The 124,987-nt window shown below is 37.9% G+C and overlaps 4 protein-coding genes and 1 long non-coding RNA gene across 8 annotated transcripts; 4 read left to right on the top strand and 1 right to left on the bottom strand.

Annotated features, from left to right (window-relative positions):
* Positions 1–4,049: 4,049 nt before the first annotated feature.
* On the top strand, positions 4,050–12,462 carry LOC115927133. The gene is made up of 4 exons (XR_004065438.1): positions 4,050–4,168; positions 10,327–10,429; positions 10,922–11,036; positions 12,250–12,462. It is a non-coding gene; the product is annotated as an uncharacterized LOC115927133 (long non-coding RNA).
* A 12,226-nt stretch (positions 12,463–24,688) lies between these two features.
* LOC575604 (secreted frizzled-related protein 5) lies at positions 24,689–59,936 on the top strand. 2 transcript variants are annotated; one of them, XM_775994.5, is made up of 3 exons: positions 24,689–25,475; positions 54,134–54,226; positions 56,800–59,936. In XM_775994.5, the coding sequence occupies exons 1-3, from the start codon at positions 24,926–24,928 to the stop codon at positions 57,408–57,410; spliced, it is 1,254 nt and encodes a 417-aa protein (XP_781087.2). In that variant the 5' UTR covers positions 24,689–24,925; the 3' UTR covers positions 57,411–59,936. The 2 variants fall into 2 exon arrangements, with proteins under 2 accessions (XP_781087.2, XP_011665435.1); XM_011667133.2 differs by having other exon boundaries at positions 24,689–25,490.
* A 6,094-nt stretch (positions 59,937–66,030) lies between these two features.
* Positions 66,031–71,662, bottom strand: LOC100893353 (zinc finger protein Xfin). 2 transcript variants are annotated; one of them, XM_003729877.3, is made up of 3 exons: positions 71,525–71,662; positions 70,691–70,879; positions 66,031–69,408 (listed from the first exon to the last, which is right to left on the bottom strand). In XM_003729877.3, exons 1-3 carry the CDS (start codon positions 71,538–71,540, stop codon positions 66,833–66,835), a joined length of 2,781 nt encoding a protein of 926 aa, XP_003729925.2. In that variant the 5' UTR covers positions 71,541–71,662; the 3' UTR covers positions 66,031–66,832. The 2 variants fall into 2 exon arrangements, with proteins under 2 accessions (XP_003729925.2, XP_030849354.1); XM_030993494.1 differs by lacking the exon at positions 70,691–70,879.
* Positions 71,663–74,332: 2,670 nt separating this feature from the next.
* On the top strand, positions 74,333–103,091 carry LOC115918893 (zinc finger protein 585A-like). 2 transcript variants are annotated; one of them, XR_004065670.1, is made up of 5 exons: positions 74,333–74,529; positions 77,540–77,728; positions 78,810–79,900; positions 92,484–94,807; positions 103,012–103,091. XR_004065670.1 is itself a non-coding variant. In XM_030993491.1 (4 exons), exons 1-4 carry the CDS (start codon positions 74,514–74,516, stop codon positions 93,840–93,842), a joined length of 2,655 nt encoding a protein of 884 aa, XP_030849351.1. In that variant the 5' UTR covers positions 74,333–74,513; the 3' UTR covers positions 93,843–94,858. The 2 variants fall into 2 exon arrangements, 1 of the variants encoding a protein (XP_030849351.1); XM_030993491.1 differs by lacking the exon at positions 103,012–103,091 and having other exon boundaries at positions 92,484–94,858.
* Positions 79,969–81,392, top strand: LOC115927494 (gastrula zinc finger protein XlCGF52.1-like). The gene has a single exon (XM_030993492.1). It carries the CDS (start codon positions 80,066–80,068, stop codon positions 81,278–81,280), a length of 1,215 nt encoding a protein of 404 aa, XP_030849352.1. The 5' UTR covers positions 79,969–80,065; the 3' UTR covers positions 81,281–81,392.
* Positions 103,092–124,987: the final 21,896 nt, after the last annotated feature.

Raw genomic sequence — 124,987 nt, 5'->3', positions numbered from 1 at the left:
AGTATTGGAAACGCCCCAATTTCAAAAAATGAAATGGAAGCTCTCATTACCAATCATGTGAAAGAATATGTTTTGACTAATACATGATGATAACAAATTTGCCGGGAAACCGCCTACTAATTCATATATTTGGTAAATTTGTTTCTCTCATGGTCTGTGAGAGATATAGGGTAGTCCCATATACATCTTTCTGTGTATAGTGCTTGTAACTTTATGAAGAATGGGCCGAATTTCTTATCATTTTGATGATTCCAGAACCTTGCAAGTGCTAGATGCTAGATGATCAACCTTTTCTGATCGATTCCACAACGTTTCTTTCACCATGCAATCGCATGGCCATAACTGGTCTTTACCTTTAAGTGGTATATTTCCCTTTGCAACCGACCAAAAATCTTTAAATCCACGGTCTGCTTTAACCCAAAAAATACAAAATATCGGTTTTTTAGAAGAAAAAAAAATGTATTAAAGCATTCAAAACTGAGAAATATTAGCCCAAAGAGGGAGTTCACAACAACAACAAAGTTGGGGGAAAAAAAAAAAGATTTCCGACCGACCGACCCATGTTTTGGCACACATAAAGGGCAATACAACATTTGTTTAAAGGCCTTATTCAACGATACTCTCGCGTAAGATAATTAAAACTTTTAACTCATCGTAAAAAAGAGGTATGGAGGGGGAGGGGGAGGCGGGAGAACACTCGGTACCCCAAAGCTTCGCGACTCGGAAGGTATAATTTTATCATGTCATTCTGTAAAGGAAATAGGGTTCTATTTCATTTTCACCTTACCTTTTATGAAACTTTTCATTTTCGAAATTAAGAAACTTGAGAAATACAAACATCTTTAACAGAGAGAAAAGGAGAGTGAGTGTTTTTGTGAGTGGGTGTGAGTATGTGTATGTATGAGAAAGGAACATAGAGAGAGAGAGAGAGAGAGAGAGAGGGAGAAAGAGAGAAAGAGAGGTGAAAGGAATGAAAGGATATTAATATTAACTGGGTAGACAGACATGGCAATCACTTTAATCTCACCCTTCTCGATATCTCACACGTCTAATTTTGTCATTTTTCTCTTTATGTTTTGCATCATCGACTTCCCCATACTTCTAATTTTGATAAACGAATTCAGATTCTCAAAATATCCCTACTTGATGATATGTGTTACTTCGGTCACCGGGTTGACCCCATAGACTCCAGATATTTCCATCAAGATGGTCGACTTGAGAATCAGGAAAAGTGTATTTTGTATTATGTTTTGTTATTTATCAGTGACCGTGAAAATAACTGCGTCTTATCGGAGGGCAAGCATGTGCAGAAACACATTTTCCCTATTAATAGCAGACGGAGGTGTGAGACAGAGCTGTCGTAAGATGTGCGTCATTTGGGACTGTCGATGGACAAACCTTAAAGGGAGTGTGTCATAACGAGACTGTATGTGTCTTACCCGTGGGCCAACTCGGGGCTAATCGACTAAGGACGACGCGACCGCAGCATTCACGTGCATGCAACATACGCGAAACCGAAGCGCGATCTGTTTCGCGAACGCTAGCTCGCTGACCCAGTTAATGAAGTCCATTCGTTAACGTGTAGTTGTCCAAAAGAAAACGTAGATGGCGTTAACCAGTATTTCCCATGATACACTCCCTTTAAAGGGGGGGGGGGGGGCTCCAGGGGTGTGACCAATATTCCGAACAGGTATAGCAGAGAATGTTCAAATTCGCCCACAAAGGAAAAAATACTTGTTGTAGATTTTCAAATCATTAGACGGATAATCACAAATCACATCCCCGCCCAAACTAAATCTTATCTTTAGGTGAGGCAGGGATCACATCTCCACATACACCTTTAGGGGTGTCGTGGCCGAGTGGTTTAAGGCGCTTGACTAGAGATGCGAAGGTCGAGGGTTCGAATCCCGACACGGCACTATAATATCATGTAGCAAGATATTAACCTGCACTTGCTACTCTCCACCCAGGCGTTATTTAGTGACGACTCTGGGACAATTTATTCGCTATAGTACGTGCTGGTATTAGCAATATAGATTGACGAAATTCATCAAAACTGAGTTGGCTATAACACCTGTGGTGCTTAACAATTGTTTTGAGATGAAAGCACATTTTTTGTTAATTAGAGCAGTCAATTTAATACAGTTTATCCAAATGTAATTTCATTCTTTATGAGCATTGTTGGTGCCGTTTGATAGGAAAGTAACAAAGATAGTCCGCTCAGGGGACGATCCAACCGGCGGCAAGGGTGGGTTCTGAATTCGTAAGAAACTGTTTAGCGTTGATAAGCGGGGAAGGGGGGCCGAGTTATGAGGACTATTTTGTTTCTTTTTCTTTTTTGCTCAACGGGGTGGGGGGGGGGGGGGACGATCACTATTCTGTTTACTCAAAAGGTAAAATTGTGGTTACCATCTTCCTCTTCTTTTTTGCCAGGGGTACATAGCCCATGCCACTTAATGGTAGATCTTCACGCGCTTTTAAAGGCTTAAAGTCTGGGGGCATTTTACGCTGGCTTTATATAGATAGGCCTATCGGAAATAATTACCCCAGCTTGAGTCTAGTGTTGTGAGAGTGAAGGGTGTCCTCACTTCTCTTACGCCACACACTCTCTCTCTCTCTCTCTCTCTCTCTCTCTCTCTTCTCTCCCTCTCTCTCTCAAATGATTGTCTTTAATGGGCAGAGGATGCATGGGATGAAATCGTTTCTTTCGGCTATTTTGCTTCATTTCCGAAGTTTAATGTCACGGCCATCTCACCGCCATTACTCAGTGCTGGTAGCAGCATTCCGACCACGCACCATGTATAATGGGCGTGAGTAGTCACCAGCGCGGCAGAAAGATTGATGATTGCGTTGATTATTTTGTCAGAAAAGCAATTTAGTGCAAATCAGGAGATGAAAAAAGAAAGTGTGTTGATATGATAATGTCCTGATGTTATGGGAATTTGATGACAATGTATTGAAATTATCATTTTACGCGCGCGCGCGCTCTCTCTCTCTCTCTCTCTCTCTCTTTCTCTTTTCCTCTTTCTCCTTCTATCAACTATGACATGCTCTGAAATAAATCTGACAAAACAAAAATCACAGATGTGCCCGGGGTGGGTGGGGGAGGGGGAATACTCCATTGAAGTTCGTACGTGAACGAAGGTATCACCAAATATTAATTACTTCGGTCCAAAGCCTTGGATCACCACTATCTATCATTCACATGATTATAATTCGTTTCTTCTGGTAATCTCAGTGGTGGTTCTAGAGGAAGACTTAGGTGCTCACCCCCCCCCCTCCCGCCTACGCACGAGACAAAATTGCTTCCACCCCACTCACCAAATTGTCTTGATGATAAATGAAAATAAACGAGGCACAAGTAGAAAAATGAATGTAAGTACCCCAATCCCCACCCAGCCCCCTCCCCAAATAATTTTCTAGATCCGCATCTGAGTTTAGGCGAGGCACATGGAGAATATCAAAACAAGAACACCGACCCCCCCCCCCCCCGACCCCCCCCCCCCCCCCCCCCCCCCCCCCATCCCCACCCCGCTTCCCCCGCCACTGAATGATTTGCCTTAAAGCTTATCAGTACTAGTTTACAAGAGAGATTAGATCGCCCCGCGAGGTCACTGGACAGGTGGTTATCTCATCAACTCAGCTCTCAGTTGACATTTTAATAAAAGGGGATCATGGGGGACCAATGGTCACCGATTAGGCATTGTTTAATAACGTGAGGGCGCAAGTAGCGACAAGTAGTGCAGTGGGCCTTTAAACTGCGTCGTCTGATTATTCTTCACAATCATAGAACCGCCCGCCCCTCACTCTTATCGATAGCTTGATGATATCGGTCATTTTAGACGCTCAGCTAACAAACCCCAGAACTAGTTCGAAGACAGAGCGCGGTAGAAATTGAAGGAGATCGGTTAATTTCAGACACTTGGCTAATAAACCCGTAATTCTTTTGAAGACTATTGCACGACTTCGACCTTTTTCTTTTGTCGATTCGAGTTGTGTGAAAGAGCAGTGGTTCAGTTCAATTAACAGGATAGGTCTTCCTCCTCGGATTCAGTTTTTAGAGTAGAGCGGAACAGTTTTTTCGGAGAAGACGACGCGATCATTCGTCCGTCCTTCGCTAAGTTTACTTCAGCGGTAGACGGGGGTTCATCACAATTCCTTTCAAGTGGTAAGCCATCTTTCAATTCTTTATGTTTGTTTTATGTATGCAATAGCCAATGTGGGGAGCCTCTGGACAGAATTTTTAAATTCGTTTTGGTGATCCCCAGGCATTGGCCGGTTCTAAATATCATTATAATGCGTTATGATGTTTTCTATGTATTGTTATCATCTTGCCTGGAAATATTTTAAAAAAAGAGAAAAAAAGAAGAAGATTCAGCTTGTGTAACTTTGACAAATAGCTTTTGAACAGTTTCTTGATAATGGAAATGTAGAGTATATGAATATTCCTAATATTTATTATTACAATGTTTCGTAACGCATATAAAGCTAACCCTTATTCCCCCTTCAAAATCCCGTTATGCCAAAACACAGGAAATTCATATTTAACGGAATTTCACTTTCAAAAGAAGATACTTTCAGCTTGCCTAACTTTAACAAATAGCTTTTGAATGGTTTCTGGTAATGGAATAGTAGAGTATATAAATATTCCTAATATTTATTATTGTAACGTTTCGAAACGCATAAGCTAACCCTTATTCCCCCTTCAAAATCCCATTATGCCAAAACAAAGGAAATTAATATTCAACGGATTTTCACTTTCATTTTCTCACAATCCCGGATTTGGAGAAAAAAAGCAAACCCCAAAAATATCATAACCTCACGATGCCCTATAACGAGGAAAATAATATTCTTGCTTAAGTTTACATTTTATTTTTTTAAATAAAGAACAAACTATGTCTCAAAAGAACCTACGAAATTGGTGTGATTATTTTGTTTTTAATGGAATGCTAATTAAGCAATGGTGAATTCGGCGGTTACAGTGTATAACACGCCATTCCCTTGAGATAGCGGGCAAATATCACCGGCGGCATTTTCATTTCACGCTGCATTTATATTATCACAATGATAATCACACATTGCTGGGTCGATTACGTAATCATGCATGGCCACATAGTGTAATTATAACAATAATAATAGTGGACGTTTATGAATTTATGAAGCCGTGATCTACCAATTAATATTATCTCATTTTATCGGATTTGCAATGGGAGAGAAAGAGAGAGAGAGACAGAGATAGAGATCGAGAGACAGAGAGAGAGAGAGAAAGAGAGACAGAGAGAGAGAGAGACAGAGACAGAGACAGAGATAGAGATGGAGAGACACAGAGAGAGACAAAGAGAGAGAGAAAAAGAGAGAGAGAGACAGAGATAGAGATCGAGAGACAGAGAGAAAGAGAGAGAGAGAGAGAAAGAGAGAGAGAGAAAGAGAGACGAAGAGAGACAGGGAGAGACAGAAAGGGGGGTATAGATGGGTATAGTAGAGGGGGTATAGTAGAGAAAGAGAGACGAAGAGAGACAGGGAGAGACATAAAGGGGGGGTATAGATGGGTATAGTAGAGGGGGGAGGCATAGTAGAGAAAGACAGGCCATTAGAGAAATTAGAGTAACGTTTTTGGTATCGTTTTTTGTTTTTAATAAAAGAATCCATTTTCGCAGAAACAAAGAGACACTGATGGCAACAAAATGACTAATTACCTCTATCTCTGTAATCATCATCATTGTTTGTAATATACTCTGACGTATTAATTGGTTCTGAAGGGCAGGATGTAATTAAAGACCTCTGTTCGTTCATCCGTGACGTCATAATTACGTCCCAATAGGACAAAAAACACAAAACACTCCACTGCACAAATAGGACACCCTGCCAATTTCGTTAATTTGGCAACAATTCAATAACAAATTAGACACAGAGCACTCACAGAGTATAATTTGATATTTCAAAATGCTATTGATGTTGTTAGTTGTAATAGATTTTATTAAAAATTCCATATTGGTGAAGATTTTGGTAAAGATGTGAAGATCTTTTATCTCCTCATTATGAGAATGTAAAAACGCGAAATGAGTATTGTAATGTAGACGTTGATGACTATGTTAATCTTAACAACAACAACAATAATAATAGAAATAATAAGAATAATAGTAAAAATAATGACAATTCTATTATCAGAACTATCTAATTACTTAAATAGAATACATTTCTTGGACATTTGCAGTCGACATCGTTTCAAAAGGCATTAACTTCATAATCCAGTTCTGTTCAAGTTCAATTTATTACTTTTTCCAAGCATAATAATATTAAAATATTGAAGATGAGGTATGGCTAGACAATAATTATAAAACATACAAATTTCTTTTTGTAATTCGTAGAAATAAATTAAGATAGATTATGTGAACAAAATGTGTCTACACCATTTTTGAGGTCGAGGTTATTTCGGTATTTATTAATTACTGACCGTCAACACCGGAATAAAGTTTTAAAAAAATAAGTATTAAAGGAAATCCAAGCTAAATTGAAATTCCATCTGTGTGATTTCATATGGTGTTACTATATCGGGTTTGATTTTGAGCAGTGGTGTGTGTAGCGTGAGCGTGAGTCCACCCATGGGGGGGGGGGGGTGGGAGGGGTATAATCTTCCCTCTTTCTCTCTATTGCAAGTCACTCTCGCTCTTCATTATGTTTCATAGGCTGTTAGTTTAGTTTAGATTAGTTTAGTTTAGTTTAATTAATGATAGTTTAATCGAGGGCTGCAAGCATTTCAAGCTTCATGCTAATACGCTGTGTCCCTCGAATATAATGTTAATTGTAAAAGTGAGTAATGTTCTCCTAGGTATTGTCTATGTTCTATACAGTACGAGTATCATGTATTGTACTTTGAAACGTACATTATATCACACTGGTCGACATTATGTATGTTTAAACTATGTATATTTGAAATATGATATAGAAATCAATAAATCAAATCAAATCAAATCAAACCTGTCATACTCGGGGAAATACAAATTTTAAAAAGGGTATCATTGGCACTGATAAGCTAGGCGGTGTGTAGGGAGAAACCCATGCGTCTTCTTTCTCGTCGTTATTGTCCTATTTTCTCTCTTTTCTTTGCTTTTCCTTCCTTTTTGTTTTGCCTATTCACGACTCGATTAGTAAGAGAGTGCCCGTGTATAGATACGCCATTGATCGCGCGCACGTATGAAAGCAGGTGGGGAAATCGGCGGTAATTTCAGTCAAGCGAAAAGAGTGAATGGTTACGCATGCATGAAGTAATGATAAATTGACACTCACAGTCCTATTGAGAGGGTAGATCTTGAGTTCCGGGGGAAGGGGGGGGGGGGGGGGGTGGAGGGGGTGGTCTATAATTTCACTTGTCAAATTTCTTCGACCTCACTATCTGACAGATCTCTATATTAATCCGAGGATCTAATGGAAGGAGTTAGCTAAGGGAATTAAAGAAAATAAGGGGGCGGATCTGAAGGAAAGAGAAAAAACAGATTAACACACAAATGAAAAGAAGGAGAGAAAGAAATTAAAGAGATAATTAAAGAAAATGAGGGGGCGGGTGTAAAAGGAACAAGAAAAGAGCAGATTTTAAAAAAAATGAAAAGAATGAGAGAAAGAAATTAAAGAGATAATTAAAGAAAAAGGAGGGGGCGGGTGTAAAGGAACGAGAAAAGAGCAGATTTAAACAAAATGAAAAGAATGAGAGAAAGAAATTAATGAGAGAATTAAAGATTAAGAGATGGGGAGAGCGATGCAGTGTTCTAAAGAGCGAGTGAATGAGTGTGTGTGAGAGAGAGAGAGAGAGAGAGATAAAGAGATAACTATATAGATATAGAGGGAGAGAATGATACAGAGAGAGAGAGAGAGAGAGAGAGAGAGAATGGAGAATTGACTGAAAGTTAAAGGGACAAAGATAACGGGCAGGATAAGTTAGAGAACGAGGGAAACCGAATAAAATGAGGAGAGAGAGAGAAAGAGAGAGAGAGAGAAAGAAAGAGAGATAGAGAGAGAGGGGGAGAGAGAGAGAGAGAAAGAAGGAGAGAGAGAAAGAAGGAGAGAGAGAAAGAAAGAGAGAGATAAAAAGAGAGAGAGAGAGGGAGAGAGAGAGAGAGAGAGAGAGAAAAAAAAAGGAGGGGGTATAGATAATCATTAAGAAAGAAAAGAGAGATAGAAACCGAAAGAAGGGTTCGGATTCCCCACCTCTGGATGATATATGGCCAAGAAATAATCGAAATTTGAGTCCCGGCCAATTTTTGAATAATTAATTTCAAAGAGACCAACTCAATATCACCCTCCTATCAAGGGAGTGTATTTCTCTGATCTTGAAATGAAGAAGGTGATGTTTATGCAATCATTTTCGTTCTACTTTAAAGCCTTATGATGGAAATAAAAATTACCGTAGGCAGGGGCTGAAATATTAATAGCTAAAGTGATAAATGCGTCCATTGAGACGTTGCCTGTGTACAGGGCGTACAAAGAAAAAAAAGATAAAACAATTTGTGGGAAATGAGGATGAAGGCATCATAATGATTGAATAGTAACTAACATGTTGTATTTACTTTTCTTGTATCATTTACTGATTAATTCAAAGTTCTATGGTGATTATTGAATATTCAGAATGAAAAATTGAGATTGTTGTATGAAATACTGAAACTCATTTTGCAATTAATATAGGAAATAATTATTATCATGGCCTTTAAAAAAAAAAAAAAAAAAATCTGTTTTGGGCAAATCTTAGTTTGATACATCAGTCTCCACGGTATAAACAACTTATATATAATCAATGACAAATTATTTGTGCGTATTGAATTCCTCCTAACAAAATTGGGAGCCATTGGTATTTTGAAGAGGGTTTTGTTTTCCGATGATAGTTATCCTAGAGTGCAGTTTTCATAAATGATAACTATCCGGATATATAGTTGCCAGGGTATACTATTCTTAATATAGAGATACTTTCATGCAGACACACATCGCAATTATATCAAGGGGTGATCTTTTTGTTGACATACCCTGTAGTGCTAGCCACAGAGGCGGGGTATTCTATGATTAAGTAACCGCAGAAAGAATCATGGAGATTGGCGTGGTGTTGTCTCTCACTCATGATATTCTCTAGCGGTAATAAATTTGTCTTAATCTCTCTGCTATGAGCATAAATAGAAATTATGTTTTTGAAAGTATATTGTCATGAAAAGAAGGGTGATGTTCTGGGTGTGAGATGATGCTAATTACATCGTTATTAATTTTGGTTAGATTTGATGATTGATATAATGTAAACACGTCAATAATGATCCTAAACACCAGAAGCGTCATCAAGACGAGAGTATAAAGCCCCCCCCCCCCCCTCATCTTTTCTTAAAGGCAAATACTGTGTACTGTCAAGGCTGGAAATATGTTCATTCCGTCGACGCCTTGCCGCCTTGCTCGTTTTAATTTTCATCAGTGTTCTTGTCAACCACCCCTCCCCCATCTCCCTCTCTCTCTCTCTCTCTCTCTCCGTCCCCCCTCTCTCTCTATCTGTCTCCCTCTTTCCCCCCAAAAAATGTCACATGTCTCTATCCCACATTAAAATTATGTATCGATCTATTTGTCATTTGACGATCTAGTATTCTAGTTGTTTCATACGAGTGTGGCCAGTGAGACCCCCCCCCCCCTTCACCAATCAACCTCTAACATGTCTTTATTTTGATATGGGAGAGAAAGAATGTCGTCCAATCGATCACCATCCTCAAAATAACTTGTTGTTGTATTTTTCCGAAAAATAATTTAATTAGAATTGAGTAACTTACATACAGTAATAATTCTTACCCATCAATGGATTTAAAAGAAATCTATAAGGAAAACAGCTGAATACACAGCTTTTTGAGAATAGAAGAGTTTGTGTTGGATTCTTTATTTTTGTAATAGCGCCATCTAGTGTTCCAATCGTCAAAGCGACCAATATTGACAATATTTTTTTCTCTTCCGCATGATAATAATAATAATAATAATAAAAACGTTACTTATAAAGCGCTTACCACCGAAGATGATTATTGCTAAAGAGCTCTTTAGCTCTTGTTTATCATAGTTTCATGGTTTATATATAGTCAAACCTGTATATAGCGACCGCCCTGTGCATGGAAACACAACAAGTGGTCTTTCTAGACAAAATACAGCGCCACTTTAATAGACATGTAGCCTTCATATAGAGGTGGACACTAGGACAAGTTTGATGTGTATGTTGTGATGACTTTTGAAAACATATTTTTGATGAAACAGTATTAATCATCAATTCTGCTATATAATATAACAATGTGTAATGATTTTAATTATTTGTATTTATTTTAGATCATGGACAGGTTACATATATTGATGCTTGTCGTCATGGTAACACTACTCGGTTTCTTTACATCGTCTGATGCTGGGCGTGGAGATGGATGCAGATACTACAGTGAGTATATCAGTCGGTGTGCGTAACAGTGTCTGCACGGTGAGACTTAGGCTGACGTCATACTGCATAGGTTCTGCCCCCCCCCCCCATTCTCTCTCTCTCTCTCTCTCTCTCTCTGTTTCTATCTGTCTCTGTCTCTTTTTTTTCTCTCTCTCTCTCTGTATGTCTGTCTATTTCGGAACATGCCCCCCCCCCCCCCCCCCAAGTACCAAGGGATGCGCACCATGCATATTCATTATTCAGATCTTTCATTTCTTGTCGATTAATTCATACTATTGAAAAAACGTAACGTGAAGAAAAACTATTTGCCGGTAAAATGGGATTAACGGGAAAAATGAAAAAGAACCAAGAAGTAATTAACTAGATTTAAATAAAAATAAAATGGCAGGTTAAACGTTGAGGAAATCAAGAGAATGATACAAAATGAAAAATCAAACGCCATCTCGGTGATTTTTCTTTGCTGCATGCTTTTTGTGTCATTTTCTCCGGCAGGTAAGATGTGTAAGTACCAAGGCACACGCTATGAACGCTGGGATACATGGTCAACCAAAAATTGCTACGACTGTACGTGTCTCGGGAAAGGATACGGGTACAAATGCTGTCAAGAGTAAGTAAAAAAATATTATACAGTTATTGACTGGCAGGGGGTGTAATATAACATTATTTGGACTGCTGAAGGGAGTTATATTTCCCAAGTGGTTATATTTCCCTTCAAGTCCAATGAATGTTATATACCCCTGCCATTCAATAACTGTTATATAAGATAGCCTTTATTTTATTTATTTTTTTCGGGGGGGGGGGGTTGGTGGAGAGGGGGTTCATATTTTTTTTTTTGCCCGAAATTTTTTTCATTTTTTTTTTTTTTCGGGGACAATCAAAAAAGGAAAAAGAAGAGCAAACAAAACAAAAACTTTTAAAAAAAATATTTAAAAAATTGGGGGGAAAAAAAATCGGGAAAACAAAAATGACCCTCGGTAATGGTGTAATGTGTGTCATTGGTGACATACAGTCCTCAAGAGGGCGACATGCATTGATTAAAATATATTCATTTCACCAGCTGGTAAAATATAATCGGACAGGAAAATATAACAAGTGATATCACTTGACGAGCTCTGGACCAATCACATCTCGGTATCTGTCTAATCTATCTAATATAAACTATAGTTTATCTGACGAAAAACAAAATAGATTATACAAATATATCGTCTGAATCATGGGGAAGGGTGAATGACTATATTAGAAATTTTTCGGCAAAACTTTTTATTTTCCTTAAAGGGACTTGGTAACATTGTTCAGATGAGAGAAAATGGTGCTAAGGTAGTGACTTCAATGATAGATGTACAATTAAAGATAATCTGAAAGTTTGAGTGAAAAAAAGATTATTATTAATGATACAAATTCGGGAAAACTGATCTGATCGATTCCTAAATTCTCCCATCTATATAATTATAATTCAATTATATTTTAAGTGAATGTAAGTCATTGCATTGAATTATCGAAAGATTATTCAAAGCGTGTTTTATTTCTTATCTTCATGGCAAACGGTTGGGAAAAACAAAAAGTTGGTTGGGAGAATTAGCTGTTCGAGCCAGGGTGTTGCACAATTCAGGATTTGTTGCATGTTAGAGGGTTCCTACAGTAAAAAGGAATATAATAAGTAACATTTCATTTAAAAAAAAAAAGGTTTCTATTTATAAAAAACAAAACATAATTAAAAAAAAAAATCATCACCTCCCCCTCCCCCCTCTCTCTCTCTCTCTCTCTCTTTCCCTCTCTCTCTCTCTCTCTCTCTCTCTCTCTCTCTCTCTCTCTCTCATTAGTTACTGGCTACCGATGATCTTTGATGAAGACCAATGCGAGGCCGTGTGGGATAAGAAGACGTGCTCGTACTCAGTCCAACCCAGGAACCCAACAGACACAAAGCCCTGTGAAATATTCGCCGGGATCCTGAAATAGATATAGCGCCATCTATAGACAACTACTTTATTGTATTTCTTATTTCTTACAAAGCAGTATTCAATATTATTATCTATTTAAGGCTTCCAGGTGGTACAATAAATCAGTGTATCTGATATCTTTAGCGCAGTACCCGGATGACTGATCAATATTGTTTTCGTATTGCTCAGTCATCCGGGAACTTCAACTATTGATATGGATATTACACGTAAACAAAGCCATATTAGGTAAGTCAAATCGTGTTATTTCGCTAATAGTCAGCCTGATGTAGATAAAAATAATAATATTATATGGCTTTTTTTTCGTGTGAAACAAGAATAAATTTTCATAGCTCGAGCATAATGATTTTTGCCAAGATGGATTCGTCAGCGGTTAAAACACTGTTAACATATGTCATAATGTAAGATATACAATCAGAGCACAATAATTTATATAGATACATAATGTTATAGCAGGGAGTTGGAAAAGCAATGTATCCGAGCACTAATTTATTTATCATGCTGATTTACAAGTTATTTAAAGAGTGTTATTTAAACCACTGTTATGATTGACGCGAAAAGAGGTTATATACTTGTAAACTTGACAACTGCAGTATTTATTATTTTACTTATTTCTGTTACTTTTGTTTTGTTGGGGGGGGGGGGGGTGGGCGGCTCGTAACAGATTGTATTCTTTTTCTATTATTCATTTTACTAAGATGGGAGGATACGAGATTATGAGAAGTTTATTTATATATTATAAATGATAATATCTATAAACATATCATAACATGTTGAAAACACTGCTTAGTACTAACTTTGTTTTTTAATATTTTCTAGAGCAGTGTATTTATCATTCAATGATAAACCGATAGTCAAATTTTCAATGATTGGATGATTTAAAATGTTCTGTATTAAACATATCTCTATCTTATAGCGCCCTCACCATAAGAAGTGTTTTGAAAATAGAATTTGGCCAACATAGTCGATATCTACATTGTTTTTCAATTCGTATGTCGTTGCTAAGCGTCTTTCTAATACAACCAATGATATACAACAGTATTGGCGGGAGCTGCTCGCTTTAGAAGGAACAAGTTATTATTTATCTAAATATGTTGAAACTACAGAATTCATTCATTTCTTTTTCTTTTAATAACAAAATAATAGTGAGTTCTTGGATAGCGCTCATATCTGTCAGACTTGACGCCCCTGGCGCTCCCGATCATTACCCCGGCTCTAGAATGGCTTGCCATTACGGCGCTCTACCATTTCAAGGAACTCATTTCTGTCATGTACCCATTTACATCACCTGGGTTGAGTGGGGCAAATGTAGGTTAATATCTTGCCAAAGGACACGGTTACTAACTGCTGGCAAAATTCCCTACAGTATTCCGAATTGCTGACAACAGTATATGGATTGCGCTTCATTATGCTATTGTTACCCTTATATATGTTATTAATATTATCATTTGTAAGATGACGACGTGGATCCTAATAAAATGATTGGTTGAAATTGTACACGTGACCAGGCATTTATTTTGCCTAACGCGTAATCGCGCGTAACTTGGCTAATGACATGTCATTATCCGATGGTAATGACGGGTCATTATCAAAATCATGTTAGAAAAATAATAAATTCATAAAACAAATAAAACATAATCTTATAAAACAAATATTACACATCATCATGTTCGGGCATTAGTAAAATTACCCACACTTGGAACCTTCAAAACAGTCCAAACGCCCTCGGCTATCGCCTCGGGTGTGCTAGACTGTTCCAAAGGTACCTCGTGTGGGCAATTCTTACTGATGCCCTGACTGATGTGTATTATTTGTATATTATGTTCACAGGAAAACAAATTAGCCCACATTTATAAAATATATGGTACTACTCCGAAATCTTTAACAAAACTACGTTGATTGCGCTCAGTTATTATGCTATTGATGTTATATCTTAAAATATTATTCTACCTTACTACACAGTTAAATTTTTTGTGAACAAGTTGTTTAAAAGTTTAAACAACTCTTGATTAACGGGTGACCTGATCTAAGAGTTGTTTAAAATGTTAAGCAACTCGAGTTGTTTAAAGTTTAAACACTTAGTTGATCAACATTTTGATCAACTTGTTTAAAATCACAATTTAAACAACCGGTGTTGTTTAAAGACGGTTGTTTAAAACGGAGCTGTTGTTCAGTGGGGGTTGTTTACACCAACTGGGTTGTTTAAAGAAAGTTGTTTAAAAAGGAGCTGTTGTTCAGTGGAGGTTGTTTACACCAACTGGGTTGTTTAAAGAAAGTTGTTTAAAAAGGAGCTGTTGTTCAGTGGGGATTGTTTACACCAACTGGGTTGTTTAAAGAAAGTTGTTTAAAAAGGAGCTGTTGTTCAGTGGGGGTTGTTTACACCAACTGGGTTGTTTAAAGAAAGTTGTTTAAAAAGGAGCTCTTGTTCAGAGGGGGTTGTTTACAACAAAAGGATTCTATAATGGGGTATAATTTGGGTTTGATACTCTGAATAAGTGCACCGCTACTTCTGGGTCTCTATATAGGTATATGAAGACTAACAATACGGTAGGGTAATTCTGCAATTCATGAATTAGCGCCAAAACAGTGCCCATTTTGCATGAGCGCGCATGCACGCACGTATAAACTGCATATATAGGGATGCATGCAATCTCTTTGGCAAGGAATTTAGCACACGTTATAACCGAGTGCGCGATCAGTGCCGCACTGCATGACGCGACGATTTTAAGTCTACCTATATTCTGACATTTGCGTACAGATACTGAAAAATTGTTACTGTGAACTTACGCTATAAGTTAAAAACTTTAAATTGGTTAATAGAAAAGTGATTTCAATTAAGCCATTGAATCCCCAGTCACTTAGAAGCGCGTCGGTAGCTTGGTCGGCCATGATGTGTGTTGTGTTGTGGGTTGGAAAGTAAAAACTATTAAGATAAATAAATGTAAGTATAGAGACAAACAAAATGGAGCCAGCAGAAACACGTGTGGTTGCTTTGGTAGTTTAATCCAGACTCAGTGTCCATGTGCTTTTACATATGTATCAATCTGTGTAGTCAACAGAAGACCCTTGCATATACTTGCATTGTGTGTATGCATCTAATATGAATAACAATGAGCTGTGCCTGAACAGCTGCACTGCATTTCTAAGTGGCATGTTAATTTCAATTGCATGTTAGTTTCAAGGAACCTGTTTCTAAACATAACAATGTGAAATAAAGCTTTTAGCCAGCGCGCACTTTACTGGCACGAGACACTTGACGTCATATGTAAACAACACTGTCTAAAAGCTCTCGTATAGTAAATATAGCAGTCATTAAATTTTAAACAACGAATGTTTAACAAAATTACTTTCGTTTCGAGCAACATTGTTTACAATTTGTTCAACTGTTGTTTAAGATAGTGTACAACTGTAAGTGAACATCACTTTTTTAAACAGCGTTTTTACTGTGTATGTATAGCGCGTTTATAGAAACCTAGTTTGGTATCATGCTCTATAATCATAAGAATATACTTATCGTTATTATTATTATTATTGATATGTTTCAAGTTATTATTATCATCGTTTATATTCACAGGGGAAAAGTTGCACACATTTATGAAGTATACAGTACTGTTAAAAATAAATGACCTATTGGTATTGAATTATAAGACCTGTTTGTGCTACATAATCGCATTCAGTTATTGAACATAAAATTTGAGTTTACATGGATCGTGGAGAAATTCCTGACTAAACGATACTTATGGTGAAGAGATAGATAGAGAGAGAGAGAGAGAACGAGAGAGAGAGAGAGAGAGAGAGAGGGAGAGAGAGAGAAACAAAGAAAGAGCAGAGGAAAGGAATGCATTAAGGTCTATATCCAAAGAATAATTTGCATCAAAATCGACAGTTTGGTGGAGATAAAGTGATGAAAAGAAGAGAACAGACAAACAAAAAGAAGAGAAGTGAACTATTTTAGAGAAGGGAAGAAAAAGAAAGAGAGAGAGAGAGAGAGAGAGAGGGGGGAGATGATAAACAGAGGGAGAGAGGAGAGAGATAACAAATGCAAATACGCAGAACATGAACAGGAGATATGAAAGGGATTACATGTTCATAGCATTAAATATAGAGAGTGAAATATAATGAAGCGATCAAGAAAGAACAAAAATAGAAGAAGAAGAATAAGATAATCTACTTAAAGAGAAAGCAAAGATAACTGTAAATGTAAGTCTTCTTTTTATAGACCATGGAAATCTCTCTCTCTCTCTCTTTCTTGCTCTCTCTCTCTCTCTTCTTCTTCTTCTTCTTCTTCTTCTTTTCTCCCCCCTCTCTCTCTCTCTCTCTTAGTCCATGCTCAAAGCCGAGCGCGCACCCCAACAACAACAATAAGAAACAACAATAATAAAAATACATCCTCCTTTGACATCCTAATCCCATCTTTATCCGTCATCCTCATTAGTGCACCCCCTTAATTGAACCCAAACCAATTAAGGTGCACCCCTATGAGCCCTCCCCGCGGGGATATAGGGTGCCCATGTTGCACCCATGTTGTTTGGTAGTACCTGGTAGAACAAAAGGGGTGAGAGACTGATGGGTCTGAGTGGCAGGCCGGTGATGTGTGAGAGAGGGGGCAGGATGAGAGAGGAGGGGCAGGTTAATCTAAAGGGGTTGGTGATGCTAACCCAATTTTGTTTTGTGTCAGTGTGTGAGAGAGGGGGACAGGAGGAGAGAGGAGGGGAAGGGAGAAAGGAAAGGAAGGGGAAGAGAGAGGGAGAGAGAGAGAGAGAGAGAGAAGGAAGCGAGAGAGAGAGATTGGGGAGACAGTATATGGAAAGAAACACTCAGATAGATAGCTTAGGATAGATGATAATAATAATAATAGTGAACATTTATAATGCGCCATGTCTGTCAAAAATGACACTCCAGGCGCAGTTGTGTGAAAATTGTATAATTGGGGGCATACGACCATCAAGTGATTCCAAAAAAAGATTAAAATACACATACGTTAAAATTTAACATACTTCAAGACATAATTTTGGAATAATAAAATTCGATTCAAAGAAAACTATATATTTTAAAACCTAAAAGCAAGGTTACATATGCATAATACACAGGTATAAATTGAAACATAACCCTATATGATATCCAATACAAAGCATATTACAGTAACACAAGTTATATAAGGGTAGATAGATAGTTTAGCTGGTACATTGTTGACATAGATATAGATAGATAGACAAATGCATTGTAGATAGATAAATAGGCCTTTTAGAGATAGATGTCGCGGCCTTTTGACAATAATTGGAGGGTTCACGACAACCGACATTTTGTTTCTTTTTTCGGTCTCGTGGGTAAGTCTGTCCCGTCGAACCTTTTGAACTGTTGTTTGTGCCTACAAACCAAGTGGCGACCTGCACGTACCGGTATTGATACACCGTGACATAATTTCACAGACATAAATTTATAGACTGTGACATTTCCTCAAACATAGGTTATGACATTGTATCATTTTTTTTTAAATCTTGCTCCTATACTAGTCCTAGCCTATGAAAACAGGCTCTTGGAAATGTGGCAATTATTTATAAAATGAAGTCGAGTACAGGAACCCGTTTCACAAAGCCCCTTTTCAACGAAAAATGACACAAATCAGTGACAATTCTGCTGATAACCAATCAGAGGCAGGGATTTCACTAGCTTATAACAAAAACTGTGCTTTGTCACTGATGACATGTTTTGTGAAATGGGGGCCCAGATTTAAGTGCTGATGGACGGGAAACCGGAGCGAGAGAAGGGGGAAATATTATTTAGTGAAATTAACCTAAATTATACGAATTATTTGAAGTTGGGCGGATGGAACGGAAAGAGAGAGAGATAGGCTGAGAGAGAGGGGATAGATAGACAGAGAGAGAGGGAGAGAGGGAGAGAGAGAGGGGGGAGGCGGAGGAGGGGGCAGTGAGAGAGAATGGGAGTGATATATAAAAGATTGAAGTACTGGTGGATGGAAACAAAGAATCAGAATTGGCGCAAATATTATTCAGTGAAATTAAACAAACATACACAAAGTATTCGCAGTGGGGCAAGTAGGTGAGGTAGGGAAGGGGGGGGGGGGCGGTAGAAAAACCGCCATAGCATGGACCTACATCCAGACCGAAACCACCCTTCTATAAGTTTAGATTTTATCGCCCTTCCCTTCCACTCTCCTCTCTCGCCATCCTTTTCCTTGCGACACAGACTTGACAGACACCGTATTCTGTTTCTTTCAAAATGTCATAAAGTTGTATGCCCTTCTCCCTCTAGCTGTTACACAGACTCAGACAAGCAATAAAACATATTTTTTTCTCGGTGTCCTATGAAAACTCATATTTTTACTGACAATCCCGATTCACGCTTGCGAAGGGATCACGACTTTCTGCCCTTTTGCGAACGCGTGTAGTCTCAAAATAAAGACCCAAAGCAAGCATCCATTACAGAAGTGACAGAAAGTCACCAAGCAAATACTGACGTAAAAATGAAGGAAAATTAGGAACGAGAGAGAGAGAGAGAGGGAGGGAGAGAGAGAGAGAGAGAGAGAGAGAGAGAGAGAGAGAGAGGGGGGAAGGGGAGGAGGGAAAGAATTAAGGGGGATGGACTGAAAAAATAAGAACCGGATCCCAATCGCAATCTACAGCATTCAATGAGAAAATTTAAAAATTGTATGACAGAAAGCGGTGTGTCTGCGCGTGAGAGTGAATGTTTGGAGGATGTGTGCTTTGGGGCGTGTAGGCCTATGTGGGGTTGTCTTCGCGTCATTACAAATGAAAGCATACATGAGACTCAGCATGCAGAGATAATCAAACTCAATAATAATATGAAATAATACCCCCTTCCCCCCTCTAAAAAAAAAAGGGGGGGGGGGAAAGGGTTGAGTATATTATACTATGCCGACCTCGGTCGACCGAGAAATCATTTGTTGCATTCCACCACGTCTGTGTACATGTCATCACCCCTCTCTCTTCACGGCTAGGAAGAAATGGAATAGTCCACTTTCAAAGTATAAATAGTCTTACACATCAGACCTGTTCGTCAAACAGAACGCCGCGAATCATAGAATGATAATAGCACTTATTAATTGAATTGAACTGAACTCATTTATTCACCACCAATTGAAAGCACTGAAACAAAAAATATATAAATGTACAATGACAATGTCAATATAACATAAATACATGACATGAATCGTAAAAATACATGTTCTACAGCGATATACATGTACATTATAAAAATATTAAAAAATAGTTATAAGTAAATTTAGTGTCAAGAGTAAAACAGTACATGACTATTTACAATGAGTTTGTGATCGATGGTAAAATAGAGAAAAAAAAAAGCACATGTGCCAGTAGAGTCTGACTCTCGTTATCTAAAGCCTATATAAAGTTATAGAAAAACACACGATGGGTTTCCAAATCCTATAAATGTGTATAATATTACAATTAAAAAAGAGACTGGTTGCTATATAGGCCTACAACTATATAATTACAAGGTTATAATTCGTGGTTATTCATAAAGTAATTAATGTAAATATGTATTGAAATATGTAAATAAAAATCTCGCTCGAGGGTGAGAGAAAAAAAAATAATATTGGTAGTGGAATACTCAATTTTGTATAAGAATTATTTACGATTAAAATAGGGAATTAAACAAAATATGAAAAGTGGTCAAACTTTGAGAAAAAAAATTGTACGTATACCCGTCTTAGTGGATTGTAATATGGTGTAAAATAAACTTTCTTCGCCTAGTGGAACCGTTTTAATGATTTGTATTACAAAAATAAATTTAATCTCGATGCTTAAAATCTATTTTTCAATATTCTATGACTATGGCAACTTCACCAGTTGTTTATTAACCTCGTTTACTGATGTTAATAAATAATTTTGTGACACTATCAGTATGATGGCAAAGACGATTATTATGATATAAAACAAATCAACTTTCATTATTAGGGCGTGGGAGCTTGAAATTAGGCCTCACAAAAGATGTTGTATTGCCCTTGCGACCAACCCAAAAATCTTGAAATGTATTATGTACGGTCGTCTTTTTAAAAAAGTTTTTTTAATTTTTTTATTAACGTATAAAAAAAGAAGTTTAATGCATAAAAAAATATGTATTAAAGCATTAAAAACTGAGACATATCAGTGCAAAGAGGGACCAAGAAAAAAAGATTTCTGACCGACCGATCGACCGACCGATGTTTTGGCACCTAAAAGTCAATACAACATATTTTTTTTAGGCCTAAGTTAAGAATGGGCCCCGCCCACCCTCCCTTTAAAGACCGCGCCTGGTAACATTACTTTTCACCCCTTCCCATTATATTATATGCACTCCACCAAACCCCTCATCCAACCTGACCCCCCTATGCAGTGCGTCAGAAGTGGAACAGTCCAGTCTCCAGTCTGTCAGGCCCTGTCAACTACTCGCCGGAGGGTAGGCATTCCCCGACATTTCTGAGGGATTCTCAAGAGACAAATTAGCGGACTTTGGAACACAATTTCTCCATTACACCGCGATGACGTTTCGCCCCGGCCCCCGCGGCGAATACAAAAAATAGAAAGAAACAAGAAAGAAAGGAGAAACTTTCGCGAGAATTTTTTTTTTTTTACATTTTTCAGCTCTATTTACAGCCACATTATTTTTAGATTGTTGTTTTTTAGATGAATTTGTTTCCCACACTTAAAGAAGATAAACGATTTTGACGAGTTTGTCCTGGGTTGGAGCCCAGATAATTTTGCGATCATACCTTGGGTACTATAATCATTAATCGTCTTAATTTCGTAGATACAGTCTGCGCCTGGAACTTTTAAAGAATTTGTACCAAAATATTATTGTTAAACCCATCGAGAAAAATATTAGATACGTGTTTATGAATGGTATGTACTCATTATTCATTACTGCACCGATGGTACATGATTCTACGGAACATCGGTTGAAGTAGTCTTCACAGTTAAGAGGGTAAACAAAGGTATTCATGTAGCACCTCAATAGCACTTTAGCAGTGATTATTCTAAAATGCACAAAGTGGGACGTCTCCATGTGTAAAAGATCCGTGGATGTTTGTGGGTCATTATGTAAAAAAGCTAACTAGCTTAAAGGTAAAGACCAGTTATGGTCATGCGATTGCATTGTGAAAGAAGCGTTGTGGAATCGATCAGAAAAGGTTGATCATCTAGCATCTAGCATCTGCAAGGTTCTGGAATCATCAAAATGATAAGAAATTTGGTCCATTCTTCGTAAAGTTACAAGCACTATACACAGAAAGATGTATATGGGACTACCCTATATCTCTCACAGACCATGAGAGAAACAAATTTACCAAATATATGAATTAGTAGGCGGTTTCCCGGCAAATTTTTTGTCATCATGTATTAGTCAAAACATATTCTTTTACATGATTGGTAATGAGAGCTTCCATTTCATTTTTTTGAAATTGGGGCGTTTCCAATACTGGTCTTTACCTTAAACATAAACATGAACGTAACATAAACGCGGCGGCTATTTTGCAGCGATTTACCATTATCATTCCCTATATCTGAGCTAGGTCCATGATCTGAGCATGGAGTATTAGGTCCATGATCTGAGCATGAACCTAAATGATCTGAGCAAGCTGTTTGAAATGCTGTCAGAATTATGGTTCAGCAGACAAGAGCGGTCTGAAAAGCAAAGACTAGTCAAAGTGCGCGCGTGCACCCTGGAGAAATTTCACCTGTTGCCAAGTCGTAACTGGCGCGTTGCATTGACTCAAACCGGTTTGTTTGCCGTTGTTTCCAATCATATCCAATAAATTTCTCGTTTGTTGGCATTCGTTGTATTCCTTTGACAGAAATTGAAGACAAGATTGTTTGAGAAATGGCGATGTCAGAGTTTGTATAAGAATTAGAAAGAGGAGAGTTTGTCTTGGCCCGTGTTTACTTTATACGGGGAGACTGATTGTGTTTGACAGGCTTGGGATGAGAGATGAAAAATGAAAGATGTAAGATGAAAGATGAAAGAGAGAGAGAGAGAGAGCGAGAGAGAGAGAGAGAGAGAGAGAGAGAGAGAGAGAGAGAGAGAGAGAGAGGGTGAGAGGGGATGATGAACATGATGAAGAGAGGGAATATGGGAGATTATAATTCAAGGAAAAGAGAGACAGAGAGACAGAGACAGACAGACAGACAGAAAAGGGAGAGGGAAGAAAGAATGGAAGGTTAGAGTATGGAACAAGTAATAGGACAGGAACACAAAATGTAGAAGGATAAAAGGAATACAAAAAAAAAATTAGAATTGAGGGGCCTTGTAACAGGTGCTTTCAATGATATTATGACACAAGACATATCAGTAGTACGATTGATGGAAAGATTAATGTAAACATTAAGAACCATAATAAAAGGAATTGAATTGAGCAACTTGGTAAAAGATCGAAGGAAATAAGAATCAAATCCGAGGGATTAATGCCTCAGGGCACTAGCGCATCGACTTGGTTTCGAACCCGGCGGCCACCGGTCACGAGACCACTGCTCTATCACTGAGCCATCAAACCCCATTCACTGTGATTGTGTAATAAAAGCTTAGGCCTGCGTTTTATGGATATATCAATATCCATGTTTTCTTTTTCTAAACTTTAATTATTAGTGATGGTTATATTACCTGATTGCTTAGAAATCATAAATGCTTGTCAGTAAGCAACCAACTTTTTCCTTACCCTTCTACGCAAATAGGCCATTTTCGTAATGTAACCAAATGTAATGCAAACGTCTTTGTGAAGGGCCTCAATACAAATGACTTCATTAACCCGTTACAAATAGTTGTCTCTCAATAGTCAGAATGCGAATTGCACACAGTATTTGTTGCTAGGTACATCAAGAAAATGGCCTATTTTTCCTCAGGGACATTAATGATAGGAAAGACGAGGTTGGGGCTATTGTCCCCGTCATATCAGTTTCATTGATTTTTTTCCTTCATATTTCACATTCACATTCATTATAATATCATAAGCATTAAAATGAAGAATTAAAACAATTGTTCTTTCAATAGGTGTAAAATGATATCAGGCCATGAAGTAATAATACAGTCGCAATAACACACGGAGATATTATTACAATTATTGCGTGGGATTTAAACTTTTATTAGACAGATATTATATACGTGAAATATAGGGAAATCTAGTAAAAAGCTTAGCTTGTAAATTGTAGATTCACTCGTACAAATAAGAACAGTCTATTGATGGAGCTATAGAGCATGTAGATTATGTTCAATACAAATTAAATGAAAAGATTTAGAAGATACATATCGCTTTCAAAGAGAAGCTTTCTCATTCGTGTTCTAATTTACTCATTTAATTTCTGGATGTGAACGAAAACAACGGTAGCATTATCATTGTCATATTAAAACATTCGCCTTTAAAATGCTTTAATCATTATAGTCTAATATTTGTAAATTGACAGGCAAACTATGAAATGAGGTCGCCATCAGGTTTAAGCTTCAGCTCAAGATGGCGGGTCTCCAGCAAGTGATTTTCTGAAAGGTATGATTATTTAATTGATTTATATTATGATATGATATGATATACATATTTTAGACGTTTGTTCATAATATATAAGCCAATGTTCTAAGTTTGAATCTTACTTCTTAATATGTTGAAAATTGAGAAATCGAGTTAAATAAAGAAACAAATAGTAAAGATTTAGATCAGATTTACGATGCCCCATAGCCCCACGCCTACCAGTGTACAGTGCTTTTCATTGTTTAATTTCATATTAAACATTAAAAAAAGGTGTATAACGTCTGGAATTTATTTCTTGTTTCATGAAAGAAATATATTTTGATTGACCAGTGTAGCCTAAAACATTTTCCTGGAAACAAACAAACTCAGATCGTATACCACAATTAATATCTTCCTCTTTTCCTCACTGCTTTTCACATGTTGAGAAATTCTGCAAAAGTACGACAGCATCCTTCTCTTTTCCTGCAAAGGATGAAATAGACTGACATCTTGTCTCGTCTTTGGTTTTCAGTTGAAGACCTACTTGTAATTGTCAACTTGGCTGATTGACAACCGTAATAGTGCCTTTCTTTTGTGGATTTTGTTTAAAGGGAAAACTATCTTTCCTTTGCATGAATAGGGGACTAAACTGTCAATCAATCTCACGTAGTAGGGGGAACTATGTACACAATTTACGAGTATTGTTACAGGAATAATAGGCAGGGCGATTCCTGACTGCGACCGTACAATGCGAATGTCAATTGAGGCGGAGGTTCTATTGTGCGCGCGTATTGAATGCTGTGTCTCTCCGTGCAGACGACAGCCTTGTCGCGATCACCTTGCTCGATCACTCATTTTGTGCGCCACTGTGATTTGACTGCGGAACAGGTGAACACCATCACGGATTCGTCACCGCTGGAAAGTTGCAGACTTTGAACGTTTCCGTGTTTTGAAACACAGTGCTCCAAGAGTTGAGTTTCGTGGTGGAACTGCAGTTTCCATGCCTGAAATTTGGTGAGGAATCAATTACTGTGCTTTAATTTGATTTAGTTTGAGACACATCTCGTCGTCATCATGATTGAGCGAGTGTTGGTGGTGTTGCTAGCTTTCGCTGCATCGTCGCCGGGAGTTTGGGGGCAGGAGACGGAGACAGACATGGCAATGCTCGGGGTGAACTCCCGTACGTACCCGCTAGACCTCAGCGGCCGTCCCAAGGAGACAGACTGCGTAGACATCCCCGAGGACCTCAGCCTGTGTCAGAACATCGGATACACTCGTATGCGAATGCCGAATCTTCTGGAGCACGATTCCCTAGATGAGGTTAGAAACCAAGCTAAAAGTTGGGTCCCTCTTCTTCTTCAACGATGCCACGAAGGCACACAGCTCTTCCTGTGCACGCTTTTCGCTCCGGTCTGCTTGGAGGTGGACCGCCCCATTTACCCGTGCCGGTCGCTTTGCGAGGAGGTGCAAGCCGGGTGTGGGCCACTGATGGAGTCGAACTGTTTCCCCTGGCCAGCTATGCTTCAGTGTGATAAGTTCCCAGAGGACAACGATCTCTGCATCAGGCTCAACATGAGGAATCAGAACGGGACAGTGGAGGCGCAGCCTTTCGAAATGTCAGCAGGTACGGCACACACTGGTAAAATTCAAAACCCATTTTATAATTAATTAACCTCAATTTGTTTGCACCCTAGGGGCGTAGCCCGCCACTAGGCCCCTAGATCGCACCTGAGTCGGAAGATGCCCACACATCTCCCGATTGCACAGTAATACTAATAATTTTGTTCCATTGTATTAGTAGTGATGTTCCAGAAAACACTCCCTTCTCTCCTCATGTTCTATCGTTCTCTCCATTTCACACTTTGTCTATCCTTTTCTCCAAGTTTCCACTACCATTCTCTCCTGTATCCCCCGTCTTTTCTCCCTTTGCTTACTTATACCAGGGACTTGATAGTCCCTGCTTATACAAGAGAAGGCCAACAAGACTATAATAGCAGTATAGATCTACTCTTGATGGTGATGATTCAGGCAAAAGTTTAGAGCAGTAACTTTTACCAAATTTAGACAAGTATTATGTTCTTGCATAGCATCATATCAATATGATATGAAGGGTCTATTTGTTTTCAAATCATGCAAAAGGCTTTTAAAAAAATACCACCAACTATTTCAGCTGTTCAGTCAGCTTTTTCAAACGCACACTGCATTTTGAGGAATAAAACTTTCCAGGTACTTTCTTTCTACACCTCAGTGGAGAGCAGCAAATGTAAAATAATGTCTCAACAAGGATTCCGCTTGAGGTAATAAGATATGCTTCCTGTGGATGGCATTTAAAACTCGGTCAAGTTTTATTATCTCCTGGTATTATGGTATTTTATATAAATTATACTAGAAAGTATATTGTATAGACAGGAAAGAGAAACAGGTGGTACGCTGAGCGAGTAGCGATGTGTTGTCTATAAATGTCGAATAGCAGATTAATTTCAGATCTCAAAAGAGGATATGAAGGAGAAAGATAGGTATAGAAAGAGAGAGAGAGAGGAGGGGAGAGGAGAGGAGGAGGGTGAGATCGAATTAAAAAGAGAGTAAATGTTTATGGGAGATGGAAAAGCAGAGAGAAGACCAAGGATGGAGGGAGTTAAGGAAACAGATAATTATATAGAGATAGAGAGCGGGAGGGGGGGGGGGGGTAAAAAGACAGAGAGGAAGATCATGCTGTATTCATTTCAAACGTGATGTTTTCAATCTCTTCTCCTTTATGTTATTCGCTTTTGACCTCCACGCACAATATCCTTCCCGCCTCTTTTGTTACCCCCAAAAGATCATCTCCATTCAAGATGACGACAGGTGAAAAATGAGTATCGGTCCGTGAATGAGGATCAGACGTGATTACCTGTACGAGTAATCGGTGGCGTAGTTTAGGGGTGGGGTAGGGGCACATGCCCCATCGAATGACGATTACTGGAACAGAGGAGTCAAGAGAGAGAGAGAGAGAGAGAGAGAGAGAGAATGTACTAAAATGTGGATGTATAATTGAATATAGCACCTAAACCAGGTATTACTACTCCTTCTGCTATCATCTTTGTACCGATTGCATATAGTTCACTTCATTCATATTGTTTTTATCCTTGGGGCCCTTTTAATTTCAATATTGTACAAATACATTACATATATAAATGGAGAGAGAGAGAGAGAGAGAGAGGGGGAAAAGGGGAGGGGGGGGGGGGGTGCGAGGGGGCTGTTGAAGATGATGTTTCGAACCCGCCGCTTACTCGATGCCCATTTCTCTTGTATTAAACACCTTCTACAAAACCGGCGCCACCCCCATTACACCAATGCCCCTTCATGGCTTCATCTAGGCTACGCCACTGGTATATTTAGTCAATCATCACATATTCTTCTTCTCTGCATAGTGCCAAGAAAAATTGGAAAACCAGACACTAAAGTATTCAGAACAATCTGTACGAACACTGGGCGATGATTTGCTGCCCGCCCGAAACCATATATGAAAACTTGATTTGTATGGCTACATGTAGTTTATCCCCCCACCTTGATTTATGTTAAAGCGCTTGCATTGAGAGAGACCCTTTCTCAAAGGTATAATGAATTATTCGAGATTGATGTATTCTCATTATGATTGTACCGGGTCCTTGGGGCGAGATGTTTTTCTAACTAAAAAGGCTTCTCTGTCAAAAACGACAAGTAAATACATTATTGATTAAAAGCTGTACACAAAATAGGTCGAGTTTTGATATACGACGTCTTTAAATTAGTGACAAGGTGAACGCATAGATCTAGGTTTTCTTGTGTCTGTTGTAAGCAATTTATTTTCTTTTTAAGTAGGTCTCTTATAATTTCTGTCACGCTTTGTAAGGTAATGTGATAAATTCAGAAAAGTAGGACAAATCGTGATTGGGGACTCAGGGATATTCAAAATTGTTATATTTGATGCCTTGCACCGTCTGCCTTTTGATTGAATAATGATCTTTCTCCTCGTTTATTTCATGATTCGGAGAGCTTTTAATGATGATTAAAGAGTAATTCATTCCAAAAAGTTTCTATTAGGGCTACGCACGGGCAGCCTCGAGAAAGATTAAGTTTATTTCTCGGCCCTGTTTCATAATTTTTCTAAACAATAACAAGTTTTAACAAAAAATGAAATTGTGGCATATGATTGGCTGAGAGCAAATTTGTCATGCAAATTTAGCAATGATTATGAAACAGGGCGCTGGTCATGCAATAAGATTGTGAAAGACTCGGACTGCCTTGAGCAGTTGGGAAAGGTTAATTGATAGTAGCTCACGATTGATGTATACTGTGGTATTTTGGAATGATAGAAATTAAAAGTAATTGACTCAATGTTGATCAAGATCGCATGCAATGCACACACCATACATGGGTCATTGGAAAAAGGACATCACAGACACACAAAACATTCATTCCAAATGTTAAGGCCTTGTCATAAATATTGAGAACAGTAGGGCAGCGTACGTCCCTCTGAGACTCGAGACACATTAGGATTCTGTGATATTCTTCAAAACTGAAGGAAACAAAATATACAAAGAATGAGTAAGCTCACTAATTATTAAATTTTCACCTTAACTAGAACTCAATGCCTGCTTTGGCATACATTAATTCACCTTTGGGTCCTTGGGACCTGAACTTCGTGCGATCATAGTGATGGATGCGAGTTGCGTGGTGTTGATACATCATTTCATAATTATATTCAAGGTTTATTTGTGTTCGCGTCATCAGGTGGTGTGTTCACACTAGATCAGGTGATGCGTCACACTAGATCACGTGACCGGCGTACCTTTTATTTTAGTCTCCACGGCCTCTTTGTGAGGGGATATAAGGGATTGATTCAATATTTATACCGTACACCTGCTATGTACCCAACATAGCTTCTTAGGCTACGACTTAATTGAGTTGACGGATGCATTGTTTGACCTTGAGAATATTATAAGATAGTGCTTTGATTTGTTTGGTCTATATTAGGAAATCAAGTGATTTGTGCGTTACGTGTAGGAAGAATACACACTTGTTACCTCATTAGATCGACGCACTTAATTTAACTAAACACTATATATTGTTCATGGATTTTTAAGCGCAATAACAATTGTTTCAGTCTAATCCCTCCTGACCAAACTAGTGCAGATAGGCTTTAAATTATGATATTTAGAAATGGATCTAAACATCATTTATACTACATGATGTACAATGTTTTTACACACTTGAACGTTTCTCCTGTGTTTGGTTTGATCATGGATATGTCATCTTTCGATTGTGAATTAAACAGTACACATGGGGCGTTATTTCCATGTGCTTCACGCGAAGTATGAGTAAGCGAAACCTGTTTTCTACAGAATAATGATTGAAAGATGTCATTACTTCTTTTTTTTCTTTTTTTTACAATTTTACTACATCACAGCCGTGTTGCGTTGACTCCCGAGCGGTTTCGAATATTCGACACCCTTTCGTTCAAAACTAAATGAAATTAGTGCCCACATTTGGGGACAAGAGAATAGCCAGAGCAGTAGAAGGTCCATGGTCACTTGACTCTTCATCCAAGGGTTGAGGGTTCGAATCCCAGCTCGGCACTAACGTCCATTGGCAAGACAATAATCCACATTATTTTGCCACCTCCCTTTCACCCCTCGTGTAAAAAAGGTCCTCGGGAGAACAGCACTGATGCTGATGCTGCATCCTTTGGTAGACAAAATAATAATAAAAGTTAGGTTGGGAGTGGTCTCCTAAATCGAAGATAAATTACATGAATTAGATCAGTGCATAGATGTATGTTTATTTTATTTCGTCAGGAGAGAACATATTTTGCAAAATTTGATCTTTTTAGATGCTGCTTAACAGTATCGGCTTGCATGGTGATGTACAATTATACAGGACTACACACACACACACACACACACACCCTCAAGAAAGAAAGATTACCGCCAGTCCTTTTCAGGACTCCCCAATCCCCACTCTCTCACATGGTGCAACCGTAAGCCTACTGTATATAATATATGTTGTTGGTGGTGGTGTGGGTGTGTGTTGTGTGTGTGCGGAGGGGTTGTCCCCTAGTAGGCCCTGTCATAATTTTTTGGCGACGTCCTCGGTCTGATGGTCTGAGACTAGGAGAGTGTGACAGTATTTATGCTTCGCCTCTTGTTGGAGTGGAAGCAGGAAGACATGTCTCTCTTTGAAATCATTCAATTATTTTTCCCGCAGAACTTCTCTGTCATATAATGTCTAGCCTTATTTTCAGATCTTTGTATTGTTCCGATGTTACTAATTGAGGGTCTAGCGCGCGAGCCGTCATGATTACGGTTCTCTCGCCGGCTCAGGGGAAACGTGTCGAAACAGATGCACATGAATGTATCATTGGCAACATGCATTTTGTTCATCCTGACGAATCAGACCAATGAAATCCTTGAGAGTTAAAATCATGTTCAGACAATTCCCAACATAAAGTCATCCTGTCAGAAGCGACCAGACAACTCGGTGAGCCTCTGATGTCATCCGCCGCGCCGAGAGTTCGGGGGGAAGAGTCTGTTGGCAAATAGTCAAACCACTCAGGGCTCTTTTGGACGCAATGAACAAGAGTTGACCAGTTGAGTGGCGGACTAGATGGACAGCTGAGTAGTCTACGATCGCAAACCCTTGTGCCCTCGATTTCCAAAGTCTGTTTGTGAACGAAGTGTGCCAATTTAATGCGGGACTAATGCAGTACAGCCAAAAATGCCGAAGCGGTACCCGTTGACGCCCCATGGTGATATAACCACCTGCCAGTGGCCATGCAGGGAGGTCTAATCCCTCCTGGCCAAACGAGTGTAGATAGGCTTTAAAGAGAAGGTTGAGTTCTGGGGAGAGGTGAACATGATTTGTGAGCGTTTTCATTGTTATTATACAAGTGTGGAAGAACATCAGAGAAAAAATGTTCCCTGAAAAGCATGGCTCTTCAAATGCCTTCATATATTCTAAATATGACATGTAACAGCTTAAAATGTGGGCCTCATTTGTATGCCACATGTTTGTGTACATTGCTTGTTGCTTTACCAAGACTGGACTTAATTTCTTATCATTTTGATAATTTCAGATCTTTGCTGTACACACCAGTACTTATATGCTACATGCTCAACATTTTATGATCGATTCTACACCCTTTACTTTCACAATGCAATCACATGACCAGAATTCAACTTTATCTTTAAGTTTATAGTGGCGGAAGTAATAACAATTTGAAACATGTTGAGTATATTATTAGCTATTTCAGATAAAAATCGTAGTCCCCATTTATGACGTCGTCACCATAGCTAGTGGGGGGGGGGGGGGGGGGGGGGGAGGGGTGCAGTTAAAATCAACACGGCACTGTCTGCATTTGACTTGAAATATCATGAACAAGAATGAAGAACTGGATAATTTTTTGATGGGTTTTTCTTTCTTAAGAGAATTAATCGTTTTCCAATTTCGACGATATTCGGAATAGTGTTGAAACTGTTCTATTTACTTTAAACAACAACAACAACGAAACAGATTCGCATGATCGTGAGTCTGACAAACAACTTTCACATGCAACATTTATGGATGCAGTAAGGTGCGAAATGTTTCTATAAGTGTGATAAACAGTCGTAAACCACGCCATATAACAGCCATTAAGATTTACACCTCATAAATAAATTCAGCCTACATTTCCATAACTCTTTTTTAATGTGGAGGTTGTAAATTTGCATCTATTGCAACTTGTTAATGTTTATAACATTTCTGCTGAAAAAAAAACAGAAATATGGTCAATTTATTTTCATGTTCATGACAACGTAATACTAGCTTTGTGTGATTATTGTGAATATGGCGATGTAGATGAACGAGGTATTTTTTATTCCCATAATTCAATATCATAAAAACTGCCATACTTCCTCGCATCCTAACTGCAATCTCTCATAGCTACTTCAGTAAACAGACAAGGTAAACATTTCTACAGGCTTAAGCTTCCATTTTCTAAATTAATCTTAAAAATGCAGTTAAAGAAATGACATTTGTGTGATCCCATTCAATCAAAAGTCTCTGTTAACTTCCATTTTGAATTACTCCTGCTCAGACAGACATTGAACAAGTCGAAAGCTTAATTTGTATAGTTCAATTCGATCAAAATCTGCTATAAATCTCATATTCTGAATCGGTAATGTCACAATACATATTTCTGTAGTCCCACTCGACCGCAATTGCGCTGTAAATCAACAGTGACTTTGATTGTAATCTTCGATTTCATTGCTAATTTCCGGGCCTATTTCTCCGAGGACCAAGATTGGAGACTCGGCGGATATTTTGGGGAATATCCGTATTTTTGGATGGAAATGCGTAAACGCGATATCGCATTTCTTTGGTACTTAGACAAAATTGGATTGCATATTATGATGTATTTTGTAAATTATAATGTGCAAGCTAGTGCCATTAGTGGTGTAGCTACATGGGAGCATGGTGGATTACGAGGTGGATTGTTGTCCCTGTGTGGATCCTCCATGGTTAGTGTCTTGTATGTTCTGACATTTTTGGTTTCTAAATTGATCTTTAGATCATAAAGATATATCGCAAAAGGGGGGATATGCTATCTGCCCTAATAGAAAAAAGCCATTAATTTGCCCAATATTGTTCTCCGTTTTCCCCTTTTTTTCTGGTTGATGTCTTGCCGTCTGCGTAAAGGCCCGGTCACACAGAGGGGACGCATGCGGGACGCACGGCCGGCGCATGGAAAATTTCCAATTTTGGCCAGTGCGTTGTCGTTCGCTAGGCGTGCGTCATCACTCGTTACTCGTTCGTCGAGCGCGCTGGACCAACGCTGGACCAGCGCTATGCATTCGTCGTCATTCGCTGTGTGCGTCGGGATTTTTTGAGCATGCTCAAAAGTGTGCGCGGAGCTCGACGCATGAATGTACACGCCAAAGGCACGCCAGACGTGCGTTGAGCGCGCTAGACCAGCGCCAGACATACGCGGGGCACACGCCCTGTATACGCACAGCGCGCTAGCTACACGCTGTGCATTTTGTGTCAGCTCGCTAGCTTTTCCAAAATCATGACAAAAGTTAGGTACACGGCCTTTTCCGATTTCCAACGCGCTGGCCGTGCGTCGTAGAACGCGGTGCATGCGTGGACCATTCGTCCAGCGCGCTAGCAACACGCTATGCATTCGTGGAAGTTATTATCATGTGCGCTCTGGGTACGGTCTGTATGCGTACTGTATGCGCCCTGTATGCGCTCAGCGCGCTAGCAACACGCTATGCATTTGGTGTCAAAAGTTGGGCGCACGACAACGCACTGGACAAAATTGCAAATTTCCCATGCGCTGGCCGTGCGTTCCCCATGCGTCCTCCCTGTGTGACCGGGCCTTTACACATGAAGACATTCACAGCAACATGTTACTCGTTATACTAGTACTGAAAGACTGGACTGATTTTCTTGCAAGGTTTGGCGGTGTGAGACCATGTAAGTCCAAGGCCAAAGCAATTAGCGGGTGATTGACAACCAGTCTTGAGTAGTTCGTAGCCTGGTTTCCACGTTACTGCATTGAAAACAATCTTGAAGAGAAGATTTATTTCTGGTAAACAGTACATTTGAAAATGATTTGAGAGAATTCTCATTCACGGTATTCACGTGTACAGAAATGTGGTATTGTCCTCTCAAAAGCACCCGAATCGTGTCGAATTCTCATTAAGAACAGATAGTTGTGTCTTCAAGCTAGAGAGATAGCAACCAGATCAAAATGCTATGCAAAGGCATTTGATTCACTTGAATAATTTCACACTGAATGTTTACTCCTGGGGAGTCGTGGTTTTTTAATCAGAACTGCAATTCAGTTTTTGGAAACCATAATGAAGAGCTGCATATTTAAGGTGTGATTTATGACTGTTATTCTGTCATGATTATTAGCCAAGCCCACAGGGCTCCGAATCTTTACACATGGCATGTATACGGACGGATAATTCGTTATTCGCTCAAAATGTAGATCACGAAAATTAACAGGCTATGGCCTATGATAAATATTGACAGTAAGAAGAAAAAAGTACATGTCATTGTATAGAAGAGATACATATTATTATAGAGGCAGTGCATTATGAAAGAGTGGGAGAATTTTACAGAATAGAGAAAGAGAAAGAGATAAATAGATTAATATAATAATACGTGTAGATAGGAAAGAGAGAAAGAGAGGGGTGCGGGAATGTGATTTGTCGGCAGAGAGGTGGGGGGGGGGGGGGTTGTAGAGGTGGATATGAAAATAATGAAATATCAAGAAAACAGCGGTTCCGTTAGGAAGAAATTGAGAGAGAAAGAAAGAGAAGGGAGGGTGGGGGAAGGGGGAGGGGATACGATACTGACTCGAGTTCCAAACGACTGGAAGACAACCTATCTATTTTGATAGACAAACGAGCTTGCGGTGCATGAGGCATATGTCTACATCGTGAATAAACATGTCAACAAGTTAATTGTCAAACAACTCGAATGTTTGGTGAATCCAAGACCAGGTCGCGGGGTGAGGGCAAGCAAGAGACGAGTTTGACAGGGCTGTCGTGTAACGCAGCAGCTATCGGCTCATTCACACAACAGGTGAAATAAATATTACAATGGATATACTATTACCTATACTAATGACTACCGACGTATCAATGGCTTTACCAAGGAGTTTCTAGGTCTTATTGAAAGATAGCAAATATACAACGGAAGATGCTTATTCAAACAAACAAATGACTATCTTATGAGGTGTTAAATTGTTTCTGAATGATTTTCAGCCTCAGACCAGTTAGAGCATTTTTAAATGACTAGTCACTAGATGGCGGTATTCAATTTGATGACATCATCTGTGGACAACTGTCCATGCCTTTTGTATTTTATTCAAACAAACAAATGACTATCTTATGAGGTGTTAAATTGTTTCCGAATGATTTCCAGCCTCAGACCAACAAACAGCGAAGAGGTAGCAAATAGACAAAAGCAATGTACACCGCCAGGAGATTTAACACATGCAATCATTTATTATTACGGAGCTTTTAAAAGTGCCGACGAGATGACAACTTAAAGGGAACCAAAACCTTCATACTAAGTTACTTTTATTGTAAAGTTTAAGATATTTGAAAAATATCATTGAAAATTTAAACAAAATCGGGCAAGGAATAAGGAAGTTAGAGCTTTTTGAAATGACTAGTCACTAGAGGGCGGTATTCAATTTGATGACATCATCTGTGGACAACTGTCCATGCCTTTTGTTCATCAAATTTCATGTTTTTCCTTCTTTCTTGTGATTGAGATAATCTACTCCCCTGAAAGCAAGATATAGAATGCAAAATGATATTCTACTTCACATGTTATGAAGTCGGATCAAGAACACAAATAAATACGAAGAAAACAAAAAAATTGTGAAATTTGTTGTACAAAAGGCATGGAGAGTTGTCCACAGATGATGTCATCAAAATGAATACCGCCCTCTAGTGACTAGTCATTTAAAAAAGCTCTAACTTCCTTATTCCTTGCCCGATTTTGTTCAAATTTTCACTGATTTTATTCAAATCTTTTAAACTTTACAATAACAGTAACTTAGTATGAAGGTTTTGGTTCCCTTTAATTTAGGACAAGAAGAAGAAGAGAAGACGAGTTGCTGGAACTCGGAAAATCAACCTGTTCAGGACGAGTTGACGACATGGTGGAACTCGACAGGTCGAATCGGTTTGGACGAGAAGATGTCTTTTAACTTGTCTTTTCATCTTCTTGTCCAAAATAATTTCCCATCTTCATTTGACTTTGAGAACATATTATTCCCACTTATTGGAATGGACAAATCTTGTGGTCTTCAATTTGCGTGTAAATAAAAAAAAATGTAGCCATCGGCGCTTTGTTAAATTGAGATCTAATATATCTGCTTTCGGAATGTTGTTAGTTTGGGTTGGGTTGGTGTTGATAAATGGGTTTCGACAATGCACTTGTACACATTCCCTAACATTGCTCTGAATTATGAGGTCACAGGTCAAGGGTCATTTCACGTTCACGATTCCCACATATGCTTGGGTATGATTATTAAAGGTAATAACGTGGGGGTACTACCAAGGGATGTGCATTGCTTGATGGAATGCTATTCATACATCATTTAATGATTGATGGATGGCCCTCGAGTAGGAAGTTGTTCGATTAAATAAAGTAGGTGAAGTTTGAAGAAATGATATGAAGCAAATTGCATTAGGCCTTCATTGTGCGTAAGATGTTTTGAACGTCTTTCACCTCGGGCGAAAATTGTCGAATGAAAACATAATCTCATGGACTGTAATCATTGGCAAATATCAAAATCGTTGACAGGGTTATCTTTCATTCTATCATTTATGATTGAGCTGATTATTTATAATTCAGAAGTTATCCCACTCATGTTCAGTTATCCCCCCCCCCCCGCTCCAAATTTAGGCGAATGGAGAAAGTGTAACGGGATAATATTTTCCTTTGATGTTGTACACAAAGTCACGATGTCGCCATGTCGGGCAAAAGCTTTTCTTTTAAGCACTTGCATGATGAGTCCGTGTCGGCTTGGTCTTTATCCCACCGCTGCCACTGTTTAATGTGTTGGTCGGGTGAGGACATTGTCTGTACCAACGCAATTTAAGTAAACTTCAATTTCTTTGTACTTACTACAGGATCAATCACCCCTCGCAATGGTGTCCAGGGTAGCGTTTCACGAAACTGTCATTAGTACAAGTTCATCGATATCCCATCGACATCCCATTAACGCGTGTTAATTCCAGCACACGCGATTAATTGGATGTCGGTGAACTTGTACTTGCAACGGTTTCGTGAAACGCCGCCCCGCAAAATAAAGTAGCACGCATGTATTTTGAAATATCTATACTTCGCAAACTTCAAGAGAAAGGGAAACGTAACCTAAACTTTGAAGGAATATGCCTCGATCTATGGTGCCATGGACTTGTCTTTTTCAGACAAGCTCATTCGGAATGGATACAGCTCCCTGGAACATTTGGAAGATGTATTGTAAAAACAACCAAACGAATAAAGTCTCACATCATTCAGTCGAAGTCAAATCACGTCTTGAAATTGTTTGTATATGTGATTGCGTCCTTCCAAGAAAAAAATAATTGTGAGTGGGATTCTAGCCAAGAAATTCTTTGCGATCGCAACTCTGGTTCTTCGCTCGCTTCACCCTTCATGACCCTCTCAACAATAATGTATTGAAACCTCGCGGTCACAGCACGGTGGTTTTGGAATCAGAGCGGAACTTCGCGGGTTCCCCCACGGGGAGATGTCGGCGGCTCCGGTAGCTGCCGACCGGTGAATAGCAAACAATTTAAACATGTGCTGCAGACTGATTTACAAGCTGGTCGATATAATAGTTATTTATATCGAACTAAATAAGTTTGGCTGTCATCATGACTGCATGTAGGTATATACTATTCAAATGCATTACAGCACCTACTTACGAATGTATAAAGCAATAAAGGGTAGTGCATTTAAAGACCTTGCGGTATGTGAATGATTCTTAATGATGGTTTGACGATGTGATAATTTATCGTACCAACGTGCTGGTAAGAAAGCAAGTTGGCCTATATCCTTATAAAATGACACCGGTGAACCAAACGTTTAAGTCCTTTTCGAGGGATTTGATGATTGAAGGTAAATACATTACCTGATGGTACTAGCGCATCGACCTGGTTCCGATCTCAGGACCTTACGAGACCACTGCTCTTGATATTCCTCATTACAACTGGGCCATAACCACCCACGGATGGATTGAGTTTATTTTATTTATATTTTATACACGGTAAAAGCCCGAAGCCATGAAAGATGGGTTTTAAGGTAATTCAAAGTTTTGGGAAATTTTGGAAATTGGGTGGAAAGTGAATCTTTACAATTTGATATATTTGGATGCCCCTGTGGATGTATTATAAGCACTAAAAAAAAATTAGCCCCCAAAACACTTCTGTTTTCGAGAAAAATTGAATATAAAAATTTACCGGTGCTCCCGGTAAATTTTGATAAATTTCAGATAGCGCCTATGGCCGTACAATGGTAGCTGAGACCATGCAAATCTCAGAATATGTAGTTGTGATATACAATTTCCAAACGAGAATAGCTAATAGGTCGATTTAAGTCAAGGAACATCGTTTCATAGCTAAATTAATATCTTGACCTTGAGAGGGAGCTATACAACATAAAGAGTTTATTATCTATAATTTCAGAACTTTAGACTCGATTTCAACCGCGACAACGATCAATGGATATTGTAGGAACGCATATGCTTCCAATATGTTTATTTAAACCAAATTCATGACCCCATACCAAAACTTTGTAATACCTTTAAATCAATTATATTCAAAAAATATATAACACTTACAAATTTACAACCATAACGTATTGTATAAAGCATAACAAACTGATGTGATATAAACTTGAAGTTTGTCTTGATCAAGTGGATACCGTCACCGGACTGACACAAATTGGTTGGCATTCCGAGCACTAACCGCGGCACCCTTTGAATATACACCAATCAATACATTTGGCACTCTCACCCCAGTTGTTCTAGATTGGTACCTGGCAGGAAGAAATTTATTTTGTAAATTCCGGTGCATCTTGGCAGATATGGCTAAATCTAGTGTAATAGTGTTAAAGCTTATCTGCCATAGTTTACAGGAGGGATTAGTGCGCCCTGCAAGGTCACTGGACAGGTGGTTATCTCATCAACTCAGCTCTCAGTTAACATAAGAAAAAGAGGATCATGGGGGACCAATGGTCACCGATTAGGCATTGTTTGTTGTAAGAGGGCGCAAGTAGCTACAAGTAGTGCAGTGGGCCTTTAATACTTTGTAGTATTCTCTGGGATGCAGCTATACTGGGATCGCTGACCCAACTTCACACAATGACTTCATATTCTAATCAATTTACATCGATAATAATTGTATTATCACTTTGGGAAGATGGGTGAATGTACAGACAGGCAGACATACAAACAACACAGACAGACGGGAAGACGAAGGAATTGGCAGGAGCTCCGAACTCCTTGGTCTTTTGCAGACCACAGAAGTACAAACAAAATGGCTGGTAGACGAGTTTGCGGTTACTGCCTTCCATTATCATTGATCATCAAGACCTTCCAGGGACCCGTTTCACAAAGCCTTTTTTCAGTGACAAATGACAAATATCAGTGACAAATCTGTTGATAACCAATCAGAAGCAAGGATTTCAGTAGCTTATAACAACAACATTCATTTGTCACTGATGACAAGTTTTGTGAAACACCCCCCCCCCCCCCCCGGAGTTTGATTGGTCCGGTGGTTTGTGGTCGAGTCCACCTCGCCGTTTTAACTGGAAACTCATTGTACATTTAGAGAAAGTAGGTTTATTAAGATTCGGAAGTAAATACTTATTCAACCCTCTTGAGATGGTTTACGCAAAGGTAAACACACTCACAATGTTTGAAAAAAGCGAATGTGTTTTTTTGTTTGCTCAGTTTCATCTTCTGTTTTCACACTTTGCATGCTGCATAAACATGTCGATGTTATTTCTTCAGTCAATACATGTAGCACAATGACTTTCTGAGCTTGTGCTTTTTAAAGTGTTTTAGAGTGGGGGTAGGTGTGCGTGTATGTGTGTGTGTGGGGGTAGGGGAGTGCGTGTGTGCTCCCGCGTAGGGAAACATTACAGGAGTACCAGTGCATCAGTCAGATCTGTAACGTCTAAGGACCGAACATTTTGGGCCATCTGGGGATCAACTGAACTCCCTGATCTAAATCAGTTTCGAACCAAACTTCCTCGCACCCAGTTTGTAGGCCGAGATAGAGGTCTGGCCGCTAGACCACTCGACCAACTCACATCGCACTTCTTCAGTCAGGGGCCAGGGCCCTGTTTCACAAAACATGTTATCAAAAACGTTTCTATTTATAGCTGTTATAATACTGGAATCATTGCATTTGATTAACTGTGAGCGATTTTTTTTTAATGAAGTTATTGATGATGATAAGTTTCATGAAACCAATGAGTTACCACATGAAACGGGCCCAGGTTACAAAATGTGCCAAGTATGTATAGGACTAGTTGTAATGTCGGTCATCCCTCTTCAGTCTCTGCCCAACATCTTGACGTTGAGCCAGTCGAGAGGGATTTTCTTGTCATCTCGTGACAAATGCAGTTTATTTTAGTAAGCTCTACCTCAAAGGGCCAAAGTGTACCCAGCTGTTATTGCGAACGAGCCTGCTAGGTCAGAGGTCAAAATCCTTAACGTTCCTCTTTTCTTGTCTATATTTTCGTTTGGAATCCAAACTTCTTTAGCATCCCCGTTCTTGAGAAGGCGGTGCCGAGGAAGGATCTTCGTCGGACACGTGAAAGTATTCCTCATCGTGACATTTACTTTTAAAGCCCCACTGCACTACTTATAGCTACCTGCGCCCTCTATATAGCAAACAATGCTAATCGGTGCATATTGCCCCACCTTCTTCTTATGTTAATTGAGAGCTGATTTGATGAGATAACCACCTGTTAGTTACCTTGCATGGAGGTCTAATCTCCCTAGGCCAAACTAGTGTAGACGGGCTTTAATGTTCATTTCTTGGTTTGCCCTTAGTGTATTCGTATTAGGGAGGAGACAGGAAGAGGGCTGTATTTTAGACATACCGCAGCCTCAACCTGATCCATTTTTTCAATTTGAATTAAAAGAGAATCCCTGATAAAAGAAGAGGAAGGAGCGTAAATGTCATTGAACCAACATCAGAATATTTTTATTTAAATAAACCAAACATCGCTACTAAAACCACCACCGCGACAAACATCATCACCGCCACCATCACCATCGTTATGATCACCATCACTATCACATCATTATCCTTTTCATCAATACATTTGTTTTAATCACGAAAATATTTAAGGGTGTAAGACTTTACACTCCCCCAACATCCTCTACAATATAAAAACGTCATAACACAAAAAATGAAATGAAACACACAAAAGCAAATATTACACACTTCATATGCAAAGGAGCGTGTATTCGAGTTATTGTGAATCAATCCACTGAATCTTGGCTCATGATGTATCTTTGAAAGATTATACCGAATTTACCTCCCCTTAGAACAAATTAATGTGTCACCTCTCCTGATATTCCTCTGTCTCATGGCAAAACAGGACTTCCAAAGGAACTTTTTTAATTTGCTAATGATACAGATCTTCATTTCAAGGTGGATTCTTATGTTGAATTCCGAAAACTGATTTCCGACCTTTCACGATGTTTTCCGATCAATCTAATTCGCCAATTTCCGCACATGATAGTGAGGGTGTGAATATCGTAAAAGCAAGCTGTCGGTACAAATCGCACTTTCTAATTGAAGTGATTACGTAATTATTCCATGTGGGTGATGAGACGTACATGTATGAAGTATATTGCGCCAATGACTGAAATAATGAAATAATAGGGAATTACAAAGAATACTTTACGAATAATCTCTTGTATTGCCTATGTGCAAGAATGCCTGTAATATAAAGTAATGAAGTGATTTCGTATTCAAAATAGGAATAAAAGTACTTTACCATCAACAATTTGCACCAAATTCTTGTTCCATAAGTTTAGTTACAAGAACGAAATACAAAAGCCTTAAACTAATGTACAATGATCAGTATATTCCATTTAATTTGTCTGACATAGTGTTAGTGGTTGAGATATAATTTGAATTATGATAATCATGAGTAATTATAACATTGAAGATCGTCGGAAATCATATGATTATAGTTCTTCCAACTCGAAATGAAATGTTTCTTTTAACTCCGTAAAACATAGTACACTTGTCGAGTTATTTCTCTATCGAGTTCTCAATCGGCACATCATTATTAGGATTAATTTCCCGCTGGAAATCGCTCGTGAAATAGGTTTCACAACAGATTTCCTAAATCACAGTTAGAATAGAAAAATCCAAAAGTTAGAAAAATTAGATCTCAATGATGTACCCTGGTCAATATTATATTAAGGCCAAGACCTGTTTTGACAATTTCCACTTGTTCGTGACAGACGTTTCTGTGTACCAATAGGTTGAACAGGAAATGGAAGGTGCAAACTTTGCAAATCACCGACTTGTCTGGAACGGACGCTTAAAAGTCCTCTAAAATATCATAAAAATGTAGACTGTTGCCAAAGATATCTCATAACACCGAAATGGTGATTGATATGTATTTCACGAAAACACATGGCTTGATATTGTTAATCGATGCTATGGTTACGAGTCAGTGGGTCAGGGGCGTTGATCCGGGGGGGGGGGGGGGATATTACCCCAATAATTGTTGAAAATATCTATCCTATATATTATGGAGTGTTCAGGGTATCCCCAAACATGCGAACAAACAAACAAAACAAACTAACAAAAACAATTCCTGGTTTGTGGATCAGCAATAACGTCGGGTAAAAATCTGAAGATGTCCCTCTTTATTTTAAATTGTTTTGGATATTTCAATGACAGATATTTACTCAAAAGCCATCCTGGCAAACATGGTTGTACAAATTGCCAAATACCACCAGTAAAGCTCTTTATAAAACCAACGCAAATTTACTTGACGTAGTGTTATTAATATACCGCCATGCATTATAACCTCTTGGCTCCCATTCGATAAGTGGTAATAATTGTGGTTATAAGATTATTTTCTTCGTCTTCTATTTCTTTCTTTTAACTTTTTCCTTATAGACTACGTAATAACCACGAATCATTATTGCGGTATTCATGTTCTCAGTAGTTTCCCAATGATGTTTAAATGGTGCACAAAGACGGGTCCCACTCCGAGACAGTTCATATATACTTTAGTTCTTATCCATGCAGGCAACCGCATACCGCTACCCAAGTATATAAACAGTCATAGGCCTGTTTTCATCAGCTTGAGTTTGCCAAATAACCCGCTAATTTAACTATCATCAGTCTGCGGTTGCAATTAGCGAGATATTTGGTTGAGAAATCCTGGTCTTGTTTCCAAAATATCCCGTTATTTGGGAAATATCAGGCTCACTTGCGCCCGTCCGAGCTATCTATCTTGTGATGGGCGCATCGGTCTTGTGAGGACGCAATTTCGAGCTTCGGGATAATATCACGAGTCTGAAAATAGCGGGTTATTTGGCTAACTCGAGCTGATGGGGACAGGCCTCATGTGAAGTGTTATGTTTGCCAGTTTGAATATGGTTGGATGGTTAATGTTTTCATGCTATTCAAATATATATACTACGAGCTGAGTGTGAAGATCCAATCCAGAACTGTCTAGCCCACGTTGTGGTGTGTAGCCAGATTTTTCAGTTATGGGCGGTGGAACAAGGGGGAGGGGGGTTGCTGATCATTGCAAATTAACATAATTTTAGAACTAGTCTGTTAGTACGACTGTTGACGTATCTGATGAAGAATGGTGACAGTGATGTTTGTCAATAGAGCACGTCTTTTGGTCATGGCAGCTAGACGTGTGTGTGTGTGGGGGGGGGGGGGGTTAGAGAGGGGGTGGGGTGCTCATGGTTTAAACTTTAAAGTATTGGTATAGTGACATGGCAAGCAGAGCAAGATTTAGAGTTAGAAGTAACTGACGAAGAATTGGTAACAGTGGCAATGCAGAATTAATGAGTGGGTGGACGAATTAGGCCACAATATTATGGTTGTAAATATTTTCGTAAGCAGCTTAAAACAACATTGTTACCATTCTGAGTTCTCAATATTCATTTATTTTGATCTACCTCTTTACAAGTGCTGTATATTTACCTATTAATCATCTTCATCATAATTTTGCCATTTTCTATCTTTTTACCCCCAAAGTGTTATTCCCGAAATTACTTTTCTCCTCAATCAATTTTCTCATTTCGTGTCATCTTCTGACACTACTCTTTCGTATTATCTATTGAGGTTATTGTCCCTTCAATGCCTCCCTCGTACATTACGGCAAGGCTTGACAAGGTTTGTGAATATTTTCACGACACGACACACTGTTTATCACGAACGCTAACATATACTCGTCTATCTCCGATACAATGGGAAACAAGTGCTTACTTCAAACCTCTTTACGTGACACTTGTACCTAAAGCCGCCTGAAGATAGCCAAAGAATCTATTTTACTCCCTGAACAAACATTTGCACTTGTGGGTTATATGCGTCCTTTCACATTCATCGAATTTCTATTGTGATAACTCCACCTGCACAATGGCTACTTGTGAAACGAGGTTACGCTCTCAAATTCTGATGTACGAATAGAAGAGGCATGCAGGCATGAAAGTGATTCATTATTCTTTACAATTCTTTTGTGCTAATATACCTTTATTATGTTATAATACACCCTACATTAATAATGGTTGTACACCGTAGATTTATGTGGTTGTATGGTATGGGTTATGTAGTAGTAATGTGAATACATGTATGTGAAATATCATCTTATAATACGCTTTGATACACAAGAAACAGATAAGCATACCCTGGGTCACCCCACGTTTCTGTATCAAGGAGGAATGGAATTGACAAAATATGTCCAGACGTAACTGAATCTAATATATTATAGCCCAGCAGGGGCGCGTGCAAATGTATTTACTTTTACTCAGAATTACATCTTCCTTCGTTCACGGATGACTCTGTAGATTATGTAGGTATTCAAATATTTCTTTTCCCTCCTAAATCTAATCATGCAACCATGCTAGGAATGTAACACATTCGTATTTGTAGTACTATTAAGTAAGTAGTTTATTTGATTTGTTTGTATTCAGTTACGACAGCAGACCTTTTGTAAGTGTAAATATTCATGTTCGCCTGAATATGAGACTAGTGCCGACATGCGCCCCCCTGTGTTCATTATGTACCAGTGTTTGTTATTGTGTCATGTGTAAAATTGAACATTATATTGCTATTGAATTACTTGCACCTGTGATGATGTGGCGTACGGTACTGCGAGTAGGTGGTCCGAACAAATTAAAGGAGCAGTGTTCACATCAGACACACAGGCCCGAATTCACAAAGGAGGTTTGTCGACAAACCTAGGTTTATGTGCGTCATTTGACGCGTTTTGACGCGTTTCAGACCAAGGTTTGTCTCAACCTTGGTAACCTTGGTCTGCACTCTGCAACACACCGAAACGCGTCATATGACGCACATAAACCCACGTTTGTCGACAAACCGTCTTTGTGAATTCGGGCCAAAGTCTATAGATGAGGATTACATTTTGTATATAGGTCATATGCATATAAAGTGAGAAGTCACTGCCATTATTTTGCTCATTTTATTGGGTCTGTACCATGCAGGGTTAAGTACTGGTTGAAGAGAAGGATGAGTTATTGTAAAAGTGACAAAATAATTTGTAAGCTTTCTCATTCGCTGGTATGTGTAGTCCCATATACTCATTTCGGTGGGCAGTGCATGGAGCGAAATAATATGATGTCGTAATGTTTGCACACTTCAATAAATATGTACTACAAGGGCATTGAAATTGCCTTAGTTCCTCTTTTTTCTGAAAGAATTTACGATCTGGTTCAAACATGCTCATTTACTTTCGCTATCATATAATTATCAGAACTAAACGTTATCTTTGGATTCATCAAAATGTCGAGGAATTGACTCAAATTCGCAGAAAGTTACAGGCACTACACACAGAAGTGTGCTCATGGGAATACATGCACATATAGGCCAAACTTTTTAGCTATTACTGGTCATGATTATTTTAAACATGTTGTAAGGTTGTTTGAAGAGCAAACCTTATCAGGGGACATTCTTTTTTCTGTTATTATTCCAAACTTACACAAAATGAATGAGAGAGCTCACAATTAAAAAATATATCTTAACTGCAACACAGCATACTCTTTTAATAGTTCACCACCACCTTTAAAGCTTTTAGGTCAGATATTTATTGGTATACCAGGCCAAAGGGTAGCCGTGTTAACTTCTTGTCGATGTTTTAGTCATCAGGAGGTGTCTAGCGGAGGTTATAGGGGTGTCGTTTTGTTCCCTACTTTCACACAGGTGGTATCCGGATAGGGAAAAATCACTTGGAGTAGTCATGGGTTCCGATACATAACGTGTGTTGCAAATAATTTCTCGCACGATTTTAGTTTTGTTTTGGGAAAATTTAGAAGTCGTGATCCCCTATGTGTACACATGAGGGGGGTTCCATATCAGTTTTAATTCAATTTTTATTTCACCTATTATATACACTGTCATTGCAACAACAACAAACCAGACATTTTAGCCTGTGGCTGTTTTTTTTTCAGAATGTCTAAACTAGACAGAATATAGGCCTACACTGTATACATATAAAACTACAAACATTCATAAATACACTTGACAAAAACATTCAGCTATAGGAAAACCTACGATACTTCTTTCATTTTTGGATATATTGAAGTTCGCTCGGACACTCTTTTGAGCCAGAATTGCGTTTAAATTTACTGTATAGACCTACTCAACTGTACAAAATTAACATCCTTTTGCCTCTGTGCGAACACAATTTGAAATCACATCGGTGTCCTTGCATACACGTAAAGCGAGGTATGAGACTCTAGTTGAATAATGGGTCTTTACTTTCTCTTTCCGCTTTCTGTGAAATCTTCCTCCAAATTTATAAATATTTTGTTCAGCTTTGTCATAATCAAAGACACCGCATCCCCTTTGTTTATGATGATAGGTCATAAAACGTAATCGTTTGTCATGGTTACTAACCACTTTGACCTTCTGAAAGTCAAGACGAGAATTTTCTGTTTTGATGGATCTATGTTTTGCATCAATACCGTGCTCGCCGGTCAATGCATTCGTTATATATTCGAAACGGCGTGGATAGACCTGATACTATTCCACACCGTGGTAACAAACAGTACAAGATATCTCTTGTGGAAAGAGGCCCAAAGTTCCAACCAAGTAATGTCGCAGGTGCACCCAAAATTTAAAGGATGACGTAAACGGAATAGAAAGAGAGAAATATGATGAACATAATAATATTAATGCCATTCCTTGCGAAGGATGCTCCAACCCAGAACCTAACCACTATTTTTCATATCTAGTAAAAACAGCCCCCCTCCCCCATGACTACCGCCCCTCCCCCTCCTTATCCACGCACACACTTTCTATTTCAGTATCACTTTATGACCATTGTGGAACTCAAATATGCTTGAAATGTATATTCGTAACAAGTGTTGGGTAACATTAATACCAAAATAGGAGTGACGAGTGAACGGAGGTGAGTTTGTTGGAGTCTGCTCTATTATTATTCAATTTGTCTATCCGTCTGCTGTTTAGCAGACCGATAGACAAATTGAATAAAAAAAGAACATGTGTGTGTGCGCGCGCGTGTGTGTTAGCTTATGTGGGGGTGGAAGGGAGGGGGGGGGGGGGGGGGACATACACATGGGACAAGTAAGAAAAGTTTCATTAGAAAATTCCGTCTCAACTTACCGTACCTTAAATCCTTCTATTTCACGAAGAGATTTTTGTAATTCCTTTTAGAGATCTTTTCCAAGTCACGTCCTGTCATCCGAACAAAACGGAATTTTACAATTTAGGGTTTGGAGAAGCATATGTGCATGATGTAGCTATCATCTGTAAAAAGCCAGAAGGCATTATCCCCTCGTACATGTTTGTAGTAGCTTCTTGAACTGTATAAACATACAGCAGAGAGATAGAGAAAGGGGCTCATTTTTTAGTACATTTTAATATCGGGTAATGTTGAAAAAACCGGAAACGGGGAAAGTTTATTCCAGAAATTATCGGTCTCTCCCACTGACGATTATAAAAACTTTCCTCTGCAGAAGGACACATTAACAAGATAAACTAGATGACCTGAATGATCTGCATTTGCCATTCATTTTCATTTCAAATCGCTTTCTTCCTACATCTTATGTATAAGATTCATCATTGGAATCCCCATTGCCTCTGTGGCTTGACAACATTGGGTGGGACTCACACAAGACGACAAAAGCTTTGGCGCGCTAAAATTATTGGTCCTCATTTTGTCCTCGTCAGGAGAACGAATAAGTCGTCTTTGATCAGCCCATATCTGGGCCCCGTCTTGTGAAGACAAATCTTCCAATCAATCGCAAGTTTGCAGTCCCCTATCTCTTATGTACATAATTGCGATTGATATCAACTCTTTATAAGGTGAGGCCCTGGGATATAATAATGCCCTTGAGCTCAATTCTTGAAAGTCTTTGCGATCGTTGTCTCAAAACTTTAGCTGGTAAAAATATAATTGAATGTGCTCTAGTAGGCTTGTACATGTTAGCCAACAAACAAAAAACTTGCGAAAACAAAATGTCAAAGACATAATAGTGTTTTTTGAAACTTTAAAGTTTGGAGCAGCTTCGTTAGCTATCTGAGAAGGGGGGGGGGGTAGTTATAACAAGTGTTTTCCTTCAGACCTTCACATTATTAGGTTAGCAGCCCCCACCCCCTTTTTCCAAATGTTTAACTGTAATACACCGGCGATGGTGGGGGGGGGGGCATTAAAGGGCCATGCCCATAACATTGCATGCGAATAATGCTACCTATAAACATTTTGATATTGCCATATACACGTGATAAATGGCTGCAAACATTTTGTCTGACTTCATTTCATCGCCCCCATCAAACAGGTCTTGAGCATCCATAAAAAGGACTTGGTCGTAATTTATGGTCACATAACATCCACAGGCTTCGTTTCCTATAAAATAGAGCATCGCTAACCGCTATGCCACTATAGGTTATGCAGTGAGAATTGTGATTTCTTTTATTTCTTATTTTTGTATTCAACGGCAGACGACAATTTGAGCCCAAAAAAGAAAGAAAAATAAACTTAGGTTGAATATCAAGCTTTATATCTGTGTCGTTGCCACGTCAATTCTCTGGTCAATTGGTTCACCACAACAAAATACAAGAAACCCAAAATCCAAATTGTATCAAAATTCGATGAATAACTGGGGCACTGAATTGCTCTGCTGTAAATGAAGGCTAAATCACTCTAAGCATAAGTGCCATTACATTTTAAAATTTCAGTGTTTTGGAAGATCTAATATTAAAAAAATGATGGAAACTCTCAATACAATCAATAAGTAGTTTCATAATCTCGATAGGCAATATGTTTCAGTCCACTTTTAAAGAGAAGGTTGAGTTCTGGAGAGAGGTGAAAGATAATTTGTGACCGTTTTCATTGTTATTATGCAAGTGTAGAAGAACATAGCTTCCTTTTTTTCCTCATTATTATCATCCAAGCAGCTATAGAAATAGACTACGCTATGCCCGAGATAAACGGGGTGAAAAGTGTGGGCTAGTTAACCCTTGACCTTGGGTCACATGGCTACAGGGGACTGATGGGAGGGATTTCAAGTACAGCCCAAGAGAAGTTGTCAGATTGGTGTAAATCACCCATTACCTTACCCGACGAGTCGGCCAGACGATCGGCTTAAAGGTCGTCTCCAGTTTTGGTGATGGAGAAGACTCGTCATCAACAAAACTAAGAATTTTTGAACTTTATGAGCTTTCCGATAGCAGTTTCCCTTTTACTCTGTATATGCCACACAAATTATCTCCCTGTGCTGCTTTCTATATATCAAGGGATAGATAATATGCCAAAGGTTTCAAGTTTAATAACTGTTTCCCGTGCAAAAAAAAAGATTATCTACATCAATGCTAGTTTAAGGAGTTTTCATGGAGCTAATCAAGACTGAAAAGGTGTTATTTTACAAAGCAGTTGTGCTGCACAAAGCAATCCTTCCGTCAGTAATGATTGGTGCCTATTGTCTTGTGCAAATATGCACATGTTGCAAACGATGGACCGTGCTGAGAAGGGAAGAAGGCATACGAAGAGCTAATTGTATGCCTGTGTGGAGAAAAAGTATAGTAGCAACGTCACATGAAAAGATTGGTGTTCTTTAAAACGCCATTTTTAATTTAAATACACACTAAGAAATAAAGGTACAGTTCTGCCACAATAGGAACATTTTTCTGATGCCACATCCCATGTCGTCCTACGTGCCAATTTGTTGACTTGTTTGTATTTTTAAACAAAATTTAGTCAGTTTGTTTTAATTTGTATGATTCACACACTGCACAATATTGTTTCTGTTTTATATTCATGATCAAAATTCTGGACAGAAATATAGCTGTTTGAACGCAGCCTTAAAGGTACTATGTCCCTTTTGCAGCCAACCTCAAATGCTGTAGAACTTCGCAGGAATTATGAATATGGTCATTTATGTCCTATCTGTGAAATTTAAACGTTAGCAGTGTCCTCATATTCAAATTATGCAAGGAAACCTGTTTACTTGCTAGACTTCACTGTCAAACACTATTGAGTGACTGACTGGCTTTTTTTCTTCTTTGGTAATAACATACATGAAAAGAGTTGGAAAGGGTACATGAGCATTTGTCTACATCAATAACCCACTTCTTGTGATGGCCAAGATTAAACTGATTGAATCTTTGTGCAGCATAAAACGTATGAACATTCGGTAAAATTGTCTGAAAATCAAGACTATTACTTTTGGGCTCTATAGCCCTAAAGTCGATTTGACAACTAATAGTCATTATTTTCCCACTTGAAGACATTTTCAAGCCCCACCTGTTTTTAGGGAAGTTCTAAATTAGTATTATCTTTCAAATGCAGTTGGAATTTAACTTTTTCATTTTGTTGGCCTGCAAATGGGACATAGTACCTTTAAGTCCCCTTTCACAAAACTTGTCATCAGTGATAAATGGAAGTTTTTGATATCAACTAGTGAAATACTTGCTTCTGATTGGTTATCAGTAGATTTGTCACTGATTTTGTAATTTCTCATTGAAAAAAAGGGTTTTGTGAAACGGGTCCCTCGACTCAACGTTGACTTGAACAGGTGAAATGGTCAAAGCATGAATCGCAACTCCCTGACCAAACACTATTCGTGAACGCACAAAGGCGCCGCTACCATGGCCTTGGCGCCTTCGTGGTACCAAACCACGTGATCATAATATTATGCGCGCGCTGCGTTTGTAACGCCATTTCTAACGTGCGTGTATGAATGTGTTTATTTGTTGGTTAACTGCGATGCTTATAAAAAAGTAAATCTTCGTTTGCAGTATTGGACTTAGGCATACGCGAGCGCGCATGTGTGTGCATTGTGTTCATAGCAGTTTAGGAGGAAAAGGGATAAATTCAAAGTTTATAATCATTGGACTTGGCAGGCGCGCGCTTGTGTTCAGCAAAAGGGAAGAAGTATTAAAGAAGTCATGAGTTTAATTCTGCACTGGAGGCGCTTGAGGCATTCAGGTGCGGGATATAGTTTTTTGAACTTGAACCAGTTGCATCTGAGAGAAGAGTCCCTTTAACATGGCATGTTAGAGGAACTCCAATCTGCACGAACATTCAGCGAAATCGTCGCGAGACCACATTCCTCCCATAGTACATGCGCCTACGCATCCCCTATGGTTTGACGACAGGGAATTCAACCGGCGCGCAACCTTTATTCAGTCGCCCAACTCCGGGAGACTCTACTCCCATGCAATAGGTGTAGGGGTAGTGCGTCTTCTCCGTAAATTGTCATTTTAGTCCTAAGTAATTTGGTCGAATTGTCTCACGTTCTTCAGGTCAATATAATGTCGTCGTCAATATTTTGCCCAATAACCATTTTGTCAAATTATCGTGTTCAATCATCATTAATTTGTCCGATGGCCAAGTTAAAACCAATCGAAGCATTCCGCCCAAGGACCCTTACATCCGTACCATTCACATTCTGTTCAACATGGACATGCATGCCTCTGGTTAAAATACCATTTGGTATCGAACCCAGTTAATGTCATTCGGTCTAATAACAATTTCGGCGAAAACCGTTTCGTCTACTTTACTATAATAGCTATGGGCTGGAGCGGGTTTAGTTGCTAGCTATTCTACGAGCTGAAGTTTGGTTTTGGCTATAGACAGGTGGGGGGGGGGGGGGCGTTGCATGCTTTTGTTCTATGATCACGATAAAAAGGGGCGGGTTTCGTTGCGTGCTACGGTGCCCCTTTCGTGTGACTCGTCTTAGATTGAAATTGAAAGTTGATGGAGATGGGTGGGTTGGTTTATTGATAGGGAGGCAGTTTCTGAATTGTGTCTACTGACATTGTAAACAGCACGACTATAGGAAGATGATCTACTTTGAAATGTCTTCAAGTCGATTGATGGGCGGAAGACAGGATGTTATGTCAGTATAGGAAATCGGGAGCATCTCTTTCGAACCTGAGCTGTCTAAAGATATTAATTCGTTTTAAACATGTCTGTCTATAGTATCACGTGTCTTATCCAGTATTTTAGTTTCTTATCATCTCCTTATTAATTCCTATTTCATGCTGTATCAAAAGAAAATGCTTTATTAGAGAAAGTAAAGACAGGTGAACTAAACAAAGGGGCAATAATCGCCTGTCATTTTTGTTCCAAACTGATGTATGGTTGTTTCTTTGGCACTCTTAAATCGTATTTATTTTGACATGTTTATTCAACGTGTGCATGGCATGTTCAAAATGGGTCAGACAAACCACCTTTATGTAAATACTCGTTGATGACAATTTAAACATCTCTTTTTTTTCTTCTCCCGTTTCTTTCTCCCGACGTGAACATGTGAAATTTGTTTCATCATGCACGTGCAAGCAGGCTACATGTTTTGCATACCTGTGAACATTGCCATGGTTACAAGTTCAATTTTAGTTTATTTGTCTCGAGAAACCAGTGGACATGCGAAAAAGTTCCCACACACATCACACTTTTGAAGTAGACATTTTCTCACATCACATCAGCCGCTTCAGTATGACGTTGTACAAATCTGATTTAATTTACGTTGGAACGTAATGTTTTTCACAAATATATCTGCACAATTGACGTTAAAATTAAAAATGGTCAACGATGTTCTCATATTTATGACAATATATTTTGTTATTAAATATATTTGTGGCTTCCACCCAGTAAATAAGATCGATTGATCGATCTGTATCAATAAGGAAGCATTACATTTATAAAATATATTTTGTGTTCTAAAAATGTATATGCTGAAACGGTATACGGTGACAAATCAGGGCCCCGTTGCAAAAAAAAACTTACCATTGATGGTAACTTTGCCATCAATGGTAACTACCATGGAAACCTTGATTTTGATTGGCTGTTGAGCCCTGTGAAGTTGTCTTTGATGGCAAAGTTACCATCAATGATAAGTTTTATGCAACAGGGCCGAGGTTCATATTGTCCTGTCTTTCACCGTGAATTTTGGAACACGTTTGTAATTTTCCCGGAGATTGAACAGGTGTGCTTATCTATACCAGATTTGTGGCAACTGTTGTTCTGTTTTGCAGATGTAATCGAGTCACGTACTTTATTGGTAGACGTGGAAATCTTCAGAAGTTTAAAGATAAAGTTGAGTGCTCGATCATTATGCATGCTGTTCTGATTGTGAAAGAACAAGGAAGGAGCAATGAAGAAAGTTTGATTATTTAGTACATAATTAGTAATATACTGTTAACAACTATTAATTGTTTCATATTTCCCTTACCACGGTTTCTAATGTTGAAGTACTCGGAAAAAAAATGGTACCGATTTATGTTTCTTGATAATGAGATATCTTTAAGCCTACATCTTAAAGTACAGTATTCAGCAAAGGACCTAATTCAACCAGTCCATTTGCCATGCTTGATGTTTCTTGCATTAAAACGTTTTAGCTATACTAGTTTAATTCAAAACGTTTTGATTGTTTATAACATAGATGAATGTGTGTCACATCAAGATTTGAATGAAGAGAGAGTTGCATGAAATTCTTTTCATCGCAACCTTAGGTACGTTAGGAATTCTCCCCCGCATCGCCCGTTGATATCATTATCATAACTCGTTTGACATGGACTGAGATTAAAAGGGACTAATGTATTACATTCACTTGCACTTTCCTTTTCTCAGATCTACCAACCCCCCCCCCCCCCAATTTCTGTATGTCTGTTTGTCTGTATCTGCCCCTGTCTCCCCTCTCTCTCTTTCTTCCTTCATCCCCTTAAAGTTATTATGTCCCATGTGCAGGTTTAAAAAATGAAAAGGTTAAATTCCAACGCATTTGAAAGACAATACGTATTTGGAACTTCCCTCAAAACGAGAGGGTTTGAAAATGGCTTTTTGTGGGAAAACAACGACCATTAGTTGTCGAATCGACAACAATGATTGCAATCACCTAAGTAATAGTCTGATTTTCAGACCCTTGTACTGAATGGTCGTACGTTTTTTCACCTCTCCCCAGAACTCAACCTTCTCTTTAATTCTTCAAGTAACAATACCAGTGATATATACTCATCAAATGATCTTCTTTGTCTCTTTGTACAGCTATGCAGGAAGCCTATATGATGCACTTTACGCAATGTCATGATGACAGCCTAGAAGATACGCTACTAAGAAAATTCTGCAACTCCGATTTCGGTAACTATAATACATCCGTCATGTTCTTATTTCATACTTGTTCGTACAAGAATAAGTCTTTTATTTGCTATGTGCATGAAAAATAATCGCACTGATCGTCCCAATGTTTTCTTCTTTGTTTTAAGCCAAATTGGGTTAATAATACAACTAAAAGTTTTCCCCTAATCACGTTCAGTCACAATGAGTGACATTTGATTGGGTGATTAGGATTAAAGAGAATATACTCTTTAAAATGTTCAGGAGTCACATTTAGGATGCCTTCGTTTGGATCGGAATTCACATTTAGAATTTATCGTTAAATACCAATACTTCGGAGTTGACTTTACTATAGCCTGGGTGGATTTATGTCTCAAGATTTTGGAATCCATTCTCAAAAGAATAATTCAAACCTCTACCTTAGATTTCATTTCACTATAATTTTGGAGTTGGCTTGACTAAAATCGGTACTATGTCCCATTCGCAGGCCCCCAAAACACGAAAATGTAAAATGGAAAAATGGGAAAAAAGATGTCAGTCAGTCCGTCAGTCACTCATTAATGTATGACAGTGAAGTCTAGAAGGTAGCCAGGCTTCCTTGCATAATTTGAATACTAGGACACTGCTAATGTTTAAATTTCACAGATGGGACATACATGACATATTCATAATTCCTGCAAAGTTCTAAGAGTTTGATGTTAGCTGCAACAGGGACATAGTACCTTTAAGAGAGCAATGGGTTTGGAAAGTAGACTAAATGTCATCACGCCCTCAACCCAAACTAGTTCTTTTTGTCGGCATAGCTGACATTTTGTTTTACCAACTCGAACCCACTGCTTATTATCACAATAAACACAATCCACGCTCAGGCATTTCACAATCACAACAAAATCATTGCCATGGAGATTTAAGGCCCCATTTAGAGGGGATTTATTCGTAAAAACAGCCAATTATCGGCAAAAATAACTGACCCATTTTCCGTCTATGTGTGCTTAGCTAACCTCAAAATGACATTGGCAAAGATCGATGGGCTTTGTCTGGGAAAAGTGCCGACCGGAAAATGCATCTTACTTTTACTCCTAACAAATAATTCAGTTTAAAGGTATGGTAGTGTGGATGTCAGAAAAAGGAAATAACTGTTCATCATGAACGGTTCATTATTTCATTATGACGTATTTATTACAAATGAAAGTAGAAGTATCCGAGAGAAGTATGGATACATTCGTTTTAAAAATCTCCGAATCGGCCAACCTGAAAATACGTCTGGTTTTTAAAATCCATCTCACCTTTACTCCCGACAAATAAATCATTTTAAAGGTATGGTAGTGTGAATGCCATAAGATGAATTTTTTTTTTGGTTGAATTATTGATGTTTTTCCTTCTCAACTTGATATCGGTGTTCAGATGCTATTTCCCCCTCCCATCAGCTAAAAAAATAACATTCTCACCAAGGAAAAAATTATTCCAATTGTATGGGAAAAAGTGTATTATCTTAACCCTATATAGTCCGGAGGGGGGCTATAGAACCCCCCCCCCCCCCTCGACATTTTTCGCGATAATTTTTTAACGCAAGAAAATCTTGCACTGACATTTTGTGACTTTTTTCTTTCAAGTCTTGCGCATCTTTTGAATTTTTTTTTCTCGAAAATCGGACCTATCATTACAAAGTCATGTGTCCTTTTTTCTTTGCATGTCAGCCCGAAAATCGCTCATTTTTCGTGATTTGTGTACAAAACCTATGGAAATCTCATTTTTCAAATAAAGAGATAAAACATTGGTTATTTGGTCTTGTTTATAGTTTAGGTGTTTATTTTGGGGTCAAAATAGTTAAATTATAGTTGGAAATGAAATAAAACAACAAAAACTATAAAATACATAAGTTAAAAAAACAGTGAAATACATAAGAAATTATCAAAACAATAGATAACATAAGGAATAACCCTGGTTATGTTGATCTCGGGTTAAGTTGTGTTGTATTATTATTTCACATAGTCTAACAGATATATGTAGTGAAAAAGAATGCTTAAATATGAATAATGTCTGATTTATGGGCAAAAATGTGAATTTTATGACCTTATTTACATAAATTACCATAAATATGCAAATGATTTTTTTCAAAAAATTAAAAATGAAATTACCTTAGTATTCTATACACTTCACTTGACATGATTTTTCATTTAATTACTTTTGTAAACATTGTATTCATTGTATTTGTTATTGTTCGAAATTTTGTACTTTGACTTTGAATTTGTATATTTTTGAACGCAGAAATAAAAGCAATCAAACAAACAAACAAACAAACATGTATGCAAATTTTTGCGGCGATCGATTGTTTCACGGCCGAGATCATAGTGGGGGGGGGGGGCCTTAAGAACCCCCCCCCCGGGCTATGCAGTTTCAAAATAGCCCGGGCTAAATAGGGTTAAACCGCTTTCATTTATTTTTATATTTAAATCAAGTTACATTGTATTATGTTTTCCAGTGTCCAAGACAACACCGACAAAGGTCGTATAATGTCAAGCAAAATGTCGGGTCATGGTTCTGTTGATCCCGTTATGCTAACCCTCCTTTTCTCTGTTCTCTTTAATCCTGTCCAGTTTTGAAAGTGAAAATCAAGACGATTCGTGAATCCAAAGACGGCAAGAAGTACATTGGGGACCCCAACCCTGAGAAGCTGGAAGTCCTGAAGCAAGGTTCATTGAAGACCAAAGATCTTCAAAGACTCACTTTCTATGTACGAGAGGGCGCTAACTGCCAATGTGACATGCTAGAACGCAGTGGAAATTACCTCCTCGTCATGGGCCACAGGGACAGCAAAAAGAACCGGAAGCTATTCATGACCTTTGTCCACAGCTGGGAGAAGACACGTGACTTCCGGCGCGCGATCAAGGGGTTCGAGAACCCGGACATGTGCGAGAACTTGGAGACGGCGACGGAAGGGAGACGCGAGGAAATCGCCCCGCAGGACGCAGAGCCGCATGAGATGACACCGGCCGATGAGGTTCTGTTGGCGAGTCAGACCAACACACCGGTTAACGATGGCGTATATACAACCCACCAGGTCATGGCCGACGAGACGCCCTCTCCGAAGACCAACACAAGACGGGAAAGGAAACGAGGAAAGCGCACTCGCGATCGCCCACGGAAAAACCGCGAGCGGGAAAACAGGGAGATGCCTGTCAGGAGAGCTAGATCTAAATGGGATTAAAGATCAAAGATCGCACCTTGAACTTTGTGGAATCTGTAAGGTCCGTCCTTACACGATCTAGCGCCCCCTTCCTTCACAAAATAGAGTGGAACGCGGATGAAGAAATGAGAAGAGTAGGATCTAAATCCATTTTCTGTGCATGGGCACTTTGTATTCAGTCCCATTAACTGATATCGATGTCTTTTCGACCCGTAATGTAATCTCAATTCAAATAAATGAGTGTCCTTTTATGTTGTTGAAAGACAAATTACCCCCAAAATTACAACCTAATGATAAACTGTGATTAAACGTTATTTAAGGAGAGCTACCGTTTTGTTTCTACACTGTAGCTAATTTTGAGCTTAGTAAAAAAAGAATAGCGAGGACAACAGAATGTAGGCCTATGTTAGGTAATGTGTGTGAAAAACAAAACGACAACAAAACTTGTTTCATGTGTGCTATGCGCTAGAGGTGATTACACATAATAAAGCCATCTTACATATACATGATTTGTATAAGCCTTTGTAATTCTTGTGTTATGTCATGTCATAATTATAAGGTAGCTCGTAGATATAATCTGCGCATGGGCAGATAAAGGTCATTTGTACCATAGTTGTAAAACCCATGGAGACGGATACGGGATATGTGTTCATGAAAAGTATGTAACCATTATTCATTTATTCACTAACGGCACATTCTCTGACAAACGGGAGGAAACGTTGTTTTAACGAGGAATAAATGGTATTCACGAAGCACCTCCATTACTTTGGCAGTGAGTATTCTAAAATGCACAAATGGGACATCTCCATTTATAAAAGATCTGTGAATATTTGGGACTCATAATAGCCTAGGCTAACTACGAACTGGTCTATCAAAAGAACGCTAACAACAGCAGAATATATCAGTATTTAATTACCACCATTCATCAGTTACATATCAATTTAGTCATCATCTTTGTCAGAAACGCGGGTTAGTTCTTTCATTCTATCAGTGGACAAATTACTGGTTACGGCAAGCCTACTTCAGATCTATGTCGTAGCTGGCGCTGTTGATGTTGCAGTTTAACGATCATCAACATCATTAATATGTGTTATTACTTGTGTACTGGCATAATAATAATATTACGGAGTCCATTTATAATGCTTTCAAGTCGATTAATTGCGTATCCTGATCAGATTATTTGGATTTGAATATTCCTCCTATGTTAATTATATATTCTTGAATGTATAACTGCGGTTCAGAAATCCTGTACACACTGCATGTACTTGATTGATAGGTTCTTGAATTTACCCCGAGTATTTTTGTAATAAAGTTTTGATACGATGTAATTAGCAAAACAGTTATTCTCCTTATATGGACTTGTAGATTATGTGCATAACAAAAAGAAGCAAATAGTTTGTTTAAAAAATATTAGAAATTTCACATACAGTCCAATATGAAAGATGAAGTTGAGTTCTGGGCATGCGATTGGATTGGAAATGGTTGGAAAAGATTGATTATGTATCGCACAAGAAGTTGTGTATATTTAGAGGCTTTGAAATCATTAACATTGAGAAATTAACTCTCTCTTGCTCAGAGTCCATGCACTGCACACAAAAATATGTGTATGGAACTACACAAACATGAGCCATGAAAATTTGGTCCAGGAATTTCTTGTCATTACGAATATGATGGTTTTTGAAGAGCAATATCTATTAGGAGATATTTTTTTTCCTTATTAACATAAAAAAATTGTAAAAGCTCACAAATTACTTTTCAAAATTCACAGGAGGCAACGTTAAATTAGAGTTAATGGCGCTCTCGTTGACATTTCGTCTAAGTGCATTGTATTCAACAGTTTACAAACCATTCATTACTAGAAGTGGCAAAATTGTGTATGTATCTTTATGCTTTTATCATGTAAATATAAATAAAAACGCCGCCGAGATTTCATGTTAAAAATTATTATGCAAAGTGTTCAGTTAAAACTGCACAATGTGGTTGTACGTTATGTATTTGTTTTATATATTGTGAATACGGTATAATTGTTTTGAAAGCACTGTGACTCCCTGCAGAAAATGACAAAAATATTCTGACGTAACCGTTTGACTTTCTGGCAACGCCCGTTCACGTGATGCGTAATTTCGAAATTGCGTCATAATACATGTAGAATGATGATAATAATCATAATAAATCTGTGTTTATTTAGCCCTTAATTTGGAATACCGTCTCTAAGAGCCTTATTATTACCCCGGTCGTCGGGATTCATTCACGCACTCAGTGTGCACCATCTCCACTCCCTGGGGATTATTCCTAAAATTGCGGTTGTCAAATTGTGTAAATAATATCCACATAACTTACAAGGTTTTCAATGTACAGTCTGACAACTCTTTGTAAAATATACACAGGGAATAGAAGGAGTCAACAGTCCTTCTTGAATTCTTATTTCTTCTGCTTCTTATTTGGGATTTTCAATACATTTCTAGCTGCGACGTTGTGTGTTTCTTGTAGGATAGATGTAAATAGTTACACTTATTATACCAAATAAAAACAATCAGAAACTGACAATCGGGCTTGTTATTGATACAGTATATACAGTGATGGGTGTAAACTTGAGAAAATATTGATGATGATTATGGTGGTGGTGGTGGTATTGATGATGATGATGAGGATGAGGATGATGACGAAGGTTAATGGTACTGATAGTGCTAATTATGACGGTGATCGTGATGATGATAATGATTGTGATGATGGTGATCACGTTGATGATGATAATGTTGATGATTATGGTGATGATGATAATGATGATGATGATGGTAATTATAGTGATGATCATGATGGTGGTGATGATAATGTTGATGATGGTGATGATGATGACGATGATGGTAATGATAGTGATGATGATGATGGTGGTGATGATAATGTTGATGATGGTGATGATGATGATGGTAATGATGGTGATGATGATGATGGTGATGATGATAATGTTGATGATAGTGATGATGATGATGATGGTAATGATAGTGATGATGATGATGGTGGTGATGATAATGTTGATGATGGTGATGATGATGATGATGATGATGGTAATGATGGTGATGATGATGATGGTGGTGATGATAATGTTGATGATGGTGATGATGATGATGATGGTGGTGATGATGGTGATGATGATGATGGTGGTGATGATAATGTTGATGATGGTGATGATGATGATGGTGGTAATGATGGTGATGATGATGATGGTGGTGATGATAATGTTGAGGATGATGGTGGTGATGATAATGTTGAGGATGATGGTGGTGATGATAATGTTGAGGATGATGGTGGTGATGATAATGTTGAGGATGATGGTGATGATGATAATGTTGTGTGATCTTAATGTGGCGTAACCGGGCTCTGTCGGGATAGCGTTCTGCCTTGCAGTCTCTCAAAACCTGGTTCACGCTCTCGACAATCATTCATCAACTTTATCTCTCATTGGGCTCTCACAAAAGTATATCGTGAAAGAAAAACATGGACTAGCTCTCATTCACTTACTCCCGCAATCACTGAATGTCTGACAGGACTAAAGAAACAACACTTGCACAGTATCTGCAGTACAGGTCTATGGTACAAGTAACTTTACTCGTTCCTGGCAACGGACATGTCGCAACGACAGGTCAACGCCGACTCCTGACATATCACGATGTCCACATATTAACTATAACGCCCTCTACGTCTTACTAAATTACTGGGCTATTTATGCTACACTATGATCATCATCATCATCTTTTAACATCATCTTCATCACTATCATCATTCTCTTCTTTTTCTTTACGTGCCATATCATGAGACATTGGCGACCATGGAATGCCACAACTCTCTGTCTCATATTCTATAAAGTAATCCATACTCCCGAGATCGATTCCACTTTCAAAAATCCTCCTTCTATATATATACCCCTACTCCAAACCACTCTTTCGAATAACATGAACCAAGAAGCTCAGCTGTCGACCTCATCACTATCATCATCTTTGTGACAGCATCATCAGTATTATCACCACCATCATAAACATCACCACGACCACCATCATCACCAACATCATGATCATTGCAGTATTAGCTTTTTAACTTTTTTGTTTGTTATGCATTGTATTGCTTTTGATCAATTATTATTAGTAGTATTATGAATTTTAAAGGCCCACTGCACTACTTGTAGCTACTTGCGCCCACTATATAACAACCCATGCCTAATCGGTGACCGTTGGTCCCCCGTGATCCTCTTTTTCTTATGTTAACTGAGAGCTGAGTTGATGAGATAACCACCTGTCCAGTAACCTTGCAGGGTAGTCTAATCCCTCCTGTAAACTATGGCAGATACGCTTTAATAGATTTTTAAAATGTAAATAATATATAGTGATAGATTTTAAATAGCTACGCATGAATAATATTAAATGTTACCAATACTATTTAAATGAATGATTGTAACAAATGAAATATAATGTTATGTAATGAAGCTCATGTATATGTAAACATGCACAATTCAGCATTTTGGCTGCGAGGCATTGTTTTTTTAATAAAACCATTATTGAATTGACTTGAAATTCATGACCATTATCATGATCATCATAATCAGCACTTTCATCACCATTATTATTATTATTGTTATCACAATTATCATCACCATCACCTAGACCATCATCTATATTTCTCAGATTCACACCCATCACTGTAATAACATGACCCGTACTGAACCTAGGACAAGCCCAAATGATCGTCAGTTTCTGATCATCACCATGCACCACCAACACTATCTTCACCATCGTCATCGCCACCAACATCATCATTAACGTGATCACCATCATTACAATCATTATCATCACCATCGTCATCGCCACCAACATCATCACCATTACCATCACCATCATCATCAACGTGATCACCATCATTACAATCATTATCATCACCATTGTCATCGCCACCAACATCATTACCATCGTCATCGCCACCAACATCACCATCACCATAATCATCAACGTGATCACCATCATTACAATCATTATCATCACCATCGTCATCGCCACCAACATCATCATCACCATCGTCACCAACATCATTACCATCATCACCATTGTCATCGCCACCAACATCATTACCATCGTCATCGCCACCAACATCACCATTACCATCACCATAATCATCAACGTGATCACCATCATTACAATCATTATCATCACCATCGTCATCGCCCCCAACATCATTACCATCATCATCACCATCGTCATCGCCACCAACATCATTACCATCATCACCATCGTCATCACCATAATCATCAACGTGATCACCATCATCACAATCATTATCATCACCATCGTCATCGCCCCCAACATCATTACCATCATCATCACCATCGTCATCGCCACCAACATCATTACCATCATCATCACCATCGTCATCGCCACCATCATCATCGTCATCGCCACCAACATCATCATTATCATCACCACCATAATCAACGTGGTCACCTTCATCACAATCATTATCATTACCATCATCATAACGATCACCGTCATGATTAGTACTATCATTACCATTAACCTTCGTCATCATCCTCATCATCAATACCACCACCACCACCACTATAATCATCATCTATATTTTCTCAAGCTTACACCCATCCCTTATATACTGTATCAAGGACAAGCCCGAACGATTGTCAGTTTCTGATTATTTTTATTTGGTATAATAAGTGTAACTATTTACATCTATCCTACAAGAAACACGCAACGTCGCAGCTAGAAATGTTTTGAAAATCCCAAATAATAATAAGAAGAAGAAGAAGAAATAAGAATTCAAGAAGGTTAATGATTCCTTCGATTCCCTGTGTATATTTTACAACGAGTTATGTCAGCCTGTACATTAAAAACCTGGTAAGTTATGTGGATATTATTTACACAATTTGACAACCGCAATTTTTAGGAATGCTCCACAGGGAGTGGAAATGGTGCACACTGTGCGTGAATGAATCTGATGACCAGGGTAATAATAAAGCGCTTAGAACCGGTATTCCATATTGTGAGGGCCAAACAAACACAGATTTATTATTATCATCATCATTCTAAATGACTGTATTATGACGTATCGTGTGGAACGGGCGTTGTCAGAAAGTCAAACGGTATATGAAATATACAAGTGTGTAAACGATGTACGTTTAAAGTGACAAAAAAGGGGAACAAAACTCCAAGACTAAAAAAAAAAAAAGTACATATTAATGATCAAAATGTATTGATACAGGTACATATATCTTTGTTTAAATGACAAAATTTCTTTACAATTAAAGATACAGGTACATATATTTTTTATAATAACAAATTTCTTTACAATAAAAATGGTTGGTAGAAAACAATGGCAATTTCCTAAAGTTTCCAATTTATTATTTGGGAAATTTAGACAGTGACCTTTATTAAAGGGAGATGGTCATCAGTTTCCATGTGCAGTAGGTCATAGTTCGCAGACACCGGACTTGGTGTAGAGATTATGGGTCTCACACACAGCAAACCCGTAGTCCCATCAAGAAATATGGAGTTACGTCTTTGTGTCACTAAACCCTCGATATGATACTATTCATGTACAGATTTATTAATATCTTTCTTTATTTACTTCTTCATTTTATTTACTGCCCCATCTGATTTAGGCTTGTCTTCACACACTGCATTCACATTCTTCACTTCCTAGGGAGCATTCCGGTCAGACCCAAAACCATGATAAGCTATAAATTCATGTTTTTTGCTAAAAAATATATATTTAGTGCATGTCCAAATAAACCAGATTTTATCCTGAGATTGCCAAAAGCGATTGGGCAGCTTAATTAAATTTCTAGATAAACAGATAACAATGAAATATATAATCCCTGAGTTACATACATGTATACCGGTATTCAAATGAATCTGAGTATGTTTAAAAGAGTAAAAATGTAAAAGAATGGTACCACAAAATGATACAAACACCTACACACTGTAGTTTGCATGAAAACATGTGTTTCTAACTTCCTAATAATATCTAAGAATTTATAAAAATTGGCAAAACTTGAGGTTACTTTGGCGACGAGCGAATACAATCTTGCAAGTAAGAGGATACCATAACTCATTTCTAATCTAAAGAAGACCCTGATATAATTTTTAATTAAGTAAATAATGAAATAAAGATATGTTATGACTCACAGCTTTCATATTTATCAAATAATAATAATACTGTGACATGATTTGTATTAAGTTTATGCTTGAAATAAGTAAAATATCTAGAAAATGCCGACACAAAACAAATTGTCCTCAATCTCATGGGTCTGGAAATACAGACTGTTCGATCTTTGGTGACTTTTCTATAGTAGACCGATGTACATACTTCTACAAATAATATTTATCATATTTACCAGGCATTACAACTTTATAAGAAATTATGCTTTTATATTAACGCCAAAAAGAACTGGGGGAGGGGGGGGGGCGTTTCACAAAGCCTTTTTTCAATGACAAATGACAAAAAATCAGTTACAAATCTGCTGATAACCAATCAGAAGCAAGGATTTCAGTAGCTTATAACAAAAACTGTCATTTGTCACTGATGACAAGTTTTGTGAAACGCCCCCCTGATCGGCGAAATAAGAGCTTGAAGATCAAGAAGTAATTGTTAAAATAAATTTTCAATTTTCATTTTCTTTGCTGCCCATAGACCAGCTTAACCCTTACTGTACTGGGGGGGGCCTGGGAGGCCCCCCCCTCGACATTTTGGAGATCGCGCCGCAACCGCTCGGAATTTTGAATTGTCGTTTCATGACTTTTTTCCTTCAAGTCTTACGCACATTTTGATACCATTTTCGTCGAAATCGGATATACCTGTAAGGTGTTACATAACAATTAGTATGCGCATGTCATCAAAAAAGTGCTATAATTGCATATATTCATGTACAAGCAGAAATGTGAAGATATGAATTGATATCAAATTGCTTTTATATGTTTCTCAGAGTAACTTGATGTATTTCAGAACAAAAGAATACATTAGAAATAAAACAATAGATATAATAACAAATAAAAAACAATGAAATACATAAGAAAATAAAAAGTTGAAAATCGCATCAAATTTGCATAAATTATCATTATTAATTACATCAAATAACTATTTTTTGTGTTAGAAAAGAAGTTTCATATGAATAATGAGTTTCAACATAACAAAAGTGGAGTCTGACAATTTTTGTAATGATTCTAGTTCCCTGTATATTACCAGATTAGATATTCATGATTGCGTAATTTGCGTATTCATAAATTATGCAAATTAACCTATGCATTTTCAAATATCATAAAAATAATGAAACCTCATGAATTTGAGATGAAGGAAACATTTATTCAATACATTTTTAAGATTCTTCACAAGTCTACGGACAAATATGTAGAGTTTTCTGTAAAATGCATAAAATTAGCATTTTGCATAATTAATTAGGCTATAACGACAAAAATTTGCATATTAGGAAAAAACTAATTATACCATCTTGTTCCTTACGTAAATATCTACAATCATGCAAATTTTCGCGTTCATCGGACATTCGACGGCCGAGATCATAGGGGGGGCCTCTGAGGCCCCCCCCCAGTCAGAGAGTGCTCAAAATAGCCCAGTACAGTAAGGGTTAAAGTTGCCTTGAGATCAGATGGCGTTCTAAAAAGATATGACAGGTTTGGAGTTGCAACAAGTCTGTTGACGGGAAGATGCAAAAACAGTTTTGTGAAACACTCAGCAGACAAGTCGAACAAAAGCATTGGGATGAAATTGATCTTGAAGTTATGACAGTTTCATGAAACAAGCCCCTGGTTCCAAACTGGGCCCGTTGCATAAAACTTACCATTGATGGTAACTTTGCCATCAATGGAAACTACCCAGAGCTGCCAACCTCCAGAACAGAAAATGAGTAACCATAAGGCTCAAAATCAGTAATTTTGGGAATAAATCAGTAATTTCCTATGCGGCGCCATGAATCTTAAAAGAATGGCAAGCGGACGCATGCGCGCATGATTATCTGAAATTTGTTGTGATTTTACTCCCGCAAAGTCGCTAAATATTGATTTTCAGTTCATCACAACACATAAGTTTTCAATGAAAGATTGGCTTCTATTAAGAGAATACTTGATAATTTTCCATCTTTCTCATGCAGCGAGTGCTGGATGGCCACCATACTGTACAGCACTTGCTACTATAGATCCCTATGCGTCAAAAAAAACAAAAAAAAAACATAATTTTTAGACAACATTCCGTACTGCCGTAATGGTTGTTAATTTCCGTACCAATTACGGGAAATCCGTACTAGTTGGCAGCTCTGACTACCATGGTAACAGGGCTCATCAGCCAATCAAGATCAAGGTTTACATGGTAGCTATCATTGATGACAAAGTTACCATCAATGGTAAGTTTTATGCAACAGGGCCCAGGACTAGATTCGGTCAATGCACACTTTTCACATGATTCTTAAGGCTGCACTTATAAGGAAAGCTCTCTGTACATTTGGGACACGGATGCGGCTGTGCACTGACTTGTCTCGTTAAATGCCTCCGAAGTTCCGTCTTTGAAACAAAACCTTTATCGCAATGTTGGCACCGAAACGGTCGCTCCCCGGTGTGCGTCATCACGTGTTCATTAAGAGTCTGCTTTGTTCCCAGCATCCTGCCACAAATGGAACACTGAAAGGACTTCTCACCCGTGTGCCTCTTACGATGCCTAGCAAGGTTAGACCCATTGTTGAATCTCATGCTGCAGTTGGGGCACTGGTGAGGTTTCTCTTGTAAGTGGATCTTCATGTGGTTAGTGAGGATGGTCTTCAGATGGAACCTCGCATCACACTCGGGACATTGGAAGGGCTTTTCACCCCTGTGGACTCTTTGGTGGTACCGCAAGGAAGCTTTCGAAAAAAATCGTTTTCCACATTCCCCACACTCGGGTAACTTTCCCTCTGCGTGAAACATCCGTCTATGAGAAACAAGGCAGCCCTTCGAAGAATAAGTTTTATCACAATCAGAGCAATGGTTACGCTCAACATCCGGGTGTATTCTCAAAGCGTGTTCACGTAGACTGCCCATTGTAGCAAATTTTTCATCACACTCTTTGCATTTGTGTGGCCCAGTGTCTTCACTATCGGTATGTATTCTCAAATGGTGATCCTCCAGGGAACCCTTTGTGAGGAATTTCCGACTGCATTCGGAACAATGATACAGACATTTTTCAGGGTGAAATCTCACGATGTGAGCATCGCAACTCCACTTGGCAGCGAACTTGATATCGCACAAGGAACAAGAAAAAGCCTTGACACCGGTATGTACTGTAAGCTTATGTCTCTCAAGGTTACTGGCATTGCTAAATGCTTTGTCGCATTGTGAGCATTTATAATTCTTTTCACCAGTGTGAGACGTCATGTGATCAGCCACCCCTGCCTTCCTTGCAAATTTCTTGCCACACTCCGGACACGCAAATCGTTTTTCTCTGGTATGCGTTCGTTTGTGTTGCAGAAGGATGGCCTTTGTCTTAAAACTTCCATTACATACAGCACACAAGTGAGACTTCATGTGTTTTGCAAGACGACCCTTTGACGTGAAAACCTTATCACACGTACCACACATAGACTTTTCTGTATGGCTCCTCATGTGCTCCGCAAAAAGAGCCTCTGACGTGAATCCCTCATCACACTTACCACACCGAAGCTTTTTCGTCTGGTGATACAGGAAATGTTTCGAGAGCTCTGATTTTGTGTAATATCTCTCAGGACACTTGGTGCACGAAAATGTTTCTTCACCACTTTGCGCTTGATCCTGTTGCAAGAGATCAGACTTGGTGAGTAACTTGGTGCACGAAAACGTTTCTTTGCCACTTTGCGCTCGAACCTGTTGCGCGAGATCGGACTCAGGACACTTGGTGCACAATAACATTTCTTCGCCACTTTGCGCTCGAACCTGTTGCGCGAGATCGGACTCAGGACACTTGGTGCACAATAACGTTTCTTCGCCACTTTGAGCTTGAACCTGTTGCGCGAGATCGGACTCAGGACACTTGGTGCACAATAACGTTTCTTCGCCACTTTGCGCTCGAACCTGTTGCGCGAGATCAGACTTGGTGAGTAACCCCCTGAGGAAGTGAGGGAACCTATGCGGCTTTCCATTGTGGATTCTCATGTGTACACTGACGAAGCACTTCTGACTGAAGGTCTTATTACAGACGGGACACTGATGTTTTTCTCCTTTCTGCATCTCTCCTTTAAACATCTCTCCTTTCTGCATCTCTCCTTTCTGCATCTCTCCTTTAAGCATCTCTCCTTTCTGCATCTCTCCTTTAAGCATCTCTCCTTGAAGCATCTCTCCTTTAAGCATCCCTTCTTTCTGCATCTCTCCTTTCTGCATCCCTCCTTTAAACATCTCTCCTTTATACATCTCTCCTTGAACCATATCTCCGTTATGCATCTCTCCTTTCTGCATCTCTCCTTTATGCAATCGCATATGTTTCGAAAGGCAACTATTTGCACGAAACTTTTTATCACACTCCGAACATTGAAACGGCTTCTCATCATTGTGCCTTCGCATGTGCACCGTGAGGGCACTCTTTCTCAAGAACCCGACACTACACACTGAGCAACCATGGGGCTTTTCCCCCGTGTGGTACTCCATGTGCTTCCTGAGGACACATTTGGAATGAAACTTCTTCTGACACTCCTCACACGTGTGAAGATTTTCCCCGTTGTGGTACCTCATGTGCAATTTTAGGTCACTTATACGAAGGAACCTTTTATCGCACTCTGGGCATGGAAACGGCTTCTGGATATCTTCCGTACGTTCAGTCCTTGCATCATGACGATCTTCACCATGTTCTTCAGTGGCTCTGGTGGTTCTTGTAAGACGGTCGACCAAGACCTCACATCGAGCTTCTGCAGGGTTGACTGTGTTAGAATAACGACCCTCCTCAGTCAAAGAGCCTACTCGTGCCTCTTCCTGACATTCGAGTGTGAGCAGTGGAGTGTTCAAAGTACTGATGACATCTGTCACAGAAAAGTAATGAATCGATTGTTAATTTGTTTCTATGTGTTAAAGGCCCTACTGCACTACTTATAGCTACTTGCGCCCTCTATATAGCAAACAATGCCTAATCTGTGCCTGTTGGTCCTCCATGATCCACCTTTTTCTAATGTTAATTGAGAACTGATTTGATGAGATAACCACCTGCCAGTGACCTTGCAGGGAGGTCTAATCCCCCTGGCCAAACTAGTACAGACAGGCTTTAAAGAATCAAATTTCTGTATCCATCGAATCACCATGATCACCTGCAAATTGCTGAATCAGATTTAACAAAACTTGGCTCAAATGTGTTATTTATAGGCAAACAAGTATGAAATGAATTCACCGGAGGTTTAATAGATGAAAGGTCAGAAGATCACAAAAGCGCACAATTATATCTCAGTAAACATTTTCATTACAACAAAACCTGAAGAACCATTGAGACAATTTGTACCAAATTTCTAGTAAGCCTGAAAGAATGAAGTCCTTAAATTCTGGGGTTATAGGTCAAAGTTCCCACCATCAAAGAGTCTGGATAAGAAAAAAATGTGACCATTTGTGAACTTATTTCAAACAATCTAGTTGTCAACAAATAGGTTCAAAATCACAGAAGGAACCATTTGAGGCTCCTTGAAATGACCTCTAGTAATGAAACTATCACTCTCTCTATGACGGCTATAGCTCCTATTGGATTTAAATGGTGTTAACGGATGTGGGGTAAAATACAAAGGGTGGTATTCTCGAAAGCAGAATTTCTTTTGTCTATGGTTAAATCCACCGACTAAGTATGGAATGACAAGTGTCCATATGAATATATTTTTGGACAATTTGATATGTTCCTAGATTACCATGATAACATAATTATATCATAGTTATATTGTTGTTTATTAATTATGTTATTACATTTTATTTTAATTTAGTGACAGATTAAATTATTCAGAAACATATTCATATGGACACTTGGCATTCCATACTCAGTCAGTGGATTAAACCATGGACTAAAGTTAGTCCACTTTAAAGAATACCACCCAAAGTCTTCAGGGGAAAAAAAAAAAAATATTTTTCGCGGGCTACAAGTTTTTCAAGCTTGCCTGCCTGAAATTAACATTCTAAAATTTGTTTTGCATCGAACTCTATGTAGATTGATGGGGGCTCTTTTCTGTTTTTCGGGGGCTCTTTTTGGCATTTTGGGGGCTATTTCGCCCCCAAGCCCCCATGTATTTCTTTCACTGCCCAAAGAGGTTACAATTTAGTTTTTTTGTTTACTTTGCTCTGATGCAGATTGTGAAGCATGGCTCATACCAGGCCCAGGAAAGAAGGTCTTGTCTTCTTGAGAGCCCGTTTCTTCCCAGTTTTCTTGCTTAATGTAATGGATCTGATGACCAGCATTCTCCCACTGCACCGAATAATACGTGGCTTCATCTTCCAGGAGCTTGTCATCCTCTCCTGTAGTGCCTACGGGTGAAGACAAAAAAGGACGTACATGTATATAAATAAATACATGTACTTAAAACATTATTGTGTTAAAGAAGAAGACCATGAGAGAAAGAGGCGGAAAGGAGGATTAGAAGGGGAAGGAGTGAAAGGAGAAAGAGAAGAACAAGGAGGAGAAAAAGAGAGAAAGAGACGAAGGAGAAAGGGAAGGAAAAGTAGTCGAAGCAGAAAGAGAAGAACAAGGAGGAGAAGAAGAAGAGAGAAAGTGACGGGAAGGAGGATGGGAAGGAGGAGTCAAACGAGAAAGAGGAGAAAGAGGAGAAGAAGAGAGAAAGTCAGGAAGGAGGATGGGATGGAAAAGTAGTGAAAGGAGACAGATTAGAATGAGAATGCGGCAGCAGGAAGGCCTTAGGTTAGTAGGGCAAAGCCAGAGGAATTTTTGTTCTCACTTTTTGAAGTTTTCTACCTTGAAATAAGCCCACTGGTCATCCAGTGGCAGTGTGCGAACACACACACTGCACTGACACTTGCGTTTACGCGTGTAACTGTAATCGCCCTAGGCCTAGGCATTGCACGCAATGAATCGCTACGAGTACGAACGCGTACACAAGGTAAAAAGAGAACTGTGGCTTATTTCATGAGAATGCCTGGACTTATAATACTCACTCTCTCTGGTAGTCATTTTGCTTCTATATCTAAATATCGTCGAAGAGGTGTTGTTTAACTTCTGTACTCCATTCAAAATTAAAACAGTTGTAGACCGTAAAGCAGCAGCACTTTACAGATTCAAGTAAGAAACAAAATAATAACTTAACGGTGTCTTTGAATAAGCAAAATGATTTTGGAAAAAAAAAATCACCTAACTAAAATTTAGTAAGAAAGAAAGAGAGAGAAAGAGAGAGAGAGAGAGAGAGAGAAACAAAAGAGAGAAGAATGAAAACGAATTTAAAAAACACAAACAAAGGAAGAAATAAAGGAAGGGAAATAACAATTAAAGCAATACAAATGCTAATGGTTATCAAGTGAGACATTGGCGACACAACCCTCTTTTTAGTAGATCTTGGCAGAATTTTTGTTTGAGGATAGTTCAATAGTAGATGCATGTAATTAAAGCTTGTAATACAATGTAAAGCGCATAGAGACATACCTTGTATAATGCGCTATAGAAATATAATTTATTATTATTATTATTTGAAAGCCAAGAGGTATATCTCTTGGCTTTCAAATAATAATAATAATAAATTATGTATAATACATCTTCAGGATATCGTAAAACTATCCTGAAAAAGTGACCCCCCCCCCCCTCTTGTAGGCCTATTATTTCCATAAACATGTATTTTGTTCGTCAACTCATGGACTTAATACGTAATAGGTCCATGGTCAACTAAGGACATTTTCTCATAGTTGACGAATAAAATAAATCAACCAATCACACATATAGAATTACACTGTTGCACAAAAGGCGTCACTTGCCTGGCATCGGACTGCGTCAGCCAGGGGCGGTGTAGCCTGTTCCAAAGTGTGGGGGGGGGGGTGGACACAAACCATAAGAAGGAGACCCCCGCACCCCAAAAAGAGAAACCTCAAATCAATGCGAAAATATACACATTTTAGACATTGGCACTATATACCCCGAAATTATCATGATTGTGAATACATGATCAGGGGGGTTTAACCCCACCCCCCCCCCCCCCCTGCGTACGCGCCTGCTGACAGGTGGTTATCATCAACTCAGCTCTCAATTAACATAAGAAAAAAGTAATCACGGGGGACCAATTACGGGCACCGCTAAGGTATTGTCTTCTATATAGAGGGAGCAAGCAGCTACAAATGGTGCAATGGGGCTTTAAAAGACGGCCCCTGAATTCGAAATCACTGCTTCACTTCGGAAATCAGGCGCGATTCTTGAAGAAAATCTTTAGGGGGCTGTGGGCTTAACATTTTGAAACACCAACATGTTTCCAATAGGATCTGCTTCCCATAAAAAAAAGATCAACATTTTGGAACAACTGCGGCTCCTCGCCGACATTCTCTCTTCATTCATTTTGGCCCGAATTCACAAAGCAAGGTTTGAGCTCAGACCAAGGTTTGAGCTCAAACCTCCTTTTGTTTCGCCAAACCTCCTTTTGTTCTTTACAAACCAGGTTTGAAAAAAATGCGTAAAACGCGTCATATGACGTACGAAATTTGGTCTGAGCTCAAACCTCCTTTGTGAATTCGGGCCTTTATGTTCAATTCCCGATATCTGTTTTGATATGCATTCTACTGCCCCCCCCCCCCTCCCTCCCCACCCACTGTCATAACTTCCTGTAATTTTGCAATGTATTTGAGATACATGTAGTTAAAAGAAGATTACAAATTTTGTTGAATATGGAAATTTTGGCTTATAAATCTATCTTGACAACTGTTCTAATTAAAAGGTATTTTAATGTAAATTAATTTATTGGATTTTTCGTATGTGTGTGTGTATGCACTGTATATATACAGTGCGTCCCAGAAAAAAAACGAAACCGAGAACTAGCATGGCTGATCGTCAACGAAACGGATTTAAGTCTTTTGTCAACTCCGTTTGATGCTACGGCAGGCAGCCAGTGAAAACGAACTCGTTTGATCAAATTATGGAAATGCAATCATTACTTTAAACAAACTGAACTTTGTTATTCCTAGCTCATTTTTCCTGATTGAGGTGTCATATGAAAGGCCAGAAATTGAACTTTCTAGAAATGTGATTTTCTCTTTAAAATTCAGATATCGCCCGCCAAATGATGTTTTGGTTTCCTCTCTTCAAATTGTTTTGAATCACTCGTGCGTGAAATATGCACTTTATGAGTTGCATCAAATGAAAGAGGGGGATCTATAAGCTTTACACATTATGTGTCATTTATTAATCCTAATTGTGATTAAGCTATGATAAAAATTCTCGGTTTCGTTTTTCGTTTTGATCATAATTTTTTTCTCGTATTTGACCTAAAAAATGTGAAAATCGTGCCGACCAAAATCTCGCTCAGTGGGGGGGAGGGGGGGGGGGGGGGGGGTAGTGGAGCATCACTTTTTTTTTTGGTATATGACCCCGAAAATGTGAAAATCGAGCCTTTCGATATCTCGCTCAGTGGGGGGGGGGGGGGGGGGGTAGTATGCATAATTTTGTTTGCGTATTTGACCCCAAGGGGGGAGGGGGGCCGGGCCCGTCGGCCCCCCCCCCCCCCCCCGTGGATCCGCGCCTGTCGGAGAACATAAAAGGAAAAGAAAATGAAGGGGTTAATTATAGAGAGTGAAATGTAATGAAGCAACCAAGGAAGAAGAAAAATAGAAGAAGAAGAATAATATAATCTACTTAAAGAGAAGGCAAAGATAACTGAACATGTAAGTCTTCTTTTTATAGACCATAAAAAAATGTCTCTCTCTCTTTCTTACTGAATTCCTCTCTTTGTTTCTTTTTTGTTTCTTTCTCTATTTCAGTTTGAAGTCAGGTGTTATTTTTTCCAAAATCATTTTGCTTATTCAATTCAAAGACACCGTTAAGTTATTTTTTTCTTCTCTTTCTCACTTGAATCGAATCGAGAGTGGAGTGCAGCTGCTTTACGAGTAATTGCCTAGTTTTGGACGGAATGCAGAAGTTAAGCAAAACCTCTACGAAGATATTCAAAGAAGGGCAATGACGACTAGAGAGTGTGAGTATTATTGGTCCAGGTATTCTCGTGAAATAAGCCACAGGAGATCGATCTAGCTAGGCCCACTGCTCATTCTCTGTTGACCTGTGTGTGCGCGTACGTACGAACATTGCGTGCAATGCCTATGCTATGTGAGATGCTATAGATCCCACCTCAGCTCCCGATAGACTTTACAGTTAAGTGCCCATTTTCCTTGCAAAAAGTGTCCATTTTCCATTCTCACATTAAATGCCCTTCTTAATCTCTACAGTAAGTGCTCCTTTTCAGGTGCGAGAAGTGCCCTTTTTCACTTATGATAAGTGCCCCCTTCACCTTTTTATAATTGCCCTTTTCAAATCTTAGAGGTGCCTCTTCTTTGACAAGGCCCTTTTTTCCTTTGTAAGAGGTGCCCCTTCCCCTTTAATGACTACCCCCATTTTAACTTGGATAAGCGCTCCATATATTTTCACATGTGCCCCTTTACCTTTCTAATAAGTGCCCCGTTTCCTAATACAAAGTGCCCCTTCCCCTTCTCATAAATGCCCCTTTTCATCTCCGGTAAATGACCCTTTTCAGGTACGAGAAGTTAATCCTTTTCACTTCAGATAAGTGCCCGCTTCACCTTTGATAAATGCCCCTTTATCATCTGATCGGAGCCCATTTTCTTTCAACAAATGCACATTTTCCTTTATTATAAGTGCCCCTTTTTCATTCACATAAGTGCCCCTTTTCATATCTGGTCGTTGCCCATTTTTAGGTGCGATAAGTGCCTCTTTTCACCTCTGATAATTTCCCTTTTAACAATGATACGTGCCCCTTTTCCTTTCTAATAAGGGGCCTATCCCCTTTTCATAAATGCCCCTATCAAAATTTGATGGGGGCCCCTTTTCCGTCGACAAATGCCCATTTCTATTCTCCTGAATGACTTTTTTCATCCCTTGTGAGTGCCTCTTTTTGAAGTTGTAAGAAGTGCCCTATTTTTCACCTCTGATAATTACTCTTTATACTTTGACACATGCTCCTTTTCTTTTTTGATAAGTGCCCCCTTTTCCTCTCATCATTAAATGCGCCCCTAATTTCAAGCGACTAAGAGCAATGCCCCCCCAAAACTTGTTTGCTACGCTCGCACGCATTTATAGATGATATACTTATGTTACTTATCAAAGGTCTTTTCTTTGCTTATAACCCCATGAGGATTGGGTTTTTCCCTCTTTATAAGTTGTAATTTTTCTAACAAATCTTAAACTTTTCCTCGCTCGCTCGCAAATAAATTTACAAACCATCACACCCAGTTGCAAAGTGTGATGCTTAAGCAATATTTTGTATGGTGTATAAAGTGAAACAAATATTGAAATCATCCCTGATAATGTAATCACAATGTAGGGGTATATACCAATGTCTATATACCCCAATATACCAATGTTCCAGAAAGTGCCCTGTTTTCTTGATGCCCCCCCACTTTGGAAGTTGCTCGGCCGCTCCTGTGCGCATACGTTCATGTGATCTAAGCGAATTGCAGCCTCATTTTCCTAAATTGGCGCCTACAAGGGCTCTTCTTGTGTGAAGTTATCTACCGTAATGATCATGGGGATCTGAGACATTACGATAGATATTAACTTCACACAGGTGCGCGCTAATATGTTTAGGAAATTTAATTCCTGTTTACTCTCCTTTTCTTTGAAATGATTATAATTTGTATGTAATTCAATTCATGTTTTAATATTTTTGGCTCATACTGCAACCATAATTATAAACCTTTAGGTCAGTCAGGAATCCCATGACTTTCACAATCCAAACGCCTGTCTGATTATCAAGATACTTTACGAACGACTTGAATATGAAAAGCCAAATGGGATACTCAATCATTTTAACTGCATCAACTAAAGTTGAACTGTGCAGATGCAGATTAACATTCTTATTATAACAAACATTTTTAATGCAAAGTACAGTTTTTGCCATAATTTAATCGAGGTGATTGGAATAATATCTATCCAGACTGGAAAGATATCGGGTAGTCCCATATAAAAATTTGATGGGGGCCCCTTTTCCGTCGACAAATGCCCATTTCTATTCTCCTGAATGACTTTTTTCATCCCTTGTGAGTGCCTCTTTTTGAAGTTGTAAGAAGTGCCCTATTTTTCACCTCTGATAATTACTCTTTATACTTTGACACATGCTCCTTTTCTTTTTTGATAAGTGCCCCCTTTTCCTCTCATCATTAAATGCGCCCCTAATTTCAAGCGACTAAGAGCAATGCCCCCCCAAAACTTGGGGAAAAAGCGAATCTAAGCGAATTGCAGCCTCATTTTCCTAAATTGGCGCCTACAAGGGCTCTTCTTGTGTGAAGTTATCTACCGTAATGATCATGGGGATCTGAGACATTACGATAGATATTAACTTCACACAGGTGCGCGCTAATATGTTTAGGAAATTTAATTCCTGTTTACTCTCCTTTTCTTTGAAATGATTATAATTTGTATGTAATTCAATTCATGTTTTAATATTTTTGGCTCATACTGCAACCATAATTATAAACCTTTAGGTCAGTCAGGAATCCCATGACTTTCACAATCCAAACGCCTGTCTGATTATCAAGATACTTTACGAACGACTTGAATATGAAAAGCCAAATGGGATACTCAATCATTTTAACTGCATCAACTAAAGTTGAACTGTGCAGATGCAGATTAACATTCTTATTATAACAAACATTTTTAATGCAAAGTACAGTTTTTGCCATAATTTAATCGAGGTGATTGGAATAATATCTATCCAGACTGGAAAGATATCGGGTAGTCCCATATACATCTTACAGTGCTTGTAACTTTACCAAGACTGGGCCAAATTTCTTATCATTTTGATGATTCCAGAACCTTGCAGTGCACACCAATACTTATATGCTAGATGATCAACCTTTTCTGATCGATTCTACACCGTTTCTTTCACAATGCAATCGCATGACCAGAACTGGTCTTTACCTTTAAAGTAATTGTAATTATTGATATGCGTCCTTTTTTGTCTTCACCCGTAGGCACTACAGGAGAGCATCAAACGCTCCTGGAAGATGAAGACAGGTATCATTCGGTGCAGTGGGAGGATGCTGGTCATCAGATCAAGTGCATGAAGCAAGAAGACTGGGAAGAAACAGGCTCTCAAGAAGACAAGAACTTATTTCCTGGGCCTGGTATGAGCCATGCTTCACAATCTGCAATAGAGCAAAGTAAACAAAAAAACTAAATTGTAACCTCTTTGGGTGGTATTCTTCAAAGCGAACTAACTTTAGTACGTAGTTTAATCCCTGACTGAGTATGGAATGCCAAGTGTCCATATGAAGATGTTTTTGAACAATTTAATCTGTCACTAAATTAAAATGAAATGTAATAACATAACTAATAAACAACAATATAACTAGTATGATATAATTATGTTGTCATGGTAATTTAGCGGCATATCAAATTTTTCAAAAATATATTCATATGGACACTTGGCATTCCATGCTTAGTCGGTGGATTAAACCATAGACTAAAGTTAGTACGCTTTCAAGAATACCACCCTTTGTATTTTACCCCATATCCAATAACACCCTTTAAATCCAATAAGAGCTATAGCCATTATGGTTCATAGAGAGAGATAGTTTCATTACTAGAGGTCATTTGGTTCCTTCTGTGATTTTGAACCTGTTTGTTGACAACTAGATTGTTTGAAATAAGATCACAAATGGTCACATTTTGTTCTTACTCAGACTCTTATGACAGTGGGAACTTTGACCTTTAACCCCAGAATTTAAGGACTTCATTCTTTCAGGCTTACTGTAAATTTGGTACAAATTGTCTCATTGGTTCTTCAGGTTTCGTTGTAATGAAATGTTTACTGAGATGCAATTGTGCACTCTTGTGACCTTAGACTTTTCATCTATTAAACCTCAAGTGAAATCATTTCATACTTGTTTGCTTATAAATATTAAATTTGAGCCAAGCTTGGTTGAATCTGCCTCAGCAATTTGCAGGTGATCATTGTGAATAGATGGATACAGAAATTTGATTCTTTAAAGCCTGTATGTACTACAGTAGTTTGGCCAGGGGGATTAGACCTCCCTGCAAAGTCACTGACAGGTGGTTATCTCATCAAATCAGCTCTCAATTACCAACAGATAAAGAGGATCATGGTGGACCAACAGGCACCGATTAGGCATTGTTTGCTACATAGAGGGCGCAAGTAGCTATAAGTAGTGCAGTAGGGCCTTTAACACATAGAAACACTGATCAATAATTAACAATCAATTCATTACTTTTCTGTGACAGATGTCATCAGTAGTTTGGACACTCCAGTGCTCACACTCGAATGTCAGGAACAGGCACGATTAGGCTCTTTGACTGAGGAGGGTGGTTATTCTAACATCAGTAGTTTGAACACTCCACTGCTCGCCCTCGAATGTCAGGAACAGGCACAAGAAGGCTCTTTGACTGAGGAGGGTGGTTATTCTAACACCACCAACCCTGCAGAAGCTCGATGTGAAGTCTCGGTCGACCGTCCTCCAAGAACCACCAGAGCCACTGAAGAACATGGTGAAGATCATCGTGAAGCAACGACTGAACGTACAGAAGATATCCAGAAGCCGTTTCCATGCCCCGAGTGCCATAAAAGGTACATTCGTAAACATGACCTAAAATTGCACATGAAGTACCACACTGGGGAGGATCTTCACCCGTGTGAGGAGTGTGAGAAGAAGTTTCATTCCAAGTGTGTCCTCAGGAAGCACATGAAATTACACACAGGCGAAAAGCCCCATGTTTGTTCAGTGTGTAGCTTCGGGTTCTTGAGAAAGAGTACCCTCACAGTACACATGCGAAGGCACAATGATGAGAAGCCATTTCAGTGCCGTCAATGTCCGAAGAGATTTATCGTAAACAATGAGCTTACAAGCCATGTGAAGCACAAGCATGGTGGGGTAGGGGAGCACAAGTGTGGTTATTGTAGTAAGAGGTTCTTTTCAAGAAGTGACCTCATTATACATGAAAGAACACACACCAACGAAAGGCCGTTTCAATGTTCGGAGTGTGGTAAAAAGTTTCGTTCAAAGAGTTGCCTTACTGTACATAGGCGATTGCATAAAGGAGAGATGCTTAAAGGAGAGATGCAGAAAGGAGAGATGCGTACAGGAGAGATGCTTAAAGGAGAGAAACATCAGTGTCCCGTCTGTAATAAGACATTCAGTCAGAAGTGTTACGTCAGTGTGCACATGAGAATCCACAATGGAAAGCCGCATAGGTTCCCTCACTTCCTCAGGGGGTTACTCACCAAGTCTGATCTTGCGCAACAGGTTCGAGCGCAAAGAGGCGAAGAAACGTTTTCGTGCACCAAGTTACTCACCAAGTCCGATCTCGCGCAACAGGTTCAAGCGCAAAGTGGGGAAGAAACGTTTTCGTGTACCAAGTGTCCTGAGAAATATTACAAAAAATCAGAGCTCTCAAAACATTTCCTGTATCACCAGACGAAAAAGCTTCGGTGTGGTAAGTGTGATGAGGTATTCACGTCAGAGGCTCGTTTTGCGCAGCACATGAGGAGTCATACAGAAAAGTTTATGTGTGGTACGTGTGATAAGGTTTTCACGTCAAAGGGTCGTCTTGCCCAGCACATAAGGGGCCATACAGAAAAGAAGTCTCACTTGTGTGCTGTATGTAATGAAAGTTTTAAGACGAAGGCCATCCTTTTGCAACACAAACAAACGCATACCAGAGAAAAACGGTTTGCGTGTCCGGAATGTGGTAAGAAATTTCCAAAGAGGGCAAGGCTGGCTGTTCACATGAGGACTCACACTGGTGAAAAGAATTATAAATGCTCACAATGCGACAAAGCATTTAGCATAGCCGGTAACCTTGAGAGACATAAGCTTACAGTACATACCGGTGTCAAGGCTTTTTCTTGTTCCTTGTGTGATGTCAAGTTCACTGCTAAATGGAGTTGCGATGCCCACATCGTGAAATTCCACCCCGAAAAATGTCTGTATGAGTGTTCCGAATGCAGTCGGAAATTCCTCACAAAGGGTTCCCTCGAGGATCACATTTTGAGAGTACATGGTGAAGACACTGATCCACACAAATGCAAAAGGTGTGATGAGAAATTTGCTACAATGGGCAGTCTACGTGAACACGCTTTGAGAATACACCCGAAAAGGCCGAATGTTGAGCGTAACCAGTGCTCCGATTGTGATAAAACCTATTCTTCAAAGCAAGGTCTTCTTGCTCATAGATGGATGATCCACTCAGAGGGAAAGTTACCTGAGTGTGGGGAATGTGGAAAGCGATTTAAGTCGAAAGCTTCCCTGCGGTACCACCAAAGAGTCCACAGGGGTGAAAAGCCTTTCCATTGTCCCGAGTGTGATGCGAGGTTCCATCTGAAGAACATCCTCAATAACCACATGAAGATCCACTCGCTGGAGAAACCTCACCACTGCCCCGACTGCAGCATGAGATTCAACTCTGGGCATAACCTTGCAAGGCATCGTAAGAAACACACAGGTGAGAAGTCCTTTCAGTGTTCCATTTGTGGCAGAATGCTGGGAAGGAAGCAGGCTCTTAATGAACACATGATGACGCACACCGGGGAGCGACCGTTCTGGTGCCAACATTGCGATAAAGGTTTTGTTTCAAAGACGGAACTTAGGAGGCATTTAACGAAACAAGCGAGTGCACAGCCACATCCGTGTCCTAAATGTACAGAGACCTTTCCTTATAAGTGCAGCCTTAAGAATCATATAAAAATGATGCATTGACGAAATCTATTCCAGATTGGAACCAGTTTTGGTGCCAACATTGCGATAAAGGTTTTGTCTCAAAGACGGAACTTAGGAGGCATTTAACGAGACAAGCCAGTGCACAGCCGCATCAGTGTCCCAAACGTACAGAGAGATTTCCTTGCAAGTGCAGTCTTAAGAATCATATGAAAGGGATGCATTGACGGAATCTAGTCCAGATTTGAACCAGGGGGTGTTTCACAAAGATCCCAAGTTGGACTTAACAATTATGGAAAGCTGTTAGCATGTTTGAAAATATTTTGTAAAAGTTATTTTAGAAGGCATATAACGTTGAATCGTACTTTCTATTGTCAAGGAGATTTCATGTTCTTGATGTGGAATTTATGAAAAGTCTAAAATACTTGAGTTTTTGTTTTTGAATATATTTCATTCTAAGGCTACGAATGGCTGTCCATGAATTTTAAGTCCAACTTAGAGTTAAGTTCGACTTGGGGCCTTTGTGAAACACCCCCAGGGGCTTGTTTCATGAAGCCGTCATAAGTACAAGATCAATTTCATCCCAATGCTTTTGTTCGACTTGTCTGCTGAGTGTTTCACAAAACTGTTTTTGCAACTTCCCTTCAACAGACTTGTTGCGACTCCAAACCTGTCATATCTTTTTAGAACGCCATCTGATCTCAAGGCAACTTTAAGCTGGTCTATGGGCAGCAAAGAAAATGAAAACTGGAAATTTATTTTCACAATTACTTCTTGATCTTCAAGCTCTCATTTCGCCGATCAGTTCTTTTGGGTGTTAACCAGTTGACATCTAAATTCTCTCATTGCCATAGACTTAATACGGGAGTTATCCGGTTCCCGTTGGCAATGTGTTAATATAAAAGCATTATATTCTTATAAAGTGTTAATGCCTTGTAAATATAATAAACATTATTTGTAGAAGTATGTACATCGGTCTACCATAGAAAAGTTACCAAAGATCGAACAGTCTGTATTTCCAGACCCATGAGATTGAGGACCATTTTTTGTTTAGGCATTTCTCTAGACAGTTTACTTATATCAAGCATAAACTCAATACAAATCATGTCACAGTATTATTGGAAAAATATAAAAGCTGTGAGCCATAAAATATCTTTTTTTCATTATGTTCTTAACTAAAAAATTTAATCAGGGTCTTCTTTAGATTAGAAATGAGTTATGGTATCCTCTTACTTGCAATATTGTATTCGCTCGTCGCCAAAGTTACCTCAAGTTTTGCCATTTTTTATAAATTCTTAGATGTTAAATTAGGAAGGTAGGATTTAGGAACACATGTTTTCATGCAAACTACAGTGTGTAGGTGTTTGTATCATTTTGTGCTACCATTCTTTTACATTTTTACTTTTTGAAATATACTCAGATTCATTTGAATATACATGCATGTAACTCAGGGATTATATATTTCATTGTTATCTGTTAATATAATCTGGAAATTAAAGATAAAGACCAGTTCTGGTCATACGATTGCATTGTGAAAGAAATGTCGTGGAATCGATCAGAAAAGGTTGATCATTTAGCATAAAAGTATTGGTGTGTACTGCAAGGTTCTGGAGTCATCAAAATGATAAGAACTTTGGCCCAGTCTTGGTAAAGTTACAAGCACTGTACACAGAAAGATGTGTATGGGACTACGCGACATGTGCGCGATATATATCAATTAGTAGGCGGTTTCACGGCAAAATTAATAATGATCAGTTTTTACTCAAACTATCAGTTTATTATTTCATCAGGTTATATTATCTTAAATGGTACCAATAGCATTTGAAACGACTACCTTAGCACCATTTTCTCCCATCTAAACAATGTTACCAAGTCACTTTAATAAATATCACTGTCTAAATTGTCAAAATATAATAAATTGGAGACTTTAGGAGCTTGTCATTGTTTTCGACCAACTATTTTTTATCGTAAAGTAATTTGTTCGGAGTAAAACAAAAAATATGTATACCTGTATATATATATTTTGATCATTAATATGAAGGTACCTACCGTCTTTTGTAGTCGGGGAGTTTTGTTCCCCTTTTTTGTAACTTCAAATGTACAAGGTTTATATGTATGTATATTGCAATAAAAACATGTTTAGAATATAATTGCTTTACGGTGAATGTTTGTCTCCATATGAGCAGACTGTTTGTGCGTCAGGAACAGAGTTATGGTACCAGGGGTGTTTCACAAAGACCCTAAGTCGAACTTATGGAGAGCCATTTGTAGCCTTAAAATAACATATATTCAAAAGCAAAAATTCTAGTATTTGGATTTTTCAAAAAAATTCCTCATCAAGAACATGAAATCTCCTTGATTATAGAAAATATGACAGATTTGAAATAACTTTTACAAAATATTTTCAAAGATGCTAACGGCTTTCCATAGTTGTTAAGTTCAACTTAGGATCTTTGTGAAACACCCTGCCCCCATACGCAGAAAAGGAAGATCGCAAGTATTGGCACTGGAAATTAGAAGAAAGTAGAGCGATGTAGGCCTACTCGCAACAATCGAGTGAGAAGTTGAAGGGAAGTGTCGAGTTGGTAGACGTCACGTCCTGGGGGTGTTTCACAAATATGCTAAGTCGAACTTAACTCTAAGTCGAACCTAACTCTAAGTTGGACTCAAAGGAAAAATTCAAGTATTTTAGATTTTTCAGAAATTCCTCATCAAGAACATAAAATCTCCTTGGTAATAGAAAATATGAATGATTTGAATCAACATTGTATGCCTTTTAAAATAACTTTTACAAAATATTTTTCAAAGATGCTAACGGCTTTCCATAGTTGTTAAGTTCAACTTAGGATCTATGTGAAACACCCCAGACGAAGAAAACGGAAGATCGCAAAGTATATTGGAACTGGAAAAGTAGAGAGAAGAGTGACGTACTAGCAATTATAGAGTGAGAAGTTGAAGGGAAGTGTCGAGTTATTAGACGTCCTGGGTGCGAGTTTCTCGAAACCGTAATAAGTCTAACTTCTTGGACATTCCACTGACATGTGTGTTGTAGAATTAACACGCGCTTCTATGATGGGACGCAGTGGCGGATCCAGGGGGGGGGGGGGGGGGGGCAGGCCCCCCTCCCCTGGGAAAGAATGGTATGCAAAACAATGTTTACGTAAAATAAATGACATCGCAAGAAAATCGGGAGGCTATGGTTCCCAGGAAAGTTACATCCATACATTTGAATATGTTCGTAAGCCGATCTGATTGGAAAAAATATAATCATTAATCTGTATCTTAGGTCTCTTGTAATGGCTCATAGAAATATCCCGTCATTTTTATTATTATTATTTTCTTCATGTGTTTTTTTTAAACAATCTTATCACGATGTTTACAAGTAATTATAAATAGATTACAAAAAAGCAGTACAACGTAGATCAAAACCTCACAAAAAGTAAATTTACACTAAGATGCAGGCAATTACATGCACATATGTACCTTCTTCCAAAATATAAAATAAACTTCCATTATTTTTAAGTGCAAGGGCAACTTGTTTTCTTTTTTGCAATACGATATTCAAGATCTTTAGTATAGTCAATGTAAGTTCTGAAACCCTGGAAATTGGGTATTTTACTTTGAACTTTGCATTAATAAATGTAGTATTGATGCATAAGAACTAAATAGGTAAAAAAAAAAATCTCCTTTTCACAGCTAAATCTGGTCATTGTTATTATTTTACAAATATATCTTTAATGGTTTTCACTTCCGGACGAAGGAGTACCATTCTCCAACAATTTTATTAATAAACTCGATGAGCTATTAATGTCACAAATAGGAGGAGACACAGGTATCAATTCCCATAATACTTTTAAAATCATTTTTTGAAAACAGTGAATGTTATAATAATCGATACAAGGTGAACAGAAATGAAATTAAATAGAACGGTTATCTTTTAAAATTCACAAATGTTTAACATTTGAGTTGAGTATGTTAACAACTTATTCGTGTATTTCTATTTTACCTGTAATCCTAAGATATTAGAAAATAATGATATACATTTTTAACAGATAATTATGTATTACAATGTCACTTATGCAAAGAATCTATGGTATCAAGTTTATCTATACTTAATAAAATTAACAGTGAATCTTTTAATAATCAATACAAGGTCAATAGAAATTAAGTTAAATACAACGGTTATCTTTTATAATTTACAATTTTTTAAAACAAATTGTGTAAAGTATGTTAACAATTTATTTCTGTATTTCTATTTTACTTGTAATCCTAAGATAATAGACACTAACAATATACATTTTTAACAGCTATATGTATTGATCGATTACAATCTTTCTTGGGGGATTAGTGGCTTAATTTATTTGCGGTTCTGTCGGATAAATGATTAATTTCCCCTACATTTCTCATCATATCATAATTATCTACATTAAAGATTGAGAACTTTCTCATTCCTTGTATGTCAGCAGAAGGCAAAAAATGCTCCTATTAAGGCCAAATAACAAAAATACGTGTTTCTTGTCCGGAAGAGGCGGGGCGTTACTACATGATTTACTATTTTGCAATTTTTTCCAAGATGGCTGCCTTGCTAATTATAGCTGGTCAAGCCTAAGTTATTCACATATATTGTGCTATGTGAGTATACTGATGCAATTTATGACAAAACAAATGATTTGTATCACTTTAGAAGCTATTTAATCAAAATGTGTATATATGTTATATATACACCTCTAAAATGCTCTAATAATATCAGCTTAAGAAATTACTGTGATGTTCTCATGTAAGAATTCCTGCAATAAAAGAAGTAACAAGTAAAACTGATATTATTAGAGCCTTTTAGAGGTGTATATAGATATATAATAAATTATCAACCGTAAAATCTTTAGAAATGAGTCCCTATATAGTGGCTTCGGTGACGAGAAAGGCCTATATCCTTGATTGATAGAGTAATTGTAACTTAGTGCTAAGTAACAGCTTTTCACAGCAATTTGATAAGTTGATCTGTAATACATTTGCTAAAGGTAGAGGCCAAAGAAGGCCAAAGAAGGCCAAGAAGTTACCGGCTGGTAACTTCTTGTATAGGCAAGGCGTTGTGTGTACGTGTGTGAAGCCTAGAGCTTCGCACTGTTCGGATTTCGCATCTTTAGCACACATGAAGCTTGCATTGAGTGATTTCAAGTTCGGTGTTGAAAGCTGGTGTTGGTGTTGTGAGAACACCAACACCAGCCACAACACCGAACTTGAAATCAGGCTGGTGTTGGGATTGACCTCTGGAAATATGACGCATTTCCGGCAGTCTGTGTTGAGGGCTGGTGTTGAATGGCGTCTGCTGAACCGAGTATTACAGTTGGTGTTGACGATTTACGTGTAATTTTCCCATTCACCAACACCAGCCCCTAGGGATTGGGAAATTCATGATTTCAACTTCGGTGTTGGTGTTGGTGTTGCAGTAACTATGCAGGTAACTATGCGGATATCTGGCACGAATCTCACGATCATGCCAAGGTAAAAATCCATTTTAAAGTCAAAACAGAAGTAAATCCTGGGAGCTGCATATGTATTTCAAGAGAAATTATATTTTATCTATTGATTTTTTAATATGACTTTACATTTGATATTCGACATGGTGTTATTTATTGGAATTTCTGAATGGATTATGCTTTTATCGCAAGACTTTTCGCCTGTAAAGTAGGACGTCACTCGGCGCTGAGGCTGGTGTTGAGCTATCGATAACGAGCACGCACGCGCGCGCGCGTGATCGGTATCGTTCTTCTAAACTGACCGTCGGTGTTGGAGCTCGGTTCAGCAGCCTTTCCAAGCTCTCAACACCAACACCAACACCGAACACCGTACTTGAAATCACTCAGTGACATGCTGAGCTCCGATTCATACTGGGGGTCCGGAGCTCAAGTGGGAAAAAGAATTACGCTGCCGGGAACACGCATAGATATGCTACCCTAAATATCACTGAGTGTGTGTGTGTGTGTGTGTGGGGGGGGGGGGGGGGGGTCCCATGATTGGCAAGTGACGCCTATATGCAACAATTAATGTAAATCTATGTGTGTGATTTGGTTGACTTATTTTATTCGTCAACTATAAGAAAATGTCCTTGTTGTATAAATTTATGGAAATAAATACCAGGAAATATTAGGCCTCCAATAAGAGGGGAGGGGGAGAGATACCATTTTCAGGATGTTTTTACGATATCTATACCACTTGGCTCCAAAGGGGGTTGTGTCGCACATTGTCTAACATTTGTATTGCTTTCATTATTATTTTCCTTTTTTTCATTTCTTCCTTCTTTTTTCTTCTTCATTCTTTCCTTTTGTTTCTCACTCTCTCTCTCTCTCTCTCTCTCTCTCTCTATCTCTGAATTCCTCTCTTTGTTTGTTTGTTTCGTTGTTTCTTTCTTTCTTTTTTTCGTTATTTCAGTCTGAAGTCAGGTTTTTTTTTTTTCCAAAATCATTTTTGCTTCTTAAGAGACACCGTTGTGTTATTATTTTGTTTCTTCACTTGAGATCGAGACGGTTGAGCCGAGATTTTGAGATCGAGAGCCAAAAAGCAGCTGCAGCTGCATGACTAATTTCATTTTTAATGGAATGCAGGAGTAAGCAGCACAATGACGACCAGAGAGTGTGAGTATACTAGGTCCAGGCATTTCTCGTGAAATAAGCCACAGTCAGTACTGCTCATTCTCTGTTTACCTGTGTAATCGTACGTAGCGATTCATTGCGTGCAATGCCTATGTGTGTCACGGGGATTCCAACCCTGTGGATAGACCAGGGACTTGGGAGACAAGTCTCTGGATATACTTTACATGCAACTGGCGCAAGTGCAAGTGTGTGTGTGTTGTGTGCGCACACTCGATGATCAGTGCAGCTGCAGTGGCTCATTTCACGAGAACGCTAGGAGTAGGAATTATAGGCCAAGCTGAGGTCCATGCTGTACTATATTAGTAATAGTATGACACAAGTCTAGACCAAATTTCCCGTCTCTTTCGTTCGTTAGCCTCCTATTGGGGTAGGGTCGGCCGGCTCTCTCTTTAGAGACGGAAACCGTCTATACACATTCCCTTGATAACGCCACGGCCATTTCAGGTCGTAGCGTTTTGCCCCCAAAATCCCCCAAAATGTCATTTTACCTCGTGTATATCCAAATGTAAATTAGGCCTAGGCTATAATACATCGGTTCCACTTACTAACTTGATTGAAATAATCCGTTTAATGGTCCCTTTTAAGGAAATTATGGGTAAAAATCGACATCCATGTTGAAAATCTTGCAAGCCGTGTTAAACTCTTGCTGCCGGAGTCATCTAAATCAATCTCATCCCTTCTAGTCTACGCCGAAGGCAAAATGATTGCAGTCCATGTGCATTGCGCACTCATGCAAAATTGGTTAATGTTTTTATTACCCAAATTCAAACCAATACTGCTCATGATCCTGATTTTGTCTGAAGGTGATACGGTACTCAATAAGTGAGGTGTCATATGAAAGAGCAGGTTTTTCTCCATAATCCCCTAAGGGAGAGATTTACCAATTTTATGAAGTGAGCCCCCGACGGATAAGTTGGGCCAGCTGTAAGGAATATTTCCATCGCTTATTTTTTCTCTAGTCCCAAGGGATCACAAGCAGTTACAGTTACCCCCACGCCTTACCCCCACGCTTTGCATATCGTGCTGTGCAGCTTTTGAGCAAATATTATAACTCGGCATGTACCACTTTTTTGTCGAATCTGGACAAAAATTGGATGAATATTGCCTAGATTATTTTGGGGCTGTATCTTTTGATAAAAAAATCGCTCGGTGAGCCTTGAAATTTGAAATGTGTTCTTCTGAGTAGTTGATTTTTTCAATTATCCAACCATGATGGTGAAAAACAATCCAAAAGGGAAAATTGAAAAATTGTTCAGACACTCTACTGAAGTACGTCCTATGCGGAATGTGTGGAAGGAATGGTTCGGTTCAGCCGGACCGCGATGAAACAAGTTTTTCACTCTTTACGTCCTCATATATTCACTTTGGCTGCAATATTACACTGAATCTTATTCAAAATTAAAAGTAACAAAGAAATATCTACTTTGACGTACGATAGCTTGTTCATTTAAATCTTAAATTAATAATTAATCCGAGAAAGTTTTGTAGTCAGCATGATTTGTTGTCAGCCATCTTGGTTTGAGTTGATGAATATTCGTTTTTTTCTTTTTGAACGTCCAATAGCTACTTACGAGTCAGACCGGGTTGACCCTATGATATGTGAATATTCATAAACCCAATATTAAACGAGTGCTCTGATTGGCCATTGGCTATGTTTTGGTAGGTTGACCCGGAAATGTATATCGACCAGGTTATGTCAAACTACCAGTTTGAATGCATGAACGTACCGATTCATGGTTCTGAGATTAAAAAATTGGATAACTCATATAAGTAAGTCCGTAAATTCGCATTTGGAAATAAGTCATCAAAACTTTATAACTTTATAACTGTAGGAGAAAAATATACATACGGTAGTTTTTTTCTAACCGACATATAAATAAGAAAATTAAATCTAAATTAAACAAAATCGGGGGAGAAAGTTTTTGTACCAAAAGTGGTCCAGAATCAGCTCAATCTTTCTCCTCCCACCCCCCCCCCTTTATCTTTAATATAAGGAGTAAAGCATAATTTGTTGATTAACGTTCTATTAGATCTTCTTCGATGTATTAAAACAAATAATAAATGTTTTTCATTCGTTCAATAGTGCGAATATTTTCATGAGTTGAAAGATTAACGTTAATTCTATTCAACTCGGCTGACGCCTCGTTAAATAGAATGTTAATCTTTCAACTCATGAAAATATTCTCACTATTGAACTCATAACCATTCATTATTTGTATAATATACATCCTTTTTTGTCTTCAACCGTAGGCACTACAGGAGAGCATGACAAGCTCCTGGAAGATGAAACCAGGTATCATTCTGTGCAGTGGGAGAATGCTGGTCATCAGATCAAGTGCATGAAGCAAGAAGACTGGGAAAAAATAGGCTCTCAAGAACACAAGATCTTCTTTCTTGGGCCTGGTATCGCTTCACAATCTGCAAAAGAGCAAGGTAGACAAACTAAGTTGTAACCTCTTAGGGTGTTATTCTTCAAAGCGGACTAGCTTTAGTCTGTGCTTTAATCCACCTACTGAGTATGGAATGCCAAGTGTCCATATGAATATGTTTTTGAATAATTTAATCTGTCACTAAATTAAAATGAAATGTAATAACATAATTAATAAACAACAATATAACTATGATATAATTATGTTGCATGGTAATTTAACGACATATCAATTTTTTAAAAATATTTTCATATGGACACTTGGCATTCCATGCTTAGTCGGTGGATTAAACCATAGACTAAAGTAAGTCCGCTTTCGAGAGTACCACCCTTTGTATTTTACCCCATATCCATTGACACCCTTTAAATCCAATAAGAGCTATAGCCATTATAGTTCATTGAGAGAGTGATAGTTTCATCACTGGAGGTCATTTCAAGGAGCCTCAAATGATTCCTTCTGTGATTTTGGACCTGTTTCGTCTCTCAATTTTTTTTGGCTACTAGATTGTTTTAAATCAGTTCACAAATGTTTAAATTTTTTCTTGCTCTCTTATGATGGTGGGAACTTTTACCTTTAACCCCAGAACTTAAGGACTTCATTCTTTCAGGCTTATTGGAAATTTGGTACAAATTGTCTCAATGGTTCTTCAGGTTTCGTTGTAATGAAAATGTTTACTGAGATATAATTGTGCCCTTATGTGATCTTCTGACCTTTCAATTATTAAACCTCGGGTGAAATCATTTCATACTTGTTTGCCTATAAATAACTAATTTGAGCCAGGTATAGAGGGCGCAAGTAGCCATACATGTATGTACTGCAGTAGGGCTTTAACACATAGAAGCATGGGTCAATAATTAACAATCAATTCATTACTTTTCTTTGACAGATATCAGTAGTTTGAACACTTCACTGCTCACACTCGAATGTCAGGAACAGGCACGAGAAGGCTCTTCGACTAAGGAGGGTGGTTATTTTAACACCACCAACCCTGCAGAAGCTCGATGTGAAGTCTCGGTCGACCGTCCTCCAAGAACCACCAGAACCACTGAAGAACATGGTGAAGATCGTCGTGAAGCAACGACTGAACGTACAGAAGATATCCAGAAGCCGTTTCCATGCCCAGAGTGTGATAAAAGGTTCCTTCGTAAACGTGACCTAAAATTGCACATGAAGTACCACACTGGGGAGGATCTTCACCCGTGTGAGGAGTGTCAGAAGAAGTTTCATTCCAAATGTGTCCTCAGGAAGCACATGAAAACACACACAGGCAAAAAGCCCCATGTTTGTTCAGTGTGTAGCGCCAGGTTCTTGAGAAAGACTGCCCTGACGATGCACTTGCGAAGGCATACGGATGAGAAACCGTTTCAGTGCCGTCAATGTCCGAAGACATTTATCGTAAACTATGAGCTTACAAGCCATGTGAAGCACATGCATGGTGGGGTAAAGGAGCACAAGTGCGGTTATTGTAGTAAGAGGTTCTTTTCAAGAAGTGACCTCATTATACATGAAAGAACACACACCAACGAGAAGCCGTTTCAATGTTCGGAGTGTGATAAAAAGTTTCGTGCAAAGGGTTGCCTTACTGTACATATGCGATTGCATAAAGGAGAGATGCAGAAAGGAGAGATGCTTAAAGGAGAGATGCATAAAGGAGAGATGCAGAAAGGAGAGATGCAGAAAGTAGAGATGCTTAAAGGAGAGATGCAGAAAGGAGGGATGCTTAAAGGAGAGATGCAGAAAGGAGAGATGCTTAAAGGAGAAAAACATCAGTGTCCCGTCTGTAATAAGACATTCAGTCAGAAGTGCTTCGTCAGTGTACACATGAGAATCCACAATGGAAAGCCGCATAGGTTCCCTCACTTCCTCAGGGGGTTACTCACCAAGTCTGATCTCGCGCAACAGGTTCAAGCTCAAAGTGGCGAAGAAACATTTCCGTGCACCAAGTTACTCACCAACTCTGATCTCGCGCAACAGGTTCGAGCGCAAAGTGGCGAAGAAACGTTTTCGTGCACCAAGTTACTCACCAAGTCTGATCTTGCGCAACAGGTTCAGACGCAAAGTGGCGAAGAAACATTTTCTTGCATCAAGTCAGATCTCGCGCAACAGGTTCGAGCGCAAAGAGGCGAAGAAACATTTTTGTGCACCAAGTCCGATCTCGAGCAACAGGTTCGAGCGCAAAGTGGCGAAGAAACGTTTTCGTGCACCAAGTGTCCTAAGAAATATTACACAAAATCAGAGCTCTCGAAACATTTCCTGTATCACCAGACGAAAAAACTTCGATGTGGAAAGTGTGATGAGGTATTCACGTCAGAGGCTCGTTTTGCGCAGCACATGAGGAGTCATACAGAAAAGTCTATGTGTGGTACGTGTGATAAGGTTTTCATGTCAAAGGGTCGTCTTGCAAAACACATGAAGTCTCACTTGTGTGCTGTATGTAATGGAAGTTTTAAGACGAAGGCCATCCTGCTGCAACACAAACGAACGCATACCAGAGAAAAACGGTTTGCGTGTCCGGAGTGTGGCAAGAAATTTGTAAGGAAGGCAAGGCTGGCTGTTCACATGAGGACTCACACTGGTGAAAAGAATTATAAATGCTCACAATGCGACAAAGCATTTAACAGAGCTGGTAACCTTGAAAGACATAAGGTTACAGTACATACCGGTGTCAAGGCTTTTTCTTGTTCCTTGTGTGATATCAAGTTCACTGCCAAGTGGAGTTGCGATGCCCACATCGTGAGATTCCACCCCGAAAAATGTCTGTATCAGTGTTCTGAATGCAGTCGGAAATTCCTCACAAAGGGTTCCCTCGAGGATCACCATTTGAGAATACATACCGATAGTGAAGACACCGGGCCACACCCATGCAAAGAGTGTGATGACAAATTTGCTACAAGGGGTAGTCTACGTGAACACGCTTTGAGAATGCACCCGAATGTTGAGCGTAACCATTGCTCTGATTGTGATAAAACTTATTCTTCGAAGTACTCCCTTGTTGCTCATAGACAGATGTTTCACTTGGAGGGAAAGTTACCTGAGTGTGGGGAGTGTGGAAAGCGATTTAATTCGAAAGCTTCCTTGCGGTACCACCAAAGAGTCCACCGGGGTGAAAAGCCCTTCCAATGTCCCGAGTGTGATGCGAGGTTCCATCTGAAGACCATCCTCAATAACCACATGAAGATCCACTTGCATGAGAAACCTCACAAGTGCCCAGACTGCAGCATGAGCTTCATCAATGGGTATAACCTTGGAAGACATCGTAAGAAGCACACGGGTGAGAAGTCCTTTCAGTGCTCCATTTGTGGCAGGATGCTGGGAACAAAGCAGGCTCTTAATGAACACATGATGACGCACACCGGGGAACGACCGTTCTGTTGCCAACATTGCGATAAAGGTTTTGTTTCAAAGACGGAACTTAGGAGGCATTTAACGAGACAAGCCAGTGCACAGCCTCATCCATGTCCCAAATGTACAGAGAGCTTTCCTTATAAGTGCAGCCTTAAGAATCATGTGAAAAGTGTGCATTGACGGAATCTATTTCAGATTGGAACCAAGGGGGTGTTTCTCAAGGATCCCAAGTTGGACTTAACAATTATGGAAAGCTATTAGCATCTTTGAAAATATTTTGTAAAAGTTATTTTAGAAGGCATTTAATGTTCATTCATACTTTCTATTGTCGAGGAGATTTCATGTTCTTGATGTGGAATTTATGAAAAGTCTAAAATACTTGAGTTTTTGCTTTTGAATATATTTTATTCTAAGGCTACGGATGGCTCTCCATGAATTTTAAGTCCAACTTAGAGTTAAGTTCGACTTGGGATCTTTGTGAAACACCACCAGGGGCTTGTTTCATGAAGCCGTCATAAGTACAAGATCTATTTCATCCCAATGCTTTTGTTCGACTTGTCTGCCGAGTGTTTCACAAAACTGGTTTTGCAACTTCCCGTCAACAGACTTGTTGCAACTCGAAACCTGTCATATCTTTTTAGAACGCCATCCGATCTCAAGGCAACTTTAATGCCCATCTGTACTAATTTCCAGGAGGGATTAGACCACTCTGCAAGGTCACTGACAGGTGATTATCTCATCAAATCAGCTCTCACTTAACATAAGAAAAAGTGGATCATGGGAGACGAATGGTTACCAATTAAGCAGCGTTTGCTTTATAGAGGGCGCAAGTAGCTATAAGTAGTACAGTGGGGCTTTAAGCTGGTCTATGGGCAGCATAGAAAAGGAAAACTGAAAAATTATTTTAACAATTACTTCTTGATCTTCAAGCTCTCATTTCGCCGATCAGGGGACGTTTCACAAAACTTGTCATCAGTGACAAATGACAGTTTTTGTTTTATGCTTCTGAAATCCTTGCTTCTGATTGGTCATCAGCAGATTTGTCACTGATTTTTGTCATTTGTCCTGGAAAAAAGGCTTTGTGAAACGCCCCCAGTTCTTTTGGGTGTTAATATAAAAGCATTATATTCTTATAGTAATGCCTAGTAAAAATTATTTGTAGAAGTATGTACATCGGTCTACCATAGAAAAGTCACCAAAGATTGAATAGTCTGTATTTCCAGACCCATGGGATTGACGACAATTTTTCATGTAGACATTTTTCTAGATATTTTTCCATATTTCAAGCATGAACTGAATAAAATATCTTGTTATCATTACTTTCTTAACTAAATATTAAATCATGGTCTTCTTTAGATTAGAAATGAGTTATGGTATCCTCTTACTTGCAATATTGTATTCGCTCGTCGCCAAAGTTACCTCAAGTTTTGCCATTTTTTTTATAAATTCAATGTTAAAGTAGGAAGGTAGGATTTAGGAACACATGTTTTCATGCAAACTACAGTGTGTAGGTGTTTGTATCATTTTGTGCTACCATTCTTTTACATTTTTACTTTTTGAAATATACTCAGATTCATTTGAATATACATGTATGTAACTCAGGGATTATATATTTCATTGTTATCTGTTAATATAATCTGGAAATTAAAGATAAAGACCAGTTCTGGTCATACGATTGCATTGTGAAAGAAACGTTGTGGAATCGATCAGGAAAAGTTGATCATTTAGCATAAAAGTATTGGTGTGTACTGCAAGGTTCTGGAGTCATCAAAATGATAAGAACTTTGGCCCAGTATTGGTAAAGTTACAAGCACTGTACACAGAAAGATGTGTATGGGACTACGCGACACGTGCGCGATATATCAATTAGTAGGCGGTTTCCCGGCAAAATTTGTATCAGCACTTATTAGTCAAAAAATATTCTTTCACATGATTGGTAATAAGAGCTTCCATTTTAATTTTGTTGAGAGGGGGGCGTTTCCAAAACTGGTCTTTACCTTTAAGCTTCCAATATTGTTTGGTAACTCAGGATAAAATCTGATGGATGGTGACATAGACTATATTTTGTTTAGCCCAAAACATGAATTTATAGCTTATCATGGTTTAGGGTCTGGCCGGAATGCTCCCTATGAAGTGGAGAATGTGCATGCAGTGTGTGAAGACAAGCCTAAATCAGATTAGGCAGTAAATATAAATGAAGAAGTAAATAAAGAAAGATATTAATACATTTGTACATGAACAGTATATACATACAAACATTTAGATATACTTAAAGATACAACACAAAGATAGTTATGGTTTTCTTAGAAGGCGACACTATGCAACATCCTCTAACAGAAAATTCTTCCGACCAGTTTTTGAATTTTCCCAACCATTTTCCATGAAGATAAAACATAAAACGGGCTTTTAACAATCTGTCAACGTTTAAATGTTTGGAATGATATACCGTGTGAGTCAAAACAAAGTTTACACCTAGAAAATTGCTAATTATTTTAAAAATTATTATACATCTCATGAAAGGGTGTTTTATCCCAAATCATTTGGTACCATTTTTGTGTGGTATGTGTTCACGCTTGGATGAACAGGTGGCATTGTTTGCGAGAGTGCAAAAATCGACTTGCGCCAAAGTGATGCCTACATTATGTATTATGTTGGGATTAGCGGAGCGAGAGAATGGATTGAATGTACATGTATCAAATGAAATGCATTGCATATGTTTTTTTTGCAAATGACGAAGCCACACACACCTACACACACGTGCACAAATATTTGTTGATGTTTGATACTCGATATTTGATATGTGTGGCTGCTGTGGCATGATTAATTTTGTTAGGGGTGTTATTTGGATCTGCAAAGAACGAATTAATACCCAAACCCAATTGTTTTATTCAAACATCACATAGACAACTTTGGCGCAAGTCGATTTTTGCACTCTCGCAACAATGTCTCCTGTTCATCCAAGCGTGAACACATACCACACAAAATGGTACCAAATGATTTGGGATAAAACACTCTTTCATAAAAAGGCCGATTCATTGCTTTGTGGTGGATTTCGTTAACCTAAGATTTGATTAAATTATAAAAATATAATTGGGGGAATTTAGGAATCGATCAGATCAGTTTTTCACGATTTTTATCATTAATAATGATCTGTTTTTACTCACACTTTCAGATTATCTTAGATTGGACATCTAACAGCATCATGTTCTCTCATCTGAACAATAAGTCCCTTTAATAAATATCACTGTCTGAATCTTTTAAATAATAAATGGCAGACTTTAGGAGCTAGTCTTTGTTTTCTACCAACTATTTTTTATCGTAAAGTAATTTGTTCGGAGTATAAAAAATATATATATATACCTGTAAATATATTTTGATCATTAATATGTACCATTTATTGTAATCGGGGAGTTTTGTCCCCCTTTTTGTAACTTCAAATGTACAAGGTTTATACGTATGTATATTGTAATAAAAATATGTTTAGAATATAAATGCTTCTCGATGAATATCTGTCTCCATATTAGCAGACGGTTTGTGCGTCAGGAACAGAGTTATGGTACCAGGGGGTGTTTCGCAAAGATCCTAAGTCGAACTTAACTCTAAGTAAGACTTAAACATTATGGAGATCCATTTGTAGCCTTAAAATAAAATATATTCAAAAGCAAAAATTCAAGTATTTTAGATTTTTCAAAAATTCCTCATCAAGAACATGGAATCTCCTTGATAATCGAAAAAATGAATAATTTGAATCAACATTCTATTTTCAAAGATGCTAACGGCTTTCCATAATCATTAAGTCCAACTTGGAGATGATTAAAGTTCAACCAAGGGTCTTTGTGAAACGCCCCTAGGGGGCCGTTTCTCGAAACCGTTCTAAGTCTAACTTTTTGGACATACTATTTTAACGTGTGTTGTAGAATTAGCACGCGCTTCTATGGGATGTCCACGAACGTAGACTAACAACGGTTTTGAGAAACTCGTCCCTGCAGGATAGAAAGACAGCATCAAGAATTTGAGAAGGTTGAATGAGACTGAGTACAAGAGGGAATGCACGAGAGCAGGCGCGCCGGAAGCAGTATGGGATTTGGGGGCAAACGTTCCAGGGGGCTCACCTTCACGGGGCAGTGGTGTAATGAGCAAAAACGTTTGAAAGCCCCGGCTGGGGGTTAAGGGGCTGAATCCCCGGAAGCTCAGGGTTTTTAGGCATTAAATCACGGTCAGATAAGCATATTTAGATACCTTATTTGTGACACTGTTGGGTCACTAATTAGACAGAGAGTCAAGGGGGCAGAGCTCCCGGAAGCTCAGGGATTTTAGGTATTTAATTACGGTCCGAAGAGCATCTAGAGGCCCGCCTTAGGGCCCTTGGTGGGGTTTCAGGGGGCAGAGCCCCAGGAAGCTCTGGGGTTTTATGCATTTAATTACGGTCAGATAAGCATATTTCGATTCCTCAATTGTGGCATTGGCAGGTCACTTATTTTTTATCTTTTTCTCTGTAACATACTTTTTCAAAAAATGAGGGGGGGGGTCGAGCCCCCGAGCCCACATTTTTCGCCCGACTGTAAATCTGGGAATTTCTAATTTTCCAACAAACGCATAAAAATGTATGACTTACAATCAAAATTGAGAAAATACCGGAAAATCATGTCATTTCAGCAACATCTTTAATGGTCTTCACTTCCGGGCGAAGGACGACCATTCTCCAACAATTGTATCGATTCACTCGATGAGCGATCAACGTCACAGTAAATTAACAATTGCATCAATTTAAATATAACTTTTAAAATAAATTTTTTTGAACAGTGAATGTTAAAAAAATAGATACAGGTGAACATAAATTAAGTTAAATACAACGGTTATCTTTGATGTTTAACAAATGTTTAACATCAGGGTTAATTACTGTATTAACAATTTATTCCTGTATTTCTATTTTACTTGTAATCCTAAGAATTCAGAAAAAAATGATACATTTTTAACAGCTATGTATTGATCGATTACAATCTTTCTTGGGGATTAGTGGCTTAATGTATTTGCGGTTATAATAATAATAATAATAACAATATTTATAAAGCGCAACATATCCATCTCCAATGATGCTCAAGGCGCATACAAATAATTTAAATTAATATTCAACATACTTAAGATTAAAGAAATAGATCATTAGATCATACAAGCTCATGGTGCCAAGGTACATACAATGTGGCACAGTATTATTGTTATTATTGTTATTGTTTGTTTATACTGTCGGATAAATGATTAATTTCCCTTCTCATAATCATTATTATCTACATTAAAGGTTGAGAACTGGCAAAGATGTGTTTTTTGGGGTCAACTTTCTCATTCCTTGTATGGCAGCAGAAGGCAGAAAATGCTCCTAAAAAGGGAAAGTCCACCCCCAAAATAAGTTTGTTTCGACAGAGGCAGAATAATAAGAAAATCAGGTGAGTGAAAGTTTGAGCAAATTCTGAATGAAAATAAGAAAGTTATGAATTATTGAAGTTGTGATCAATCAAATACAAATTGGCAACTCTGTGACTTATTATACGAGCTCTCCTTCATTTGCTTTGTGCATAATATTCCATAAAATCATGTTTTCTTCGTTATTGATGACGGAATATATATTTGTTCCTTGCAGGGGGAGTATAGAAACATATTTGCAATTATTATATTTAGGGTGCATGTATGGTTGAAATTTTTCTTGAGGGAAAATGAAAATTTTAGATTTTTTTAGTACTGAGCAAATGGAAGTTGAGCTCGCATGATACGTCATAGAGTTGCCAATTTGTGTTTGATTGATCACAACTTCAAAAACCCTAACTTCCTTATTTTTAATCGGAATTTGCTCAAACTTTCACTGACTTGTTTCTCTCATTTTTCTACTCCTATTAAAACTAACTTAATTTCAGAGTGGATTTCCCCTTTAAGGCCAAATAACCAAAAATACGTGTTTTTTTGTCCGGAGGAGGCAGGGCATTACATGATTTACTATTTTGCAATTTTTTGCAAAATGGCTGCCTTGCTAATTATAGCTGACCAAGCCTATTCATTCACATATATTGTGCTATGTGAGTATACTGATGCAATGTATGACCGAAAAATATGATTTGTGCCACTTGAGAAGCCATTCAAACAAAATGTATATCACAGGCTTTCAGAAATATTTGTTTGGGCTTTTTTTTTTTTTGGGGGGGGGGGGGTTCCTGAATAGTAAATAGTAAAACAAAAAAATAAAAATAAGGCGGGCTGGGACGAGAGACACTTTGCTTTTGTTAGTTGGCCTAATTCAAATGCGGACTAAAAGATCCATGCCGTAGGCTAAAGTGCGCGTTTTTCAATATACACTTTTCTGTATGTAAAAGGACCATTTTAATGATTAAATTGAATGACATAAGCACAATAGTATTACACTGATTTTCTGAAAGATAAGCTTGAGTTCTAGTAACGATACGAAACTCAATTTTCACACAATCTAACAAAACTTAAACGGAATCAGTTCAAGATTACAAATAAATGACACGTGCCCAACGATTTTGATAGAAAGGTGTAGGGGCTGAGTAATGAGCATAGAAACATTCAGAAATCAAGGTAAGTATAGGCCCTACACCATGTGTTAAAGCGTATCTGCCATAGTTTACAGGAGGGATAAGACTGCCCTGCAAGGTCACTGGACAGGTGGTTATCTCATCAACTCAGCTCTCAGTTAACATAAGAAAAAGAGGATCATGGGGGACCAATGGTCACCGATTAGGCATGGTTTGTTATATAGAGGGCGCAAATAGCGACAAGTGGTGTAGTGGGCCTTTAAACACAGGTCACTAAGTGTAAATGAGAGCTGTGGTTTTTATTGAAGATGATTTCCAGCAAGTTTTTGTGAGGTTATTTTTATATATAACATTTTTTTAATTATAGTAATATCCACTCGACATACGATGCCCATACTAGAGCTCAAGATTATCTTCAAGGTTTTGAAATTTGAAGTCTAAATGAGGCGTACGCTGTTTGCCGATGAATTTGAATAGGCCTAATTGTTCTCACCTCTTTGTGTGCATTGTCACGCTACTGAAAGCTACAAATGTTAGCAAAGCCACAGGACCAGATGGCATACCAGGAAGGATATTTAAGTTCTTTGCTGAAGACATTGCACCGATCCTGACCTTTATCTTTCAACAATCTCTAGACACAGGAACAGTACCATCTGACGATATTCAAGATCTGTATTAGTTCTGAAACCCTGAAAATTGGGTATTTTACTTTGAACTTTGCATAAATAAGCATGAGGACTGAATAGATCAAATACATATCCTTTTCATAGCCAAATTTGGTTATTAATTTTATTTCACAAATTATTAATTTAATGGTCCTCACTTCCGGACGAAGGATGACCATTTTCCAACAATTATATTAATTAACTCGACGAGCTATTAATGTCATAAATAGGAGGAATCGGTATCAATTCAATTAATACTTTTAAAATTATTTTTTTAAAGCAGTGAATGTTTGAATAATCGATACAAGGTGAACAGAAATTAAGTTATATACAATAGTTATCTTTTATAATTCAGAAAATGTTTAGTTTTTTTTGTTAAGTATGTTAATATTTTATTCCTGTGTTTCTATTTTAGTTGTTATTCTAAGACATTAGAAAATAATGATACACATTTTTAAACAGCTATGTATTGATCGATTACAATCGTTCTTGGAGGTTTAATGGCTTAATTTATTTGCGGTACTGTCGGATAATGATACATTTCAGTTGTTGTTATAAGCTACTGAAATCCTTGCTTCTGATTGGTTATCAGCAGATTTGTCACTGATTTTTGTCATTGAAAAAAAGCTTTGTGCCAACGGGCGTTTTGAGTTCTCACCTCAGGGATGTTTGCAGGTAATTGGGGGGGGGGGGGGGGGGGGGGGGAGTATGTTTTGATGAGGGTGCAATTAACCCTTTGTTTACTGGAACCGGGTGGTTCCTGTATTAAGCCTATGGGAATTAAATAATTCAGTAGTCAATGGGTAAAGACGCTAAGACGCCAACGAGTGATCGTAAGGAGGACGTGCGACTCGTAGAAGTTGGCCTACCACGTCCTCGCGACTGCTGCTGCGTACACGGGATTGGCCGACTTTCAGCACTGGCGTACTGATAGGGGGGGGGGGGGGGGCAGCAATTGACCCCAACATAAAATTCAAACGTGGTTTATTTCTAATTCGATACCAGTGACAAATGGTGCTGAGATGGCATGATTTTTACCTGAGCTTCTAGGCGGAGCGCCCCTTGGACCCCACTGCACTCTTATTTGACCGCCGCACAGTGGGCCAGGGAGGAACCAAAGTGCGCCAAAACTAAGTTTGGGTGATTTTTTTTTTTTCAATTTTTTCTTGCCCAGTTGAAAGGTAATACATAGAGGAATACCTCAGTGAAATATTTAATTCCGGAATGCTTAATAAGGGTATAAATTTACTGCTTCAAACAGCAAAATCCTACATATTCACAGTTTTAGTGCAAAAGTGACTTATTTTATAAATCTTTCAATTCAACATGAAGTTTTTAAGTTATTGATATGAAATTGCTCTCACATATTCCTGATAGTTCATTTCGTTGAATGAATGGGTTAAAATTAATAGAAACACAGTCTTCATGATATATTATAGGGTAATTCACTGAAAAATGGACTAATTATCCATGTTTTTTATAAATCCAAAAGAAATGTTTAGATCTCCGCGGTGTACCGCTTAAATTTTAATACCACCATTTTCGCTGATGTCTAAGCTTCAAGTTGATACCAAAAGTGGCTGCCCGATCTTGCCCGTTGTTATGTTAGAGCCGATTTCCCTTGCCACATTGCCCCGAAAAATGTGGGTTTTGGGGGTCCGCGGCTGAATCATGAAGGATTTGTGGTCATAAATCACGGCGCGAGGGGGCGCGTGACACTTGTTCTGACACCGCGGACCAAAATAAACACATTTTTCGGGGCAATGTTGCAAGGAAAACGGCTCTAACATAATAACGGGAATAATCGGGCAGCCAAATCTGGTATCAACTTAAAGCGTAGACATCAGAGAAAATGTTGGTAATAAAATTTAAGCGAAAATCCCTGGAAATCCAAACATTTCCTCTGGATTTATAAAAAATAAAACCCCAAACATGAGTTTTGGCGCACTTTGGTTCCTTCCTGGTCCACTGTGCGCCGGTCCGCCCGGTACATCCGTAGAGATTAAAAGACGCCTGCTTACAATATATTTTATCACCTGACGAAGTGTAGCAGCGGCACACGAAACGTCGTGATCTTTCCGATCCCTTGTTGACCATACATTGCGAGACAAACGAATGTCACTAACGATATTATTTTCGAAGATAAATATTATTTGTAGAAGTATGTACATCGGTCTACCATAGAAAAGTCACCAAAGATCGAACAGGCTGTATTTCCAGATCGATGAGATTGAGGACAATTTTTCGTTTATGCATTTCTCTAGATGTTTTACTTATTTCAAGCATAAACTCAATACAAATCATGTCACAGTGTTATTAGATAAATATAAAAACTATGAGTCATAAAATATCTTGTTTTCATTATAAAATACAATCACAATATTTACAAGTAATTTTAAAAAGATTACACAAAAGCAGTATGTACGTAGATCAAAACCTTACGAAAAGAGAATTTACACTAAGATGCAGGCAATTACATGCACATGTACCTATACAACATTATACAAACAAACTTCCATTTTTTAAAGTGCAAGGGAAACTTGCTTTTCTTTTTTGCTATAAGATATTCTAGATCTATATTTATAGGCAATGTAAGTTCTGAAACCCTAGAAATTGGGTATTTTACTTTGAACATTGCATAAATAAATGTAGTATTTATGCTTAAAGAACTAAATAGGTCTCCCATATATTCTTTTCATTGCCAAATCTGGTCATTGTTCTTATTTCACAAATTATATATTTAATGGTTATCACTTCCGGACGAAGGACGACCATTCTCCAACAATTGTATTAACTAACTCAAAGAGTGTTAATGTCAGTAAATCGGACATGTAAGTGGTATTAACTTTATTTATACTTTTTTAAATTATTTTTGTAAACAGTGAATGTTATAGTAATCGATACAGGTGAACAGAAATTAAGTTAAATAGAACAGTTATCTTTAATTATTCACAATAATTATTCACAAATGTTTAACATTTGTGTTAAGTATGGTAACAATTTATTCCTGTATTTCCATTTTACTTGTAATCCTCAGATATCAGAAAATAATCATATACATTTTTAACAGCTGTGTATTGATCGATTACAATCTTTCTTGGGGGATTAGTGGCTTTATGTATTTGCGGTACTGTCGGATAAATGATTAATTTCCCTTACATTTCTCATCATATCATAATTATCTACATTAAAGGTTGAGAACTTGCATGGATGAATATTTGTCAACTTTTACATTCCTTGCATGACAGCAGTAGGCAGAAAATGCTCCCTTTAATATTGTATTGTATTTATTAACATTTATTTCATTCTCAACAGTACAATATGAAACACAATGTATATATAAATGATATATGTAACAATTATTTCAACATAGAGTATAAAGTAAATAATTCAAATACGGAAAGAGGCGAAAACCCGGAAAGCATAGCTTAAGTTGGGAACGCCCATAATTAGTTAACACAGCTACCGAGAGAACATTATAGATATTATTATGCAATTACATTACAGAACGTTGATAGGAAAGAAAAATAGTAAATGGAAGAGAGGAAAAAAAATGAGGAGAGAATTAGGTATAGGAAGGCATGTTCACTTATAAAGAGAAAGTGAACTCAATTGGGCTGTGCATGTGTCTGCGATTACATCATGTCAGCCGTGATTAGCACAGATTGAATTTTCTGCCTCCTAGAAAATATTAATTGATATCAGCTTTGGCCTAAAATACAGCATTTATGCAATAAATACAATCAACAGACACAGTCCTCATCAGAAAGCAGAATTATCTTTGTAGAATGGCCATAAACATATTTATGTGATGCACTCGGCTCAGCTCAGCTGAGTGACTCTAGCTTACACAGCTAGTCATCAGAAATGTAGCAAAAGCACCAAGTGCAAGGCCGTTTTTTATGTGAAAAACTGCGTTTCATATTTTGAAGTGGAATTTTATTTCAAAAGATACAAAAGAGAAAGTCATATATTGTAATAAAAATAAGTTATAAACATAAACATACCTTTTCACCGACTTTCTGGGCCACTCTTGTTAATTGATGGTTGGTCATTTTACAACAAACTCGAACCACTATGCGTGGGACTACCATTTTGAAATTTGCCGATTTCGGAGTAATTTTTAGGGGGAAAATCACTTGATTTGAAATTAGTTTCTTTGTTGTAGAGGTAACTGAATATGAGAATTCACTATTTCTTCGAAAAGTGACCATAAACGTCGAACTTCAAGTTGGAAAAAAGAAATAACCTAAACGTCGAAACATAACCTGAAAAGCACCTTTTTTCTAAAAACGTCGACCACAAGGCCAAAAATCTACCCTTTTTCGGCGTTTTTTATGACGAGCACGCGTACCACTTTGGTATGCGAGTGGGGGGGGGGGGGGGGGGGGGGGGGCTTGGATTTATTTATGACTGTTTCGAGAAACTTGCCCCCCCCCCCCCCCCCCCGGTGGGGTCACTCAATGTGACTTCCGGACCGCATGACCGTTACCAAAATCGCGGAAAAAGGGGTCAATTTCAAGCAATGTCCGCGGACAAAATATTCCTCGAAATATAGAAAATAGGGGTGCACAGGTGTCCTCGAAATTGATAAATAGGGGTCAGGAAAAGGGAATAGAGAAAACCGGGGGAAAAAATGCTCGGAGTCGAGTCTTGTCCTTGAAATATGGTAAAATAGGGGTAAATTTGCGAAAGACTAGTGTCCTCACAATCTTATAAATAGGGGTATTCCAAAGCACGATTTTGTCCTTGTTTTGACGTAAAAAAGGGGGTTAAATATCACAAAATTTCCTTGAAATTGACCGCAATAGGGGGGTATTTGCATTTGTGGTAACGGTCATATGCGTCACCCTCTGCGGAGGAGTGACCCCACCGGGCCCCCCCCCCCCCCCCCCACTCCGGGGTCGGAATGACCGCATGTGTGTTACCAAAATGTCAGGTAAAGGGGTACTTTTCACACACCAAAGTCCGGCTCGTACATACATAAAATTGACTTTACACACCGGACTTAGGGGGTGTTTTCAAAAGGAGAGAACACGCATATGCGTACCCTAAATAACAATGAGTGGGGGGGGGGGAGGGGGATTACCCCTGCAGGAAGGATAGACAACATCCAGAATTCGGTAGGGTTGAATGAGACTGAGTACAAGAGGGAATGCACGAGAGAGAAGCCGAGGGCCAGGAGAAAACCTTTTTTTAAAACTTAGACCAGCCACCCTAGCGCTGCATTTGATTGCCTGGAAATAAACCATACGCCATGCATTAGTCAACACACAATTTCCGATCCAACTTGAATTATCTGAATGATAGTTAACTAGATAATTAGCTCTGTCTGAGACAATGTGCAAAACTATGTTTACTTAGAATAAATGACATCGCGAGAAAATCGGGAGGCTATATGGTCCCCTGGAAAGTTACATCCATACAATATGTTAGTAATTAAAGCCGGTCTGATTGTAGAAAATATAATCATTAATCTGTACCCTAAGTAGGCCTACTATTATTTTTATTATTATTCATTCGGCAAAACAAAGTGTATACAAAAGAATTACGTAGAAGAACCAATCAAACAATACAAAGGATAAAATCATTATAAAAAAACATCGTGATTCCCACGAGACATCGTACTGGCGGGTAGTCATTATTATTATTTTGTTCATGTGTTTTATTGGAACAATCAAATACATCACAATATTTACAAGTAATTATTAAAGGATTACAACAAAAGCAGTACCAGGTAGATCAAAACCTCACGAAAAGAGAATTTACTCTAAGATGCAGGCAATTACATGCACATGTACCTATACATACATACATACATATTGGTATTTATTGAGCGCCTTTACATGAACATGCTCAAGGCGCTTTACATTTTAAAATACAAACATAATAGTTATATACTCTCCAAGTGCATTACACTCTAAAAATGACAATAATTACAAAGAAAACAAATGAGTTTTTAAATGTTTCTTAAATAATGCGACTTTTTACCTATACAACATTATAAAAACAAACTTCCATTTTTTAAAGTGCAAGGGCAACTTGCTTTTCTTTTTTCGATACGATATTCAAGATCTTTATTATAGGCAATGTTAGTTCTGAAACCCTAGAAATTGGGTATTTTACCTTGAACGTTGCATAAATAAATGTAGTATTTATGCTTAAAGAACTAAATAGGTCTCCCACATATTCTTTTCATATTCAAGTCTGGTCATTAATTCTTATTTTACAATTTATATCTTTAATGGTCTTCACTTCCGGACGAAGGAGGACCATTCTCCAACAATTTATATTAAAAAACTCGATGAGCATTAATATCAGAAATCTTATTATTAATGGGTATTAATTTTAAGACTACTTTTTAAATCATTTTTTTAAAATAGTGAATGTCATTATAATAGCTACAAGGTGAACAGAAATTAAGTTAAATACAACGTTTATCTTTTAAAAATCACAATTTTTTTTATTTTTGTGTTAAGTATATCAACAATTTATTCCTGTATTTCTATTTCACTTGTAATCAGAAAATAAGGATATACATTTTTTTTTAACAGCTATGTATTGATCGATTACAATCTTTCTTGGGGGATTAGTGGCTTAATTTATTTGCGGTACTGTCGGATAAATGATTAATTTTCCCTAAATTTCTCATCATATCATAATTATCTACATTAAAGGTTGAGAACTGGCAAAGATTAATAATTTGTTAACTTTCTCATTCCTTGTATGACAGCAAAAGGCAGGAAATGCTCCCATCAAGAATAAAAACCAGTTATGGTCATGCGATTGCATTGTGAAAGAAACGTTGTGGAATCGATCAGAAAAGGTTGATCATCTAGCATATAAGTATTGAAGTGTACTGCAAGGTTCTGGTTAATCATCAAAATGATAAGAAATTTTGCCAAGTCTTGGTAAAGTTACAAGCACTGTACACAGAAAGATGCATATGGGACTACGCAACACGTGCGAGACACGTGCGTTATATCTATCAGGTCCAAATATATATGATATTTTACCAAATATATCAATTAGTAGGCGGTTTCTCGGCAAGATAATTATGTATCATTACTTTTCTGTGTATGTAAAAGGACCATTTTAATGATAAAATTGAATGACACAAGCAAACTAGTATTATATGATTTTCTTAAAGATAAGCTTGAGTTCTGGTAATGATAAAAAAAAAATATCATAGAATCCAACAAACTTACAAGGAATGTTCAAGATTACTCAATGACAATCATGTGCCAAACGATTTTGGTAGACAGGTGTAGGGGCTGAGTAATGAGCATAGAAGCATTTGGAAATCAAGGTAAGTAGGCCCTACGTCATGTGCTAAACACAGGTCACTACGTGCAAATGAGAGCTATGTTGTTTTTTGGGAATTGAAGATGATTTCCGGCAAGTTTTTATTTCGCTGGCTCAAATAATCAATCTACTGCAGGATAAAGAATCCAGAATGAATAAAAGCAATGTTCTCTCGACATACGATGCCCATACCAGAGCTCGAGATTAGCTTTAATGTTTGAAATTTGGATTTGAAATGAGGCGTAGGTTTTTTGCCAATGAATTTGAATAGGCCTAATTATTACCATTTTTTTTGCAATGATTTTTTTTTTCATAGATAGGCCTAAAAATTATTTCTTCTCATAATTTTGATCTACATGTATTTCAAGAGAGTCATGAAGAATTAGAATTTTGATCACAATATGTTGATACACAATTCAGCTAAAATATACTTTTATTAGTACACTCAGATATATTACGAAAAAGGGTCAGTATTCGTGATCAGTTTTCGATCCTAATACCTTTCCCCATCAGTATTTACTTCAAAGACACAATTCCCCCCGGTAAATTAACCCAGAGGGACAATTACCCCAGGAAAATTACCCCCCCCCCCGAAAAATTACCCCCGGAAAATTACCCTCCAAAGACGATTACCCCTAGGGAAAATTTCCTACAGATTGCTATACAAAAAGGAAGAAGACTGTTTTTATATTCCTTTTTATCGTTTGCTTATTTTTTATTCATCAATATCTCTCTTTTAGTTTATTCAATTGATTTATTTGTAATATTTACTTGTTTATTACATTTATTTCTTCACGCATTCACTTATTTTTCTATTAAATCATTTGTTATTTATCTATTGATTTAATTTGATTTGATTTATATATTTCTGTTTGATATTCTTTTTCTTTTGCAGTTTTACAAATATATAACATACACATCATTGTAAGTTGTATGCATGACAAAAGAGTATTTTGTATATAACATTATTACTATCGATACATGCTACTATTTCGTGTTATTATCGACTATTGAACAACTTCTTCATCTTTTTTAAAATCTTTTATATATTTATATTGATTGATACATTTTATTATATACAAATATAAATTAAAAATATTGCTTAAATGTTGTAAATATAATCGTGTATGAAATGTTCGATAATAATTATCTTAATATATTCTATAATATGCTCACCGTTATTATAATATTTTAAGTATACTATCAAAATGAACTTGTTCTTCTAACGCCAGAAATTTACGAATTTTTAAAGTGGTCTTCGGCACTATCGGGTGCATGGTTACCACCAATAGAATAATAATGGAAATGTAATACTATCTGTACTTCGACTTCTGCCATCTGCCATTGTACGTGTACGATGGTTACTGCTACGGTCCACGTCTTTTGTTTCTGTAAGGTATCTTGTCGCTGTATTTGATTGGCTCAATAGGACCTATACGTCATGCGCTAGTCATCAATATTCATGATACGCGCGCACACAGAATCTGATGCCATAATAATGAAATATGAGATTTCATACAAAAGTTACAAATGCAAAGCTAAGTTTACTTTAAATCAGTGACATTGCGACAAAATCTGGAGGCTTACCGTAAACGAATGACTACCCAGGTCGTAACTTGTCTATAATCATTGCGACATACTGGTTAATTTAGTCCAGAATCTGGCCGATTTAATTTTGAATTTGATCTTCACCTCGCCGTACCAACGCAAATATTCATATATTCAAATATTAATATCCATTCTAGGATGGATACCTTACGGAAAAAAGACGCCCACGGGCCGGTGAATTTAGAGCCACTAGGCAAGTATTGATGTGTACTCTTTCGTAATTCGCTGACTCGATATTTGTTTGAATTACCCATTAACGTGTCTATCTTTGCTTAGAAGCAGCGAACCCGTAGTCCCACAAGGAAATACCCTAACTTACCTGTATCTCAAGGGTGAGGGTGATGTGATGTGTAGTATACAGTAAGACTGGCTGTAATGAATCGAAAACATCAAACAGGAGGGTTTACAAATTAAGCAAAGCTCGATATCATGACCACCCTCAATGGTTACATAATAATACAAACATGGAGGAAAGAATATTGGTAAAAGGGGAAAAACAGAGATGGAAAAAAGAGGGATGTAGATCAGGATCACAGATAGTCCAGCCTCTGTACCGTTTTCGTTTAGCGCACCCAATCAACTTACTGATAAAATAACACACCCTCAACGTTGAAAGTAGACCTAGCCATTCCTCTAAATCTGGACCTCGAATACGGAAATGTGGGGATTGCACGATCAGTGGAGCGACCGCGCTGTGTGTGGGGGATAAAAAGAACGAACGGACTGAATCTGGACTAGATCACAGATGGATGTGGTAGTCGGATTTCAATTTGAAGATAAAAAAATGTGATGACGTTTGAATATTTGGTGGCACATTTAGGATGTACTGTATAATAGAATGAGAAAACTCGAGAGATTTCTGGACAATATCAATTAGGTTGTGAGATCAGCGAGCTGGTTGATAACGACTTTAAACCCGGGCCTGCGAGTCGGAGCGAGTCGGAGCGAGTCGGAGCCTTGAAAAGTTTGTATACAAAACAGTGTTAGTCAGCATCCAAAGTAGGCCACTCTCTGTTCATATCTGGCGCTGCTCAGTGGCTGCCGGGCTCACGATCAATTGGGCAAAAAGAATTTCTGTTTCGGTTTAATAAAATTTGGAGTAGACTATTAGGCTATTATTATTATTATTATTATTATATTCATACGAGGTCATGGAAGGTTTATATAATCAACGTTTTAACGAAAGGAAGCAAAACAAGTAAGAGTACTGACAGTTTAATCAAGTTTTGTAACGACGGGCGTACGAGGAGAAATCATGAAGATCGAAGGTAAGCTAATTTTGATGGTGGATTTAAAGATAATGAGCAATAAGAAAGTTTTGTTATCGCTCTTTTAAAGGATATCATTGTATTCATCGTTTTTGTTTTATTTCAGGGGGTAGTTTAATTCCAGGTTTTTACTCATTTATATATTTTTTTTTCAGGTTTAATTTTGAAGAGTATATCTTTTATCGTATTCATTTTGTATTCATCAATATCTGTCTATTTGTAATATTTATTTGTTTATTACATTTATTTCTTCACGCATTCACTTATTTTTGTATTTAATTATTTGTTATTTATCTATTGATTTCATTTGATTTGATTTATATATTTCTGATTGATTTTCTTTTTCTTTTGCAGTTTAAAAATATATAACAAACAAATTAAATTAGCCTATAATAACACTAATTTTTTTTTTTTTTTTTTATGGTCAGTTTTTATTCTTTTCTCTCTTGAAACAAATTATAATCATAGTACAAATTACAATCATCATATGTAACTCTCACTGCAAATGTGATGACATTATAAATCAGTATAAATTTTTGTCTTACAAACGGCTTCAAAAGAAACTTACATGGTTAATTCCTATACATCATATTTGAAACAAAAATTCATATTTTCAAAGAAAACATATGCAGTTGTATAATCCAATTTTTTTTTGTTTTAACAATGTAGCAACTTATACTTCTTTTTATACTGTTGTCCTGAGAGAAAAGTGTTCTCTTTTTGTTAACCCTACCCTACCCGACCTCTCCCTTATCCCCCTCCCCCCCCCCCCCTCTTAACCGGTGGACGACTGGCTCTGGGTTCCAATTGTTTGTCTAATACTCAGGTTTTCCCATTTAGAAAAATGAATAGTGAGAGTTCCCCTCATTGCTGCCAATTTCTTTCTTCTACTTTATCCCCTATTATACTATTCTTTATTTCATTAAAAGAGGGTGGTTTTTTAAGTTCTCTATTTCTATAAATCAGATATTTAACAAGAATTAAAACATGATTCATTAATTTATATTTTCCTTTATTTCTCTCCTCTTTCCCATACAGAATTTCCTCCAAACTACAGTTATGTATTTCAAAGTCTAAAAATCTCGTGCACATTTCCCACACTGATTGTGCAAATTCACAAGTACAGAATAAATGTTTATATGTTTCTTCATCTTTTTCGCAAAATTAGCATAAGTTAGTCGAGACAAGACCAAAACGGAAGAGGTGATGGTTTGTATATAATATATTATGTATAAGTTTGAACTGAAACTCTCTTAATCGACTGTTAAGTGTACACTGTCTTAGTCTTAAAAATATGTTTTCTATTTCCTTACAGGAAAAACCATAGTTCCTTCCAATTCTCTCAAAAACCAAAGGTTTAAAATCATCTTTCTTTATTATTGTACATAAATTTGTTTTGATTTTAAATCAGCTATATTAGTTGTTTTCTTCCCCAAAGTGAAATCAGTTCCAGAATTATTTTTTTTCTTCTCCCTTTTTAAAATTATTTTCCAACAAACTGGTAAACAGGCATAAAAGTGCTTGATCTTTTCAATTTCATTTACTTCAACACCTAAATCGATAAAATGCCTGTCAATTTTTAGTTTACCATCGTTTTCCAGAATATGTTTTAATTTGTAAATTCCTTGTCATACAACCTCTTATCGTATAAACAACTTCCTTTATATCGAATAAGTTTATTATTAAAAATTACCACATCACCAATGTCTATACTCCTTATATGTCTCGTATTCACCCAATCTTCTAATAAATCCATATAAAATTGTGGAGCTGTCACTTTTAATAAACTTGGTATATAGTCACATGAAAATATCAAATCTCCACCCACGTGTTCAGTCACAAAGTTAAAATATTGTTTCCATTTCATGTCTTCATCTTTGTTTAGAAGTTTTTGAATCCACATAATTCGCTGCGATTTAACTTGTGCAGAAAAATTTAACATCTTTAACCCCCTTGGTTATAGTCTAAGAACATGGTGTTTCTATTGATTTTAATAAACTCCAAGAAAGAATCATTGATTTCTTATTTATCTATTCGTAATTTGTGTGCCATTACTTCAATACACAAGATAAAGAGGTACGGAGAAAGAGGGTCTCCATGTCTTACTCCCCTTTCTACTTTGAAATAACCAGTGGACCCTCCTTCATTTAATACACAACTTAGAGTGTTCATGTATAAAACTTTAACCCACTTTTGAAAGGACGGACCGAAACCAAATGACGACAGAACTTTTTGAAGAAATTATAATTGCATGTATCGATAGTATCACTATCGATACATGCAATTATTTAGTGTTATTATAGGCTAATTGAACAACTTCTTAAGCATTTATTTATCTTTCATAGAGTGATACTGTTTGATACATCTTCATTAAATGAAAATATAAATTAAAAATATTGCTTAAATGTTGTAAATCTAATTGTGTATGAATTGTCCGATAATAACTATCTTTATAAATTCTATAATATGCTCACCATTATTATAATATTATAAGTATACTTTTTGAAATGAACTTATTCAGATGATCTTCAGATATAATTACGAATATTTCAGAAAAAAATTAAGAATTTTTGAAGTGGTCTCTGCACTATCGGGTGCACGGCCACCACCTATATAGTAATAATGATAATATAATAATATCTGTACTTAGACATCTGCCATCTGTCATTCTTCCTGTACGATGATGATTGCTACGGACCGGTGAATATTGAGCCACTAGCCATGTATATTGATTCGCTGTCACAAAATTTGGTTGAATTACCCATTGATGTTCCTACATGTATGTCTATTAAAGGTAAAGACCAGTATTGGAAACACCCAAATTTCAAAAAAATGAAATGGAAGCTCTTATTACCAATCATGTGAAAGAATATGTTTTGACTAAAACATGATGATAACAATTGATATATTTGGTACATTAGTTTATCTATTGGTATGTGAGAGATAAACGCACGTGTCGCGCACGTGTGCGTAGTCCCATATACATCTTTCTGTGTACAGTGCTAGTAACTTTACGAAGACTGGGCCAAATTTCTTATCATTTTGATGATTCCAGAACGGTGTCTTAGAAGGACGTCACCATATCAATTCCTTTCATAGCAAAAGCGCTCCTCACAATTTCTGTAAATTTGGCAGTTTAACGCTACGCGTACCGCCTTGACCGGACTGTGCGGTATCTGTGCAGTTCTGTGTGTAGAGAGGTCGGGCTGTATTCATTATTTCTTGGGGGTGCATAAATTGCTCTAATTATACGTACGCGTGTAATGCGCAAGTTTATTGTGACGGCACTAAACCCATCCCACTCATTGTTCCCCTATTTTCATAATGGTACTGACCCAATGAAATGTAGTGCAGTGCGCTCGTACGCGCTGCGCTGCGTGTGTACATGTACTGTACTTATGCATGTTCAGTTATATGTGTATGCATAGCATTACGTACATGCATACAGGGCTAGCTGGCACAAAACCCTGGGTCGGGCTTCTAAAATGGGACATGAAGCATGATTTGACATGAAAATTGACGGAGCTAAAAATGAATCAATCAAAATGAAATTTATATGTATGAAAAGCTTACGTATCATATGTCATTGTCTTTGATTGAGGATTTACAAATTTGACGCAAAACGCGTTGCTGCAAAGTTAAAGATTGGTTTATTGAAAGTCAATCGAGCACAGTGCGACCAATCCATTGACATTGTGTATGAGAGAGTAATTTTTTTTAAATGGATTGTAAAGTTCAACGTCAAAGTGACGGAGGTTTTTTTTCAAGTAAGGGCATGGTTTTACATGGAATGTAAAGGAAATGTTTCCTTCTTCTCATATCTCGATTGAGGATATTATTCTCAATTTCGATTTTTAATGGTAAAGAAAAGTGTAAAAAGATGTCGAGAATTTTACCATATGTCATGTAATATAAAATGCGCGCGGGTCGGTTGATCTCCCAAAAGGAGCGCGAAGGAATTGATATGCGTACCAGTCGCTTTGTCGTCGCGTAATCCGAAAGTCCCTGTTGTTATCACGATCCCATGACTTTGTAGAGACCGCATCAAACCTTCGTTGTTTAAATCAGTTGTTGATTTGATGATTAAGCTGATGAGGGGATTGAATGTTTATATAAATAAATCTTATATATAAATAGTAGTTATTACTTTTAACTTGAGAAATTGCAATCGTGTTTTGGTGAGAAAAATGAAGAAAAAAATCTGTAATGCTATAATTTCATTAAATAATTAAATACTTTGACTTCAACATTTATTGGCAAAGTTAATTCGACGAAAGTACTCTTTTTACTCGATCCAGCAATACAAAAATACCGCCAAGGGTATTGTTAGACTCTGTCTCTAGTCGTTTGCACAGTATATTGACTGGACTGGCCATTGTATTGTATTGTATTATTTATTCGGCACTTTCAAGAAATATGACGATATAAACATGGTAAATACAAAATTGGAATGACAAAAACTGTGCAAATACAGATTTTTGTAGCAATATTCTGAGTGCAAAAGATGGCGGCCAGGGAAAAGAGAGCAAACTTAATTACTGTAACCGTATAGGTCCCTCCGCCCAACAAACTGATGCACTCAGAAGACTGGTAAAAATATAGCATAAGGACAAATAAGAGAGTAACAAATCAAGGATAAACAATAAGAATATAAAGAAAGGCGAGGCACGAGCATAGGTAACGCCAACATAGAAATTATATATATAACATATTAGAAAATTTACAATTTCAATAACATAATAGCATTGTCTCTCCATAGAATTATAATGTAACTAGCATGTTCAATATTTATACCGGTGTTTTCTTTACCTGATTAAGTGCTATCAAAATATTACATGTATATTAATTAACTTTAAAATAAAATGAGACTATTATCCGGACTTAAGCACATATCTGATTGATCACATATTATATCAATGAAATTGAAATTATTGAATTGGAAATTGAGGTCCAACTGAGTGCAGAAGACTGTTAAAAAACACAGCATACGGACAAATAAAGAGAGTAACAAATCAAGGATAAACAATAAAATAAAAAAAGAAATGAGAGGAAAGAGCAAATGTAATATAAATTAAATATAAAAATTAAGTACACATTATATATTACATAAGAAGGTTCACAAGATTAATGATATACCCGGTAATAATACAATGGTTTTCATTTACCTAATTAAATGTTAACAAAATATTGCATTAAACAAATTTGAAATAAGATGGAATCATGTTTCAGACTTATATCGCGTATTATATTGTACATATAATTTATAAATATAACTTAAATTAAAAATATTGAATTGAGAATGCCTTTATCAGATTTATACATTGAGATCGAGGGATGAGAGGTGGGTTTTGAGGCTTTGTTTCCAATTGACGAAGTTTACTAAGATAAGGTCATTACGTAGACTAATAGGCAACCTGTCCCATAGAATCGGGAAAAGGAATAGTGCCGTATTGGCTACTCCCGGGGACTATGCCTCATTTTGGTATGTAACAGAAAATTACATGCCGTACACGTTGCCACGTACTAGTACTGTTAAATTTATTATATTTTCCAACCCCGACACCACTTCTGTAATAAGTCAAGCTCTGTGGTCTTCAAACTATTCAAAGACCACGTCAAAATATTAGTTATTGGAATATGGGAATACCACCCATAATCAATTACGGAAGTTGAAATTTTAGAATAGATATACCTTATATATAAATAGTAGTTAGTATTTTTAAATGAACAAAACACAATCAAAATCAAGTTGATCTTCTTTTTGTTTAAATAATATCTGTTAAGCGTTCAATTTAAAACAAAATATGATTAAAATTACTTCATAATATCTCCAAATACTATGAAATTGAAATTAAATGGCAAAGTTAATTCGACAAACCATACAAAATTATTTTAAATTCTGGTTGAATCGATGGGTTAGGTCGAAGCGACTGCAGACGTCTATTTCCCGAAGGAGTGGTATCTGCGACGTATGCGCTCACTTTCGAAGCAGTGCGCACGCGCATCGACGAGCTCATCGTTCGTAGCAGAATTTTCGAACGCGTTCGCCCTTGTTTTGCCGTCGTTCGCAAACTGTGACGAGACATGTTCGTAAGCAATCTTTTGTAGGCACGAAACATCACATTGAAGTCACAAAATGGACCCAATTGACCTAATTCTAGAACTGGAGAGTGGTGGAAGCGTGAATTCTCTTAAATGAACACATTTTAGTGTCTGTAATATCCCTTAAATACAAATTGTTGCAGAATAATTCATAAAATGAACACATTTTATGTGTGCATCGCCAATCTGTTGCAGAATAATTTTCGAGTTCAGTCCCATGCACCGTGGAATCTTTAGCTTTTCGATCGAATTTCGCGCTCACTAAGCAGAATAATTAATAAAATTAACACATTTTATTTATGCAACGCTAATATGTTGCAGCATAAATTTAGAGAACAGTGCCATGCACCGAATTTGGTGTTTTATCTTAAACTAAGCGAGCGTCGTAGTTGTGTAAAATCGAAAAGGTAACGAACAAAAGTCAGTGTGCCTCGTCAACCCTGCTGAAGAATGACCGCATACGTCGCAGTCCACTTATAAACGTGCAAATCGAAAATTCCCTTATCTACATAGTTATACCGTAAGGGCTTTGGGTCATATCCTGTAAATTTATGATATTTTCCGACCCAGACTCCACATCCCCAACAACCAATACATTGTGATCTTCAGATATTCAAAGACCACGCCAAAATTTGTACATTAAAATTACAACAAAATTTAACATAAAGATGCAAGTGATGATTGATTTATATTAAAATATCTTATATTTAAATAGTAGTTAGTATTTTTGGAATGAACACAACACAATCATAATCAGATAAATCTTTTCTTTTATTCAAATGATATCTGTAAAGCGTTCAATAAAAAATATTCATAATGAGGAATATTTCATAATATTTTCAAATACTATGAAATTGAAATTAAATTGCAAAGTTAATTCGACAAACCATAAAACATTATTCGAAATTCTGGTTGAATCGATGGAGTCGGGTCGAATCGACTGCAGACGTCTATTTCCCGAAGGATTGGTAAATTTATTGAATTGAGAAGACGAATAAATAAATATAAAGCTTAACAAAAAAATGGCTAAACAAACAAATAAATAAATAGCTCATAAGTTGATAAGTAGCATAGGTTTCGTCGGCTAGCCCTGCGCTATCTTTCCGCGGACGAATACAAGGTGGCGCAAACCTCTATCATGAATGCAGAAGGGATTTCTGCGGGGGTGAGGGAGGGGGGGGGGGGGGGGGTGAGGGATGGGACTGGATAGAACGTTAACGTTAGAAGTCAATGATGAATGAGCGAGTATGAGTGTGATCGTTATGACTACTGTACTGAGCCTGACCTTGGTCCGAGAATAGCATATTTTAATGTAAATCTATCAAACATTATTACACAAGATAATATGTTCTCAAAAGTGATCTATATACTTATATATTCTTTTGATTGGATTAGTTGAAGTAGGGGGTTATTCTTGCCTTTCCAATCTAATTGTTGCATACTGCAGTCAACAGGGACGGATCCAGCCGGCGGCGAGGGTGGGGGGCCCTTTTCATGAGAAGCGGGTGGTGGTGGGGGGGTTAATGAGCACTATTTTGTGTTGTTGCTCTACTGGGGAGGAGGGGGGGGGGGGGGTAATGAGCACTTTTGTTGTTGTTGCTCAACGAGGAGGGGGGGGGGGGGGGGGTAGTGAGCACTTGTTTTGTTGTTGCTCAACATCCTCCTCCCCCTTGACCAAAAAAAAGAAAAACGTAAAATTGTGGTAACCATCTTTTTTAAAACTTTATTTTGTTTTGTCAGGGGGTGGGGTCCCCGTTTTTTTTTTTTTCCTTTTTAAAGTAAAATTTCACTAGTGTATTATATTTCCTGTAATAATAATAGGCATTTCTATAGCGCCGTCAATCTAGACATTCTATTCCGAGGCGCATTTAGTATTACTCCGGCTTTAAGCATAGCTGCCATTACAGCACTCCAACATTTCAGTGAATTAATTTCTGCCAGGTACCCATTTACCTCATAGTGTTGTACGGTATGTCACTGAAACAGCTCCCGTAGGATTTTTGTGCCAAAGTTGATTTTGCTTGCATTTTTTTATTCATTGGGGTCCAAGCTATCAGAAAATGATGGGGTTCAAATTTGCCCGAAGACACCAAATTTCCCTATTGCGCGTTATATATAGCCATTTTGGCGCCCAATGTGCACCCCCCCCCCCCCCCTCCCCTTCAGGAAATGAAGGAGGGGTCTGAAAATTTAAATCCCATCGTTTTGGGCCAAAACAGCCTAAAAATACCTACGGGATTACATACCACACCGCACTATCACCTCGGTCGAGTGCGTCAAATGAAGATTTATGCCTTGCCAAAGGAAATTCCACATCATCAATTCCCAAATTTAGTGATCTTCAAATTCAAAGACCACGCCAAAATTAGACTATGAATTAAGAAATTCAAGGTTTCGATAAATTTAAGTCGAAGTTAACATGTATCTAAATCTTATATAATATAACAAAATAGTAGTTAGTATCTTGAACTTAACACAACACAATCATGTTTAAATGAATCTTGTTTTTATTAATAGAATCTGTAATATTTTTAATAAAACATATTATGATAAATACTAGATTACTATATTATCGTATGCTATGTAATTGAAATAAATTCGACAATCCATACAAGTATTTACTAGAAATTCTAGTTGAATCGATATAACTTATAAATAAATGAATTAAATAAAAAGATAAATTTGAATCGATGTGAAAAAACTTTTTACTCATTCTTTAAATGAATGTATTATATAAATAAATACAATAAATAAGGAAATAATTACGTGAGTGAATCTAAATATATCATTTAATTAAATTGTGATAAATAAGTAAGATAAAATTGAATAAAACAATTCGGAAGACATATAAATAAAGAAAATGGTAAATGGATGAAATATACATCAAAGAATACCGCAAATGCCTTTATAATGCATGTGTAGAGCCCTTATTCTTATTTATGACATTTCTAGTGCCCTTTTAGAACCTAAAATTGCTGTGAAGATAATTCTAGGCAGCAAAACGGTATGAATTTATACTGAATACGATCATACCAATTCAGCTCCACTTTAAAAAAATACGGTGACTGTTAATTAATTAATTGATAATAACACCGGCCGGTGTGACCGCGCCGTTTGTCCTACCAGTTTCGTTTGTCCGTCAGACATATTAATATACAGGTTTTCTGCTAGCACGGATCGTCCGTGACTCACGCGGATCATAGTCTTTATCAAGAGTTGCGATTGATCCAAATCAGTCGCAAGTTTGCAGTCCTCTACATTTATGTACATACTTGTGCAACTCTTTATATCCTAGGGGATTATTGCAGAGACTCCTGCCAATAGCTTAAAGCTAATTTTGAGTTCTGGTATGGGAATCGTTATTTTAAGAGAAAATTGCTACGATTTATTCTGGATTGTTTGAACCAGTGAAATAAAAACAAACACACACGAACTTACTGGGCATCATCTTCGATAAAAAATCACAACTTCCATTTGCACACAGTGACCTGTGTTAAGCACATGGTGTCGGGCCTGCTTACCCGGATATCCTTATCTTTCTATGCTCTTTCCTCAGCTGGCCACTTTACATTTTCTACCAAAATAATTGTTTAGCACATGTCATTTATTTATAATCTTGAACATTCATTGTAAGTTTCGTTGGATTCTGTGAAAATTTATATTCTATATTTACCAGAACTCAAGTTATTCTTTAACTCGAGAAAAACAACGAAATATGATTGATAGAAGTCCCCCAAGTATTCGCTTAAAATTATATTAATGAGACATGGATGCGGAATACGAGTAACGAAGGCTCCAGAAGTTACAGGGATCGTGGATAAATCCTGATGGAGACTGTACTTCAACTTGCTATGTAAGAGAAATCACATGCCGTACAGGTTGCAATGTAACTAATCCTGTACAATCTAATATACCGAAAGGGCTTTGGGCCACTTAACTAATGCTGTAAATTTATGATATTTCCCTCCCAAGATTCCACATCACCAACAACCAATACGTTGTGATCTTCAGATATTCAAAGACCACGCCAAAATTAGGACTAAAAATACAACAAAATTCATCATCAAAACTTGTGTGATGATTAAGCTATATAAAAATATCTTATATTTAAATAGTAGTTAGTATTTTTGGAATGAACACAACACAATTATAAACAGGTGAATCTTTTCTTATATTTTAATGATATCTGTAAAGCGTTCAATTAAAATATTTATAATAAGGAATACTACATAATATTTTCAAATGCTATGAAATTGAAATTAAATGGCAAAGTTAATTCGACAAACCATAAAACATTATTCAAAATTCTCGTTGAATCGATGGAGTCAGGTCGAAGCGACTGCAGACGTCTATTTGTGCTATTTCCCGAAGGATTGGTAAATTTATTGAATTAAAAAGATACACAAATAGATATACAGCTAAACAAAAACAAAATCCTTATCATACGAATTCTATTTCCCGACCCCGACACCACATCTTCAATAACCAGCCGATCCACATAATATCCTAGGTAGAACTATGGATCCTTGCGCTCGATATCCGTAGGTACGACCTAGGCCAGTGCCGTCTCCCCGTCTTTAGTGACGCAGAATCCAAGGTTTAACCAGGGAAACTGGTCTCCGTATAGCAGCATGTACATTACGCTGATCCTTTATATACGTAGACAAACATTACAAGCGAATAATGGTGCTTGGTATTAAAGGATGCTGATTGATTTTAAATAGTTTTTCTGTTTGCATGTAGACCTATTTATTACATTTTAAAAAGACGTTGTTTGAATTCTGAGCCCGAGGGGGGGGGGGGGGGGGGTATAGCAGGAGTAGGCCTACCTTCGTTTTTTCTGGTGTTATTTGCTAATGTTAATATTGAACTTGATGGCGGCGATTTTTGTTTTGGTCTTAGCTGGGGGGGGGGGGGGGGGGGGAGCGGGGGTGCATTGTGGTTTTAAAGGTTTTGAGTGCTTTTCCCATCACACAGTATAGTCTATTATCCATGACAAAATGTGGGGTGGGAGGGGGCAGTCTTGACTCACCTTTTGCAGAAAAATATGACGGAATAAACCAAAAATGCATTAAAAAGATTTGTTTTTCTAAATTTCGGGGGACGACCCCTCTAATAATTCATGGAGATGCGTCCCCCCCCCCCCCTATTTGTCCTCTTGTATTTTTTCCCCTTTAAATAGGTCTTAGGTTGTCTAGCATTTTTAAAACATAGCATACTCTCTTCTTGCATTTTGTCAACATTTTAGGGGAACGATCCAGTGATTGGACCCTCACCCAATCTCTTCCTGTAAAGGGAGTTCTATCCCCAAAATATTTCGATAAGGAAGAGAAAATAAATGTGGGTCTAATGACGAAATAAGTTTGTTTAATGGGACAAATTGTAAAAGGGAAAAATAAAAGTAGGACTGATACAAAACAGTCAAGAATATTTATGTTAAATGGGCGGGAGGGGGGGGGGGGGGAGAGATTCACGGTTGCATCCCCTGTTATCCTTCTGGATTCACCCATGATGATCGTCAATATGTGTTATGCAAATATTATAAAATTATGATATTAAAGGAAATGCATATCTGAGCTATTACAAATCTATTTAATACTGGAATACTAAATTGTATTGTTTTTTCATCGTTATGGAATGTTTGCACAATAGTATCGTAATTGACCATATCACTTTGTTTTTCGAACGTGAATGTATATGGTATTGTTCATGACATATTGGGTTTTTACACAAACAAAAGTCTATATAGGGCCTTTCCCCCTGTCCCCCTTTAATTTTTTAAAATATGCATGAGCATCTAAATGTTTGCGAACATTCCTACGATAACCAATTTTGTTCAATTTCTAACTATCATGTACATTCGAGGTCAACATGAGATGACTTTAGGAGGCTTTAATGCAGCGCATGTAATGTGCGTGCTAGTTGTTATAATAATCGTAGACCTTTAAGTTCATTTTATAGTCTAGAATTCCATACTCCTAAGTAGTTCAAAATGTTAGTCCCTGTTATAAATAGATATAAATGTGAATAGCCACCTATTATCACAACAATCGTGCTCAGTAACCTACATGTGTGTGAAATGTGGACCTTGTCCATCCATATTGACTCTGTAAAAACAAAAAATTAGTATACACGAACAACTTTGCGTTCGTTTGTAAAGACTACATTGTATTCTTTCATTCAGTCATGATAAGATAACAATTTGCAAATGAAATGGATTTATATTAAGATGAGATGAATTGAACAGTATTGTATCAACAATCATACAGCGTCACAATTACGTAAAATAAATTTGGCTGACACCATAAAGCACTGATCTATACGTTTCTCTTTTTTTAATTTTTTTATTGTAGCGTCTTAAATTTAGACTACAAAGGCTTTTTATCGTAGTTGCACGCCTAGGCAATTTTGCGTTTTAATTTTAGATCTTGTCTTTTCAAATTAGCTTACAAATGAAAATATTAAACATTTTAAATTTTGTGTTAAGTCTTGATTTTAAAATACTTAATGTATTAAAGATATTTACCCTTAGACGCTGTCATCATTTTAGGATAATTAATACACATGCCCGTTCAGCCTGAAATCAACCGTACTCCATCAAAGACCCATAATTACAAGATATTCTACTTCATAGCACTTTTGTAGTACTCTTCGAAAGATACGTGCACCATAGGTCAACACGTGAAAATATGTTTTACAAGCCCGATTTTTGCACGAGACGAAAGGATGAATATCTTAAACCTTCAACCTTCAATTGATTTCCCAGAAATAGCGTCATAATAAACAAATTATCGTCAAATCTATGGGTGCTTTTCACGACTGGCCTGCCATAGGAAGGACCATCCCAGATAGGAAGGACCATCCCAGTAGACCGATAACCCATTAGATGGACACTTCCAACAATAATGACAAAACTATGAATTACACGAGGGAAGATATAGGAAAATGTCGGTCTCGTGGGTTGACAGTCTAATGAACCTAAACAAATATTGTTGTCTGGTCAAAGAGCTCGACAACCGCGGTTGGCCTTAGTGCATGTCGGTTTCGAGCTGCATCCGCGTAATTCGAATAATTTTTAAGCTTTATAAAAGTTTATATTGTTATTTTATCACAAATTATTTGATATAAAATATTAAGGGAAATAATAGGGAAAGGGAGGGAAGGGAGGAGGATGGAGGGCAAGGCAATGCGAAAAAACAGTATACAACCCCCTCCTACACCCCTACTCAACTGCCCTATTCATTCTATTATTTACATTTAATTAACTTTGTGACACATGCCCCCTCCCCCCCCCCCCCCCCCCCGGGCACCTTTCTTCGCCTCACGGTGGTGACACAAATCCTTACAAATTGGAGAGTGAAAAAACATTTTGGAGGAAGAGGGAAAGTGGAAATAACACGGTACAACCTCTCTCAAACCTCCCTACTTCCCTAGCATTTCCTTGTGCGAAACTCGCCTTATACACCGCCCACCCCCTCCCCACTCCATATAGGGGCGTTAAAACGTTTTCAAAGAGGAGAGTGGTAAAGCAAGGAAAAGAAGACGCAAAGAAATAAAGAGAAAGGGCAATTTAATGAAAATTATATGATACGAGCCCCTCCCATTCCCACCCGCCTTATTCTTTCTTCAATTACCGAGTTATACCAATGACCGGAAACCGAACATTGAGAGCGTTAGTGCAGCTGCTGGGACTCGGCCCACAAAAATGGGATTCACAGTTCTTTGACGGGCCCACTAGACCACGCACCTCTAAAGATGTGGTGCCCCTTTGATCTGGCACACACATTATTTTGGAAATACTTACTACTATTCTAGTACACTAACAAATGTAACAA

The sequence above is a fragment of the Strongylocentrotus purpuratus genome, unplaced genomic scaffold (assembly GCF_000002235.5).
Source record: "Strongylocentrotus purpuratus isolate Spur 01 unplaced genomic scaffold, Spur_5.0 spur5_scaffold_20, whole genome shotgun sequence".
NCBI classification, from domain to species: Eukaryota; Metazoa; Echinodermata; class Echinoidea; order Camarodonta; family Strongylocentrotidae; genus Strongylocentrotus; species Strongylocentrotus purpuratus.
This window is presented reverse-complemented; position numbering and strand designations above follow the sequence as displayed.

Excerpts from the sequence above, each read along its gene's own strand:
- LOC575604 (XM_011667133.2), top strand. The coding sequence starts at position 24,926 with ATGATTGAGCGAGTGTTGGTGGTGTTGCTAGCTTTCGCTGCATCGTCG. Across the intron at positions 25,491-54,133 it reads AGCAGGTACGGCACACACTG|CTATGCAGGAAGCCTATATG; the intron begins GTAAAATTCAAA and ends CTCTTTGTACAG. Across the intron at positions 54,227-56,799 it reads ATTCTGCAACTCCGATTTCG|TTTTGAAAGTGAAAATCAAG; the intron begins GTAACTATAATA and ends AATCCTGTCCAG.
- LOC115918893 (XM_030993491.1), top strand. Across the intron at positions 77,729-78,809 it reads ACAATCTGCAATAGAGCAAA|ATGTCATCAGTAGTTTGGAC; the intron begins GTAAACAAAAAA and ends TTTCTGTGACAG. Across the intron at positions 79,901-92,483 it reads AGTCCGATCTCGCGCAACAG|GTTCGAGCGCAAAGTGGCGA; the intron begins GTTCAAGCGCAA and ends CTCGAGCAACAG.
- LOC100893353 (XM_003729877.3), bottom strand. Across the intron at positions 69,409-70,690 it reads ACAATCTGCATCAGAGCAAA|ATGTCATCAGTACTTTGAAC; the intron begins GTAAACAAAAAA and ends TTTCTGTGACAG.
- LOC115927494 (XM_030993492.1), top strand. The coding sequence starts at position 80,066 with ATGAGGAGTCATACAGAAAAGTTTATGTGTGGTACGTGTGATAAGGTT.